General features: G+C 42.1%; 2 protein-coding genes across 2 annotated transcripts; both read left to right on the top strand.

Moving 5' to 3' along the window:
• Positions 1 to 27,746: 27,746 nt before the first annotated feature.
• Positions 27,747 to 102,563, top strand: adgrd1 (adhesion G protein-coupled receptor D1; the record flags this gene model as incomplete). The annotated part of the gene is made up of 25 exons (XM_080737878.1): positions 27,747 to 27,765; positions 30,564 to 30,656; positions 32,279 to 32,368; positions 32,898 to 33,020; positions 33,926 to 34,102; positions 35,892 to 36,149; positions 36,558 to 36,562; positions 39,640 to 39,801; positions 39,998 to 40,048; positions 42,023 to 42,146; positions 43,343 to 43,450; positions 46,581 to 46,656; positions 50,533 to 50,674; positions 79,011 to 79,084; positions 80,452 to 80,575; positions 89,111 to 89,214; positions 91,547 to 91,658; positions 93,508 to 93,661; positions 97,851 to 97,917; positions 98,898 to 98,964; positions 99,490 to 99,581; positions 100,171 to 100,297; positions 100,414 to 100,455; positions 100,574 to 100,666; positions 102,450 to 102,563. The coding sequence occupies 25 exons, from the start codon at positions 27,747 to 27,749 to the stop codon at positions 102,543 to 102,545; spliced, it is 2,580 nt and encodes an 859-aa protein (XP_080594004.1). The 3' UTR covers positions 102,546 to 102,563.
• A 4,813-nt stretch (positions 102,564 to 107,376) lies between these two features.
• On the top strand, positions 107,377 to 143,022 carry ulk1a (unc-51 like autophagy activating kinase 1a). The gene is made up of 27 exons (XM_080739657.1): positions 107,377 to 107,772; positions 108,350 to 108,442; positions 109,036 to 109,077; positions 111,138 to 111,170; positions 111,285 to 111,321; positions 115,163 to 115,336; positions 116,261 to 116,334; positions 116,852 to 116,953; positions 118,933 to 118,991; positions 126,975 to 127,057; positions 127,168 to 127,218; positions 127,823 to 127,911; positions 131,108 to 131,228; positions 131,631 to 131,691; positions 131,791 to 131,883; positions 132,188 to 132,313; positions 132,406 to 132,545; positions 133,903 to 134,042; positions 134,954 to 135,078; positions 135,750 to 135,865; positions 137,334 to 137,429; positions 137,772 to 137,926; positions 138,772 to 138,947; positions 140,213 to 140,331; positions 141,046 to 141,203; positions 142,380 to 142,515; positions 142,875 to 143,022. The coding sequence occupies exons 1-27, from the start codon at positions 107,683 to 107,685 to the stop codon at positions 142,922 to 142,924; spliced, it is 2,739 nt and encodes a 912-aa protein (XP_080595783.1). The 5' UTR covers positions 107,377 to 107,682; the 3' UTR covers positions 142,925 to 143,022.
• Positions 143,023 to 144,179: the final 1,157 nt, after the last annotated feature.

Here is a 144,179-nt window from a genome sequence, read left to right as displayed (position 1 = left end):
CCAAACATGAGAAGTTGATAATAAGTTGATAGGATCAATCTGCGCCGGCTATGGAGAGCAGAGGAGAGGAGAGAGAGAGGGATTAGGGATGAGGGAGGAGGGTGCAGGGCGGAGCTCGGTGTGTGTGCAATGTGCATGCAGTCAGACGCAGTGATGGAAAAAGTACTCTGTTACAAGTAAAAGTATCAATACTGCGATGCGACGCGTTGTGAGCTTGCAGATCAGCTTGATGTTTTATAATATTATGATTTATATCTGCAAAGAAACAAGAAAGTAGTGTAGTTAAAGTACAATATTTTCCTCTGAGTGGAGTAGAAGTAAAAGTACTGAAAACGGGAAATACTTAAGTAAATGTACTTAGCTACGTTATACCTCTGTGTGTGTGTGTGTGTGTGTGTGTGTGTGTGTGTGTGTGTGTGTGTGTGTGTGTGTGTGTGTGTGTGTGTGGGTAATTGCTCAGAAATGGCCCCGTTACCCGGCTCGGGGCGGGTCCGAAGACCTCTACTCCGCCGCACACAGTGACCAGTCCATCCCTGATGGTCGAGTGGCTACGATTCGGCGCTCAGAGTGGCCACTCTGTCCGGAGTCTGGCTACTCTGTGGCGAGTGGCCACTCCGGACAAAGTGACCACTCTGTGCTCCTGGTGGTGGGCGTGGCACGAGGACCTGCAGGAAGAGACATTATTATCATATTATAATGTTGATAAGTTGCATAGTTGAATACAAGTTGGGATTGGACCGGAAAAATACAATTAGTCATTGCGGTACACTACACTGTTAAGATACCCATGTACCTGACTTAACTACTGGTATACAATATACACTAACACTAAGATACCCATGTACCTGTCAAACTACTGGTCTACAAGATACACTACACCACTAAGATACCCATGTACCTGACTTAACTACTGGTATACAATATACACCAACACCAAGATACCCATATACCTGTCAAACAACTGGTCTACAAGATACACTACACCACTAAGATACCCCCATACCTGTCAAACTACTGGTCTACAAGATACACCAGTAAGACTCCCTAATCGGGAGATAAGCGCCCGTCACGTCGCATACACAAACTTTAGAAGGCAATCGTAGCCCATCAGGGGGGAATATGGAAAATGGGACAGATCCATGTTGATGACATGACTTTAGAGATACTGTGTACCGCTTTAAGTGAGTTTAGGCCAAAATCTGTAGGAGCAATGTCCAAAAATATGTTTTGCAATAATCTCCACAACGAACACCTCGGAATCCCCAGGAGGAAGTTCTTAACGTTGCTCAGGAAAGGGAAGTTGTAAACAGACTACTTGATATGAAGGATATTGATGTAAACAAGATATCTGAATGGGTAAATATATTTGATATGCCCATCTTTATAATTAAATAGTCCACCAAGGAATCCGGAGAAAAAGTCTTGATTCCACAGAGAACAATCCTGATTCTGCGGAGAACATTTCTTGATTCCGTGGACATTAAAAAACAACCTAAAATGACCAGTTATCAAGCTAAAAATTATAAAGTTCTAACAATCAAGTAAAACCCTTCATGAAATAGCTACAATTAATTGTAATTAGTGGTTAGAATAATCGAATAATCATTTTTGAGAATAAAAATCCAATATTAAATCTATTATTCTTTTAATTGCTATCGTTTTTAATAATTACTTTGTTGCAAAGACTATATTGTCATCCAAACCATGCCCATAGTAACCACATTTTAGAGGATAGCCTACCTACTACTTAGTATGGGTGTAATATTTATTTATTCTCTTCTGCATTAGCATTGTTATTGCCAGGCATAGAGAGGATCTATAGTTCAGGACACAGTTTCTGTCAGGAATGTGGGACCATCCAGCAGTGCAACTAGCAGGAGGGAAGCTAAGCTATTCCCCCAGGCTCTGTATGAGGTGGCCACTGGCCAAACCATGTACAAATAAATCGTTTTATAATAGTAGTAATGACTACTCCCGCCGCTCTACTGCCACTCGTTCCGCGATAAATTCTGTGATCGCGGATTCCTGGGGGGACTAATTAAAGGACAATTTATGTAGCGGTTACTTCCTCATATCTTGGCCCGTTTATGGCAATGTGATTGCGGTGAATGCAGAGCTAACGTCGATTCATCTGTGATATAGGTACCTCCCCCGTTAAAAAATGTCAAGTAAAGGTTTTCTATAAAAACAAAAGTGAGAGCTAGCAGGCGGTAGGAGAGGGGTTGGGGGTGGAGGAGAGTAGAAAGGGAGGCAGGGAGAAATACAGAGGCAGGGAGATGTAGAGCCAAGGAGGAGAGGGGGCAGGATGAATGGACTCTCGACGCAAGGGTCCAGCAGCCAATGAACTCATAAATTGTTGTTTGTGGTTGTTAAAACGTACTGTATAAAAGTTGGTCAAATATTAGCCTTAAAAATCACTGCCTTATCAAAATTATGATAATGGACTTACTGCCGCAATCACGGTTCTCTCCAAAGACGTGCGGAAAACACTGCCCACCAATCTCATTTCATGGCGGAATCGCCCTCTGATCCTCATTGCTGCATTCAACCACTCATTTGGCTCCTCTTCAGCCACCTCTTCTGGCTCTTCTTCAGGCTCCTCTTCAGCCACCTCTGGTTCCTGGTATAAACAGAGGATAATATTAACTCCGCTCACTTTAACTCTGGGGTCCCCATTTTGGGAATGTCAACTTAAAAGTGTAATAATAATAATAATAATAATAATCCTATTACATAATTACATTAGTACACTTATCTGATAATGCCTGAAGCCATAAAGACAAATATCAAGTGAGTTATCCACTTGAAAACAGATAATTCACAAAAAGGGCAATAACTCCAATTAATTTGAATTTCCACCTGGATTTTGAAAAAACAAAGGGTTTGAAATGGCTAAAACTCTAGATTGCTACATCATATATACAAACAAATATTTTTTGGAGAGTCTGCCGGAAAACGTCCAAAGTCGTGTGAGCGTTTTAAAGTTTAAATCACGTTGCTAGGCAAAAGTATGCCAGAGTAATGTGGCGCCAAAGTTTCCCCAAAGTCCCCTATTCAAAGTCAATGGGGTTTTTGGGCGTTGTTTTTTGAGAATTACATTGCCATGGTAACGCGGATCAGAAAGAAAAGTAATAGCAAGTTTTTCCCGGTCGAGCTGCACGTTTTGATATATATATATTGCGGGGGTGGCGTAAATTGTGCGGCAGTTATTACGTGCCAAAATTTGCAAGAACATTAATAAAGACTTAAGTGTGGCGGATTACAGTGTTTTGCCATTGCATGGTAGGCACAATTAATAATAGCATCAGGGTATGTGCACACTATCAGGGTACATGTAAAAATATACAAATATACATACTGTATGTACATATCTACTTACATGTTTAGCAAGTTGGGCAAGGAAGAAGCTTGATTCCCCTGACCTATGTAGCAAGGAGGGTGCATAGGCAGGCCAGACGCCACCACCAACATTGCCAATATTGGGGTTGAAGGGGTTTCCGGGGACGTTGAGTAAATCTGCATTCGATCCAGAAATTGGCCCCTATGGTCAAAGTGCTTCAGTTCAGTCTCTAGCTTGAATATTTCACTGCATGCACAATGAATCTAGAATATATCCAAGTAAAAAAAAAACATTATATTACATTAGAAAATTAACTTTTACACAATGTTACATTTCTTTTAGATGGATCTCTATACAAAGGAATTTAGTAATAATGTTTGTTTTCATCCGTAGTCCCTAAAGCTAGCCTTACACCTAACAACTTTGAAAAGATTTCTCAGTCGTAATAAAATCGAGACGAGTTGCGGCGCGCTCCTGTGATTCGGTCGTTACTCAATCATTAAATGTGAGGTAGTGGTCCGACTCGATTTTTACCCCGACTTGAGACCCAGATTCTGTTAAGATAATATCAAACTGGTTTGATATTTTCACAAATCGGGGCTGAGTCTGACCGAATGTCGAGTACAATGACCAAAACAGAACGCTATAGTGAGCCAAAAGCCATTCATTCTCCAAACGCTGAGCTGCCAGCCTAGTCGCTACTAGTAGCAGTTGGTGCGGCGTCGACATTCCTTTATTTCACCGCGTATCATAACAGTTCATTATTCCAAACATGAGAAGTTGATAATAAGTTGATAGGATCAATCTGCGCCGGCTATGGAGAGCAGAGGAGAGGAGAGAGAGAGGGATTAGGGATGAGGGAGGAGGGTGCAGGGCGGAGCTCGGTGTGTGTGCAATGTGCATGCAGTCAGACGCAGTGATGGAAAAAGTACTCTGTTACAAGTAAAAGTATCAATACTGCGATGCGACGCGTTGTGAGCTTGCAGATCAGCTTGATGTTTTATAATATTATGATTTATATCTGCAAAGAAACAAGAAAGTAGTGTAGTTAAAGTACAATATTTTCCTCTGAGTGGAGTAGAAGTAAAAGTACTGAAAACGGGAAATACTTAAGTAAATGTACTTAGCTACGTTATACCTGTGTGTGTGTGTGTGTGTGTGTGTGTGTGTGTGTGTGTGTGTGTGTGTGGGTAATTGCTCAGAAATGGCCCCGTTACCCGGCTCGGGGCGGGTCCGAAGACCTCTACTCCGCCGCACACAGTGACCAGTCCATCCCTGATGGTCGAGTGGCTAGGATTCGGCGCTCAGAGTGGCCACTCTGTCCGGAGTCTGGCTACTCTGTGGCGAGTGGCCACTCCGGACAAAGTGACCACTCTGTGCTCCTGGTGGTGGGCGTGGCACGAGGACCTGCAGGAAGAGACATTATTATCATATTATAATGTTGATAAGTTGCATAGTTGAATACAAGTTGGGATTGGACCGGAAAAATACAATTAGTCATTGCGGTACACTACACTGTTAAGATACCCATGTACCTGACTTAACTACTGGTATACAATATACACTAACACTAAGATACCCATGTACCTGTCAAACTACTGGTCTACAAGATACACTACACCACTAAGATACCCATGTACCTGACTTAACTACTGGTATACAATATACACCAACACACCCATATACCTGTCAAACAACTGGTCTACAAGATACACTACACCACTAAGATACCCCCATACCTGTCAAACTACTGGTCTACAAGATACACCAGTAAGACTCCCTAATCGGGAGATAAGCGCCCGTCACGTCGCATACACAAACTTTAGAAGGCAATCGTAGCCCATCAGGGGGGAATATGGAAAATGGGACAGATCCATGTTGATGACATGACTTTAGAGATACTGTGTACCGCTTTAAGTGAGTTTAGGCCAAAATCTGTAGGAGCAATGTCCAAAAATATGTTTTGCAATAATCTCCACAACGAACACCTCGGAATCCCCAGGAGGAAGTTCTTAACGTTGCTCAGGAAAGGGAAGTTGTAAGAGCAGGAAGAAAGCGAGACTATCTTAGAAATGTTCTTTGCTAGTTACAACTTATTGTTACTTGTTTTTATAATTTTTCACCCTATACTTTAACATTACTAATATTACAGCACTACTCTCACTAAAACATCTGAGTTTACAAAGTTTGGAATATTTTCATACAATTTTGCCTATCAGTTGATGACACCTTGGTGAACAATTTCTCTATTCACTATATGTGTTTTCAATGAGGTCTTGAGGCTCATTTACTATTCAGAAGGCAAAATTTCCATAGGCGGCGAGCTTTTTCAATCATCTTTTGTGATGTTTTACACTGCATTTGTGAATTTTAGCTGACATTTGGTGGGACAAGATTAGCCACAATCATTGTAGTATTGTGTCCACAACTGTTCCAATTTGGGCATACATTTTAGGCGATTTTTTCCCTGGACCCCCCTGGGGCTTAAGAAGAGTGAATTAGTGGCCACTTGTTTCTGCCCCACCCTCTGTGTTGTGGCTGTTGCTTCTCGTTGGACTTACCCGTTATGGCCACACACCCCTAGTCCTCCTCCTGAACCTGTTGGCCCCTCTGTGGGGCGGCCTGTAATTACATTCAAAAGGTCAGAGAAACAAAGCTAAACACATTAAAACGGACCAAGGAAACCTGTATACGGTAACCTTAGAACAGTGCACAGTTTCACACCTTTATTAAATACAAATCAGAATAGCATTAAAGCACATTAAAGTTATTAGTCAAGCTCTGTTCTGTGCAACATCAAATAAATTACATTTGTATTCACATTCCAGTGTTCAATGCCAAAAACACGACTAAATTGTTAATCACAATTATTTGTGTGTCAATTAATGTAAAATGTCATAGTGGATGCAGCATTACCTGCGCGACATAAAGGACCCTGTGCCCGAATCAGCCGAATGTAACTGGAATCACATGTTAACAAAATAAATAACCACAAATAATGCATAGCTATTTTATAATGCCCAGCCTATACTAGGTCTTATGGAATGTGCATGGTGGTACCTTCAGAGTCGATCCATGGCATGTCCATCCATGGCATCTGGTCAGGTAGATGGTCGTAGTTATCACTCCAGACCCTCACCCCCTCTGCTGCACCCGCTGCAATGGCTACACCCAGGGCCGTGGTCTCTGCCATGGTGGGACGCACTGCACACACAGTTTTTAACAGTGTTTGTAATAATTGTGACAGCCCTACTCTAAATTAGTTACATTTTTGTATTTATTTAGTTTTATGTTGGGGGTTCATTGCCCAGCCTATACTAGGTCTTATGGAATGTGCATGGTGGTACCTTCAGAGTAGATCCATGGCATGTCCATCTGGTTAGGTAGATGGTCGGAGTTATCACTCCAGACCTCCACCCCCTCTGCTGCACCCGCTGCAATGGCTACACCCAGGGCCGTGGTCTCTGCCATGGTGGGACGCACTGCACACACAGTTTTTAACAGTGTTTACTGTGTATGCATCCATTTCATGTTCAGCTGGTGCAAACTTTGATACATATGGTGGGATATGTTATCAATCGTTGAGACATCAAAGTGGACGTTTATGTTGTGTCAGAGAGAGAGACAGACAGTGTGTGCACGTGCAAAAATCAATGACCATACATGAAGCTAGTAATTATCAATGACCATACATGAAGCTAGTAATTATTATTAAATGCTTGATTTAAAGGAGCTATAGTCAACTTTTTCTTGAAAAACGGATGCTAAAATAAAAATAATGTTTTGAAAATATTTTATAAAAAAATAAGCTTCATATATGTGTTTCAATTAAAAAATGACCACAAAAAGCGGAAAAATAATGATAAAATAATCATTTTGGCCCTTTGTTTACATTTACGGGCCCTGTAAATGTAAACAAAGGACCAAAATGATTATTTTATCATTAGCCCTGTTAAGTGTGTTTGCCCTGTTAGGGCAAACACACTTATTAGTGTCAATTAAATCGTAATACCACTGTAAAAGTAACACTTCCATATCAGTGCAGACCAAAATTAATCATAAGAACATGTAATTAAACATGCAAATAAAAAGGAAAAGTCTGGGGTTCTATCAGCTGAATCAGGAACTCTTACCAGTGATCGATGTTATGTCCACTTTAAGGGGGAAGTCGGGGTGGGAGGCTGCCTTTGTGATAGCAGCTTTCAGCTCATCATTAGTTGGTGCCGTCCCACACTTGAATCCCAACTCCACTTCCACCCACACTGATCCTGGCCTAAACAAATTATATTGAAAGTCTTGTTTTAGTGTTAGGCCTACGTACATATTTTTATTTTACTGTATAAACATTGTTAATCAATTAATGAAGCATTTGATACAGTTATGACCATGAGTGCTTACCTGAAGTCTCGAACCTGTGCCCTGATGTAACCAGCAAATCTATTTGCGGCAATCCCCATCTGTAACATTTTTTAAATGAAGACAATATTTATTTTCAGAGAAACTGTGAAAGGATCACTATTAAACAACCATATGATTTTAAGTGTTAATAGATTAAGAGGAGGCGCGAAGGGGACCGGATCCCTGTGGTTACATCTGTACCCTGGCGGAGTTACATTTACCGCGATGTAGCGTTCCAAGAGCGCCGCGATGCAGAAAAAAACTTCACGTTGGGACTCTAGAACGGCTGTAGTTATAATGTAGCTATATTTTGGCTAAATGCTTCAGTTTAGAGAACCCCCTCCATATTGCTTTTATTGTTACCATAGCGTGTGTGGGGGAGGACAGAATGCATTTACATAGCCGGCTGATCGGACCCAGCCAGGGCAGAAAATACATAGCGATACATAGCGATTTTCATTATTTCACCAAAGCATAAACAGACTACTTGATATGAAGGATATTGATGTAAACAAGATATCTGAATGGGTAAATATATTTGATATGCCCATCTTTATAATTAAATAGTCCACCAAGGAATCCGGAGAAAAAGTCTTGATTCCACAGAGAACAATCCTGATTCTGCGGAATTCTGCGGAGAACATTTCTTGATTCCGTGGACATTAAAAAACAACCTAAAATGACCAGTTATCAAGCTAAAAATTATAAAGTTCTAACAATCAAGTAAAACCCTTCATGAAATAGCTACAATTAATTGTAATTAGTGGTTAGAATAATCGAATAATCATTTTTGAGAATAAAAATCCAATATTAAATCTATTATTTTTTTAATTGCTATCGTTTTTAATAATTACTTTCTGTTGCAAAGACTATATTGTCATCCAAACCATGCCCATAGTAACCACATTTTAGAGGATAGCCTACCTACTACTTAGTATGGGTGTAATATTTATTTATTCTCTTCTGCATTAGCATTGTTATTGCCAGGCATAGAGAGGATCTATAGTTCAGGACACAGTTTCTGTCAGGAATGTGGGACCATCCAGCAGTGCAACTAGCAGGAGGGAAGCTAAGCTATTCCCCCAGGCTCTGTATGAGGTGGCCACTGGCCAAACCATGTACAAATAAATCGTTTTATAATAGTAGTAATGACTACTCCCGCCGCTCTACTGCCACTCGTTCCGCGATAAATTCTGTGATCGCGGATTCCTGGGGGGACTAATTAAAGGACAATTTATGTAGCGGTTACTTCCTCATATCTTGGCCCGTTTATGGCAATGTGATTGCGGTGAATGCAGAGCTAACGTCGATTCATCTGTGATATAGGTACCTCCCCCGTTAAAAAATGTCAAGTAAAGGTTTTCTATAAAAACAAAAGTGAGAGCTAGCAGGCGGTAGGAGAGGGGTTGGGGGTGGAGGAGAGTAGAATGGGAGGCAGGGAGAAATACAGAGGCAGGGAGATGTAGAGCCAAGGAGGAGAGGGGGCAGGATGAATGGACTCTCGACGCAAGGGTCCAGCAGCCAATGAACTCATAAATTGTTGTTTGTGGTTGTTAAAACGTACTGTATAAAAGTTGGTCAAATATTAGCCTTAAAAATCACTGCCTTATCAAAATTATGATAATGGACTTACTGCCGCAATCACGGTTCTCTCCAAAGACGTGCGGAAAACACTGCCCACCAATCTCATTTCATGGCGGAATCGCCCTCTGATCCTCATTGCTGCATTCAACCACTCATTTGGCTCCTCTTCTGGCTCTTCTTCAGCCACCTCTGGTTCCTGGTATAAACAGAGGATAATATTAACTCCGCTCACTTTAACTCTGGGGTCCCCATTTTGGGAATGTCAACTTAAAAGTGTAATAATAATAATAATAATAATAATCCTATTACATAATTACATTAGTACACTTATCTGATAATGCCTGAAGCCATAAAGACAAATATCAAGTGAGTTATCCACTTGAAAACAGATAATTCACAAAAAGGGCAATAACTCCAATTAATTTGAATTTCCACCTGGATTTTGAAAAAACAAAGGGTTTGAAATGGCTAAAACTCTAGATTGCTACATCATATATACAAACAAATATTTTTTGGAGAGTCTGCCGGAAAACGTCCAAAGTCGTGTGAGCGTTTTAAAGTTTAAATCACGTTGCTAGGCAAAAGTATGCCAGAGTAATGTGGCGCCAAAGTTTCCCCAAAGTCCCCTATTCAAAGTCAATGGGGTTTTTGGGCGTTGTTTTTTGAGAATTACATTGCCATGGTAACGCGGATCAGAAAGAAAAGTAATAGCAAGTTTTTCCCGGTCGAGCTGCACGTTTTGATATATATATATTGCGGGGGTGGCGTAAATTGTGCGGCAGTTATTACGTGCCAAAATTTGCAAGAACATTAATAAAGACTTAAGTGTGGCGGATTACAGTGTTTTGCCATTGCATGGTAGGCACAATTAATAATAGCATCAGGGTATGTGCACACTATCAGGGTACATGTAAAAATATACAAATATACATACTGTATGTACATATCTACTTACATGTTTAGCAAGTTGGGCAAGGAAGAAGCTTGATTCCCCTGACCTATGTAGCAAGGAGGGTGCATAGGCAGGCCAGACGCCACCACCAACATTGCCAATATTGGGGTTGAAGGGGTTTCCGGGGACGTTGAGTAAATCTGCATTCGATCCAGAAATTGGCCCCTATGGTCAAAGTGCTTCAGTTCAGTCTCTAGCTTGAATATTTCACTGCATGCACAATGAATCTAGAATATATCCAAGTAAAAAAAAAACATTATATTACATTAGAAAATTAACTTTTACACAATGTTACATTTCTTTTAGATGGATCTCTATACAAAGGAATTTAGTAATAATGTTTGTTTTCATCCGTAGTCCCTAAAGCTAGCCTTACACCTAACAACTTTGAAAAGATTTCTCAGTCGTAATAAAATCGAGACGAGTTGCGGCGCGCTCCTGTGATTCGGTCGTTACTCAATCATTAAATGTGAGGTAGTGGTCCGACTCGATTTTTACCCCGACTTGAGACCCAGATTCTGTTAAGATAATATCAAACTGGTTTGATATTTTCACAAATCGGGGCTGAGTCTGACCGAATGTCGAGTACAATGACCAAAACAGAACGCTATAGTGAGCCAAAAGCCATTCATTCTCCAAACGCTGAGCTGCCAGCCTAGTCGCTACTAGTAGCAGTTGGTGCGGCGTCGACATTCCTTTATTTCACCGCGTATCATAACAGTTCATTATTCCAAACATGAGAAGTTGATAATAAGTTGATAGGATCAATCTGCGCCGGCTATGGAGAGCAGAGGAGAGGAGAGAGAGAGGGATTAGGGATGAGGGAGGAGGGTGCAGGGCGGAGCTCGGTGTGTGTGCAATGTGCATGCAGTCAGACGCAGTGATGGAAAAAGTACTCTGTTACAAGTAAAAGTATCAATACTGCGATGCGACGCGTTGTGAGCTTGCAGATCAGCTTGATGTTTTATAATATTATGATTTATATCTGCAAAGAAACAAGAAAGTAGTGTAGTTAAAGTACAATATTTTCCTCTGAGTGGAGTAGAAGTAAAAGTACTGAAAACGGGAAATACTTAAGTAAATGTACTTAGCTACGTTATACCTGTGTGTGTGTGTGTGTGTGTGTGTGTGTGTGTGTGTGTGTGTGTGTGTGGGTAATTGCTCAGAAATGGCCCCGTTACCCGGCTCGGGGCGGGTCCGAAGACCTCTACTCCGCCGCACACAGTGACCAGTCCATCCCTGATGGTCGAGTGGCTAGGATTCGGCGCTCAGAGTGGCCACTCTGTCCGGAGTCTGGCTACTCTGTGGCGAGTGGCCACTCCGGACAAAGTGACCACTCTGTGCTCCTGGTGGTGGGCGTGGCACGAGGACCTGCAGGAAGAGACATTATTATCATATTATAATGTTGATAAGTTGCATAGTTGAATACAAGTTGGGATTGGACCGGAAAAATACAATTAGTCATTGCGGTACACTACACTGTTAAGATACCCATGTACCTGACTTAACTACTGGTATACAATATACACTAACACTAAGATACCCATGTACCTGTCAAACTACTGGTCTACAAGATACACTACACCACTAAGATACCCATGTACCTGACTTAACTACTGGTATACAATATACACCAACACCAAGATACCCATATACCTGTCAAACAACTGGTCTACAAGATACACTACACCACTAAGATACCCCCATACCTGTCAAACTACTGGTCTACAAGATACACCAGTAAGACTCCCTAATCGGGAGATAAGCGCCCGTCACGTCGCATACACAAACTTTAGAAGGCAATCGTAGCCCATCAGGGGGGAATATGGAAAATGGGACAGATCCATGTTGATGACATGACTTTAGAGATACTGTGTACCGCTTTAAGTGAGTTTAGGCCAAAATCTGTAGGAGCAATGTCCAAAAATATGTTTTGCAATAATCTCCACAACGAACACCTCGGAATCCCCAGGAGGAAGTTCTTAACGTTGCTCAGGAAAGGGAAGTTGTAAGAGCAGGAAGAAAGCGAGACTATCTTAGAAATGTTCTTTGCTAGTTACAACTTATTGTTACTTGTTTTTATAATTTTTCACCCTATACTTTAACATTACTAATATTACAGCACTACTCTCACTAAAACATCTGAGTTTACAAAGTTTGGAATATTTTCATACAATTTTGCCTATCAGTTGATGACACCTTGGTGAACAATTTCTCTATTCACTATATGTGTTTTCAATGAGGTCTTGAGGCTCATTTACTATTCAGAAGGCAAAATTTCCATAGGCGGCGAGCTTTTTCAATCATCTTTTGTGATGTTTTACACTGCATTTGTGAATTTTAGCTGACATTTGGTGGGACAAGATTAGCCACAATCATTGTAGTATTGTGTCCACAACTGTTCCAATTTGGGCATACATTTTAGGCGATTTTTTCCCTGGACCCCCCTGGGGCTTAAGAAGAGTGAATTAGTGGCCACTTGTTTCTGCCCCACCCTCTGTGTTGTGGCTGTTGCTTCTCGTTGGACTTACCCGTTATGGCCACACACCCCTAGTCCTCCTCCTGAACCTGTTGGCCCCTCTGTGGGGCGGCCTGTAATTACATTCAAAAGGTCAGAGAAACAAAGCTAAACACATTAAAACGGACCAAGGAAACCTGTATACGGTAACCTTAGAACAGTGCACAGTTTCACACCTTTATTAAATACAAATCAGAATAGCATTAAAGCACATTAAAGTTATTAGTCAAGCTCTGTTCTGTGCAACATCAAATAAATTACATTTGTATTCACATTCCAGTGTTCAATGCCAAAAACACGACTAAATTGTTAATCACAATTATTTGTGTGTCAATTAATGTAAAATGTCATAGTGGATGCAGCATTACCTGCGCGACATAAAGGACCCTGTGCCCGAATCAGCCGAATGTAACTGGAATCACATGTTAACAAAATAAATAACCACAAATAATGCATAGCTATTTTATAATGCCCAGCCTATACTAGGTCTTATGGAATGTGCATGGTGGTACCTTCAGAGTCGATCCATGGCATGTCCATCCATGGCATCTGGTCAGGTAGATGGTCGTAGTTATCACTCCAGACCCTCACCCCCTCTGCTGCACCCGCTGCAATGGCTACACCCAGGGCCGTGGTCTCTGCCATGGTGGGACGCACTGCACACACAGTTTTTAACAGTGTTTGTAATAATTGTGACAGCCCTACTCTAAATTAGTTACATTTTTGTATTTATTTAGTTTTATGTTGGGGGTTCATTGCCCAGCCTATACTAGGTCTTATGGAATGTGCATGGTGGTACCTTCAGAGTAGATCCATGGCATGTCCATCTGGTTAGGTAGATGGTCGGAGTTATCACTCCAGACCTCCACCCCCTCTGCTGCACCCGCTGCAATGGCTACACCCAGGGCCGTGGTCTCTGCCATGGTGGGACGCACTGCACACACAGTTTTTAACAGTGTTTACTGTGTATGCATCCATTTCATGTTCAGCTGGTGCAAACTTTGATACATATGGTGGGATATGTTATCAATCGTTGAGACATCAAAGTGGACGTTTATGTTGTGTCAGAGAGAGAGACAGACAGTGTGTGCACGTGCAAAAATCAATGACCATACATGAAGCTAGTAATTATCAATGACCATACATGAAGCTAGTAATTATTATTAAATGCTTGATTTAAAGGAGCTATAGTCAACTTTTTCTTGAAAAACGGATGCTAAAATAAAAATAATGTTTTGAAAATATTTTATAAAAAAATAAGCTTCATATATGTGTTTCAATTAAAAAATGACCACAAAAAGCGGAAAAATAATGATAAAATAATCATTTTGGCCCTTTGTTTACATTTACGGGCCCTGTAAATGTAAACAAAGGACCAAAATGATTATTTTATCATTAGCCCTGTTAAGTGTGTTTGCCCTGTTAGGGCAAACACACTTATTAGTGTCAATTAAATCGTAATACCACTGTAAAAGTAACACTTCCATATCAGTGCAGACCAAAATTAATCATAAGAACATGTAATTAAACATGCAAATAAAAAGGAAAAGTCTGGGGTTCTATCAGCTGAATCAGGAACTCTTACCAGTGATCGATGTTATGTCCACTTTAAGGGGGAAGTCGGGGTGGGAGGCTGCCTTTGTGATAGCAGCTTTCAGCTCATCATTAGTTGGTGCCGTCCCACACTTGAATCCCAACTCCACTTCCACCCACACTGATCCTGGCCTAAACAAATTATATTGAAAGTCTTGTTTTAGTGTTAGGCCTACGTACATATTTTTATTTTACTGTATAAACATTGTTAATCAATTAATGAAGCATTTGATACAGTTATGACCATGAGTGCTTACCTGAAGTCTCGAACCTGTGCCCTGATGTAACCAGCAAATCTATTTGCGGCAATCCCCATCTGTAACATTTTTTAAATGAAGACAATATTTATTTTCAGAGAAACTGTGAAAGGATCACTATTAAACAACCATATGATTTTAAGTGTTAATAGATTAAGAGGAGGCGCGAAGGGGACCGGATCCCTGTGGTTACATCTGTACCCTGGCGGAGTTACATTTACCGCGATGTAGCGTTCCAAGAGCGCCGCGATGCAGAAAAAAACTTCACGTTGGGACTCTAGAACGGCTGTAGTTATAATGTAGCTATATTTTGGCTAAATGCTTCAGTTTAGAGAACCCCCTCCATATTGCTTTTATTGTTACCATAGCGTGTGTGGGGGAGGACAGAATGCATTTACATAGCCGGCTGATCGGACCCAGCCAGGGCAGAAAATACATAGCGATACATAGCGATTTTCATTATTTCACCAAAGCATAAACAGACTACTTGATATGAAGGATATTGATGTAAACAAGATATCTGAATGGGTAAATATATTTGATATGCCCATCTTTATAATTAAATAGTCCACCAAGGAATCCGGAGAAAAAGTCTTGATTCCACAGAGAACAATCCTGATTCTGCGGAATTCTGCGGAGAACATTTCTTGATTCCGTGGACATTAAAAAACAACCTAAAATGACCAGTTATCAAGCTAAAAATTATAAAGTTCTAACAATCAAGTAAAACCCTTCATGAAATAGCTACAATTAATTGTAATTAGTGGTTAGAATAATCGAATAATCATTTTTGAGAATAAAAATCCAATATTAAATCTATTATTTTTTTAATTGCTATCGTTTTTAATAATTACTTTCTGTTGCAAAGACTATATTGTCATCCAAACCATGCCCATAGTAACCACATTTTAGAGGATAGCCTACCTACTACTTAGTATGGGTGTAATATTTATTTATTCTCTTCTGCATTAGCATTGTTATTGCCAGGCATAGAGAGGATCTATAGTTCAGGACACAGTTTCTGTCAGGAATGTGGGACCATCCAGCAGTGCAACTAGCAGGAGGGAAGCTAAGCTATTCCCCCAGGCTCTGTATGAGGTGGCCACTGGCCAAACCATGTACAAATAAATCGTTTTATAATAGTAGTAATGACTACTCCCGCCGCTCTACTGCCACTCGTTCCGCGATAAATTCTGTGATCGCGGATTCCTGGGGGGACTAATTAAAGGACAATTTATGTAGCGGTTACTTCCTCATATCTTGGCCCGTTTATGGCAATGTGATTGCGGTGAATGCAGAGCTAACGTCGATTCATCTGTGATATAGGTACCTCCCCCGTTAAAAAATGTCAAGTAAAGGTTTTCTATAAAAACAAAAGTGAGAGCTAGCAGGCGGTAGGAGAGGGGTTGGGGGTGGAGGAGAGTAGAATGGGAGGCAGGGAGAAATACAGAGGCAGGGAGATGTAGAGCCAAGGAGGAGAGGGGGCAGGATGAATGGACTCTCGACGCAAGGGTCCAGCAGCCAATGAACTCATAAATTGTTGTTTGTGGTTGTTAAAACGTACTGTATAAAAGTTGGTCAAATATTAGCCTTAAAAATCACTGCCTTATCAAAATTATGATAATGGACTTACTGCCGCAATCACGGTTCTCTCCAAAGACGTGCGGAAAACACTGCCCACCAATCTCATTTCATGGCGGAATCGCCCTCTGATCCTCATTGCTGCATTCAACCACTCATTTGGCTCCTCTTCTGGCTCTTCTTCAGCCACCTCTGGTTCCTGGTATAAACAGAGGATAATATTAACTCCGCTCACTTTAACTCTGGGGTCCCCATTTTGGGAATGTCAACTTAAAAGTGTAATAATAATAATAATAATAATAATCCTATTACATAATTACATTAGTACACTTATCTGATAATGCCTGAAGCCATAAAGACAAATATCAAGTGAGTTATCCACTTGAAAACAGATAATTCACAAAAAGGGCAATAACTCCAATTAATTTGAATTTCCACCTGGATTTTGAAAAAACAAAGGGTTTGAAATGGCTAAAACTCTAGATTGCTACATCATATATACAAACAAATATTTTTTGGAGAGTCTGCCGGAAAACGTCCAAAGTCGTGTGAGCGTTTTAAAGTTTTAAAGTTTAAATCACGTTGCTAGGCAAAAGTATGCCAGAGTAATGTGGCGCCAAAGTTTCCCCAAAGTCCCCTATTCAAAGTCAATGGGGTTTTTGGGCGTTGTTTTTTGCGAATTACATTGCCATGGTAACGCGGATCAGAAAGAAAAGTAATAGCAAGTTTTTCCCGGTCGAGCTGCACGTTTTGATATATATATATTGCGGGGGTGGCGTAAATTGTGCGGCAGTTATTACGTGCCAAAATTTGCAAGAACATTAATAAAGACTTAAGTGTGGCGGATTACAGTGTTTTGCCATTGCATGGTAGGCACAATTAATAATAGCATCAGGGTATGTGCACACTATCAGGGTACATGTAAAAATATACAAATATACATACTGTATGTACATATCTACTTACATGTTTAGCAAGTTGGGCAAGGAAGAAGCTTGATTCCCCTGACCTATGTAGCAAGGAGGGTGCATAGGCAGGCCAGACGCCACCACCAACATTGCCAATATTGGGGACGTTGAGTAAATCTGCATTCGATCCAGAAATTGGCCCCTATTGTCAAAGTGCTTCAGTTCAGTCTCTAGCTTGAATATTTCACTGCATGCACAATGAATCTAGAATATATCCAAGTAAAAAAAAACATTATATTACAGAAGAAAATTAACTTTTACACAATGTTACATTTCTTTTAGATGGATCTCTATACAAAGGAATTTAGTAATAATGTTTGTTTTCATCCGTAGTCCCTAAAGCTAGCCTTACACCTAACAACTTTGAAAAGATTTCTCAGTCGTAATAAAATCGAGACGAGTTGCGGCGCGCTCCTGTGATTCGGTCGTTACTCAATCATTAAATGTGAAATGTGATTTCTCAAGGAAATCACCATCTCTTATATGGTCACTTTGTCACCGTGAACAGTGCCCTTTGCCTGCCACAAGTAGTGACACGTCTGACACCTGTTGACCTATAAAACAGTTTATAAAATAGCCATCAAAATGCCAAAGAAATAAGTGAAACTTTAAACTTGGTACGCTACCGCGGTAAATGCTCAGAAATGGCCCCGTTACCCGGCTCGGGGCGGGTCCGAAGACCTCTACTCCGCACACAGTGACCAGTCCATCCCTGATGGTCGAGTGGCTAGGATTCGGCGCTCAGAGTGGCCACTCTGTCCGGAGTCTGGCTACTCTGTGGCGAGTGGCCACTCCGGACAAAGTGACCACTCTGTGCTCCTGGTGGTGGGCGTGGCACGAGGACCTGCAGGAAGAGACATTATTATCATATTATAATGTTGATAAGTTGCATAGTTGAATACAAGTTGGGATTGGACCGGAAAAATACAATTAGTCATTGCGGTACACTACACTGTTAAGATACCCATGTACCTGACTTAACTACTGGTATACAATATACACTAACACTAAGATACCCATGTACCTGTCAAACTACTGGTCTACAAGATACACTACACCACTAAGATACCCATGTACCTGACTTAACTACTGGTATACAATATACACCAACACCAAGATACCCATATACCTGTCAAACAACTGGTCTACAAGATACACTACACCACTAAGATACCCCCATACCTGTCAAACTACTGGTCTACAAGATACACCAGTGAGACTCCCTAATCGGGAGATAAGCGCCCGTCACGTCGCATACACAAACTTTAGAAGGCAATCGTAGCCCATCAGGGGGGAATATGGAAAATGGGACAGATCCATGTTGATGACATGACTTTAGAGATACTGTGTACCGCTTTAAGTGAGTTTAGGCCAAAATCTGTAGGAGCAATGTCCAAAAATATGTTTTGCAATAATCTCCACAACGAACACCTCGGAATCCCCAGGAGGAAGTTCTTAACGTTGCTCAGGAAAGGGAAGTTGTAAGAGCAGGAAGAAAGCGAGACTATCTTAGAAATGTTCTTTGCTAGTTACAACTTATTGTTACTTGTTTTTATAATTTTTCACCCTATACTTTAACATTACTAATATTACAGCACTACTCTCACTAAAACATCTGAGTTTACAAAGTTTGGAATATTTTCATACAATTTTGCCTATCAGTTGATGACACCTTGGTGAACAACTTCTCTATTCACTATATGTGTTTTCAATGAGGTCTTGAGGCTCATTTACTATTCAGAAGGCAAAATTTCCATAGGCGGCGAGCTTTTTCAATCATCTTTTGTGATGTTTTACACTGCATTTGTGAATTTTCAGGGGTTAGCTGACATTTGGTGGGACAAGATTAGCCACAATCATTGTAGTATTGTGTCCACAACTGTTCCAATTTGGGCATACATTTTAGGCGATTTTTTCCCTGGACCCCCCTGGGGCTTAAGAAGAGTGAATTAGTGGCCACTTGTTTCTGCCCCACCCTCTGTGTTGTGGCTGTTGCTTCTCGTTGGACTTACCTGTTATGGCCACACACCCCTAGTCCTCCTCCTGAACCTGTTGGCCCCTCTGTGGGGCGGCCTGTAATTACATTCAAAAGGTCAGAGAAACAAAGCTAAACACATTAAAACGGACCAAGGAAACCTGTATACGGTAACCTTAGAACAGTGCACAGTTTCACACCTTTATTAAATACAAATCAGAATAGCATTAAAGCACATTAATTATTAGTCAAGCTCTGTTCTGTGCAACATCAAATAAATGACATTTGTATTCACATTCCAGTGTTCAATGCCAAAAACACGACTAAATTGTTAATCACAATTATTTGTGTGTCAATTAATGTAAAATGTCATAGTGGTTGCAGCATTACCTGCGCGGCATAAAGGACCCTGTGCCCGAATCAGCCGAATGTAACTGGAATCACATGTTAACAAAATAAATAACCACAAATAATGCATAGCTATTTTTTCCATCATCCCCTCCGGCCAAATACAGAGTGGAACCTATGTGAAATAAAAAGGAAAAGTCTGGGGTTCTATCAGCTGAATCAGGAACTCTTACCAGTGATCGATGTTATGTCCACTTTAAGGGGGAAGTCGGGGTGGGAGGCTGCCTTTGTGATAGCAGCTTTCAGCTCATCATTAGTTGGTGCCGTCCCACGCTTAAAACCCAATTCCACTTCCACCCACACTGATCCTGGCCTAAACAAATTATATTGAAAGTCTTGTTTTAGTGTTAGGCCTACGTACATATTTTTATTTTACTGTATAAACATTGTTAATCAATTAATGAAGCATTTGATACAGTTATGACCATGAGTGCTTACCTCATAGACAATCATAGACATAAACAGAGCAGATGCTTGCTGTGTTGTCCAATGCTTTCCATTGGAGCAATGCCTCAATGTCACTGCCATCAAGGACTCAATGTACTTACTGTATGACTAAAAATAAACACCACACAGTTGAAACTTACACAGACTTCAGCTCCTCCTATACACGTTGTTGTCCACTGAGAGGAGTCCATGGCTCAGCGTCATCAGCTACCTAAAGAAACAAAATAAAAAACCCATACATTAGATATTTTACCAAGATAAAATACAACAAGAAATGTTTGTACACTATACTTACAACATCAGGAATGACATGTGCATCTTCAGGGCCATTTTTTTATTGGCCTAAAATGTTGTCTATATAGACCTATATACATTCATGAAACCACCTGCTGACCGCCTGTCAGCATTGAGCAATTTTATTTATAGGGGGGAATAGTTTGGGCCCATTCACTCACTATACACTATACTTTAAAGGAAAAAAATACCCCCAAAAATCTGCTTTAAGTAGCAATATGTGAGGGGTCAAACTAGGGATTTTTAGTTATTCTGAATCCATTGCAAGCATTTGTTTTGCATGAAAAACATTCCTTGGGCTAAAAACACCCCCAAGAAAATTGTGACAAGTGATGACTCATCACTAAACCATAGTTTTGTGTGGCTGATTTTAGGCCAAGGAATATTTTTCATGCCAAACAAATGCTTGCAATGGATTTTCAAAATAATTATAAACCCCTGGTTTGACCCCTCACATGCTATTTAAAGCAGATTCTTGGGGTATTTCTTTCTTTTATAGTATAGTGTATAATAAGTGAATGGGACGCACACTTTTACCCCCATAAATGAAATTGCTCAATGCTGACAGGCGGTCAGCAGTTGGATTCATGACTGTATGTATATAGACAATACTTTAGGCCAATAAAAGAAACTATATACCACATTTCATACCCCACCTCAGCCCCCACAACATTGTAAAACGTGATGACTCATCACTAAACCATAGTTATCTCTGGCTGTTTTTAGCCCAAGGAATGTTTTTCATGAAAGACAAACGCTTGCAATGGATTCAGAATAATTAAAAAACCCTCGTTTGACCCCTCACATGCTACTTAAATCAGATTTTTGGGGGGTATTTCTTTCCTTTATAGTTAGTGTATAGATGGGCCCCAAAACTTTACCCCTATAAAAGAAATTGCTCAATGCTGACAGGTAGTCAGCAGGTGGATTCATGACTATGTATATGGACAATATTTTAGGCCAATAAAAAAGAACTATATACCAAATTTCAGACCCCACTTCAGGGGCAGAACCCTGTTTTTTGTCCAAGATTAGGATTTGTGATATGATGAAGTCACTATACATTTATCTCCAGCAATAAAAGTGTAAGAAATGTTACAACATTTTGTTTTGGGGTTTTAACCTAAATGGAAGCCAGAGCTGTTAAATAAACACTACCATGATTTCGACACCAGTTTTTAGTTTGCAGTGCTTTTAGTTTGGTGTGACAAAAAGAATGCTGGCACTACAGAATAAAAGAGATGGGAAAAATAGGATGCTGCCTGTCTGGCGTGTTGTTCTGAAGCAACATTTCATTTGTCACTCACTTATCTCCAGCTGCCTCTGGATCCTGGTGACTGCTCTCCATTCCGACATGTCTCCACTACGACAGTGACTTCTTATCGCCGGAGTGGCAGCACTTCCATAGAGGTTAGGTTTAGAGTTAGGGTTAGCGATAGGGTTAGTGTCGGAATGGAGACATGTTGGAAAGGAGACACGTCGGAACCCTGGATCCTCCCTTTCCCGAAAGGACACTTGAGTCTCATTGTATTGCGTCATGACCTCCACACACTTCCTGGATAGCACTGTGTGCTGGTGGAAAGGAGAGCGAACACAATGTTGAGACAGAGGAGGGGTTTCTGCTTCAAAGGCTCTCTCACAATGTACAATCTCATGATTTAATAACCCACAATGCAACACAATGTTGCAATAAATAACGACAGAACAGCTTCAGTTATACAGACCCCTGTGGCCTACAACACGGCTGGGAATTTCTAAACAGTGGCGAGGTGCTAAATCTTTGGCTGTGGCTGGTGGGTTTGCATATTGCCAAACATCATTATCCATCTGGCTGAAATATGGGGATGTGGCAGCATTTACCAGCTACATGGGCATTGTGTAAATTGTTTTTCTTTTTCCTTTTTTCCTTTCCTGCAACCTAAGCAAAACCAAAAATAATCCATGATCAACTATATTGTGATGTTGGCTGTATAAAACATGGAGAGAGATTGTACTGTAGGTCTTTTAAAGGCACCTCTCTAATGTACAAACATGAACAATGAGCAGTTACATGTATAATGTCTTGACTTGCATTGCGTTTTGAACTTGTTATTTGACCATGTATCTAAGCTATCAAATAACGTATCTTCTGCTAAGCAAAAAAAAATTAGGAACACAATATCCCTTGTTTCACTACTGCTACCTAAAATCTGGGACAAAACGCAGAATCATGGATAGTGTCCTGACCTGAGTTTTCTGGATTCGGAAGTCAACTGAGGTTCTGTTAGCCATGTCATCCATGGGCAAGCTTTGTTCCATAGCTTTAAGGAGAACACAATACAGTATAAAAAGAAAACTGAGAAATTACGCTATGGTTAAACTTACATTTTATCTTGGCTCGTACAATGTTCGCAGTGCCTTTGATGTTGTTAGTTAATGTGTTGAGTTCATCCTTTGTTCCTAGATTTGAGAGGGGGAAAAAACAAGACAAAAAATACCGGTAGGTGTTTGAAATATGTTTTCCCTTTGAAGAGACATTGTATGCATGTATTCAATGCAGCTCTCCTTAATTGTAATATTGGAAAAGATCTTCATCTTTTCATGTAACTTGGCAACTGCCCAGTGGCAATATTTCCCCAACACAAAAAACAAAACGCAGGCCTGCTCTGTTCCCCATGGTGACCAGTGCAACATCACAGATGCTTTAAAAACCATCAAGCACACAGGGGTGTCGCACCAAATTGTGGGCCCTGGGAACATGGATTCACTGCGGGCCTCCTATGAATGAGAGCAGCTTGTCAATCTACTATTTTTCAATAGCTAAAGTATAAAATAATTAAGGCCCCTCTACCACCTTGGGCCCTAGTAACTCAGTCCCACTTTTCCCCCCTTGTGTGACGCCCCTGCAAGCACATGTGTCTGGTTCACACTTCCTAACATGTGAGAAATGAATGGGTTCAACTGAAGGGTCTTTGTCTATGGCAGGGTACTGGTGGGGTTCTCAGGCCTCCATACTGGATCAGTTGTGACTCCCAAACAAGGCCAGTGATTGATTCTTACAGCTGAAACAACAACCCTCCTCAAGCTTGATTCTAAACAAGCAGAGTAACCACTGGCCAGCATCTAAAAGAATACTGCCCCCCTCCTCCCCCCACCCACATCTCTGAATTAGCCTACTTTTTATTATAGGATTTCAATGCTGCTATTAGTTAGGTACTATTCAGTCGATATTGAGTTTGTGTGATTTACGCTGTCATAACTGGTATCACATTAGGGATGAAGTTATAGTAAAAAAATATATATATAAAAAAAATATTTTTGGGCCTTTTTCTGCCTCTATTGATAGTACACACAGTGTAGATTGACAGGAAACAGAGACAGGGGAGTGACACACAGCGAAGGCCGCCGTGATCGGGACTCAAACCCGCGACACACTTTCAGGTTTCGAGCCTATGTGGTATGTGCCTGGACCAATAGGCCAGCGGGTGCCCAGCTATGAGTGATTTTCACTATTTGATAAACACTGCTGTGATCTTGAGAGGTATTGTCATCACAGACAAAGAATTCCAATCGGCTCCCCTGTTAATAGATCTGTGAGTGACGACATGTCAGTCACCCTGGATGCTTAACTATCCTTGAAGGATCGCTATAGAGTCTCCCCTTTGAATAACCGATGAGGAAGTGGGACTGCCATTTATCCATGTACAATGAAAAAGAGAATCATTGTTCCAATCTACGGCCCCTTCAAATCCCAGGTTAAAGTAGGCATGCAACCTGTAGGCATTTGACATTCATTTAATGTTTGACAAACAACGACAAGGTTTCTCATTATAACTTGCGCCAGCAGAGTGGCAAGTACTGCGTTCGGCTGTGTAGATAGATAGATAGATAGATAGATAGATACCTTTATTATCCCACAGGGGAAATTCAGTTGCCCAGAGGCAGCACAGCAGTTAAGGTTACAAGTTACAGAGAATTAAGAAAAAGAAAAAGAGTACTGTTAGTAGTATACATATAGTGTAGGTAGGTAGGTATGTATGTAGGTAGGTAGGTAGGTAGGTATGTAGGTAGGTAAGTAGTAGATGTGGCTGGTAGGTATATATGTATGTATGTATGTATGTACGTAGGTAGTTAGTTAGGTAGGTAGCTAGGTAGGTAGGTAGGTAGGGTAGTTAAGTAGTAGATGTGGGTGTTTAAACCCGTAGCCCAATCATGGACCAGCATTTCTGGCAACGTCATCATTAACAGCCAATGAGGGACCAACATTCATGGTGATGCCAGTGGTCATGCCGTGCTCTGTTGGCGCAGGATATACATGGCCTACTTGTGCACAAGGCGTAAGTTGGCACTCGACAGAGTGCAGTTCTAGTTATTTATGTTGCTGGGTGCGAATGGGCTTCTTGATGGTAGAAAACTTACTGTCATCCGGATTGGGTGCTGACAGGATCATGCTATGGACCTTCCTCACCTCTTCCACCTGGTAGGAGATCCTATCAATGAGCCCTCTGACTTCATCCACCTAAACCATTCAAACAGGAAACAAACCATCACTATAGAATATATGGATGATTGCATACATGTCATTTACTAGCCATGGAATAAATACTCACTTTTCTGAAAAAACACTCCATGAAGTCCACTGTGACCGAGACATCATCCTCGAACAGGTTTGTGCTGTTCTGTTGCAAGAACGGATTTTTACTGTTCTGTTCAAGTGAAATGTATGGGGATTAGGGAATATGCATGAGATGTTTTGTGGTTTTAAGTAGAACTCAACAACAACAACAACAACAACAACACATAGCCTACTGTAGTTATAGCCAGTGGTGTAAAGTAACTAATGTAGCGCTCCTGCCCCTACTGGTGGACAAAGGCAGGACCATAAGTTCTTTTAGTTATTTTATAATCCAATTAAGTTTAGATTAAAGTAATTCTTGTGTTTCAGGTTCAACGGTAAGTATTTCAAAATATGTCCTCAGCCCCTTTAATACTGTAAATAATCACTCTTCTTTCTTTTCCAGGTAACCAGAACGTAAGTATCTTAATTCCACAGTTAAACAGGTGAGTACATTACTTATTTAGCTTAGCAGGTAAGGTGAGTATACTTCAAAAACAGGTACCAGGTAAATATAAGTTAAGTGAATACTTATTAATGTTAATACCCAGAACTCAATGTCCACTCAGGCAAGTATATAAAAAATAATATTCTTTACTTAGGCAACACATAAAACAAACAACATGAAATGGTTTTTCTCTTCAAAAATATCAACAAATAATATTCGTGTTCACAGCCCTAGTAGCAAAGACACTTCAACCAGAAAAATACGTCTTGTATTATTTCAAAATTAGAAAACAACAAAACAGTTGACAGCCCAAGTTGTCAACCAATAAACCAACCAGAAAAATATCCCTCAGTAATATTTCAATTGGCTTTAACCAAAAAGTACCTTTTTGAATCAGGCCTATGCTAAATTAACCTTTATAGATTACTCCAATTAGAACCTTTAAATCCTAAAATAACCCTATTCTATTTGATCCTAAATTAACCCTAATTAATCCTAAATCTAAACCCCTTTAGAATATTATAGAATTAACCCGGTGGATTACCTTTACTTCAAACCAAAAATACTTGTTCAAAGAACAATACCTCAAAATGAAATCACACTTAATGTGGGCCCACACACATTCACACCTCACACCCTAGAACTGCAGTTCAGAATTAAACCCAACCCCTCGTTGCAGGCCTGTTACGATGCTCGGGTACGTTGTGGCCAGGATGACCCCTTCACTCTCCAGAGCAGGGAAAATAAAACAAGGTACCTTGATATGACGAGTGTTTGTGGATGATGATGAAACAGTTAACAGCCCTCTCCAGCAGCGCACCTCCGTCCCGACGTCCAAACAGGGAGAAACAGCAGGGGCAGAATGTCCAAAGCACTTGAACATGCCAGTTCACTGCTTAAACGACTCTCCTCTCTGATCCCGACGTTTAGTAGAGACTTCTTGATTCTTTTTAGCTCCACACTGTCCCTCTGCACTAGTGAGACTGGACGCTAAAAAGCCACTAGCCCTCGCTGGTTTAGCAAACACTGTTAATCACCTCACTTGTAGAATATCACGGTGTAAACGTCTGTCTGACGTTCAGTCCACTTCCACACGTGAATACTGTAATTTATTTTAGCTGTCGTGCAGACACACTAACAAAACTACAGACCAATACTTTGTTAAATATAAAGTTACAAACTTTAGTCACAGAGCAAACTGACGCAGCCTCTGTGCTCCTCCATTCTTCTCTCTCGTCTCTCTCCTTGATTGGACCCACCCGCACCTGTTCACTCACTCACTCACTCCTGGCTCTAAACCACCCATCACCTCATTCACCAATTACACAAAGGTAACCAATAATTGAAACCAATAATGACATCATCCTATCTTACTGTAGGCTTTTTACTTTACCCAAAAATAAGTCACCTTTCAAAATAAAAGCACCAGTCACTGAGACTGAATAAAACACAGTTCCACCATATTATTACCCATTAAATATCCACCGGGTTACACCAAGTAGATTTACTCAAGTACGGGTACAATTTATAGGTATTTGTACTTTACTGGAGTATTTCCAATTTCTGATACTTTTACTTTTAATCCACTACATCTTGGACTCAAATATTGCATTTTTACTCCACTGCCTTTATTTGAACACTATAGTTACTAGTTCATTTGTAGATTTTTTTTATTATTATTACAAAACATACATTATAGCCACTTCAGCCATGAAGTGAGCTTATTGTAGATCGGCTTTAGGCCTATACATTTTATTTTATAGGCTAGCCTACATTTGAAAGCTTGTGAAATGGGACATTCTGCATAATGAGTATGCAACAGGTCAGGATGTTACTGAGTTTGAAGTCCGTCAAAATTCGTTTTCATTTTGATACTTAATTAGCATTAATAATTTTAGATAAGTTATTATTATTATTATTACCCTACCCTTATTATTAATATTATTATTTTACTGTTTTCTTCACTGACGACAACAACAACAACAACAACAACAACAACACAGTGGTCATGCTTATCCAATCGATGAGTCGTAGGCTCGTAGCTATAGGCCTACTTACAGCTGCAGTTAATTCTCCAAATCGATCCTTCATCACAGCGTCTTTAAGCTTATTATCCTTATCCAGCCTGGTGACGCGAGGTTAATTATCCTACACCCGTTGGGTCATTCTGAACTCCACCATACAACGCATGATGGATTAACAATAGTTGGATAGTTCGCACAAGAGGGTTGACAAACATCTTGGAGCTCGACAGGAGAAACATGCGTTACTTTCCTTTCTAGAATATTACTTGAAGGTTTGTTGAAATAGGCTAGCCCCACTACTGTTTGAGGAGCTCCATAAAAAGCGGATGGATGGAGCCATGGAGGTTTCGTATTATCTACGGAATATGCAGTTCTATTTCCAAGGTATTTCCTACAAACAGTATCTCTGGGATCCACAACACAAACCAAACCGCCTGACTTTCTTTGGAAACGCCTCTCTGGGATGCGCGCACAGGCGCGATCTGAGCCCATCTCTGTCTGTGCTGTGGCTGTGCGACAGACAGACAGTCTCTCAATCTTAAATTGATCTTGTCAACTCTCTTTTGTTTTCAATCACACGACATAAAACTAACTTGACAGTCAGTTACACACGAGAAGGGTGGCTGATCAGTGATCATTAAATGATGAGCAGCTCTAAACATAGGCCACACAGTGGCGCTGTTTACTTAAATGAAAGTTTCATTTAAAGTTGACAATGACAGGCTGACAGCAATGGGAGAAACGTTGCTCAAATAGAGCTATACGGGACGATTGACGGGCACGCGCAGGGATACCCAGGCCAGCATGAGGCCAGCCCTCTTTAAACTTAGGTCACTCGCTTCACTCTGACTCATCTGCAGCTCGTCATGTCCAGGGGCGGTTTTTATAAACTGGGGGCTCCCCACAAAGGTAGTAAAAGAGGCCCCCCCCCCCCCATGAGCGCGTGTGAAAAATAGATATGCGTGAAAAAAAACAGTATGCGTGCGTGCGAAGTGCAGGAATTAAAAATGCCACCCTCCAACTCAATACCTATTCTGAAAAAGTGATGATTTAGCATGACAAGACGATGAACTTGACAAGACAATGAAGAGCAGAGGCAGAGGAAGCCTATTTGTTGTCATTATGGTTGGTTTTAAATACCTAACCACAATCATTTTGGATCTATTTGATTAATTTAAGAAGAGTACAGTAAGGTAGCCTATATAGAGTAGGCCTATATGTATATTTTTATACAGGACATATTTGATGCAGGACAATAATTATTTTAATAACAATAAGGGAATATCAGTGAATAATAATACTTTAAAATTATATTTTAATTATTAATTATTTAATTTAATTATTATTTTTCAAAATTTTGATAAAATTAAAGCTGCAAGCAGCAATGACCGGGCCCTCGCAGCTCTACCCACGTCACAAGGGGCAACAGCCAATCAGAAGAGGGGACAGGACTAAGTTAAACCAATTAAGGTGAAGGACTCTTGATGAAGTCATATGACACCAGCCACAAGTCTGTACGACAAACGGTTCATGAGATATAGAGGCACTTCCTGTTTGGCGAAGGGCACTTCCTGTTTGGCGAAGGAAGCGCCAATTAAGGTTAAGGACTCTTAATGAAGTCATATGACACCAGCCCCGAGTCTGTACGACAAACGGTTCATGAGATATAGAGGCACTTCCTGTTTGGTGAAGGGCACTTCCTGTTTGGTGAAGGAAGTTTGATCTCTGTGTGAAACCTATTGACTCCAGTGAGCAGTTGGTCAATTCTTTAAACAATCATAACTTTTGACAGGAATGGGCTAGAGACTTACTTTTTTTTTCTAAATGCTCAGAATAATGAGCCCAGCAGGGGGCCCCCTCTGCCTTGGGGCTCTACGCAGTTGCGTAGTCTGCGTAGAGCAAATGCCCGCCCCTGGTCATGTCTGACAGATAGCATATATAGGCCGAGCCTCAGCCTATAGCCATATAGATTAAGACTTAAATCAGACACCAGTCATGTTGCCATACCTTAGCTTTTGCCGAACTGACGCCACTGCCTGGCCGGTCTCATATCTGCGCCGCGCAATCTCCAATTACGCACCAAGTATAATGTCCTTTACGCACGCATTGAACGCCCCTCCTCAGATGATCCAAAGATGACATCACGTTTCGAATTCCCACGTCCAATCGAACAACCCAATACGCCTCCGCGGAGAATTTCTCCACTCGTTGCAAATTCAAGACTCACTCACTCACAGACACAGAACGGACTCCAAAAAACAAGCACACATACCGAGAACAGAGGTCACATCCGAGACTGACAAACTTCTAAATGGATGCGTATTTTGGACTATATCTCGTATCATGAGAGTTACTCTTTCTGCCTGATGACTGAAGACTGATTTCTTTTCACTTTTCCCCCCCTTCCTTACTATTGTTTTATTGTTATGTTTCATATCTGAGATATGGACTAATCGGGATTTTTGGCACATTGGAATAATGCGCGACTGGATTTATCATTATTTGGGAATTTAACAAGTTCCCTTGTAAAATCCTTTATGGTAGATTTCAGTTTTTTTCTTATCGCAATGGAACTTGCTTTTCAAATCCACTTTTTAATAGCCATCGTTTCATGTATTAAGGTAGGACCATTACTACTATGCATTTATTCATTTTAATATGCAACTTGAACTTTATTCATACAGCAGTTTTATAGTAGCCTGTGTGTACATTTTATTACTTCACAGGTTCATGCCCGTGCAGTACCTCCATCCAAACATCCAGGTAATAACAAAAGACAAATAATGGCCTGATGCTTTATTGACTGTTTAACCCAATTGTTTGATTTAGACTATGTGACTTGCTGTTTTAAGTGATCTAATTTACATGCCAGAATGTGACCCACAAGGCAAGCATTCTTGGATGAAATACTGGCTCCGCTAATGTTTGATTTCCAGTCAAGGAGGGCTCATAAAGAACAGCAGTTGATTATTATCATATTTCTAATTTACCTGTACACTACAGTAAAACAAATGTTATTTTACCTCAGAAAGTGTTAAAATGAATCCATGAACCCATTCAGATCAGTTTGAGCACTCTCCGGGTTAAATTAAAACTGGGGATTTTACTGTGTGTGATTGGGCTTGATTCGGGGAAAAGTCCCCTTTCTGGATACTCGTTTACCCATAAATCTCCCAATCCAGGCCTGCAGGTGTTGGCAACGGCGTCACACTACTGGCCTCTGGACGAGGTGGAAGGCATCCATGAGCTGGGGGACCAGATTGGAAACAGACCAGGTCATGTTAACGGAAGTAATATAAGTATGTGCATTATATATTTTACTCCTATGCCCACACTGCCCAGGGTGCATGGGCAACCTATTCACCGTCTGCATGGTATGCAGCTGTTGTGCCCCTGTCGAAAACCACACGTTTCTCTTCTAAAGCCACAGAGGTTGTTGCTTTTAAAGGTGCTGCTGTGTTCAAAGTGTGTTAGGATAGTTTAATTATCTAATCCCGTCTGGAAAGATCTGTGAAGTTTAATTATCTGATCCCATCTGGAAAAATCTGAAGTATGAAAGAATTGGTGGTAAACTGGCTGAAGTGCTGCATTACAGCACAAGCACATATCTCTTAATCGGATGTAGTAAGCAGGTATACTGCGCTGAGATTTACTCAAATGTGATGGATAAAAAAAGCTCATAAAAGTAGGATAAAGAGCTGAGAAACAGATCACGACTGGACTATCTGCTGCAGGCCCTCCAGGTTCACTTTGGAGTGGCTGCGGTATACGAACAGAATCAGGAAAATGTATTTTGAAAGTGTTAGATTGATTTTACCTTTCAGAAAATAAACACACATTGTGTATGCAGTTGTATGGAGTTATACCTGTAGTCCTTTGAGTGTAATATTGTCTAATGAGATGTGACTTTGAGGAGGGATCGGGTATAGACTTTCAGAGTGATGCTTGGAGAAGATCCTCCCGTAGGAGTGGGCGATATGGAAAAATACACTATCACGATATTCTTCCAAGCTGTATCACAATAGACAATCTTATCAGTTTTTATGATTATTATTATTATTTTTTCAGGTTACTTAACAGTAAGTAGCCTACAACCACCTACAAGGTAACAGAAACTACAAGAAAAGGAAGTAACAGACCAGTGGTCCTCAAAGTGGGGTCCAGGGACTCTCTGGGTTCCTTTTGGGAGGTCTAAATTGACTCTTACAAGTATGTAACTCTGATGGTATACAAATGAAACCAAATCCATTTGGTTTCATTTGTATACTGTCATAGTCAAGGGGAGACATTGACAATTGTAAAGTTTGAGAACCACTGATTTAGACCAAAATGTAGGTTTAAATGCATTCTGCAATGAATCTCTGTATTAGCAATTCAACAGGATTTTTTATGAGGCTCCCTCAATGTATCACGATATATAAATATATATATATATATATATATATATATATATATATATATATCGTGATACAATGAGGGAGCCTCATATATATATATATATATACACATATATATATATATATATATATATATATATATATATATATATATATATATATATATATATATATATATACGATATCTCTGAAAAGGAATATCGTGGAGACATTGTATCGTCTCAACGACATTTATCACCATATCGCCCACCCCTATCCTCCTGTGATCCACTCTGAGCCCATATAGTAAACACCTGCAGGTGAACGGGCTGCACCCCCTTGAGCACAGCCAACATTGCACCATGGCTCAGCATCACTCTCTCTCATACCTGTGCACCACCACGTTCCTCCTGTGTTGTCTTTCCCTGCACTCTCACCTGCACCTCTGTTTTTGTGTCCATGCAGCTCGTGCGTTGAATCATCACCGCCTCTCTTCTCCTTTTGTCCTCTGTTTTGTCCAGCTCTCAGAATCCACAACCACACTGTGCTCCCCTCCTCCCATAACTCTTCCTATGTGTATACCAATGACACTAACATTTCTGCAACCGTAGGTGAGGATCACTCCCGCTCACCGAAATTAATGTTTGCACTGTGTCATCCACCCACTGTCCCCACTTGTCTTGTCTCTGTGCCCAGCACACACATGCAGCACGCTACAGGTGATGTGACTGCGTCATACACGTTTTCTTCTCTTTTCTTTTTTTATGCAACACATGAGGTACCAATAATGTGTAGTTAAAACCTTTTGTTTTGTTTTTGTTTGGAAATTAAATACACTTGTGTCGAATCCTTTCAATCTGGATTTAGAATAGCGCTGATTATTTGTTAGTTTTAGGCAAGCCAGCCGTACCACACAGTAACACATTTGAGCCACTGTTTAATATCTATCATTAAATGCTGACAAGAAATCTTAAGAAACCTCGAGTTTGTTTTTTCAAAGAAGGTTTACGATTCGTTTAGAAAGTTTGAATAACTTAATATAGAATATAAACTTTATGACAATTATGATGAAGACTGTTATTATTATTATAGACAATCTGGCATGGAAAATAATGTCCTTCATCTTTGATTTTCCTGTAGACATTGTTGAGGGAATGGTCAACAAGGGCATCTTTCTGAATGGAGATAACGGTGGAACATTTCTGCACTTTGGAAGCTACCAGAACTCCTGTATTAGTGATCCAACTCTGTGTGGTCCTGAGGGTGAGGGATATCCAACTGCTATCGTTAGGGCTGTCACAATTATTACATAATCGTCTAATCGTGATTATTTGACATTATCACAATTATTTTTTCATAATCGTGAATGTTGAAAAATGTCAGAAATAGTGGAAATAGCAGATCTACAAGCTCACAACCGCGTTGTGAGCTTGTAGATCGGCTATTTCCACTATCAATGTTATTTTTTTAAGTAGTAAGTTGTCAAATATGTCAGTAATGTATTTGTGTATTTAGTTTAGTATCAGTGTATTTAGGTTATGTATCATATCTACCATATGCAACTTCAAAGCCTAAAAGCCAAACAGAAATGTAATTATCAACGACAAAAACACAATTAAATCGTTAATCGCCAATTATCTGAGTGACAATTAATCGTCATGTAAAATGTCATATCGTGACAGCCCTAGCTATCGTCTTTTGATTGAGATACTTTTCTGGTCATATTATCACCTATTATATAAAGATAACTGGTTATGCTATCTATACAGTACACCATGATTACAGCTGGGAAATGAGATCACATAACTAGATACTAGGGGTGTAACAATATAGTAACTGAATCGAAAAATCTATTTTAATTTGCAATGATCTACTACTGTATATCGATATGCAAAAGCAAAATATCGTACCGTTTGGCTTCGTGTCGTATCGTTTTAAAATGCAGATAATCAGTCAAAGTATTTGTGCCGTGTATAATATCAGTGTTTACTTGTTTTTCCCTTTAAAAAACTGCACTATTGACACGTTTCAAACAGATTTAATTTCTTTGCTAAATACCGGTATATCGATTAAATGTATCGTTACACCCCTACTAGATACAGATACTACAGTCTGTCAGTTGTATCTTTCCCATTAGTGTCTAGTAATTATTTGTGTTCATTTTGCAGGGATCACTTTCTCCTTCTTTTGGAAGAACCAGGAGGAACAGTCCCGTTTTGCTTTTGCCTCTGGCGGGAAGGTTATGTCCAATGGTTTCTCAGTTTATGCCAATCCCTTTGGGGGATATGTGGAGTTCTATACTAGACGGGACAACAAGAGATGGAAGGCCAACATCAGCATTCCAGGTACTGTAAAAGGCGTGCTGTTTTGTTTCACAGTTCCTGTGTGAGATTCCTGTACTATGTATCCATAAGGAATGTATTTTGGAAGATTTCTAATTTCCAACCATGTTAAGTTATGTAATTACATTTAGGTTTTGGCTGATTATAACCAGATGTAGCCTAGAACAGCTGAAAGGCGCAAAGAAAACATTTCATGAATGTCTCTCACTCTCACTCTCTCTCTCACTCTCTCTCTCTCTCTCTCTGTCGCAAAACATGTAATTATCATGGATATGTGTCACATTTGCCATCTTGACTGTGACACGCTAATGTAATCCAGCTGTGGTCATTTGTAAAAGACAAAAATTTAGCAGCAATGAGAGACCATACAGTATTAATATTTGACATGGTTCAGTTTAGGTATTAAGCATAACATCGGCATTTTAATAAGGCAAAATGGTTCCTTCACTCCCTTAGCCCAGAAAGATCTGATAAGCTGTTTTGAAAGAAAACACATATAAAACCCCTCCGCAAGTTAAAATCTGAGGCTTTTTTCCTTTTTTTACCAGTCAGCATTGCAATAAAGGAAAAAAAGACAACATTCTCAAATGACTTCTGTCATTTTGTTTTTGTTACAATTACCCAAGGTTGCGCTTGAGAGGCGTCATAACTCAAAGGCCGCTTTTGCTTTGTGCCTTCAGTTACAAATCATCAAACATCATCTGTTTCTCATACAGCGTATCATGTTGAAATTTCACAATATAAACCTAAGATTTGTTAGTTTTCTGAGTTCTTACAAGTTAGGGAAGAGCATTACTTGATGGCTTATGGAAGTTTGCACACTGTCAGGTCTCAAGGTACCCCAGAGGCATGCAATTGTCAGCAGGGTGTATGAACACTGTTGTCTCTTTCACCGTTCATTGAAACATCTCTTTAAATGAAATAGTTAAATGGAGAGTTAAGACGTGTGAATATAGGGTGGTCTGTCACACATATGGTTTGTGTTTGTGCTTGCCACAAAGGCATAGATGTGTTTCGTCTGTTCTGCGCCGTAGGCTGGAGTATTTTCATACAGTGAATGCATTGTCTGTTGAGACTTCATTGTCCTTTTACCTCAGCGCGCCAAGGGGAAGTAATTTCTCCTTTTTGAAGGACAATTTGCAATATTTTGTTGTAAACATTGAAGGGAAAGTGTCCTCGGAGCCAGAACCGACTGGCGGTAAGGGGCCTGGAGGAATAGCTGTAATGATGATGCTGAATAACTGGGGCACATTGGGGCTGTACAGGGTGGAGAGCAGTGAAAGGGCAGCTAAAATGTTTTAGACACGGAGAGCTAACAATGGAGAGTTTTGTTGTGTCACCATCAGGCTTGTCTTACATAGTGTATACGATACAATTCTCAGTGTTGGTTTAACTGTAAAATTGACCCTTATGTGTAGTTGCATATCGTCGTTGTCAGGTGTATACCTTGTATGTCCAAAACCGGTTTGTATTTATCACTTCTAAAAACGATTTTAACTAGTGAAAATATCTGCTATTTCCACTAGTTTTGTGCAACAGTCTTGATGAAGCAGGGCTTTTTTTTTTTTACTTGGAGATAGGTTTCTGCCCAACAGTAATAATAATATACAGTAATTCCTTATTTCTTTAGAGTACATCTACAAAAACCTTTATAGTTTATACCTGCACAAAGTCGTGTGCCTTTGTCCATTTTGTTGATTCGCCTTTTCTCTTCCCTTGTTTCAATTCACCACCGTTATCTGTTGTTTCATTATTTGAAAAAATGATTATTACAATCGTTCTGCTCCTGCAGGGCCTTACTGGACTCACGTTCTCTTCACGTGGACATGGAAGGCTGGCCTGAAGGTCTACATCAATGGCACGTTCAGCATCGGCGACCCCACGGGCAGCGAGTCCGGCTACTACGGCGACCCCAACCCCAACCTCGTCATCGGAACGGGCAACGACAAGGCGTACAGCCGCTACGTGACGGGGGCGTTTGACGAGTTTGTCATCTGGGAGCGGGCCCTCACTCCCAGCGAGATCCAGCTGTATTACAACGGCGCTATAGGTAGGAGGCCTGCTGCCCGCCAAGAAAGCATTTCCTCTCCTTTCTACGTCATTAAATTTAAGTTGTTATCATTCGGGTCCCTCGACTGTACTTTGAGGAGATACGGGTTAAGAAGCAATTTCCGTCTTCTGTCCTAACTACATTCCATGCACAGCATTCATGCATGTCAGAAGAACAAGACATTAAACGGTGCAAATACGCCCCCACTTTAAAAAAAAAAACTTCTCACATGCCTCGACCACAGAATAGTTTCATGACCTCTACCTTATAAGTGCCAGTGTTTCACATAGTTCTGCCTTATAAGTATGTATTACTGTGCAGCGGTATACTTACTGTGCAGATATACATAACTAACATCACTTTCTGCTCTTGTTGTTGTCATCTCTTTGTGTACCTTCCTTGGAACAGTATTAGTGGGCCATAAATCCACAAAACATGTTGATGTTAACTTATTCTGTATTTGTGATACTGTCCTGGTGCATTAGTGATAGTAAAAATCTAAGCAAACCAATCTTTCTCTTTGGTAGCTAGGGAAATATTATTAAACGCCGGGCCATTTCAATGCATTTACTGCGGTAGAGCTGGATGAACCACATTTTGTTATGTGTGGAAAATACTCTTTATGAAGGGTGTGAGCCACCTTCCCTCTGTTGTGTGTCTGCAAGTAGTGTAATCCAATTACTGTACTGTATGGAGCCTAATGGTTATGATGTACAACGCAGCATAGGATGCACTGCCATGTTGTCATCTCTGAAGTTGCTACCAAAGGCAATAATTCCATAGAGTATTACCAGATGCAAATAACAAGACTGTTATGGCTACAGAAAATATTTTCACTTCTCCAGAGCAGCCATATGAAATTGAGCATCGAGCCAAATAGGAGCAGGAATAATTTAGAATGGCTCTAATGTACATCCTTCTACACGCATACGGCTGTCTGATTATTTGACTACACTGTGAGGTATGTGCTGCATAGGCCTACTTCTGACCCACAATGTTGTGCATTTCTGTTAATAATAATATTATAGTTTCATGGAGGTTACAGTTTCTCCTTTGGACAACTATTGGACATGGTTGATGCATCATAAGCTATTTTAGTGCTGAACAATCCAGCCACAATGAATGCAGTAGTACAGTAGATAGCCTGGTTAGGATCAACTCAGCTCCTGTGATAGAAAATAAGGCAATTTGTATCTCAAATGTAAGGAATAGCAAGCATGCCACATATGCAGTACTGTATATCGTCGTTGTCGGGCGGAAACCTCGTATCTCCAAGTTTCAAATGTGTACGTTCTTTCGCAAAGCAAAGCCCTGCTTCATCATACAAGGCCGTCGCACAAAAGTAGTGAAAACAGCAGATCTACAAGCACACAACGCCTCGCGCCGCGAGGCGTTGTGTGCTTGTAGATCGGCTGTTTTCACTAGTTTAAATCATTTTTAAAATGATAAACGCAAAACGAACGGTTTTGGACATACAAGGTTTCCACCCGACAACGACGATATGTTGGCTACTTGTTCACCACATGTTCTTTGTTATTCAGATTTGTTTTCGCTTGACCTCAAAGTCTGATCCTAGATTCTTTGAAGCACCACATTGTTCTCTTTGCAATCTACTCCTGTGCCAATTTACCCTGTTGTTTGTTGATTAGGGTTCATGCCATTTACTCTGATTTTGCACTTGTAACTCACACTGGAAAAGACAATTAGCTAAATGGCTAAATTGAAATTAAAGTGAAATATAACAAATAAGTATACACTACAACACAAAATACTTCCAAAACGTCAAGGATGTTCACAATTACAACACCAGAGGCAGCTCCACAGATCACGTCCAACCCAGAATTGGCTCAAACAATGGGTTTTATTCGTTCTCCTGCCATGCCGCAAACATGTGGAACTCCCTTCCGAAGGCCTTAAAGGAGTGTAAATACATACCCTTCTTTAAAACCGCTCTGAAAAGTCACTTATGTACAGGCGTCTGGTAAAAAAAAGACATACTGTAGCCTTACCTTCCCTTGACCTCTCTACTGTAAATACCATTTATTTGATCTTTTTTGCTTTACGACAATGTTATATGAGTTAAAAAAAAAAGGACCCCAATTGAAACAAGCCCGGAGGCTTTCTTGCCGAGTTTATCCTTTTTGTTGACCTTGTACCAGTGAACTGTACTGTCATGAAACTGTAACTTTTCCCTTGCAAACTTCTAATAAAGTCTTCAATCAATCAATCAAACAAACAAACAGTGGTTCAGACATAAACAAGTAAGACTCTGGTGTAATTCCTATTTTCAAAGGTTCTTCCATATCATCCACTCTAGATCAAACCATGGTTTTACCCACAACACCTGCTGTTACCCAAGATGTCACTTCAACTACTGAAACAACTGTGAGTTCACTCCCCCTGTCTCTTTATCTTCCACGCTCTCATACACATTATATATGTATACAATAGAATATGAATACATTTTTAAACGTCTGTAATTCTCAAGATTAATACTGTTTCAGGTCTGCTTACTTTTTTTCTCGTGTGCAAAGGCCTATTGATGGAAAGCATACAGAATGCAATTGGTTTTGAATTAAGTCTCTTAGCCTCTTTGGCCAAAACAGACGCACAGTAGTTCTGCCAGGAAATGAGGTGGAGGTCTGGAACCGTCGTAAACACAAACAATTCGTTTCTTATGGAACTATTGTTTGCTTTGAAGGCTGAGGGGTTGGAAAAAGAAGAGGGGTGGGGGGTGGGGAGTATTGGGAGCACATGTGAATGGTCTTGTCCCGTTTATTAAATGGCTGTTGTGGAGGTAGAGTAGAGGGAAAGTAGAGACAGCTGCTCAGTGCTCAGCAACTACTCAAAATGGCTCCCCGTAGGGCATGGGGCTATAGGAGAGACCAACACTCTGGAACACTCAAGCCTAATTTGTACTTGGGCAACAAAAAGAGCAATGTATTTCCCCTCCAAAAAAGAGAGAATTGATCATTAGATTTTTGTTGTTATTGAGCAACACTTTGTCATCGAAGTGTAAGTCCTGCCCAGACAGTGTTCCCTGGACCGTGGCACAAGCAGTCACATCAACCTTTTTGTTTATCGTTGTTTGTCGGATGGAAACCGTTTGTTTTGTATTCCTCATTTTAAAAATGATTTAAACGAGTGAAAATAGACGATGTACAAGCACACAACGCCTCGCATCGCAAAACCATGTATGTCCAAAACCGTTTGTTTTGTATTCATCATTTTAAAAATGATTTAAACTAGTGAAACTAGCCGATCTACAAGCAGTAGATCAGCTATGTTCTATTTTCACTAGTTTTGTGCGACAGTCTTATATGATGAAGCAGGGCTTCGCTTTTACGAAAACAAATTCAAATTTGAAACTTAGAGAGACCATGTTTCTGCCCGACAGTGTACCAGCCCCTATCATGCTGTCAGTATGATGGGGGTGTATATAGTGATGGCAAAGCTTGTTTGATGCCAGTTGTGTTCACCCCCTACGCAGAGAGCCACAGATGTGAGCCGTCCGGTGGTCAGCAATCAGCTCGAGGAGCTCCATAGCTCGCAGGGCCCCGTGTCCACGCCCATGCTGGACCTGCTGAGCGGCCTGCCACACACCATGCCCAACAGGACCATTCCCCATGACACTGCCAACAACCTCACGCGGGTACTGGGATGGCAATCGAATGTGCCGACAGCGCACACACATACACATACACATGGACACACACAGTTATATGTGTGCACTGTGCATGCACGCACACCCCAGTGCACTCGTACAAAGACAGTTCACACACAGATAATATGCCCACCCAAGTGTCCATGAGGTAACGGTTCCACGATGTCCAATTTCTTCCATCCAGGCTTTTCTCAAAAGTGTGGAGGAAGTGCTGTCCTCTTCTGGAGTGGCTGAGGTAGGAGGAGAGTTCACACTGTACTTCTGTCCCACCAGGGATTTAGACAGTATTCATCACACACAGACAATGTTCATACCATAAAGTCTTAGTACGGGTACACATTATTGTGTATTATTATGTTATGCTTTAACTACTGAAAAATAGCAGATATACAAGCTCACAGCGCGGCACTCGGTGCCGCGCTGCGAGCTTGTAGATCTGATATTTTTGAAAAATCATGAAAATTAGAATTTTGATCCGATTCTACAAGTGTCTTTTAAATCCTCCTAAGGTTTTTTTGAAAACCCTATGTTTCTATGTCAGCAATCTGGCCAGCCATCGTCAAAGAAAAGGTCCTTTTCAGTCTGTTCTCGAGAGACTACTATGTCAGTGGTTCTCAAACCTTTTCATGTCAAGGACCCCCAAAATGATATTTATTTGGCCACGGACCCCCATCTCAAAATGTTTAGTTCCAGGGACCACCCAGAAGCAAACATTTAAAAATACATATATTCAAAGATTTGCACACATTTTCACAACTTTTTCAAAAAATAGCAGATCTACAAGCTCGCAGCCGCGCCGTGAGCTCGTATATCTGCTATTTTTCAATAGTTAAAGCATTCAATAATTCTAGGCCTAAAAATTAAAGCCTTAAAGTTCTTTCAATATGGATTGTACTGCAATGCTGTGTGATTATAACAGTAGAGTAATTTGCAGTATCCCAGTTAGTCAAGAGGGAGGCAGTTTATTAAAATGTACTCCCACAATAAATAATACTTGTCGTGTCAATACACTACGGTTTAAAGTATATTATTCACATGACCCTCCCTGTTTGTGCTCTCCCATGCAAGCATGGCATTGCCTGAAGAAAGACATTTTGAGCGAGTTTGTGGTCGCAGTGCACTCAGTGCTCAGAACAAGTGTGCTTGTTTTCATACGAGCAAGCTGAACCAGATGTTACCAGTGCATGGGAACACTGGCCTTGGCCAATAGATACAGCATTCAATAAAGTCCCATATGATTACCTACTCAATTCATTCAGATTCAGTCAGGAAACTTCGTTGTCTCTCATTTTTCCATTGGACAGAAATTCGTCTTAGAAATGGGCTCAGGAAAATAAAATACCAAACACAGCCAATGAGTAGTTATGGTACTTCCCCGCCTGTCCCTGTTTTGTATTGATTATTTATTCGAATCAGTTAAATTTAAAGTTATACCATGTAACTTCTTTTATAAAACAAATCTTAAAATTGTCCTAACTGTTAAATCGCTAAAGTTTTAGAACACCCACTCCGTTATTTTCAGCTTCTGAAGCCTTCTCTTTATATGTTTTCTATGAGCCGTGAGGGGGGGGAGAATTTCGCGGCAAAATTGCGTCATCATACACTACCGGCCAATCACAGCGAGGGTTATACACTGCCGGCCAATCACAGCGCATCTTGAAGCGGGGTCGCTATCACAATATGGCGGCCATATTTGTAGGCGCCCGTGTAGCTTGCCTCAACATAACAACAGCATTTACTCGGTGAAGGAGTCCGTTTCTCCGGAATGCCTGAACGCACAGGAACCAGGGACCCCTCTAAAGATAGATCTCGGCGAGGTGGAGGCAGACGCGGGGGTGGTCCGCGGCGAAAAATGGCCGAAAGACGCGGACGCGACCGCGGTTTGCTATAGAGCTACTGACCTCTAGGTGAGCAACTTACACAGTATAGCTTTAACTGAATACCGGTATGTATATATAACACAGCATTAAAATGGTCAAATAAAATAAATAAAAGTGCAAGGTGAAAAAAAAACTGTAAATAAGAACTAACACATAATCAAAACAATTCTCCTCTCCACACATCAGTTGCACAATGTTTGCTTTGATTTAAACCAAACCTAATTGTATGATCTTGAGCTGATTCAAGAGTTTGACTGTTAAGCATTTACATATTATGCCCTTGTCCTTTAAATATGTCCACATTTTCTTATGGACCGTGTGTTGAGCAGCATTCCACTCCCGTGGTCAGCGGGCTCATCGAGACGGTGGACCGAGTGATGGAACACATGGTGTCGAACTTGGAACCAAGCCCCAGCGCTCCCATCTATGTGGGTGGAAAGTCTTTTGTTGCAGGTCAGTACAGTGTCAGGTGGTGACTCACCCAATCTCTGAATGTATTTTGTTTTTTTTCTTCTTCTTTTTTTTGGACGATTGCAAAGTTTGGGAAAGAAGGATGCATTCATTGTGTTTCCTTGATGTAACACAACCGAGGGTATGCCAGGTTAGATAAGCATGTGTCACATCCCCCCCCCCTTCTCTCTCTCATGGGCGTGGGACTTTTTATTTGTTAATATTTGGTTTGTCCATGGAGAAGCTTGCTCCCGAAGGCTTGCATCAGGGGCGTCAATTGGGTATGGCAGGGGTATGCAGCTGCCATATATACCCTGGGGGGGTATATATGGCGGAAAATATGGGGGAAAATAAAAGTTACTTTTAAATATAAATCCATGAATGTCTTTTTGTCTATCTGCGCTGGTTATTATGTTGTTAAATTACAGTAAAATAACTACAAATGCAAATTTTAACAAAATAGTCACTTTAACAAGGTATTATAATTATATTCTACAGACTTGTATTGTTCACATCTTGACAAAATGGTATATTCCCAGGTTCCGCAGGTCAGCTGCACAGGTGCAATGCATTATTGTTAATTGTGGCACGTTTACTAACATGCTAAGTTTAGCTGCACTTGAAAAACCGTCCCAGGCTGCCATATCCAGCCCAAGAAACCGTAGAAACCTGGGTAAAAAACTGAAAATACTAGGGCTTTTTTTTTCAGACATTGTGAAAATAGCCGATCTACATGCTCACAACTCCTCGCAGCGCGAGGCGTTGTGAGCATGTAGATTTGCCATTTTCACAATAGAACCGTGTGATACAAAATGTAATGCCTCTTTTCCATGAGGACTCCCATCTTTGCCATACCCTACCTAGCTGAACTGACGCTACTGGCTTGCATGGCATCTTTGATCCGCCCTCCTAAGAGCAGATAACGTGTTTGTTTCCTCGGGTTGCGGGGCAGCTTCCCAGAGGCGTCAATTGGGTATGGCAAGCTATGGCAGCTGCCATACCTTGGCTACAGGGGGAAATAATAAAATGTACTGTAATCGTGCCTGTTGCTAAGGTATGGCAACATGACTGGTGTCTTGCACGTGCGCGCGTGCAAGACACCAGTCATGTTGCCATACCTTAGATTTTTCTGAACTGACGCCGCTGCAGCTTCCCCTCCATGTTGGACTCACTTTCCTGTGCCCTCTGACCCCGCACAGACTACTCTTTGATGAAGTTTCCGCAGAACTACAACCTGGACCACTACCGCTTCCCTAAACTGGGCAAGAACTACATCTCAGTGCCAGGGGAAGCTCTCACCATGCAGTGTGAGTGCCTCTAAGCCAAGGGGGGGGGCAACTTTGATCATGGAAAAGGTCCACTATATTTTCACATTCACTCCAGAGGGCCACAATGCATATACAGTCAAAAATAGCAGATATTGTAGATTTGCTATTTTGAATTGGAATCCGGAATACATTTTAGATATTTTGTAATTGGAATCCCGAAAAGTAACACTTTTATTTCATTTCAAATGCATTTATATTTCAGTATGTTAACTTTGTGAACTTAAATACAACTATATTGGACATACAACAAATATTGCGGCTGTGTCATTAAGCTACTAATATAGACTGAAGTAATTAAAGTGAGTCATGTTTGCATGGTTGGAAGTAACAGCTGAAATCAATCAGTATTCCAATATTAACCTGCGGGCCACATTAACCGGGCCGCCAGTTGCCCATGTATGCCTCTAAGCTAACGTCAGTTCCTGCACAAACATTTCACACCACATACTCATTACTCACTCAGTGGCATGTTTGGTATGTCCGATATTGTACAAAGCAAACACATTTTATTTTGAGAATGTTTTGCATAAAATAGCACACGTTATTAAAAGGACATTTCACAGATCAAATATATATGAAGTTATCCTTTGGTGTAATCCTTTTTCACTGCAGCCTATTGTTCAATAGATATTTATCTAAGATAAATAATTTAGTGCAAGATGGATTAGTGTTTTGAGGCTACTGTACCAAAAATAAACAATTTATTCAGCCTATAACCTCAAACAGTTATAGGGAGAATACAAATTCTGGTAATGTCCCTTTAAGAAGTGTTTACAAGCCTCTTTAAGTTGATTGTGAATACTACACATCGGTCTTGTGCTGATTCTGCCAAGACAAAATTGCTCGACTGCAAAGCTATTGTGAGTGGCCAGTAATTTATTATCTTACGATTTACCACAAGGTGTAGGACAGAAGCACTGTGAGACTGCCTGTGTCGCTTTATGGTCCCAAGTAGAAATCCAGTTATGCCTTATATGCTGGCAGATATGGCACAGTATTATTCAAAAGAGGGAGCACTTTTTCTCCAATTAACACTCTCATTAAAAAGAATAGCCTTTAACTCACACAGTGAACTCATTTATTTACTTAGCTCACTTTTTTTTGCCGGTGTTGGGGTTGAGGGAATTAAGGCAGCAATTATGGCAAGCTTTAAAACCATGTTTGTTTGACTCTGCGTTCAGGTCAGATTCCCTTGGCTCCACCTGGGCCCTAACTGCACTGCAGTGCGTTGCCACACTAACATTTTGATGTTCATGTATAAATAATCCATTAAAGCTCTATTATCAAAAAAATGGAATATAGATGTTATTTCTGGCAGGGAACAACCAGGACAGAGTTGACTAATAGTTTTGAACACATGGCTGTCTGTATTAAAACCTCCAAGCTGAGGTTTTATATCCTAATTAAGGGCAGAGAAAGTGTTGCACATTGGGGTTTTTTTTCTCACATTTTCTCCCTCCCTTAGGAAAGTTTTACAAGTTAAATAGCCACCAGTTGGACTGATCGCTGGTTTGATTTGGTATGGGGCATTCTGTTGACCGGGGATGGAGAGAATATGTCAATAACTTGACTTAAATATAACTCGTAAATAAACAAACAAGTAAATAACATCCCTTGTGTTGAAGCATAAAAGGCATGCTCTTCAACCTAAAGTAATGACCATCTTTTTTTTATAAGAAAGCAAAGATTGCCTAAAATTCAGTGGAATATCCTTCTGATTGTGCCATATAATATAACGGCCATATATTTCCTTTCCAAACGTATGTAGGCCTAATCTAAAGTATAATCAAGTGAAAGTAGAGCTAGAAAGGTGAAATTCAGGGAAATTGCAAGTGTGGTTGCTCTGACGCGAGTCACGAGGAATCCTCTGGGAACTGAATTCCGTCGTACTATTTATATTATATATGGTGATTTCAAGTGAAGCATGACCAAAAGCTTTAATTTTCTGTTGTGCAAAGGTTTACAAAAAGCAGGTTCACTTTGCTGACAAATATAATATATTTATAATACACTTCAAAAAGTAACAAGAATACTTAGTTACTTTCAGCGCTGCCGGTGACAACTGTTTAGCGCACTGACATAAACAACAACAACAACTCTGCAGCATAATAACTATATAATATCACTGTCCATCTGTTAGCGATCAACCAGGTCTTGTCACACACAGTCAGAGGATTGAGTGTTTGGGGGGGTTCTTTAAAAAGCGGAACATGGTGTATCAAGGATTTCCTCCAATGTCATTGTTTACCTTCCTGTCTGAAGGTTGTATGGAGCTGGATGGTAGGTCTGAGGGGGGGTTGGGGGGAGGGGGGAGGGGAGAGCCACAGCTCCTGCTCCACTGATTAGGTCACAGAGCTTTCATAAAACTTCCCAGCAACCACGTGGCTTTTGGACTGGAGCCCCCCTCCCTTTTCACCCCTGTGTGAGCATACAGCCAGGGGCGTCACAAGGGGGAAGGAAAGTGGGACTGAGTTACTGGGGCCCAAGGTGGAGGGGCCCTAGCAACTATTGAAAAATAGCAGATCTACAAGCTCACAGCGCGGCACCGAGTGCCGCGCTGCGAGCTTGTAGATCTGCTATTTTCGTGAAAACGTGTGCAAATCTTTGAATATAATGTATTTTTTAAGCGAACGTTTGTAACTAAAATTTTGCTCTTGGGGGGTCCCTGGAAGTAAATATTTTGAGATGGGGGTTTGTGGCCAAATACATACTGTATCATCTTGGGGGGTCCTTAACATGAAAACGTTTGAGCACCACTCACAAGGAAACAGAAGCAGGTTTTTCTTGCACACACATTTTCACATTTTTGGGATATCTGCTATTTTTCAATAGTTAACATTCATGGGGGAGGCCCGCAGTGAATCCTTGTACCCAGGGCCCCGAATTTGGTGTGACGCCCCTGCATACAGCTCTGCTATTAACGCCCCCCTCCCTACTCACCCCTGTGTGAGCGTACAGCTCTGCTATTAACCGGCCAGTGCCAACCTGAGGCAGCAAGGCAGCGTTAATTAACTTCCCTTCCCCGTGAGCATTTTAACAGCGCTGCATCACATTCTCAGCCTTCTGCCATTTGCCTCTCACCTTTGAACGTGTCCCTCTCTGTTTGCAGCTCAAACCACCATTGTTGGCCTCTTCTACCATAACATGCACACCTACTACAAAGAGATCAGCCCGGTCCGGACCAGGTAAGAAGAAGAATGGCTTAGTAATGGCCCATGTGACAGCGGACGGAACGTTCCAAAAGAGAGCTTCCCCTAAACCGGCCTTATGATCTTTTTTCAAAAAGCGATTGTTCATAATTAAGAGATTTATTGGGTACAGCCCTAGTCAGGAAAGTGCACTATAAACAGAGGGGTTTCTGCCAATGTTTCGGTGCTGAGCACTTTTAGCATCAGCCAGAGGAACTTCCTGTGTTGGGGGAAGGTGGGCAGATCCAGGGACGTGCTGGCCATTGGGAAAAGCGGGACAACTCCCGAACGGCCGGTTCATTCCCGGCCGGTCCAGGCCGGCCATTAGGAAAAAAATTAAAATAAAATGTCGGCCCTCGTTCCATTATGGGGGCTGGGCGGCCAACAAAGTAAATCGTCACTGTCGGGCAGAAACCTCGTATCTCCAAGTTTCACATTTATAATTTTTTTCGTAAAGCAAAGCCCTGCTTCACCATATAAGGCCGTTGCACAAAAGTAGTGAAAACAGCAGATCTACAAGCACACAACGCCTTGCGGTGCGAGGCGTTGTGTGCTTGTAGATCGGCTGTTTTCACTAGTTTAAATCATTTTTAAAATGATAAATACAAAACAAGCGGTTTTGGACATACACGGTTTCCACCCGACTACGACGAAATATAACTCATGTAATTGGCCCACTGGCTTGTCACTTGTCATGATCTGAAATGGCAAATCTTTGAGTAGCAGCAGCAGCGCTATAGAGAGAGATCTCTCTCTATAGCGCACAATGAGGGCCTGTCCAACTCTTTTTCCCGGGCTGAATCAGGGGCCCAGCACGTCCCTGGCCTGGGCCCCTGGGCAGGAGAACGGCTGTTCCCCCGGGGCCAGGACCATATCTGTTCCCCTGCCTATCTCTCATCTCACCACTCAGCCTCCACTGACTGATACACCCTGCTATTAGCCCCACACGTCCATTTGCCCTGCCCTCCCCCCAGGCTAACTTGTTACTGTAATGTTTATTTGTTCATGACCTGGGTAAACAGCTTGTTTTTCATGCATGTTATGTTCCATAAACAGACACGCCACTTGTAATTCTCTGCCTGAAATAGTACATTTACTGTACTACCCCCCCATATGTGATTTCAAACAGTACATCTTTAAGACCATGGCATCCTGTCAGCCATAGACCCTTGGAATCTCTATTACTTTGCATCTATTCAACACCAGTGGATGTTATAGTGAGGAGTCATCAGAAGCCGGTCAATGTGATTCAATACCAATAAGACTCCCTAAGGGCGAGAAGTGACCTGTACACTTACATGCACATGGGTGCTTTGGCATTTAGTATACCCCTCTGCTGAGCTCGTCGAGTCATCACTGTGATCAGCTATATCCATATATGGAGATCTAGGTGATGATCCAGTCGTCTCCATGTATGGATATCCAGGGTTTGATGAGGTCAGTGTCGTGATCTTCATATATGGAAATCCAGGTGATGATAGTCAGCAGTCTTGATTTGCAAATGAATTCTGTCTTGGCCATATATGGGGTGTCCAACTGTCCATACAGTATAGGGCATTACCAAATATGGGCATTCCCAGATATATTGATGACATCGGGACATATATGGGCATAAAAGGGACAAGGATGGAATTAATTTGCAAATGTGACTTGTGTAGTCAGTAGTCTTGATTTGCAAATGAATTCTGTCTTGGCCATATGGAACGTCCATATATGGGCATTGTCAAATATGGGCCTAATAATGATTAAACAGGCCAGCTATAGACATTGAGGCGTTACTGACTGACTCACTGACGGACAGGATCTGCCGGGTTTTCATAATAAACTGCGACCTATGGTCGCAATGAGTGTCCCAGTCCTCGGTGGGTGAGAATTCCCCTTTTGAATCATGATAGAAGGGCCCTGCCAACATATCTGTTGACCTTCTAAGAATCTGCTGATGTGACGTTGTGTGTTGTCACCGTGATAATTGGAAAGATGGATCAAAGTCCCATTCTCACGCTACTGTTCAAAGCCACACAAAGTCACTGTGGTGTTGCACTGATGGCCTAGCACAGCTAAACAATCCACCCATGTTAGAACAAGGTGGTTAGTTAGCTGCATTAGTATAGTCTGGCCAAGCCAGGCTATTGCACTGATCAGGGTTCCCACGGTCATGAAATTCCTGGAAATATTTTGAAATTAGAAAAATATTTTTCCAGTACTGGAAAAGTTTGGGAATTTATCAAGGGTCCTGGAAGGTCCTGGAAAAAATAGCTATGCATTGTCTTTGGTTATTGATTTTGTTAATACCTCTGAAATGACAAATTAAACATGGGCCAAATTGTCAAATATTAGAGGCAGACATTGTGAAAATAGCCGATCTACATGCTCACAATGCCTCGCAACGCAACTCTCTCTTAGTGCTCGTCAGGGTGCCGGGTCCCCAGTTAAAATATGATTATTTCGGGGGTCACGGCCTGAAAAGGTTGAGAACCACTGGCATACACCACCTGTCTTTGGGCATTGCGCATAGGAGTATTATTGTTATATAGTCCTGGAAATTGGGTTAAATATTCTGGAAAAGTTTTGGAAAAGTTTTGGAAATTAATTGGTAAAATGTGTGGGAACCCTGACTGATGATGGTTGACCGTCCACTTGCTGCCTGTTTCTCTCGCTCCCTCTCCGCGTGTATCAAAACAACAACCCGGTATCGCCAGTGGAAGCTTGTGATTGGCTGAACCGGAGGTAGAGAGCGCTCCGTTGTGTTCGCCTGGACCGCACGGAGGTGACGAAATTCGGGGGGATGAGGATTTACTATTCTGTCCATAACGGCAGGCGGCACATACGCCAGTCGGCTCATGCGACCGTCGCAGACTCGCCACGCTCGACTATGCGATGTTTCATAACATATATAATCATAAACATTCTATATTTATAAGGTCAAGTATTATACTTAATAATTGGGACTAATTAAGAACCATTATCATAGTTATAATAGGCCTACATTTACAGTAGTTTAGGCATTTTGGTTTGATAAGGTTGTGGGCAGAACAAATTGCCCTTGTTTGTTATTTGACTAATTTTATTTTTATTATAATTAAAGACACTTCATAGTGAATTAGTGATTATAATAAATAGCCTATGCCATGATTGCTAGATCAGATTGTGTTTATAATATAACGCCGGCGGCATGCCTCCGTCATCTCCACCGAAAACAAGCGCTCCCCCCTTTGTTCCATTGTCGGAACCTGGTTGTGGTTGCTGTTTTGATTCACGCTCCCTCTCCACCGGAAATCTAATTTATGCTTTGTGGAACAAGTGTTGCTCGACACAATATCATGACTGGGTCAAGCGTCATTCTGTGTTTGAGCATTCATACTTTACATGACAGCATGCAGCCCAGTTAACCAAAACGAACCGTCCCACGTCTGTTTGTGGACAACGATGGAAATGTATCCGGATAAGTCCACTCCAACCACTCATGTTACACAAACATTTGCAACATCTGTATCCTTAAATTTTTCTTCTGGTCTTCTGAGACAACTTCGTAATCTTTTGTTGTCTTTTTGTTTTGCGACGCGTAAGGTGACGCTTGTTGCAAAAGCATGAATTTGCCTCGTGTCTGTCTGCATCTTTGTCTCCTTTGCGCTTGTCTGTTGTCTCATCTGTTTCTGTCCCTTGGTTAGTCTATTTCAGGGACGTGCTGGCCATTGGGAAAAGCGGGACAACTCCTGAACGGCCAGTTCATTCCCGTCCCTGGTTTATTTCATTATATCTGTCTGTCTGTCTCTGTCTCTGTCTCTGTCTCTCTCTCTCTCTCTCTCTCTCTCTCTCTCTCTCTCTCTCTCTCTCTCTCTCTCTCTCTCAATACCTCTCTCTCCCTCCTCTCAGGATTAACGAGGCAGCTGACTACATGGATCATAAGATCCAGGTGAGCAGTCCCATCATCTCTCTGAAGGTGGAGCCATCGCTGGCTCTGTCAGCCAACCTCTCTGGAGCGCCGCTCATCAAGATCATCCTCACTCATGTCTTGGTAAGTTCAGAGCTTACACGCACAGCGGAGTGCACCAAATCACTCTCTATGTAGAGCACCAGTGTTGTTTTTGACAGCAAATTTTGATTTAGTTTTAGTCATAGTCTGTTGAATAGAATGTCATTTAGTTTTAGTCATAATTTAGTTACACAGTCTGTTGAATAGTCTGTTGAATAGAATGTCATTTAGTTTTAGTCATAATTTAGTTACACAACGCGTCGCATTGCGACGCGTTGTGAGCTTGTAGATCAGCTTTTTTCAGCACGCAACACCTGAGAGCAACCAAACATAAAACGACTCTCTTCTCCACTAGTCCCTCCCTAACATTTTAGTCTAGTTTTTATTTTGTTGACGAAATTGTCAATATATTTAGTCTTAGTTTTAGTCATCACAGCTTAGTTTTTATTTAGTCACTCCCCATCTCTCCCCCCATTTCCTGTCAGTCTACTGTCCTATCAATAAAGGCATAAAATACATTTATGTATCAACTTGAAGGAACCTATTTAGGGAAAAGAGCTGTTGCGCTCCTATGAGGAAATGTGAAAATTGAAAATGTTCCTCTACTGTAGTTGTAAAACGCATAGATGCTTATCTCATATGAACACAAGCAGCCTACCTGTGTAGTGCCAGCTTTACCACTGAACACTGCTTTGGGATTTGCGTGGCTTCATTCACAAACTGCACACATATCTAACTATCGATATAACTAAACATTGGAGAGTGAGTCCACACTGTTACTAGACTCTCAGCTTTGTTGCTCTTTCACTTCTGTCAGTCAGTCATGCTGTGGAAACCGCTGTACTTAAGTTTTCCACATGGCCAGCTCAGATGTTGGGTGTGGGACGCATACCTTATCAAGGAGGAAGAGGGTCGTGGTTTGGCTGAACCATGGGGTTTTGGAATTGCTCTCTATCAAGTCCATCAGCTCTATTTCTAGTTCATTTTGAAGTTGTTATATCAGTTATAGAGAGAAGTTCACACGGTTGGGTACTCGTCATCACCAACACAAAGACGGAAGCATACATTTATTCTAGTTCTTTCCACAACAAACATACGTGCCTTCCAGATAGCAAAGTGATTATGAATATTTGAACTGTTGTCTCAGGGCTATTTCGAAGCGAACAATAAGTCTCCTTTATGAACAACATATTTTTGTGTCTGTTTTTGTGATGGAGCCTTAAGGACATGATGCCAGGATTCCATGGGAAATGCATTTAAAACCTATAATGAAATGAACATCAGAAATATGCATCACAGCTGTAGAACGTTTGCACGAGGATAAGACACCCTTCTTCACATCTGTTATTTAAATACAACTGCTTTAACAATTATAGAATTAATATACTATAACAATTATGAAGTTATTGCCCAAATGAAAAGCCCACCGAAGAAAGCACCTCATTTCTCCTCTGAGAGTATTCTGTTTCTGTGGTCCTCAGTTGAAACATATTCTCTCTCTATTGAAATGAAACACCAAATAAGACTTTTTGTTTTTTGTTCTCCCCTCACCCTTAAGAGCACAAATGAAAACCATGCCGCTTTTTGAAACCATGGCAATAATGCTTTGTTTGCTTCCATTTCCCCCAGTGAAAATAAATGTTTATGCTGCAATTATCTGGCCTGGTTCCTGTGACAATGATTGCTCTGTTTGTTTAAGCAGACACCATGGGAGAGGGCTTATAATCTCCTCTGTTATTGGGAGAGCTAGAGATGCTCTCCAGCTCTGGTGAATGTTGGTTCAAGGTGTTTCTATTTTCATTGGCCCTCCTTTTACATCTGAAGTATGGACATATTAACGACTCAAAAATGCTTTCCTCTTTACCGACACCCGCTATGAACAAGCTCAGACTGTGATGCTTGTTGTCCCCGCCAGGAGGCCGAAGCGGCCGAAGGCGAGGGTTCATTATATTTTCGCTCCTGTGAGTCTGCCTGTCTGTCTGTCTGTCCATCCGTCTGTCTGTGAACAGCTAATCTCCGGCACCATTGGACCAATCGGCAGGAATCTTTGCAGCCCCCCAGTAGGCCTGCCCCCTATTTAGTTGTATTATTATTGGGCTCATGGTGGCACTGTAACAAGCCAATTCATGTTTTGGCCTATAACTGTTGAATCATAGGTTGTACAGCCAAAAATCTTTTTTTTTTTCTTCTCTGGATTCCTGATGAAACTCCCCACATAGGCCATGCCCATTTCCACCTTCTTTTTATTCAGATCACACTTTTTGCTACTCTTCCTACAGATTTAGTTCAAAACTCACGCGAATCAATACATATTATCTCTGTGGCCACATGATTCTTGGCTTTCAAAGTTTGCAGGAGTGGCCCGTTTTGCATAAAGTACCACGACTCATGAACGTAATAGCGCACAATTGATTGATTCCTTAGATTATGAAAAAAAAAACTCCTCATATACTATAATAGGCCCAGGCATTATAGTTTTGCTCCTGTCTGTCTGTGTGTGTGTGTATGTGTGTCTGTGGACAGCAAATCTCCGGCAAGATCGTTGGGCTGATCGTCATGAAACTTTGCATAAATATTGCCAGTAGGCCAAGGAAGAACCTCATGGTGGTGCTTCCCCTTTTGGCCTATAGCTATTGATACAAAAACCTTTTTCCCCTGGTTTCCTTGGATCATGATACAACTCCCGGCTGTCTGGAATTATGTGATGAAGATGTACCGGTATCTGTTAGATTGAGCAGATTCCATTCCAGTTATTACTAACAAAAATATGTGGGCCCTGGTTGATAACCTGACCTGGCGGAGATCTGCGCTCAGAGGAGCGTACCTTTCTAGTTGCATACGTATCATGATTGCAATGTATTGTGCCCATGTACTTAACTTTAGTCAAACTGTGTGGTTTTAGGACTTAGATTTTTATTTAGAACTTGCATGATATGGCACACCTCACTTTTGGCTACCACCCCCAATACAGAAATAAGTCATTTTGCTTTTACTAGTTTGCGAGTGGAGACCAGTGGATGGATTTGGTCAAAGAGCGACTATTTTTGGAATTTTAATGTCTTTGGCAGCTGGCAGATACTTACCACTCCTCCAGAACATGCAGGCAGGGAGAGAGAGCGCTGCTCACACAGCAAGTGGCAGACCTTTCCCGTCATTGTTTATGCCTTACTTTACTGTCTGCACAAGTCGAACCGTCCAGAATGGACTCCCATGGCACTGGTCCAGTGACCAGGAGTAAGTGATTTGTGATTTTGACCTCTCTGTTATGCCACAGAGAGTAGACGAGCACCAACGTTCCTTCATTAAAACCTTGTAGGAAACTGTGTCCGCAGCGCAGGGGCGTCACACCACATTCTGGGCCCTGGGTACAAGGATTCCCTGTGGGTGTTAGCTATTGAAAAATAGCAGATCTACAAGCTCACAGCGCGGCACCGAGTGCCGCGCTGAGAGCTTGTAGATCTGCTATTTTTGAAAAATTGTGAAAATGTGTGCAAGAAACCCATGTTTCCATGGCAGTGGCGCTCAAACCTTTTCATGTCAAGGACCCCCAAGGTGACATGTATTTGGCCACGGACCAAATCAAAATATTTAGTTCCAGGGACCCCCCCAGAAGCAAAATTTGAGTTACAAATGTTCGCTTAAAAAATACATAGCCTATATTCAAGAGTTTGCACACATTTTCACGACTTTTAAAAAATAGCAGGTCTACAAGCTCGCAGCGCGCTGTGAGCTTGTATATCTGCTATTTTTCAATAGCTAAAGAATAAAATAATTAAGGCCCCTCCTCCACCTTGGGCCCTAGTAATTCAGTCCCCCTCCCCCCCCCCCCCCTTGTGATGTGACGCCCCTGTGTGTCCGAGACAGAGGGCTGTCAGCTCCCCCATATTTCTTAGCTCTCTCAATGCTGTCATGGCTACGAGCGGACCCTGTGCGCTACCTCGCCGCTGTGCAAACAACCGCTCACCTTGCCTGTCAGGTCTGTAACTCCAAATGTAGATGTGATTGGGCATCCATTTTCTTAATCTGACACCTGCCATGTGGAAAGGTAAACTGCTATGTACCAAGTGGCGTCACTGAACCGTGCCGGCATTGTGTCGAAGGGGGCCAGCAGCTTCACTCAGCCGAAGGTCAGAGCCGTGTGGTTGATGTCTAGTCTTGTGACCTCGCCGCGTTGATTGATGCCCCTGCGTGTGAGCTCAACGAAACTCGTGAGGTCATGGCATTCCCGTCGGACTTTGTCAGGTCCGATTTGATCATGCCAGTGATGTTGCATGGTGTGGGTCCGACGCCAGGGACGTGCTGGCCATTGGGAAAAGCGGGACAACCGGTTCATTCCCGGCCCAGGCCGGCCATTAGGGAAAAAAATAAAATAATATGTCTGCCTTCGTTCCATTTTGGGGGCTGGGCGGCCAACAAAGTAAATCGTCACTGTCGGACAGAAACCTCGTATCTCCAAGTTTCAAATTTGTAGATTTTTTCGCAAAGCAAAGCCCTGCTTCATCATACAGGGGCCGTCGCACAAAAGTAGCGAAAACAGCAGATCTACAAGCACACAACACCTCGCGGTGCGAGGCGTTGTGTGCTTGTAGATCGGCTGTTTTCACTAGTTTAGTTAATTTTTAAAATGATAAAATACAAAACAAACGGTTCTGGACATACAAGGTTTCCACCCGACAACGATGACATAATAACTCATGTAATTGGCCCACTGGCTTGTCACTTGTCATGATCTGAAATGGCAAATCTTTGAGTAGCAGCAGCGCTATGGAGAGAGATCTCTGACTGTCGATAGCGCGCAATGAGGGCCTCTCCAGCTCTTTTTCCCGGGCTGAATCAGGGGCCCAGCATGTCCCTGGTCCGACCGATACCCAGACGAGGTGTTATCAGGTCTGTCGGCGGCCTGGTTAGCTTTCTCACGGCATTCTGCCGCGGCGCTGATTGGGCCCGGCTCCGAAGGTGATTTATTACAGCTGACCAATCTGGGTTTTGTTGTGGGAGGGGAGAGGAGAGCACCGGGGGATCTGTAGTTAAACATTAACAGAACGGGTACACTATATTGTGTATCATTATCTTATGCTTTAACTATTGAAAAATAGCAGATATACAAGCTCACAGCGCGGCACCGAGTGCCGCGCTGCGATCTTGTAGATCTGCTATTTTTGAAAAATCTTGAAAATTTGAATTTTGACCCGATTCTATAAGTGTCTTTTGAATCCTTCTAAGGTTTTTTGAAAAACCTATGTTTCTATGTCGGCAATCTGGCTAGCCGTTGTCAAAGAAAAGGTCCTTTTCACTTAACTGGAGCTCAGTTAGTCTGTTCTTGAGAGACTATGTCAGTGGTTCTCAAACCTTTTCTTGTGAAGGATCCCCAAAATTATATTTATTTGGCCACAGACCCCCATCTCAAAATATTTAGTTCCAGGGACCACCCAGAAGCAAAATTTGAGTTACAAACGTTCACTTTGAAAATACTTATATTCAAAGATTTGCACACTTTTTCTAAAATAGCAGATCTACAAGATGGTGCCGCGCTGCTTGTATGAGCATTTTTCACTGGTTAAAGCATTCAATCATTCTAGGCCTAAATGGGTTAATACATACATAAAAACTCCGACATCCCCTCCTCTTTCTACTGAGTCCCCTCCTCCATCTCCTCTCCTCTGCTCTCCTCCTCCCTCCATCAAAAGCATCACAACCATGGTATGAAGTGAACGAATGGAAAGATTGATTTCACGAGGGAAAGACGATTTCTTTTAGGGTCAAAATTGAAAAGATTTTTCAAAAAGGGATTTTGACTGGCAGGACCTGACTTTACAGGCTAATAAATCGGTGTGTTCGTTTGGCATGGAGGGCGGAGGAGGGTGGCGGAACGGGCTTAGCTCTCTGCGAACACCGGTGGCCTGCATGGGTCTATCCCGGGGGTCAGCAACCCGCGGCTCTAGAGCCGCATGCGGCTCTTTAGCGCCACCCTAGTGGCTCCCTGGAGCTTTTTCAAAAATGTATGAAAATGGATATTTTTTCTTTTAACGATTATTTTATCGTCACTGTCGGGCAGAAACCTTGTATCTCCAAGTTTCAAATTTGTATGTTTTTTTTTCCCCGCAAAGCCCTGCTTCATCATACAAGACTGACGCACAAAAGTAGTGAAAACAGCAGATCTACAAGCACACAACGCCTCGCGGTGCGAGGCGTTGTGTGCTTGTAGATCGGCTGTTTTCACTAGTTTAGTACATTTTTTAAATGATAAACAAAACAAAGTTTTGGACATAAAAGGTTACCACCCGACAACAACGATTTATAAGGCTTTTATAATTTCTTGCGGCTCCAGACAGATTTGTTTTGGGGTTTTTTGGTCCAATATGGCTCTTTCAACATTTTGGGTTGCCGACCCCTGGTCTATCCCCTCATGGCAGGGCTATGGTCAATTTACTTTCAATATATAACATTTCAATGGTAAAATGGAACCACAGTTGATATACAAGGGAAATGCCCTGTAGGTTTAGACTAGGTGCAAGAAAGGTGTGCAATCGATTTACAGTCTCATATACTAGTAGTGGTTGTAAACCAGGGGTCTTCAACGTTTTCAGGCCAAGGACCCCTTTACTGTGACTGTGAGAGAGATGAAGCATGGACCCCCAGATTCCATATAGTTTCATCGTTTGACAGCACAATCATCAGTGTATTTTGGATTCATGTCAATTTGTGTTTTCAGATATTTAACCACTTGAGCCGTCAATACTTATAAAACTTGACCTTTCACTATGTACTCAGTCTGCTCTTTTTCCCCTCTACAACAGAGTTCTTTGCCGAAAATAGACAAAAAAAGCCGATAAAAGCTCACAACGAGCTTGTCGATCTGCTACTTTTGGCTAAAGTTCTCTGAATATGGACGCTAGGGTTCAAGTGGTTAATATGAAAAAGGAGAAAACAAGTTTCTATCACACACAGATTTGGAGGACCCCCTGTAGTAACTCTGAGGACCCCCTAGGGGTCCCGGACCCCCTGTTGAAGACCCCTGTTGTAAACACACAGGGCCGACGGTGGCTCAGTAGATAGAGCAGTTGATAAATAGATAGAGGTAGAGCCTCTGGATCTGATGGTTCCTGGCTCAACCCAGGCTCTTCTGCATCAAGTCAAGTGTCCTTGCTCACGTGTCCTTGAGCGAGACACTGAACTCAGTAGCTTCCCATTGCTCCTAATAGTTAGAATGTGTTAAATATAGACTCAAATATTCATCTGGCAATAATGCTCTCACGGTGCCAACTTTCTTTCTTTTTTTTCCTCCGTATTCTTTATACATTAGTTCGCTTCTAATTAAATGGTCAGGAAGTGAGGAAAAAAATGCCAGGGGAAGAAATGGAGACTGGGTGGTTTGTGACAACAAAGAGGTCTAGACTTGCTGGAGCTCGTTAATACAGTGTATAAAAAGGAATGGATCAATTGTTCAGCAACTGCATAGATAAACACACAGACGGTAGGGTGCCCGTGCCCCAGCCAGTTAAAGGACCAGGTCACCTCTGGGACAACCAGATCTTATTTTATTGTGGGACACGATCAACACAATCCTGAGTTATTTTTTGTTCAATCTGTGTTTTTAGATATTTTAGTATTTCAGCCGATTTCAGCATGCTAAATGGTAAATGGTGCATTTATATAGCGCTTTTAATCCAAAGCGCTTTACATAGATTGTGCATTACATTCACCCATTCACACACACATTCATACACCGGTGGCGGAGGAAACCATGCAAGGCACCAACCTGCTCACCGGGAGCAATTAGGGGTTCAGAGTCTTGCTCAAGGACCCTTCGACATTAACTCAGGGGGAGCCCGGATTCGAACTGGGAACCCTTCGGGATTTATACCCTTTGTGCTCTAATACCAGTTTCTCTACCCCTGAGCTATGCCGCCCCCTACATGCTACAACTGGTCATATGATGCAAAATGCATCACATGACCAGTTGTAGCATGCTGAAATACTAACATATCTAAAAACACAGATTGAACACAAAAAATAATTCTGGATTGTGTTGATCGTGTCCCACACAACAATAAAATAAGATCTAGTTGTCTCAGAGGTGACCTGGTCCTTTAATGCACTGACCAATACAGGGACGTGCTGGGCCACTGATTCAGCCCGGGAAAAAGAGTTGTAGAGGCCCTCATTGCGCGCTATAGAGAGATCTCTCTCTATGGCGCTGCTGCTACTCAAAGATTTGCCATTTCAGATCATGACAAGTGACAAGCCAGTGGGCCAATTACATGAATTAGGCCTATATTTCGTTGTTGTCAGGTGGAAACCTTGTATGTCCAAAACCGTTTGTTTTGTATTTATCATTTAAAAAATGATTTAAACTAGTGAAAACAGCCGATCTACAAGCACACAAGCTGTTTTCACTACTTCGAGGCGTTGTGTGCTTGTAGATCTGCTGTTTTCACTACTTTGTGCAAACAGTTTAATTTTTACTTTTGTGCAAACAGTTTAATTTTTTACTAATGGCCCGTCCTGGACCGGCCGAGAATGAACCGGCCGTTCGGGAGTTGTCCCGCTTTTCCCAATGGCCAGCACGTCCCTGGACCAATAAATACACTCTTTGGATTGCAGGGCCCGGAGTTCAAATCCAACTCCCATCATGTCCCACGTGTCTCCCCTCTATCTGCCCTGGTTTTCTTGCCTCTCTACACTTTCTTTATATAAATAAAGAGAGTTATCTTTAAAAAATACATTACCACATTATTAATTCGCAGAATTCTGATACGAAATCTATTGAATCGTGTGAGCCCGTGTGTGTGCCGATATCACTGCTTTGTACCGCAATAATAACGACGCTCGTTACTGGCAGTCTTTTTATAACTCACAGCACACGCCCTAGCGTAATCTTGAGGGTCGAGGAGGCCCCTAACCCACCCCTCGCTCTCTTTCTCTTAGGCACTTGCACACATAGACATCAAAGGGGGCTTGAGCCCCTGCCCTTTTATCTGCCTTTAAAAAGTGCACTCTCCAGACCATGAATGCAGTTTTTGCTATGGTGAAAGAAATGCAAATGCCACCCTTTCCATGCCACAGCTTTCAAGACAATCGCCTTGTCCAAACTCTCCTGAACTTGAATGCAGGGTCTTATGTTGAAAGAATCGCCTTCTCCGTGTAGAAATCCATGCCGTTCCATGCTACATCTCCAGTATTGACTCTATTGTGCTTAGTTCAGTGTGGTATCAATCACCTTTGAATCGATACGATACCTTTTTCGATACCTGGGAATCGATACAATACCCTTTTCGATACCATTTTCGATACTTTTTATTTAAGTTTAAGAGGTGATGATGATGATCACACAGTGTGGCAGAGCGGAGAGTATAGATGTTGGATAATCATCATAATAATAAACATTATAGGCTATTGTCGGCTATTTTCCACAGTAACGAGTGTAGCCTACTAAAGCAGTCATTAAACTCTCAGTAGCCCAACTGTTACAGATGCGACCGGCCAGGGGTGCGTTCCAGAGAATCGAAACGAGGTATCGTTCGTTATTACGTGAACCGATACCCGATAGTATCGACGTCATGCAAACGATACCATTAAAAGTATCGCAGACGATACCCATCCCTAGGTATCAAGTACCAAAAATAGCTGACAACGCGTCACGCTGTGAGCTTGGAGGTCTGCTATTTTTGATATTTCCACCAAATGGCCCTTTTAGAGATTTCAGCCCCTGCCTCTCTAACATTCTCTGCACGTCCCTGCTCTCTCTTCACCCGCCCATGAACAAATACATGTACATATCCACTATCCAGCCTCACACAAGTATGCATACACATACACTTACACTCGCACGCACGTACACACACACATACTCACACGCAGGCACGCGCACTGCGCGCACACACACACAGCTGTATGAGCCAGCGTGCTGATCAATCGCAGATGGTGGTCTGGCTATTGCTTCTCCCCTCCTGCCAAGAGCTTTGCATTGAGGGTCTCTCTTCACTTCTACACCCGTTTAACCACCTCGTCTCTATCACCACTCCACCACCAACACCACCTCTCCCTCCCAGGGACAGTATAAAGTGGTCCTATACTTCTTTTTTAATATGATATATTTTTTGTTTGTCATGTGAGTTCATTTCGAACACTGCTCTGTTTAAGAACAAATATATGCTGTTTCTGTGGTTCTGGGATTTAGAAAATGTTGTCGACATGTTGTTGAGCGTGAGCAAGCTTGCAATTAGAGAACTCGGGCTTGTGAAATCCTGTACAAGTCTAGAACTACTCCATAGAAAAGGTATGGATAACCACATGATTAACATACATTACAGTACAAATCTGTATAAATTACTGACATTACTGGCCTAGGGATTGTACTCATTGTAGCTGCTGGTGTGAATTTTACTATTAACAGTAAAGATGCTCCGAAGGGAAGGAATGCTCTGTGTAATCTATGCCACACACAGTAATATTTTGGTGTACGGATCTATTTGATTCCATTTCTTCACTCTCTTTAGAAGTTAAATGAACACTCGTGATTTTAACAGCGCATGTTTGTTTGTTTTTACTCTTGCTACCAAGGTTATTGGCATGTAAAGCCAGTGGGCTTCTCCCACCCCCGTGCCCACCTTATCAAAACAATGCTCCGAGTCGCACTTCCACTTTAATTGGCTCCAGTTGTCTTCTCACCCTTCACGCCTATCAACACTTACATAGTTGTTTTGAGTGTCTACCTCGGAGACCGAGCCGGGACCACAGCTGCATGTCTTATTGCATTTCCCCTGGTGTTATGACCTCACTCTAGGCCAGTTGTGTTGTCCCTCACTGCTCCAGATCGCTCCTCCACATGCTGCGAGCCTCTGATTTATAATTCCTCATATGGCGGCTTATAAATAACTGCCTTTTAAACTGGGGTCCCTTTTGGTCATGTCTTTTTTTCCAAAATTGTGAAAACAGCCACTCAGCAGTGGCTAATATACTGTGTTCTCTATTTTTAAGTATTAACTAGTGTAGAAGAAGTATACCCGTGAGTCAGGCACCATGGTGTTGTTGTCGGTAGTGTTAATTTTGACATCAAATTTAGTTTTAGTCATATTTTAGTCATCTGAAATGTCTTAGTCTTAAGGTCTTTGCACACTGCTGCGTTTTTCGGGCCGAATATCGGAGTGAATTTCGGAGTGCGTGAATAAAAAAATCAACCTCACGTTATGTCAATCACGTTTGCACACTGCCGCCCGTTTTGTATTTATTTTCGGACCAGGGTTGATTTTTCCCGATTTTCGCAGCTGTCCCACTGAGTCCCTTGGTCTCTCTCTCTTTCCTCTCTCTCTCCCTGGCCTACGGCTTTCGGATTTCCAAAACGCAACAAAAAACACGCTGTGCAGTGTGCAACCACCTTTAGTCTAGATTTAGGCGACTACTCTACAGTTGATTTTGCCAGCTAAAATGGAATGCTGAAATAGCCTATCTAATGTGAGCTTATGTTCAGAGATCTACTAGTCCCTCCCAAACAGTTTAGATTTGTTGACGAAATTGTCAATATATTTATAGTCTTAGTTTTAGTCATCATAGCTTGTAGTTTAATAGGCGAGCATTTTTAGTGGTTTTAGTCGAATCAACACTGGTTGTCGGCAACCACCTTGTAATGCTACCTTCACTTACATCTCAGTTCCCTACATGTGATCAGTGCGTAATAACTGCTGATCAGTACAGTAGGCACGGCACCGAGTGCCGCGATGCGAGCTTGTAGATCTGCTATTTTTGAAGTATTTTTCAAAGCGAACGTTTGTAACTCAAATTTTGCTTCACATGAAAAGGTTTGAGAACCACTGACATAGTAGTCTCTCGAGAACAGACTAACTGAGCTCCAGTTAAGTGAAAAGGACCTTTTCTTTGACGATGGCTGGCCAGATTGCTGACATAGAAACATAGGTTGTTTTTCAAAAAACCTTAGAAGGATTCAAAAGACACTTATAGAATCGGGTCAAAATTCTAATTTTCACAATTTTTCAAAAATAGCAGATCTACAAGCTTGCAGCGCGGCACTCGGTGCCGCGCTGTGAGCTTGTATATCTGCTATTTTTCAATAGTTAAAGCATAAAATAATGATGCACATTAAAGTGTACCCGTTAGGTTATGATGATGTTATTCCAGGCTGTTTTATTGCTTTTGTGGCACAAAGGAGTCGACGATGGCTGATCTCTGATTGGAGATTGAAGTTATTGAGAAAAACTCTTAAAGTAAAGTCAATTCTAGTCCAACTTTATTCGCTTTAATAGTGCATTTTATTCCCATGGAAACCGGGGAAATAAATACATGCTAACAGTTTTAAAAACAAATGTTTTAAGCTGCCAAACGTTTTACAGGTTATGTACAGAAATTACTTGGCACAATGTGCATGTGAGTCATTCTATAGTTGGGGAAGAGAAAATGGATTGATCTCATGGTAAAGACATCTTTAAGAGAGTCAGTGGTGGAAAAAGTACTCACATTTTTTACTTGAGTAAAAGTATCAATACTGCAATGTAGAAATACTCTTTTACAATTAAAAGTCCAGAATTCAGAATGTACTTGAGTAAAAGTATGAAAGTATTGGCATCAAAATGTACTTAAAGTACCAAAAGTAAAAGTACTAAATGTTTGAAAATAGCAGATCTACAAGCTCACGTTGTGAGCTTGTAGATCGGCTATTTTCAAATAGCCAAGGTATAAAATAGGTCTAAAGTGGGTTAATGTGTGTTTTATAAATTTATAATTTACACCTGCAAAGTAACTAATAACTAAAGTTTTCAAGTAAATGCAGTGGAGTAAAAGTACAATACTTGAATCCAAGATGTAGAGGAGTAGAAGTAAAAGTGTTGGAAATTGGAAATACTCAAGTAAAGTACAAACACCTCAAAAGTGTACTTAAGTACAGTACTTAAGTAAATGTTACTTAGTTGCTTTACACCACTGCAATGGAACCCACAATGGGTACCTTTTTATACTCTCATCCAACACTCCGGATATTACTGTGTAGATTTCTGAGTTTTGACACCACAGCTCTGACCTCATGCCAGCATAATGTAGATTAAGTACTGTGTGCTGTGGTCGGGTCCTTTGAGCCTAGTGCACTGGATAATGTTTCACTCTATGCTGCCTCTGTGTGCTGTTCCCAGATTTACAGTAATAACGTGTTTCCTTTTCTGACTAACAACAGTTGGGTTTGTCTTTGGGAAATGTATACTATGTCGTCGTTGTCGGGTGGAAACCTTGTATGTCCAAAACTGTTTTGTATTTATCATTTTTAAAATGATTTTAAACTAGTGAAAACAGCCGATCTACAAGCACACAACGCCTCGCACCGCGAGGGGCGTTGTGTGCTCGTAGATCAGCTGTTTTCACTACTTTTGTGCGACGGCCTTGTGTGATGAGGCAGGGCTTTACTTTGCGAAAAGAATTACAAATTTGAAACTTGGAGATACGAGGTTTCTGCCCGACAGTGACGATATACTATCCTCCTTTCGGAAGTCACATAGTGCAATGTTTCCACATTTGTGACACATTTATGCAGGCTGTATGTGATATTACTTTGTTAAAACAAGTGTTAAATAGCTCTATATTACGATAACGATCATTGCTAATGAGTGTTCAATAACAGGGATCTCTCCCAATCTCTACAGCTCTTTAATTAGTAAACACATGTTCAGATCGGGATAACGATTCTCACGTAGGATACGATACAGGATAATAAAATAAGTAAGTTTTCCAGAGCCATGTGGACTATATAGGGCAGGAGCCCCGCATCTCCTGTTTTGTGTGCATGAGGCAGCTTGATGTGCAAGTACATCCCCTGGACATGACGCTAGTATGTCGCAGGGACTTAACCCCAACTTGATGCTCGAGTGCCAAGCAGGGAGTCATTGGGTCCCATTTTGTCTTTGGTATGAACCCCGGATCGAACCCCGGCCTTCCAATCTCAGGGCGGACACTTTAACCACAAGGCCACTGTGCTGCTTATGTAAGATCAAAGGTAGTGGTGAAACTAACAGCTGACAGTATTGGACCTGGAACATTAAGAAACTATAAATTAAGTGTGTACAGTTATTTTCTCCTGATTGGATACATTTCGGATCCTAACCTGAAAATACATCTTCTGTTTTTTTTTTCTCGCTACAGTGGTTTTCAAACAGTGGTCCGGGGACCACCTGGAACCCACTCAATGACGAGTGGTGGTCCCCGGAGCACTGTTTGAAAACCACGGCTAAATGATGGAGAGTTGGTAAACAAATGGACCCTCATAGATCTTTGACTCTTGAGAGCGTAAATTGAAACCAAATGGACCCTTACGTGTCCATTTGGTTTCATTTTAAGAGTTAAATTATTGTTAAACATCTGCATTACTTACGGTAATTTACAAGAAGTCTCCGCAGTTTGAGAATGTAGAAGAATTGTTATTTTGATCAGCATTGGCTTGTCATCTCTCCTATGGCAGTGGTTCTCAACCTGTGGGTCGGGAACCCCAGGGGGGTCGCCAAAGTATTTTGGGGGGGGTCCCCAGATGATTAACTTAATGTGCAACATTGTTTTCTCTCTCAACAGTTAACAAACCAACATAAAGTTTAAGTGTATAGAGGGTATGTATCTGCACGTTCCTAAAGTGACAATTTAAGGACTTTTAAGACCTTTTCTATTACCTCTTAAAAGAAAGATTTAAAGCTATACTGTGTAAGATTCTCAACTAGTGGTCAGTAGCCATATAGCAAACCGCGGTCGCGTTCGCGTCTTTCGCCCGTTTTTCGTACCTTCACACCCCCGCGTCTGCCTCCACAACGCCGAGAGCTATCTTTAGAGGGGTCCCTGGTTCCTGGGCGTTCAGGCATTCCGGAGAAACGGACGACTTCACCCTGCCTGGTAGGCGAGATTAGCTTTTGAGTAAAGAGACACACGGGCGACTACAAATATGGCGACCCCACTTCAAGATGCGCTGCATTGGCCGGTAGTGTACCATGTGTGCATGATCGGCGATGTGATTGGGCAACGTATACACAACGTATACAGATGATGCAGATTACGTCATCATGGCGCGAAAACCGGTCCACGGCCAGGATCATAGAAAACATATTAAGAGAAGGCTTCAGAAGCTGAAAATAACGGAGTGGGTGTTCTAAAACTTTAGCGATTTAACAGTTAGGACAATTTTAAGATTTGTTTTATAAAAAAAGTTACATAGTAAAACTTTAACATTAGCCAATTTGGCAAATATTAGAGGCAGAAATGCTAGAGGCAGACATGCTCATAACGCCTCGCGTTGCGAGGCGTTGTGAGCATGTAGATCTGCTATTTTCACAATAAAACCGTGTTATACAAAATGTAATGCCTCAATTCTTAGTGCTCATCAGGGTGGGGGGGGTCCCCAATTGAAGATTATTATTATTTTGGGGGTCGCGGCCTGAAAAGGTTGAGAACCGCTGTCCTATGGCACCACATCAATACTAGCCTCGCGGGGCCAGACCGACTCATCACCCCCTCTGCCACGTGCCCACGCAGTGTGAACGAGTCTGAGCAACGCCATGGCTACATCAATACATTATGCAATTGTGGACAAAATCAGATCCAACGACAACACAATACTCTACGTTTTGGGGCTGAGAGGATGGTGGTCCGCGGCTCAAATGCTGAATAAATATTGGAACTTGATATGGTTGAAAACCCACTACAGGAAAGATGCTGTGACCGATCAACCCTAGGTTGAGTTGCAGTGCAGTCATGGGTTACATGTCTCCTTTCCGACATGTCTCCATTCTGACACTAACCCTAACCTCTATGGAAGTGTTGCCACTCCGACAATATGAAGTCAATGTCTGAATGGAGACATGTCGGAATGGAGAGCACCTTCCGTTTTGCATTGATAGACCAACCATGCTGACCACCATGCGAGGTGTACATTGATAGACCAACCATGCGGACCACCATGAGAGGTGTAAATAAGGGTACAACAACAACGTAGTAAACAACGTGACAGTCTGCCATTGATTTATTATCTTGATTTGATCAAATGAAAGTTGGCCTACGTCTAGGCACGCACTGAACACAAGACAGATGCACCCCAAAGAAAATCCTGTCCTGTAACTCAACATTTGGGATTACCCTTACCCTTACAACATTACCCTTACCCTAGTCTCGCGAGGCCAGACTGTTGCCTCCGCGATTTGGCCAAATGCTCCCGGCATACAGTCTGGCAAACGGAAATAGAAACGATGAGTGCGAGATAAAGCGGATGTGACGCAACCGCTCCCTTGGTGCAGTAGCAATAACATGTCCTACTGGAAGCCTTATGTCTCCTTTCAATATTTCTGGGGGCATTATTTTTGTCTTTCTCTGGTGTTATTGGTGTTACCTCCATGATGTTTTCAAACGTTTTCTTAAACTATACACCCGTAACAAGAATAGGCCGCTCGAATGACTTTGTCTGAGCTATTGTGTTTCTGTTATGTTTCCAATGGGACTACAGTTCAGTGCAGCAGTGGCTACTTCCGATACTCGCCGTTCGGGAGCTGCCGTTCCAGACTCTATATAGCATTCCTTAACCTCTATGGAAGTGTTTCCACTCCGACAATAAGAAGTCACTGTCGGAGTGGCGACATGTCGGAATGGAGAGAGCCCCCCGCACTCATGGTCTCTCTCTGTTGGCAGATGTTTTGCCAAGAGATGGTAATCTGTCCAGACAGTGCATTCCAAATTACACTCGGGCACTCTGTGTTCTCAAAGATCTGGGAACATCAGGGGTGGGGGGGAGAAGACACTAGGACATACATCCTTTTTTTTTTGCACTCGTAGAATAGTGTACTTTCTTTAGCAGTTTTTAAATTTAGACAAACGACAAACCTTAATTAGACGTCATCGCTACTGAAATATGTCTTACTACAGGCAGGCAATGCCAGCCACAAGGATTGTACATCACCGTGGCGGGGCTGGAAGAGCTGTCAGCGGTTGTGTTCACAGCATTTTATTTATAGCTGCAAAATGGATTGAGTTGAAGCATTCTCATTTTATTTTATTTTAGACTAGACTGACTAGTTGTCTACTGAATGTCTCCATGTGAATCAGCAAATATTCACTTGATTTCTTGATGCGTGTGCGTGCGTGTGTGTGCGCGCGTGTGTGCGTGTGTGTTTGTGTGTGTGCGTCTGTGTGTGTGTGTGTGTGTGTGTGCGAGGGCTTGCATGTTGCTGCTGTGTCACTGTTTGGACTGTAACTGCATAGCGCTCATTTGTGGTAAATTGACCGTGGAAACAAGGTCTGCAGCCTCCTCTGTCTCCGTTCTCCGTTCGCACTCCTTATGAACGTATACACCGTCCTACGACGAAGTATAAACCAGTCGAGGAACCAGCTGTCAAAATCTAAAATTTGATTTGGCCCAGTTTAGCGCAGCGTGTTCCGCGTTGGGATTTGAAGAGGCGTATGCTAGCTGCCAGTGTTTGGCGAAGCTCGCTCGAACCACAGCGAGGGCTAGGCCTCCAGCTGTGCCAGTTATGGGAGGTCTGAGAGATGCCACAGACAAGAGAAGGAGAGCTCCACGCGGGTGTACACAAATTGCTGGGTATGTCGTGTAAGGCTTATACGTGCAGATGCAATACATCAGAGTGTGTATTTTCATCCCTCGGGCTCAACATTGTCATTAAAACCATTTAGAACGGGTATACACATTATAGTGTATCATTATTTCATGCTTTAACTTTTGAAAAACAGCTGATATACAAGCTCGCAGCGCGGCACCGAGTGCCGCGCTGCGAGCTTGTAGATCTGCTGTTTTTGAAAAACCGTGAAAATTAGAATTTTGACCCGATTCTATAGGTGTCTTTTGAATCCTTCAAAGGTTTTTTTGAAAAACCCATGTCAGCAATCTGGCCAGCCATCGTCAAAGAAAATGTCCTTTTCACTTAACTTTAGCTCAGTTGGTCTGTTCTTGAGAGACTACTATGTCAGTGGTTCTCAAACCTTTTCATGTGAAGGACCCCCAAAATTATATGTATTTGGCCACGGACCCCCATCTCAAAATATTTAGTTCCAGGGACCCCCCAGAAGCAAAATTTGAGTTACAAACGTTCGCTTTGAAAATACATGTATTCAAAGATTTGCTCACATTTTCACGACTTTTTCAAAAATAGCAGATCTACAAGCTCGCAGCGCGGCACTCGGTGCCGCGCTGTGAGCTTGTATATCTGCTATTTTTCACTGGTTAAAGCGTTCAATAATTTTAGGCCTAAATGGGTTAAGCAGTAAGACAGGACAACATTCGCCCTGAATTAGAGGAGTAGACAGAATCGCAGAGCAGTCAGAGCAGCCTGTAGGCACAGCCGGATCTTAAAGAGGCGGTGCCATAGTTTTGTACTTTTTCTGTTTTTCATGTGTCTCGGAGGTTGACAGTACTTCATTAAGACCCCCTGGTGTGGTTGTTATGAGCAATTATGTATTCCCTTTCTATTTGTTTTTTTTTTCCTGGAGGCTGCCACCTTGTGGGTCAAAAGTGCCGGTCCAAAAACACAGATCTTATATATACATTCCTCTAAGAGCCGCATCCCACTTCCAAGCCCATTCACGCCCACTTCACATCCACCTCAACTCATAGCTAGATCAGATGTAGATCAGATGTATGTCGGTAGAACTCACGGAATACCGCCCTAACTCTATCATTGGCCCCCCGTTGCCATGGTGACCGGTGACCGCCGTCCATTGGCTCGTATTCCCAGCTATGGGACCGGCGGATCCAATTTCAACCGAGGGGGGCGTAGCACACACACACACACACACACACACACACACACACACACACACACACACACACACACACACACACACAAAAATAGCTAATAGTTAGCTCACAACTTTCCACTTTTCTCTTTCACCTCAATCGCAGTAACATCCGTATACACCACGTCATCGCATCACCATTTTTTTTTTTTCAAAACTTTTTTTTCTCAATTTTTTTTTTCTCAAAAAAACATATTTGGCCATTACACACACCACACTGCCGCAACATGGCGGTGAGGGCCGCGCAGCGGCCTGAACTCTAGACTTCGGGCCGCAAACTTCTAGTACAATTACATTATAGAATCAACCCCTCCCCTTTTACCATTCACCCAACACACGTGGGTGTGGCTAACTTCAGCTGGGACACCAGCCACCATGACAACCAGGCATACTAATGAACTGGTGGGTGTGGCCACATAAAAAACAAATTTTAACTCTTTCTGTTCACTTTTTTGGAAAAAATCTTCCTCCTAGTATAATCATAATAGCTGATAATCATGTTTTAGAGTGGGGAAAAAAACATCTTTTAAGGCTATTGTTTTATCATAAATTAATAGAAGGGTAGTTTTAAGAGGGGTTGCATGATTGTATTATTCAGTGGTGTGTTCTAGACTTTTTTTGAGGGCATACTATAATCTATGATCCGTGGTTATTATTCCTGTGGCCAGGGCAGACGCCAGTGCATAACGCCTATCAGATACGCTACTTTGAAAGGTTCACGAGGGCATACGCTTTAAAAAATAATGTCTTCACAGCATACGGCGTATAACCGCGGTGCAGGTAGAACACAGCTCTGGTATTATTCATACATCATATGGTGTTGGTTACTTATAGCAAGGATTCTTCTTGTTTATTAAAAGGTATCACCCCCAGCAGCCATCAGAACATACGGACGTTTCGGCCAGCAGGCCTTCCTCAGCGTGTTAACACGCTGAGGAAGGCCTGCTGGCCGAAACGTCCATATGTTCTGATGGCTGCTGGGGGTGATACCTTTTAATAAACAAGAAGAATTCATTCTAAAGTGAGTGCTGGCGTCCTTGTTCTACGTTCAATGTTTGCCTGAGCCGTGCACCCTAGACGAATGTTTATATGAACCACGTTGCTGACGAGTGCTCCTCTTCTCTCTTCCTGAAGTATACTTATAGCAAGGAACATGGTCATATGACGAAGTACAATTGAAACTTGAGGTTAGAGATACTGTGGGCAACCGAACCCACATTTGTAAATGCACATGAATCCTTGCGTCCCTATTCTGGGGCTAACATTAAAATAGCAGATCTACAAGCTCACAACACATCGCTATGTGATTGATTGTGCACTTGTAGATCCCCAAGGAAGCATACTAGGGCTGTTACTGTTCCTTCTATTACAGTAACGACAGGAATGCAGCCTATAACAAACAAATTGTTCTTGTTCGCTGACGACTCAGCATTCCTGGTGTCGGGCGACGACAAGATGCAGGTTGAGGAAGCTCTCAGTTCCGAACTCAACAAAATCTGCACTTTAGAAGTATGAGGTTCATGACGCTCAACAGCAAGATCATTTCTGACATCTTTGTGCGTTTGACGACAACATCGTTTTTTGGCCTTCTGGTATCAATCACTGACCACATGTCAATTGTCTACATGTGCTGTTTATACCATAGGGTCTACCTGCAGCATAGCTCAGAATGTCCCCCGGTTGTTGTTATATAATGTGATGCCGTATGCAGTGATTGTGTGTGTGTGTGTGTGTGTGTGTGTGTGTGTGTGTGTGTGTGTGTGTGTGTGTGTGTGTGTGTGTGTGTGTGTGTGTGTGTGTGTGTGTGTGTGTGTGTGTGTGTGTGTGTGTGTGTGTGTGTGTGCGTGCGTGCACTACAAGTTATAGGCTACCATACCATCATTTATTACTAGAAGCTAGAAACTAGAGCATCTAGTTGGGAGCCGGCCAACTCGGGAATGATGTAAATAGGGAATGAATGCCCCGCCTTTAATGCAAACCCCATTGTACCTGTTATCATAGGACCCGGTTTGACCATCTGTTTGCCTGTGTCCATTTATGCCCATATATGGAGATCTCTGTATCTGTCTGTCGGGCAGCCGATCGTCTAGTCGGGGACCGGCCTACTCGGGAACGATGTAAATAGGGAACGAATGCCCACCTTTTAATGCAAACCCCATTATACCTGTTGTCATAGGACCCGTTTTGACCACCTGTTTGCCTGTGTCTATTTATGCCCATATAATGGAGACCTCTGCGGACACCGTATGCAAACCCCATGATAACTGTTGTCATAGGACCCGTTTTGACCATCTGTTTGCCTGTGTCTATTTATGCCCATATATGGATATATCTGAATCTGTCTGTCTGCATCCATTTTATGCCCATATTGCGCAGGTTCCTCTGGAACAGCCTTATTCCGAACGTTTCGCGCCCGTTCTGGAAAACCGCACATCGGGTCGGGTCGAGGCCGGGCACTGCACTGCACTGCACTCCGCGCCGCGGCAGGGAACGCGCGTGCCGAATCTGAAGCCGGGGACTGACGAACGGTTCTCGAGATACGCGGATTACATACATACACGCACGCACGCACGCACGTAGAGACTTCTCGCATTTATTGTAAGATATGTCTATTAAACATTAACATTAAAAGTGGCAGATAAATGCCACGAATACCCACATTCTATTCCGTTATATTACCAATTTTATTTACACTCCCACTTGTATTGCCGATGTATTCGGTTTTGTCTGTCAGTTTTATTATTTTACCATTGTAGATACTTTTCATCTGTTGTATCTCAGTCTATTGGATTTTATCATATCACACGTGTGAAAAAAGGTTTGAATTTGATTCGATTACGGTGAAATGAGCTGCAGAGATGTGGATTGATGGTGTGGATGTCGATATCCCCACTAGGGAGTCGGAGAAGTGCTCAAAACACCTCCTATCCAAGCGTTATCTCCCTCTCTCGGTCTCTCTCGATGACTCTCAGCTCGTATCTCCCTGTCACTCTTTACCTCACTCCCTCTATTTCTCATGCGTCTGGTTTTCTGCCTGGTTTCACCCCTCTCTCCCTCTCTCCCTCTCTCCCTCTCTCTCCAGGGACGTCACAAGGGGTAGGAAAGTGGGACTGAGTTACCAGGGCCCAAGGTGGTGGAGGGGCCTTAATTATTTTATACTTTAGCTATTGAAAAATAGCAGATATACAAGCTCACAGCGCGGCACCGAGCGCTGCAAGCTTCTAGATCTGCTATTTTTGAAAAGTCGTGAAAATGTGTGCAAATCTTTGAATATATGTATTTGTTAAGCGAACATTTGTAACTCAAATTTTGCTTCTGGGGGGGGGGGGGGGTCCCTGGAACTCAATATTTTGAGATGGGGTTCCGTGGCCAAATACATACCATTTTGGGGGTCCTTCACATGAAAAGGTTTGAGCTCCACTGACATAGAAACATAGGTTTTTCAAAAAACCTCAGAAGGATTTGAAAGATTTTCATGATTTTTCTAAAACGGCAGATCTACAAGCTCGCAGCGCAGCACTCGGTGCCGCGCTGTGAGCTTGTATATCTGCTATTTTTCAATAGTTAACATTCATCAGTAGTGAATCCTTGGCTTGTACCCAGGGCCCAGAATTTGGTGTGACGCCCCTGCCTCTCTCCCTCTCTCTCTCTCTCTCTCTCTCTCTCTCTCTCTCTCTCTCTCTCTCTCTCTTCATTTCCCCCCTTCTGTTCCTCTGTCTCTTCTTCTTATGGCGCTTGAAGTGATTTCCAAGGCGGTGTTTTTTGCTGGCCTTCTGTTGTTAATAAAGAGTTGGCTCGCTCTCCTGCACTCTTGGCTGGTAAACGGCCTCAGGGCACCGGGGAACATCGGCGTGCGTTCACAGCCCGACCAGATCTCTTGACGCTCGCCAGTGACCCTCGCACCGGCGGCCCTCGCCTCAGATATCCCCTCGCAAACACTCACTGGACATAATTTAACCCATTTAGGACTAGAATTATTGAATGCTTTAACTATTGAAAAAGTAGCTTGTAGATCTGCTATTTTTGAAAAATCTAGATTCTTTGAATAATTCTATTTAAAAGCGAACATTTGTAACTCAAATATTTGCTTCTGGGGGGGTCCCTGAAACAACATATTTTGAGATGGGAGTCCGTGGCCAAATACCTGTAATTTTGGGGGTCCTTGACAAGAAAAGGTTTGAGAATCACTGACTTAGAGGTAGGATTTAGAAGTCGGGTCAAATATCGGGTCAAAGATATTCAAAGACTTGTACACATATTTTCACGTTCTTTCAAAAAATAGCAGATCTACGAGCTCGCAGCGCGGCACTCGGTGCCGCGCTGTGAGCTTGTATATCTGCTATTTTTCAATAGTTAAGGCATAAAATAATGGTTGAAGTGGTTAAGATCTATAACGCCAACTCGGGTGCGTTCCCGGTATTTGAGAGTTAAGAGGAAAAAAAAAGAGAAGAAAACAGGGAGTTGCTACAGGCGAATGATGTCCAAGCAGTATTCCTCACGTACAGTACAGTATGTGTGATGGTCTGGTTAGTAGATATGTTTGTGTCTGGTACGTCTCAACTCTTTCATAAAGACGGATCGTTGTCCCGTGAGGGCAGGGTTTACATGTTTGCTTCTCCTGCATGAGCACCATGTGTGCAATTAGTCTTCCTTCAATAAAATAACAGCCCTCAAAGTCTCTGCGGTTTTCGTCCGAGAGCGGATTTGTCACCGCAAAGCAAAGGGTTACGCTGCGCAAATGTGCCCTCCCTCCCTCGGTTGTGACCAGGGACGTGCTGGGCCCCTGATTCTGTGCCCTCCCTCCCTCGGTTGTGACCAGGGACGTGCTGGGCCCCTGATTCAGCCCGGGAAAAAGAGTTGGAGAGGCCCTCATTGCGCGCTATAGAGAGAGATATCGCTGCTGCTACTCAAAGATTCGTGACAAAGTGACAAGCCAGTGGGCCAATTTACATGAGTTATATTTCGTCGTTGTCGGGTGGAAACCTTGTATGTCCAAAACCGTTTGTTTTGTATTTATCATTTTAAAAATGATTTAAAGTAGTGAAAACGGCCGATCTACAAGCACACAACGCCTCGCAACGCGAGGCGTTGTGTGCTTGTAGATCTGCTGTTTTCACTACTTTTGTGCAACGGCCTTGAATGATGATACGAGGTTTCTGCCCGACAGTGACGATTTACTTTGTTGGCCGCACATCCCCCAAAATGGAACGAAGGCCGACATTTTTTTTTTCTTTTTTTTCTAATGGCCGGCCTGGACTGGCCGGGAATTAACCGGCCGTTCGGGGAATTGTCCCGCTTTTCCCAATGGCCAGCGCGTCCCTCGGTTGTGACTGTGTATACTGTGCCAGTTACAGTATAACCCCCCCACACCCCCCCCACCCCACCCCCATCTGCTTTAATTTACACTTAACAAGAAAAGTGAGTTGTAAAGCCCACGGGGACTCCTGTAAATTCACCCTCATGGTCACTTGTGTCTCCGTCGAGCCAAGCTGCCAGCTCTTGAGGATGGGGGGGGGGTGCACACACACACACAGGACTCTCACTGCTATAGCTGTGGGTCTTCAACGTTTTCAGGCCAAGGACCCCTTAGTTGAGAGAGAGAGATGAAGCAGGGACCCCCACAACCTGTTCATAGATTCCATATAGTTTCATCGTTTGACAGCATAATCATCTGTATATTTTTAATTCACGTACATTTGTGTTTTCAGATACACTTGAACCGTCAATAGGCCTACCTAATAAACTTGACCTTTCACTCTGTACTTGGTGTGCTCTTTTTCCCCTCTACACCAAACCTTTGCCAAAAATAGCAAATATGTTTGGCTAAAGTTCTCAGAATATGGACACTAGGGTTCAAGTGGTTGATACCAGTAAGACTCCCTAATCGGGAGAGTTGCGACCATCAGGTCGCAACTATGATCGGCTACTTTTGACTATTTTCCCAATTTTCCCAAGTTTTTATCACACAAAGATTTGGAGGACCCCCTGTAGTAACCCTGAGGACCCCCCTAGGGGTCCCGGACCCCCTGTTGAAGACCCCTGTGCTATAGAACACCTTGTCCTGCTTAATCTCCTCATGTACACCATTTAACATTTCACGTCGAGGGTCGGTGCACAATGCAGTCCATGAGAGTGATTCGGTTTCACAATGAAGTCAAGGTATTGGGAGCCATGCTTTTGTAATGTGAATCACAGAGCCTATATGGGCCAGGAAGCAGACCGCGCCGACTGTCAGCCTCACTCGCCCGCCATAATTTTTTCCAGGAGGAAATGGTACAGTTGTAGTTCATCGCAATGTACACTTATACAGTCTCGGAGACGAGGCCCAGGGAATGAGCATGCGGTGTGTCATCGGTCGGCGCACACCCTGGAAGTGCTGTTTTCAGTGCGGCAGGCGACAGATTGAACAGCAGTAGAGCTTTAACCCATTTAGGGCCTAGAATTATTGAATGCTTTTTAACCAGTGAAAAACAGCAGATATACAAGCTCACAGCGCGGCACCGAGTGCCGCGCTGCGAGCTTGTAGATCTGCTGTTTTTGAAAAAGTCGTGAAAATGTGTGCAAATCTTTGCATAGATGTATTTGTAACTCAAATTTTGCTTCTGGGGGGGGTCCCCGGAACTAAATATTTTGAGATGCGGGTCCGTGTCCAAATAAATATCATTTTGGGGGTCCTTCGCATGAAAAAGGTTTGAGAACCACTGACATAATAGTCTCTCAAGAACAGACTAACTGAGCTCCAGTTAAGAGAAAAGGACCTTTTCTTTGACGATGGCTGGCCAGATTGCTGACATAGAAACATAGATTTTTTTTCTCAAAAAAATCTTTTCAGATTCTAATTCTTGTATATCTGCTGTTTTTCAATAGTTAAAGCATAAAATAATAATACACTATAATGTGTACCCGTTATGAATGGGTTTTAACCTGTAACCAGGGCCAAGGCCTAATTAGCACAGCTCCAGTATTTTGGCCATTAGATCACTGTCTCTGGGGACTACAAATCTCACCGAGAGGAATTACATGGAAAAAGTGAGTTGTAATCAAACGAAACAGTCGAAGACAGTAGGGAGTCTCGCTCGGCGCAATAACAATCACCTCCTTTTTCCTCACTTTTGGTGTGACCTCGGACGAGTTCGGTCTTCTTTAGATGTTAACTGGCGTCTAAAACGGCAATTAGGACGTTTCTATTTCATGTTAGAGAGAAGAGGGTTATGGGGGTTGGTTTGTTCCACTCCAGGCCCAACAAAAGGCAGGGACTATTTTTAGCTATAATATGTCAAGTTGGAACGGTGCTCCGCTCGATATATGGATGGAAGTTATGCCAACCAGATTTGGGGGCGGGGTTTGGCGTTGAGACAAAACCACACGTTTTGCATTAGAACGGTTCCATGCCCGCTTTTGGATGAAAGCACTTTTTTTCCGAGCAGGTTGATTCTATGTTGTGGAAGAAAGGAAAAATCTTGTACACCGTTGAGCCATCAATCGTCGAATACAATCCAAAGACAGGTTATTTACAGTATCACATCCTTTAGGGCAGCGGCTCTCAACCTTTTCAGGCCGTGACCCCCAATATAATCATATTTTAACCGGGGGACCCCCCCCCCCCCCCACACACACACCATGACGAGTACTAAGAGTTGAGGCATTACATTTTGTATAACATGGTTCTATTGTGAAAATAGCAGATCTGAGCATGTAGATCGGCTATTTTCACAATGTCTGTCTCTACTCAGGCCCGTCGATAGGGGGGGGTAAAGGGTACTCTTTACCCCGTTCCGGGAGTGGGGGGGCCCCGTGGGTGGGGGGCCCCGGCCCGGGCCCCCTCCCTCCGGCCCGGGCCCCCTCCCTCCGGCCCGGGCCTTTGGAGGGCGCACTTACACTGTCAGTTACGGTAGGCAGGAATCTTGGAATCTCATTGGGTCAAGATGGCCCACATGACATTTATCTCCTTCGCTATTCGCTCTCATACTAGGACATGCTTTGTTTGCGGAAGAAGCTACAGTGCCGACTGCCGACTCCGAGACAAGTTTGAGTGAACATTAATTTATTGGAAACATATGGATTAACACATGGCGAGGACGAGGAGTTTGCGGGTCGGTAGAAAGAGTTTCAACAATGCGGTGAGCACCTTATATATTGCATAATTGTACATGTTTGGAGCGGCAGTTCAGCGACATCTCTCTCTCTCTTTCTCACTCTCTCTCTCTCTCTCTCTCCCTCCCAGAGAGACGCAAGCGAAGCGAAGTTGCACAAAATAAGTTATACAGTACATATTTCCTTTTAATATTAACCTGAGTAAAATAAGCTAAAATAAGGCTTTGAAATAGGGCACAGTTTAAGTTGCACGTGGACGATGGACAGTCAAATCTGTATTATTAGTTAGAGTATGTTACAGACACTTTGAAACAAGAGGGCACTTGTGTGAGTAAAGTTGGCTAAGTTGTCCAGCCACTGCACACCTATTTGAAGATGGAAAAAAATGGACTGGGCTGTTCCATCCAGAAAGATGAAACACGTTATCATGTGGACAGAGGACACGTTAAAATGTCACCGTGGCTTGAGTGGAATATATCCGAGGAGGCACAAATGCTTATCAACTGAATTGTCCCAAACAGCTGTCCTAAACCAGATGCAGGGACGCCTTTATCTATTACAGTAGCTTGTGAGTAGCCTAAGCCTATATACTTTATTACCTTATGTCAGCTGAAAGCTGAGCCATATTTTGAAGGATTAATCTGAAATACATATTTATGTGCAGCAGGCTATATGCTTTGTTTCTTATTATGAAGGAAATGTGTTCTCAAAGTAATGCAATGTTCAGGTTATTGAGCAACCATTTACGCACGCCGATGCGCAAATGGTAACATGGTTAATTAATGTATTTGTGCAAGATGGCCCTAACATTTGTGTACATACTTATGTTCAAACAGTACAATCCAACATGTACCGATGTCTCTGGTTCACATTGGCACATTACACAGACCTGCTTGTCATTAATGCATACAAATATCTATGACCGATATTTTTATCAGATGTCCGGTAAATTTTAACCATGCCAGTTACAGTGATCAACAGTTTAAAACCCAGTTTAAAACCCTAGCACAATCTCTGAACGGTTATGCCGCCATGTAGAACCACTTTTAACCATTTTTTTACTTTGAAAATGAGTAATTTCCTGTGAAATACACGTTATTTCGGCCCGCGCTGCGCGCGGGCCAAAACACGAATACGGGCACGCGTGGAGGGGGGCCCGCGTGGAGGGGGGCCCCGGCCAGCTCTTTGATATTGACCCCCTTGCCAAAAATACTCTCGACGGCCCTGTGACTCTACTCTAATATTTGACAATTTGGCCAATGTTTAATTTGTCGTTTTAGAGGTGTTAGAAAGTCTTTAAACTGTCACTTTAGAAATGTGCAGATACCCTCTGTACACTTAAACTTTATGTTGGTTTGTTTACTGCTGAGCGAGAAATCAGTGTTGCACATTAAGTTAATCATCTGGGGACCCCCCAAAATAATTTGGGGACCCCCCTGGGGGGGGGGGAGACATTAAGGCTGTGATAGATACAGTATATCTATATGTTCTTTTCCATTACCTTTTTCAGAGCAAAGAGCAGCAGGAGCAAACCCTGAACCAGAGTAACAAAGTCTTCCTTTACTGTGCCTTCCTGGACTATAGGTGAGTCTCTCTACACAGAGCACGGGTGCCACATGTCATTCCAACAGATTAGACTTGGATTCCAAAAGACCCTGCATGCATTTCATTCTTAGTTCTTAAAACGTTTACATCATTAACTGTGGAAAAATGCTCTGTGTTCTGCATTTATTGCTGTTTCAGCTCTTTAAAGTAACCTTTAAAAGAAAAAAAAACACTCATCTGATAAGCGGAGCCAAAACATTATTTAGAAACCATAAATCACTTTAAAAGGGAGTGTGTTTTCGTTGGACTCCAGGACTTCCTTTCCTCTACCCCCCCCCCCCCCCCCCCCCCCTTCTCCCAGAGGTTCAAGAAAAATGAGAATTATTGGATTTTCCTGTCAGGCAATTGAATTCAGCAAAACATTTAAGAGTGAGCCTCCCCATAATGCATCATGCTGCATATTCCCAACCACTAATGTTCCTGATTAAAACCCCCTGTTTATTTTTATTTTTTTCCCTTTGGATATATTTGCTGATGTGTGTGGTTGCGTGTGTGTTTGCTTGTTGATGAAACTATGTACAACATGTGTTTTTCCAATCCCACTTGATGTGTGTTTGTTGAGTCTGCGTGCAACAGTCTTTCGGGCAGTCACGATATGACATTTTACATGACGATTAATTGTCACTCAAATAATTGCGATTAACGGTTTTAATTGTGTTTTTGTCGTTGATGATAACATTTCTGTTTGGCTTTTAGGCTTTGAAGTTGCACATGGCAGATATGACACATAACCTAAATACACAAAGAAATTACTGACATATTTGACAACTTACTACTTAAAAAATAACATTGATAGTGGAAATAGCCGATCTACAAGCTCACAACGTGAGCTGGAAATAGCCGATCTACAAGCTCACAACGTGAGCTTGTAGATCGGCTATTTCCACTATTTCTGAAAATGTATGAACGTTTCTCAACATTCACGATTATGACGATTTTGACAAAATAATTGCGATTATGTCAAATAATTGCGATTAGACGATTATGTAATAATTGTTTTGATTGATTGATTGATTGAAGACTTTATTAGAAGTTTGCATAGGAAAAGGTACAGTTTCATGACGGTACAGTTCACTGGTACAAGGTCTACTAAAAGGAGATCCATGAAAAGACTAAGCTTATTTCCACTGGAAACCATTGAAGTATCTCATATAACATTGAATGACAGACAAATAGAACACAGTACTATGCAGTAGATATGTAAAGAAAAACAAAAAAGAAAACAGTAAGTCTAAACAAACAGTATATACAAAGAAGGGGCAGGGGAGGGTAGGGTTGGGCTAGGTTCATTTTTTTTTGTGACAGCCCTGACAGTCTTCTTCTCTGTGGATCTTTTTTCCCGTCAGTTCCAAGGAAGGCGTCTGGTCCAACGAAGGATGCGTGCGATCGGGTGGAAACCTCACCTACTCGGTGTGCCTGTGCAACCACCTCACCAACTTTGCCATCCTCATGCAAGTGGTGCCAATCAAGGTATGGGCTCTTCTCCCGGTCTCCTGTGATACGCGGTCACGGAGCAACTTTAGTGTCAACCTGTGTGACTGACTGACACTCCCAGCACCTTGTATTTATAGCATATCGTCGTTGTCGGGTGGAAATCTTGTATGTCCAAAATCGTTCGTTTTGTATTTATCATCTATAAAATGTACTAAACTAGTGAAAACAGCAGATCTACACAACGCCTTGCATCGTTGTGTGCTCGTTGTGTGCTTGTTGATCGGCTGTTTTCACTAGTCTTGTGCGACAGTCTTATATGATGAAGCAGGGCTTTGCTTTACCAAAAGACGTACACATTTGAAACTAGGAGATACGAGGTTTCTGCTGTTTTGGCAGAGGTGAATAGCGTAGTCTGGGCTGAAGTTGAGAAACACCGGCTCATACCACAAATGAATGACTAGTTTCCGCACAGGGCGCATTTGACCATGTGTTTCACTTTGATGCCTAAAGCAGGGGTTTTCAAAGTGGGTGACGGGGCACCCTGGGGTGCCGCGACAACAGTCCAGGGGTGCCGCAAGATAATGTCATAATAGTTGGAATTTATTTGGACACTTCTAATATAAAAATAAAATATTTAGTATAATTTTAAACTTGAAGTACTAACGTATTTTAAGTCAGTTCTAACCAAAATGGCTATTATCTCAACGTTTTCGTCGCAACATAATCGCTAAAACATGCTATAAATATAAGGTGCTGGGAGTGCAAATTATGAATATAATGTAGGGGTGCCTCGGGTGAAAAAAATATTCACAGGGGAGCCCTGAGCCAAAAAAGTTTGGGAACCCCTGGCCTAAAGTACACAGACCACTGTCGTTGGGAGCAAAACTACCCATTTCATATCAGCACCCTTATTCCATAGTGGCCTTCCCTCTCATTGTGATGGTCCATGTCTCAGCACATCACACAATGTGTTGGAATGTAGATCCAGACTGATATATCGGCTATTATTTGACTTTTGGACGACATTGCTACATTTTTATTTTTAAATAGAAACTTTAATCAATCTACAATTTAGGTAATTGGTGGTCTAGGGCAGGGGTTTTCAAAGTGGGTGACGGGGCACCCTGGGGTGCCGCAACGGCAGTCCAGGGGTGCCGCGAGATCATTTGATAATATTTGCATTTCATTTGGACACTTGAAAAAATATTATTTAGTATAATTTTAAACTTGAAGTACAAAGTTCTAACCAAATTGGCTGTTATCTCAACGTTTTCCTTCCAACATAATGACTAAAATATCGTCACTGTCGACCAGAAACCTTGTATCTCCAAGTTTCAAATGTGTACGTCTTTTGCTCTGCTTCATCATACAAGACCGTCGCACAAAACTAGTAAAAACAGCCGATCTACAAGCACACAACGCCTCGCGATGCGTTGTAGATCTGCTGTTTTCACTAGTTTCGTACATTTTATAGATGATAAATACAAAATCAACGGTTTTGGACATACAAGGTTTCCACCCGATAGCGACGATATGCTATACATAAGGTGCTGGGAGTGAAATTTTAATGTAGGGGTGCCTCGGATTACAAAAAAATATTTATGGGGTGCCCTGAGACAAAAGAGTTTGAGAAACCCCTGGTCTAGGACGCTACAAAACCGACATTGGACCCAGAAATCTGGCGTGGGTCAGGCTCTGTTGGAGTGTAATTGGACAGTGGCCAGTGGTTAACCACACGTTCACCCACCACTCAGAGAGTCTCCTGGCACACTGCTGCTTTTGGGTTTGACTCTCACTGTTCCTCTTCCCCCGGGGTCAATTATAAGCAGACCTACACACAGGGGCGTCACACCAAATTCTGGGCCCTGGGTACAAGGATTCACTGCGGGCCCGCCCCATGAATGTTAACTATTGAAAAATAGCAGATATACAAGCTCACAGCGCGGCACCGAGTGCCGCGCTTGCGAGCTTGTAGATCTGCTATTTTTGAAAAACCGTGAAAATGTGTGCCAAGAAACCTATGTTTCCATGTCAGTGATGCTCAAACTTTTTCATGTGAAGGACCCCCCCCCATCTCAAAATATTTAGTTCCAGGGACCCCTCCCCAGAAGTCAAATTTGAGTTACAAATGTTCACTTAAAAAAATACATATATTCAAAGATTTGCGCACATTTTCACGACTTTTCAAAAATAGCAGATCTACAAGCTCGCAGCCGCGCTGTGAGCTCGTATATCTGCTATTTTTCCAATAGCTAAAGTTACTAGGGCCCCTCCACCTTGGGCCCTGGTAACTCAGTCCCACTTTCCTACCCCTTGTGACGGCCCTGCCTACACAGTAGCAATGTTGGTTCTACTGGTGGTTTTATATAGAAGGACTGAGGACAGCAATGATTAAGTGTGGTTCTTTCAGAGCCGTTTGCAAAGGCCAGTGGTCTGTGCCTCAAGCACCGCAGTCTCTCAAGAGGCCAAAGCTAAAACAAAACAACGCATTTATTTTTATCGTTTATGCCAGAACTGTAAATGTGAGATATAAATGGCACACTGTTTGTGTATCACTTTTTTTTTTTTTTTTTCTTTTTCTTATTTTTTTTTTTTTTTTAAAGGACAACTTTAGTTTTTTACAACAAGGGTTCATATTGTAGATTGTAATTAAAGAATATAAAAGATGAGTGTTAAAATTATTTAATTTACTTATTGTTTTAGAGATTCTTATTTCAGTGGTTGGGGGCATGCGTACAAGTGGCTAAATATGTCATTTTACACAGAATAAGCCCATTACCAAGATACAACGCAACCTTTCATGGTTGGATGTGACTTATGGGGGCTTGAAGTGTTACTCTAAATAGCAATAAAGAAACTGCTGGCTTATTGTGTCTAAAAATACATATTTAGCCACTTGTACGTATGCCCCCATGCGTACGCATGCCCCAAATTTTAGCACGGTAAACGCTACAAAACAATAGAACGAAGCAAATGAAAACATTTTAACCCTCACTTTTTCTTTTCTCTAATTACAATCTAAAATATGAACCCTTGTTGTAAAAAAAACAAAGGTGTCCTTTAAAATGTAACGTTCACATTATAGCCATAGAGCTGAGACTTCTACACGGATTAACATAATGCCTGTCTGTTAACCATACGCAGTACAATCTTCTCAAAAGGCAACCGTCAGTGTCCACTATGCATGGTCAGCGGCAGCGTGGATAGCTTCCTTAGAATAGAAAAGTGGAGCCCTTGTTTTGTAGTTAAATGCAGTGGTTCTCAAAGTGGATTCCAGGGACTCTGTGGGTTCATTTATGGGGGTCTAAATTGACCCATACAAGTCTGTAACTCTGACACGAGTGACAGTGTACAAATTGAACCAAATGAACCCTAACGGGTCCATTTGGTTCCATTTGTACACTGTCAGAGTTAAGGGGAGACCTTGACATTTGAAAGTTTGAGAAACACTGGCTAAATGGATCAACATTGTATTTGAGTAACAGCTGTCCTATTTGATGCTATACTTTCTCCTGGAGCGGCCTCTAATTAGTGGGCTGCCTCATCCTTCAGCTGCAGGGGAACGTCCCACGCGTCCCTATTCTGGAAGGCTGCAACTTCTCTGGCCCTTCTAATGACAAGGCACATGTGAAGGGAGTTAATGGAGATTCAAACCCCAGTCCCTCAAAATAGCCTGAGCTCCAAAAAAACAACATCAATGCAACTGACTGCACAGAGTGCCAAGGATATATGGGTACACAAAGGAACACAATTACCCGCTGTCTCTCTTTGAGAAACACCACATTGCACTGCGCACATCGTGAAACCATAACACAGCGTATCCTTGGGGGGGACAGGTGTGTGGATTCAAACAATCCAAAGAATGTGTTCAAGAAAAAAACATCTTTTTGTGGCAAAAAGGAACAAACTAAAAACATCTGTATCTATACTATAATTTTGCGAATGTCTGAGTGAGTGAGTGAGTGAGTGAGTGAGTGAGTGAGTGAGTGTCTGTCTGTCTGTCTGTCTGTCTGAAACAGCGTTTCTCCTCAGTGGCTGGAGCAATTGATCTGAAATCGCATCACCATTAGCATATGAACACACCTAACATAACTGTGAAGCCCGTTTGTCACTTTCACAAATCGTATGCTGTAGGGGGGGGGGGGGGGTCGCCATTAAACGAAACGGGTATTTCTTACATTGATATATTATCATGCAAGCACCAGTTAAAGTTACTTTCCATCCCTCATATACTGTATGCACAGTGCACATCCCATAACCCACACACTGCACATCATTTTGGAGCTCATATTTTTGAACGGGTAAGGGCTAGTTTATTAAATTCTTGAAATGACATTTGGCAGGATTTTTAACTTCTTATAGAGAGTAAAAGTGGGTCCTCGAAATTGTAGCAGTAATAAAAAGCAATAACAAGAAATAATAGTAAGAAAAAGAAAATAACAATATGTCACCGGAGTCACTGGAGGACATTATTATAACGTCATCATGATGTAATTTGGCTTGCAGGGAGTCTATTTCCCCCCTTGATCAGTGTGTACATCCCAGGTGAGATGGGGGTGTGCTCTCTGTCCGGCTTCCTGTAGTCCAGGGTTTCCCAAACGTTTTTGTCTCAGGGCACCCCATGAATATGTTTTTAATCCGAGGCACCCCTACATTATAATTTTCACTCCCAGCACCTATAGCATATTATCGTTGTCGGGTGGAAACCTTGTTTGTCCAAAACTGTTCGTTTTGTATTTATCATCTATAAAATGTACTAAACTAGTGAAAACAGCAGATCTACAAGCACACATGCGAGGCGTTGTGTGCTTGTAGATCGGCTGTTTTCACTAGTTTTGTGCGACAGTCTTGTATGATGAAGCAGGGCTTTGCTTTACCAAAAGACGTACACATTTGAAACTTGCAGAAAAGAGGTTTCTGACCGACAGTGACGATATTTTAGTGATTATGTTGCGAGGAAAACATTGAGATAATAGCCATTTTGGTTAGAACTGACTGAAAATAACTTTGTACTTCAAGTTTAAAATGATACTAAATATTTTTTCAAGTGTCCAAATAAATTTCAAATATTATCAAATTATCTCGCGGCACCCCTGGACTGCCGTCACGGCACCCCACTTTGAAAACCCCTGCTGTAGTCCACGCTCAGCTTTTTAGTTTTGTTGATTTTGAAGGACAGGTCTTTCTTTAGGCGTATTTTGTCAGATTCTCACTCCAGTGATGTCACCAGTGAACTTGACCACTATGAGCTGCGCATGGCCATTCAGAACCAAGCCTGGAGTGGTCCTGTGTCGAGGGTCAGGGGACCAGTCAGAGAATTCACACCTAATTGCATCGCTCCGACAGAAAGTCCAGGGTCCATTTCTAAATTTCAGTTTTTGTTGTTGTACATCCTCTGTAATGTGACTACAGCGCTCAATAAACTTAAGTTGGGATGTCCCGATCAGGTTTTTTTGCTCCCGATCCCGATCACATATTTTTGCTCCCGATTCGATCCCGATCCTTCCCGATCCGATCTTTCGGCAATGCATTAAGGAAAAAGAAAAGAAAAAATCCCGATCTCCCTGATTTCCGATCTCCCGATCCGATCAGGACATCCCTTAAAAAGAAAAAAGAAAGTTCAGGACCCAGCTGCACAGGTTTACTGTTTTTCTGAATGTATTGTGCAAAATACTTTAAGATTTAAATGATATCATGCCACACAGCATAATATAGGAAATAACCCCTTCAATAATGCCACTGAAATTTTCAAATTGACTTTTTAATGAAAAAGCATGAATTGAAAAATGAAAAAGTTGATTACTTTCACAGCAAAGGAAGTTAACACGTTGCAAGCCGCGGCAGAACCCTCTGAACAGAGGTAGCGCCGAAGAAATAAGCCATTTATTTACAAACATGTTTTAAAAAAACAAAGCCCACATGATAACAACACGTACTGGAGTGCTCGACACAGCGTACATATTCATCCTGCAGAGGTCGGCGATCTTACTTTGGCGAGGCGGAGGGGAGATCAATTCCATTCGTTTACGTGCGGCGAAGCAGGGAAAGGAGCGATAGAGAAGCGGCGCCCGAACGTGATTGAAACCGCGATCCACGAACAGAGACAAAGACCAGCCATCTTGTTTGAGCTTCTTGCTGAGTTTCAACACTGGGGAGAGGATGAGGCTCCTCCTGGCCAGCCATCCATCCAGAATGTGAGTCAACGGCGTGGCCTGCTGGATATTAGGAGTATCACACCCAGCACCAGAAAATGACTGTCAGAGCATATTAACCCTTTCAGATCGCTCCAAAAAGACACAGAGAAGAATTTCCGATGTTTTTTTTTTTTTTATTATAATTTATATCAAAAGTCCGGTAATAGACGGCGTGGCTGATGGGACCCAGTAGGAAGTCCGAGGGAGTACGGCCAGGCTTAGAAGGTGTTAAGGAACTGTCATCATGTTGAAGCTCTTGTGCCCAGTCCTGTTCAGTGGCCCTCCTGGGATCACACTAATGAGGGTCACTCGCATGGTCAGCATCAACTGTGCAAACTCTCTGCATATGGTCACTTCTTGGCTACCGTTGCGTTAGACAGTGGTGGAAAAAGTACTCACATTTTGCACTTAAGTAAAAGTATCAATACTGCACTGTAGATAGTAGCACTCCGTTAGGGTGCCCACACACCAAAATACCTAGAGTGGAATCCGCCAATGCATTTTAGTGAGAATGGAGCGTTTTTTTTTTTTTTTTTTTTTTGCAGAAATCCTCTACTACGCTCCATTCTCATTGAAATGCATTTGCGGATTCCACTCTAGGTATTTTGGTGTGTGGGCACCCTTAGGCTGCCCTCAGACCAAAATATGGTCGGCAGTGGATAAACTCTTCTGGTGCGCTGCTGGCAAAAAACGCAGAGAGCATATTCCGTCCCAAAGCCAGTGACGCCCCTGTCACTCACTTCCCGCACCGCCCTCCCTCTCTGTAGCCTGTTACACTAGCGTAGCGATCCTCATCATATTTTACGTGTCAACTCTATAATGGACAGGCGAAGGGTACTCGCCCTTGCTTTATTGGAAGGGGAGATGCAACAAGCTAAAAAGAGAAGAGTTTGGGTGCACGAGACTCTTGATCAAAACAAAAAATCTCCCAGTCCCTTCCTGATTCTCAGAATGTTACGCCTTTGACTCACCCGATTGGACAGGGGGGGAAACCAGAATCTGCGTGGAGAATTTCTTTGCTCCAGCATAAACGCAAGGTCTGCGCGGAGCGCAGATATCCTCCACTGACATGAAACCGCCGCCTTCTCATTGAAATGCATTGGCGGAACGCGGATTCCACTCTCGTAGGCATTTTGGTCTGAGCCCAGCCTTACAAGTAAAAGTCTGGAATTCAAAATGTACTTGAGTAAAAGTATGAAAGTATTGGCATCAAAATGTACTTAAATAAGTAAAAGTACAAAATGTTTGAAAATGGCACACACAAAAAAAAATAGCACTCACAACGTATTTTCAAATAGCCACGGTATAGAATAGGGCTAAAGTGCTTTAATGTATGTTTTATAATATAAATCATTTATATCTGCAAAGTAACTAGTAACTAAAGTTTTCAAATAATTATAGTGGAGTAAAAGGAAAATATTTGGATCCGAGATGAAGTGGAGTAGAAGTAAAATTACTGGAAATACTCAAGTAAAGTACAAATACCTCAAAACTGTACTTAAGTACAGTACTTCAGTAAATGTACTTAGTCACTTTACACCACTGGCGTTAGTAGCGGATGAATCAAACAGACAGGTTTGCTGGACTGGACCTCGTGGAAGAAAGGGTCAGACCTCAATTTAATCACTTCCTCCTTTGCAGGCTGGCCATGGCATACAAAACAATGACATAGCGATCACTGGCATGATGTGAAGAATGTGGTGGCTCAGGCTGCTCTGTGTCACAACACCCTGTAGTGGGCACTGTTGCCCAAGCTCAACATTTCAGCTCCAATTTTCTTTAACGTTTTCAGGCCAAGGAACCCTTAGTTGAGAGAGAGATGAAGCAGGGACCTCCACAACCTTTTCATAGATTCCATATAGTTTAATTGTTTGACAGCAAAATCATCAGTGTATTTTGGATTCATGCCAATTTGTGTTTTCAAATACATATTTAACCACTTGAATCGTCAATACATAACATCATTTCACTTTGTACTTTTTTTCTGCTCTTTTTCCCCTCTAACCCAAAACGTCTTTGCCGAAAATAGCCGATCTACAAGCTGAGCTGTGAGCTTGTAGATCTGCTATTTTTGGCTAAAGTTCTCAGAATATGGACATTAGTATTCATGTGGTTAATATAAAAAAGGAGAAAACATTTTCTATCGCACAAAGATTTGGAGGACCCCCTGTAGTAACTCTGAGGACCCCCTGGGGGTACTGGACCCCCTGTTTTAGATCCTTGCTCTTGTGGTTTAACATTTTGCTTTCACAGCACCATTTTTTTTTAAACAGCTATGTTAAAAACATCCATGATCAAATAATTGTAGTTTATGTTTTACCTCATGTTTACCATTCATATGTATCTCCATAGTAATGAGTTTCCTATCCACTCACAGCTCACCGATGGCCACCGGGTGGCGCTGTCGACCATAGGCTACGTTGGCTGTTCCATCTCCATCTTCTGCCTCACCATCACTCTGGTTACCTTCGCTATCCTTTCGTAAGTACCGTATATCCCATTCAGAGGCTGGAGCGAACAGTTCTTCCAAATGTCGTGAAAATGTGTGCAAATCTTTGAATATATGTATTTTCAAAGCAAACGTTTGTAACTAAAATTTTGCTTCTGGGTGATCCCTGGAACGAAATATTTTGAGATGGGGGTCCGTGGCCAAATAGATATCATTTTGGGGGTCCTTCACATGAAAAGGTTTGAGAACCACTGACATAGTAGTCTCTCAAGAACAGACTAACTGAGCTCCAGTTAAGTGAAAAGGACCTTTTCTTTGACGATGGCTGGCCAGATTGCTGACATCGAAACATAGGTTTTTTTTCCAAAAACCTTGGAAGGATTCAAAAGACACTTATAGAATCGGGTCAAAATTCTAATTTTCACGATTTTTCAAAAATAGCAGATCTACAAGCTTGCAGCGCGGCACTCGGTGCCGCGCTGTGAGCTTGTATATCTGCTATTTTTCAATAGTTAAAGCATAAAATAATGATACACAATAAGTAAGTATATCCCATTCAGAGGCTGGAGCGAACAGTTCTTCCAAATGCTTCCAAATTTTCATGACACATTTCATTTCAGCCTGCCTCGGAGCAGTTGAAAAGTTTTTAGACAATCATTAGAAACCAGTACCACTTAAAACGTTAGTGAATGAATGATTTTATTTGAGTGTCATGCCACCTCGTGGCCCATCCCTTATGGGATTATATGACACCTTTTCAAACAATTTTCTTAAGTACATTATTATTATTTTTTTTTTCTATACATCCGTTACCAGTATAGGCTACAATATAGATACCAGCGGGGGGGAAAAGTAAAGAAAAATAAAGCAAAACAGAGCATTATCGTACTTAACCCCTACTGGTTGTACAATGCTTTTTTTCTCAAGTCCCAAGCTTTCTCAAAGTAGTTTGCCAGTTTAAATACATGTTTTTCAAATAGACAGTTAATACGTTGTGAGTCACTGATATCCAAAATATAGTCAATATTATTAAACAACTCTTCTCTGGGTCTCGAATAGAAGGGACAATACAGAACAAAATGATACTCATTTTCTATTTCATTAAGATCACACAATTGACAGATACGTTCTTCTTCATCTAACCCAACATAACGACCTGTTTCAATATGGAGTGGCAGAATACCTCCTCTAATCTGAGCACAGAGTGACCTTTTTTTCTTTGGCAGGTTAAATAAAACATATTTTTCTGTATAATAATCATACTTAACTTCTCTGTATGTACGCAATGTTGGTTTACTCCAAATCTCCTCTGCCCAGGTATGTTTGTTCTGATCAAAAATCATCTCCTTTAGAGCCACAACATCAACTTGTTCTAATCTGAGGAACACGTCTTCCACTTCATATTTACAAAACATAGCATGCATGTCCTCTATCCAGGGTCCGTTCTGCTGTCTGTCCCAATTAAATACTTTCTTTGTTAGCCTATTATCGTTCATAGTGACTAATCTGTTCCACAACCTGACTGTACAGACCTTCCATCGAACATCACATGGTTCCCATCCAATATCTCCTGATGCTGCTGCCATTGGCGCATATTTATGTACACCCAGGAAATATCGGATGTCTCGGTTGTGCACAGCTACACTCTTAGGGAATCTCCCATGACCCCAGACCCCAGCACTCTAATCAAGAACTGGGCAAACACAAGCCTGATAAAGTGTTGTGTAGGTAAGGAAGCCAACATCTTTGAGTGTCTTGATTTTACCAATAACTCCTCCTAATGCTCGGCCTGCGGATTCAGCAAGGACTGTGGAGCCATGGACAAGACTCATATGCTCATCAACATAAAACCCCAAATATTTATAGGACTTTACGTAATTAATCTTTTTCTCACCAAAATAAAACTGGTACTTACTAATATGAGTTCGAGAACTTCTGAAGTGTATCACATTTGTTTTCTTTTCATTTATGGTCATCCTCCATTTTTTACACCACTCACTTGTATGTAAGAGCATTCTTTGCATATCAGATTCCTTTTCGGCCATTAGGACAATATCGTCCGTGTACAGAAGAACACACACACACACACACACACACACACACACACACACAAAAACGTCAGGTCGGGTTGGTTATGGTCGGGTTTGGGAAGAATTTGAGAACGCTATCACAGAGTAAAAGTAATACATAAAAAAAAAATTCATTGAGCCCGCGGGCCTACCCGGCCCGACTAATTAGCATACATTTTAGGCCCTACCCTAAATGTCTGGTCGGGTTCGAGTATGGTCGGGTTCGGGCACAATTTGAGAACTCTAACGCACATAAGACAATGTTTGAGAATCACTGCCCTACATTTCTCCACAGGTCAGTGAGCACCATCCGTAACCAGCGCTACCACATCCATGCCAACCTGTCCTTTGCCATCCTGGTAGCAGAGATCCTGCTGCTCATCAGCTCGCGCTTCGACCCTGGCACGGTAGGCGCACCTCATTCACTGTTAATGACCCTTTGACCCTGGCACGGTAGGAGCACCTCATTCACTGTTAATGACCCTTTGACCCTGGCACGGTAGGAGCACCTCATTCACTGATAATGAGGAGGAGGAGGATGATGATGATGGTTGTCTTAAATTGTGTTCACTTATTTCCAGTGATGGGAAAAGTACTCACATTTTTTTACTTAAAGGAGCTATACTTTCTCTTGAAAAACGGATGCTAAAATAATTATAATGTTTCGAAAATATTTTATAAAAAAATAAGCTTCGTGTGTTTCTATTAAAAAATGACCACAAGAAGAGTAAAATAATGATAAAATAATCATTTTGGCCTTTGTCAGACGGACACTTTGTTCACATTCTAGTCTATAGACTAGGATGTAAACAAAGTGTCGGCCCTACAATGAAAAAGTTGACTATAGCTCCTTTAAGTAAAAGTATCAATACTGCAATGTAGATATACTCCGTTACAAGTAAAAGTCCGGAATTCAAAATGTACTTGAGTAAAAGTACAAAAGTATTCGCATCAAAATGTACCAAAAGTAAGTAAAAGTACAAAATGTTTGAAAATAGCCGATCTACAAGCTCACAACGCCTCGCAATGCGGCACGTTGTGAGCTTGTAGATCGGCTATTTTCAAATAGCCTATAGGTATAAAATAGGGCTGAAGTGGATTAATGTATGTTTTATAATATAAGCTTTTATATCTGCAAAGTCATTTGTAACTAACGTTTTCAAATAAATGTAGTGGAGTGGAAGTAAAGATATTGGAAATTAAACATACTCAAGTAAAGTGCAAATACTTTAAACTTGTAGTTAAGTACGGTACTTAAGTAAACCACTGCTTATTTCAGTCTCAGAAGTCTCAAAATGTGTTCTCTTCCCTGAATTCACTGTTTCTAGGTTGAAACCCCACCTGGTCAAAGACCTGCATTCGTCATCATGTTCTATTCATGTCTATTTCCTTAGACACATGTAACTGGTATTAAAATGGTCTTGAAAATGTGCAGTCACCGACCGTGTCATAAAATAAACAGCGATGATGATTCTGCCGGTAACTCAAGCCAACAATAATGATGTTGATGATGACAAGTCTAGTTTATTCGTATAGCCCTTCATCTTTGTTATAATCTCAAGGGAGCTTTCAAGCCCACATGTAACATTCTGATGCGTTTCAGCACTGAGCCTCTCCTTCATAGAGCATCTGCTGGCCGTATTAAAATGAGCAGATATACAAGGTCACAGCGCGGCACCGAGTGCAGCGCTGCGAGCTTGTATATCTGCTAGTTTTGGAAAAAGTCGTGAAAATGTGTGCAAATCTTTGAATATATGTATTTTCAAAGCGAACGTTTTTAACTCAAACGTTCGCTTTGTAACTTGCTTCTGGGTGGTCCCTGGAACTAAATATTTTGAGATGGGGGTCCGTGGCCAAATACATATCATTTTGGGGCTCCTTCACATGAAAAGGTTTGAGAACCACTGACACAGTAGTCTCTCAAGAACAGGCTAACTGAGCTCCAGTTATGTGAAAAGGACCTTTTCTTTGATGATGGCTGGCCAGATTGCTGACATAGAAACATGTTTTTCTTTTTTTTTAAACCTTAGAAGGATTCAAAAGGCACTCGGTGCCGCGCTGTGAGCTTGTATATCTGCTATTTTTCAATAGTTAAAGCATAAAACAATGATACACAATAATGTGTACCCGTTCTAAATGGGTTAAGTGATTTTAGCCTTTTTTCTTTTCTTGAAGTGGCTGCTCTTTTCCTTCCTTTTGGAGGATCTCTGTACAGATTGTTTATTCATCACCTGGTCTTCTCTCCTCTCCTCCCAGCTGCCCTGCAAGGCCATGGCGGTCTTGCTTCACTTCTTCTTCCTGAGTGCCTTTGCGTGGATGCTGGTGGAGGGCCTCCACCTCTACAGTATGGTGGTCAAAGTCTTTGGCTCGGAGGGCAGCAAGCACCTGTACTACTATGGCATTGGCTGGGGTAGGTGCGGTTAGGCCTGTCACAATTGTCACATAATCGTCTAATCGCTATTATTTGACATGGACATCGTCATAATCGTTTCCATGTTGAAAAATGTTCATATATTTTCAAAAATAGTGGAAATAGCGGACCAACGGTGACACAATTGTAGTCCTAGAACGGCCATATTTTGGGTCAAACACAGGTGTTTCAATTGTTTGATTGGCATAGAACTAATGTTCTACTCCAATCAGAACACCTGTGTAGTGCTAGCCTGCTTCCAGACCAGAGACCCCGCCCACTCTCAGAGTGGACTCTTTCTCAGGTCTGGAGCTGAGTACAGGAATCACTTTTTATTTCCGGCTGCTCCAATGAGCGCGGGGGGTGGGTCTAACGAATATCCAATCCGCGCAGCAGTTGAAACGATTCAAACGAAGTTCACACACAGGCAGGCTGAGGAAGGCACACACACACACACGCACGCGCTGAGTTCACCAAGCTGTTTATGTTGATTACATGTTTCTGGTCGCAGTTCTGTCACTGGCACAGACAGAGACACACACACAATCACACACACAGTCCGCGACCGTGCATCGCGTCCACCGTGCGTCTCGATCACCGTGCATCGCGATCACTCGCGTGCGGATGCGCGCGTGCACGCTCGCAAAAAAGTCCCTCCCTGTAAATCGCTTAGAATAGAGCACAGTTTCAGACTAAAGCGTGAGCTGAGTCTGAGATCAGGCTAGTGTAGTGCTGCATTCACACTGAGAGAAGCCAAGCTAATGATTTGCTTGGTAATTCAATGTATTCTCTATGCAAACCAGCTTGAAAAGTTTCCAAGCTTTTTTTTCCAGCTTGGACATTTTAAAAGCTGGTTTGCATAGAGAATACATTGAATTACCAAGCAAACCATTAGCTTGGCTTTTCTGTATGTGTATGTGAATGAGGCATAAGGCTGTGTTGACCCAAGAAATGGCCGCTCTAGAACTTACATATTGGCACACCCTATAAGCTCACAAATGCTCGATGAATTCTATTGTCTGAGGAAGAGCCACTTAGGCTCGATACATCACGTACAATGGTGGAAAGAAATACATTTAGCATGGTACAGTGTGCGGACTCTTTTTTTTTTCTTTCATTTTGACAGCACCTGCCCTCTTAGAGTGGATGTGTGTGCTTGTACGCATGTTTATGGGAAACAACGGATACACGAATGGTGCTGTAGTAGCAATTATAGTGAACGTCATTTGTAGTTAAAGGGTTCATTCAAGACCAATGCATTCCAGGCATTTAACACCTTGCATTGGCTTACAATTGCACAGCCCTGCTACAGTATGACCATTAGAGAACTAATGGACTAATAGCTGCAAACATTAATTGTATCTGAATTAATGAAGATTTTTTTCATATAGATTCTTTGGTAATGGCACATTGAATATTAATATTAATAATAATCCACTTGGTTTAGCCCGACGACCGTATAGAATAGAGAGCATAGTTCACTAATGTGCTACATGATATCTATCGTTGAGTTTTTTGAATAGTTTGAATATAGCATTCATTCTTTGTTCATCAATTAGAGTGGCACAGCTCTTGGCAAGCTTACTGCTGGTGCTTTACTTACAACACCAGCTGAGAACTCACCTAATATGACGACTTAATAATTGGTGAGCAATTTGCTATTCATAGCCGTAATGTCATAGCCCACTGTATTTTGGAGCCAATCCAGGTTTGTGATGCACATTCTCTGAATGGCACAGTATGATGTCCATCTATGTCCTCAACAGTCCACCTGGGATTAAAATTCTGGACAGGCACTCCGACCAACCTGTAGGAGTCTGTAGTGCAGCAACAGAGAACATACAGCAGGATTCCCCAATTAGTTTTCCCCGAAAAGGGCCGAATTATGTCTAGGGTACCAAGCCGAGGGCCACAGCATTGCAGGGGGCGACGGTGGCGTTCCCACTACTCCAGCGACAGTTTTCGTCGTTGTCGGGTGAAGATCTTGTATGTCCAAAACCGTTCGTTTTGAATTTATCATTTTAAAAATGATTTAAACTAGTGAAAACAGCCGATCTACAAGCACACAACGCCTCGCACCGCGAGGCGTTGTGTGCTTGTAGATCTGCTGTTTTCACTACTTTTGTGCGACGGCCTTGTATGATTTGCGAAAGAACGTACAAATTTGGAGATACGAGATTTCCACCCGACAACGACGATATACTAGTGTTGTTGCTGCTCTTATACCACCATTATTACTGGGGTTGGTGGGGGCCAGACAGTAGCCCCCCGCGGGCGGCAAATGGCCCGCGGGCCGCCTATTGGGGAACCCTGACATACAGTAATCCCCTACCGGCTGGAGCGTCAAAGAATCAAACCTCTGTCTCCATGGTGGTGGAGACTGGAGACGCCAGTTCCCAAACACCTGTATTTTCAATAAGAATCAGCTCTTAACCTGCCTGGCTGCACAGAATATGAGTGAAATAGACTGAGTTCATAGGGTACACACACATATAGGCAGATAGAGAAAACAAAGAGATAAACTATACTTTGTTGTGCTGCTGGGGGAATGCATAGTATCCCGTCCACATGCTGAAGCGATTAGTGGAAATAAGATCCCTTTTTTTATTATTTCCTCTCTTTTTGCCAAAGTAATTTCTCATTTTGTGTGGCCAACTGCAAATGAACTGCTGGAACGCCGTCCAGTGGTTTGAAGTGTGGCGCTTAGTCATGGAGGGTAAAAACACTAATTTTGTAATTAAAACCCATTTAGGCCTAGAATTATTGACTGCTTTAACTACTGAAAAATAGCAGATATACAAGCTCACAGCGCGGCACCGGGTGCCGCGCTGCGAGCTTGTAAATCTGCTATTTTTTGAAAAATCATGAAAATGTGTGCATATTTTTCAATATATATCTTTCAAAGCAAACTTTTGTAACTCAAATCTCTGCTTCTGGGGAGTCCCTGGAACAACATATTTTGAGATTGGGGTCCGCGGCCAAATGCCTGTAATTTTGGGGGTCCTTGACATGAAAAGGTTTGAGAACCACTGATTTAAAGGAAGGATTTAGAAGTCGGGTCAAAGATCGGGTCAAAGATATTCAAAGACTTGCACACATTTTCCAGTTTTTTCAAAAATAGCAGATCTACAAGCTCGCAGCGCAGCACTCGGTGCCGCGCTGTGAGCTTGTATATCTGCTATTTTTCAATAGTTAAAGCATTAAATAATGGTTAAAGTGGTTCAAATCTAACGCGACTCGGGAGCGTTCCAGGTATTTGAGTGTTAACAGCTCTTGTTATTATCCTTGATAAATCCTTATGACCCCGTTTTGACAATTTTGTCACTCAAGGCAACAGTTTATCATGTAGAGGGATTAACTGGAAATCTCTGGGCTTGGCAAGCCAAAAGGTTATTACTCAGATGAAAGGATAATGATGCAACAGTCACGCTGAAGGAAATCAACAAGGAGTGCTACAGCAACAGAGACATTGTCAAAAGAGGGACCTGGGTCAAATTGTGTACACACTTCTCAGGTTTTTGTTTTAGCACACTTACAGTAGTACCCAATGTGGCGGGTCTGTCGTTGAATTACAATTAAATTGAGACGATCACAGTCAAAAACGACTTTGTTTGCCAGAAATATCTCACAATTTGTTGGATTTTACCTGTATTTTACCAGTGCAGTGATCTCACATAGATTAGATAAGGCAGGGGTCTTCAACGTTTTCAGGCCAAGGACAAGTGGAGAGAGAAATGAAGCAGGGACCCCCACAACCTTTTCATAGATGCCATATAGTTTAATTGTTTGACAGCACAATCATCAGTGTATTTTGGATTCTTGTCAATGTGTTTTCAGATATTTAACCACTTGAACCGTCAGTACTGAATAAACTTTTCCCCCTCTAGACTACACCTCTTTGACGAAAATATCCCATCTACAAGCTCACAACGCCTCCGATCTGCCATTTTTGGCTAAAGTTCTCGGAATAAGGACACTAGGGTTCAAGTGGTTAATATAAAAAAGGAGAACAAAGTTTCTATCACACAAAGATTTGGAGGACCCCCTATAGTAACTCTGAGGACCCCATAGGGGTCCCGGACCCCCTGTTGAATAAGGTATCATAGATAAGCCCTATTAGTGGCAACAATAAGTTCCTTTGGCATTTATTTTTCTCTCCATTTATTTGTTCTCCTTTGTTTCCTAACAGGTTCTCCACTTGTGATCTGTGTGGTCTCTATGACATCCGCTCTGGACAGTTATGGTGAGGTTGACAAGTAAGTACCAGGACCAGGGATGTCACAAGGGGTAGGAAAGTGGGACTGAGTTACCAGGGCCCAAGGTGGAGGGGCCCTAATAACTTTATCTATTGAAAAATAGCAGATATACAAGCTCACAGCGTGGCACCGAGTGCCGCGCTGCGAGCTTGTAGATCTGCTATTTTTAAAAAGTTGAGAAAATCTTTGAATATATTATGTATTTTTTAAGCGAACATGTCTAACTCAAATTTTGCTTCTGGGGGGTCCCTGGAACTAAATATTTTGAGATCGGGGTCCGTGGCCAAATACATCTTGGGGGTCCTTGACATAGGTTTCTTGCACACATTTTCACGATTTAAAAAAAATAGCAGATATACAAGCTCGCAGCGCGGCACTCGGTGCCGCGCTGTGAGCTTGTATATCACACTTGGGCCAGCTACAGGGTCAGCCAGACAGGATATCAGGCAGAAACCTTGTATCTCCATATTTCTACTTTTTATGTTTTAAATAAATTAAGTCCAGACGATTAGCAAAAATAGCCGATCTACTGTACAAGCTCACAAGTCACAACGCATTGTGAGCATTGTAGTTCTGCTATTTTAGCTGTTTGGGATTTACTTTTACGTGAAAGTGGTTAATTCTTTGAATAGATTTTATAAAAAAAATACATTGGATCCATTAAAACACTGTTTATTCGTTTCAGACATACAAGCTTTCCACCCGACAGCGATGATAATATGGATTCTAATTCACTTAATAAAAGCCCAGGGAATTGCATAGCAAAGACATGACCGGTTAAAAGAAAAATGACAGAAACCTTGCGTGACATGTAATGTAAACAAATGGGACATGTTTACATTACAGCATTATAGCATTACACCCTTGGATACGTCATTCTTGTTTCACTTATTGAAAGAAGGTTAATAGTTTTTTGTTTGCTATAAACCCATTAGCTTTTAATGACTCCCTTCTTCCTCTGTGCCCCATCACTCATTCAGCTGCTGGCTTTCATTGAAGAATGGAGCCGTCTGGGCATTCGTGGCACCAGCACTGTTTGTCATTGTGGTAAGGATTATACAGTATAAGTTGTCAAGTTAAGGTTTAACCCCTTGAGCCCTGTTAAACTTTTTTTTTTAAATAGGCTAAAATAGCTGATCTTTAACACATGGGATGCTAAGGTTTCTAACATTTCTAGCTGTTGCTGCTGCCGCCGTTCACTCACGCTTTATTTTGAAGAGCCTCGGAAGCTTTGTGCGTCTGCACGTGAGTGTCCGCTGACAATAGTTAACAGCGGCGTATCTGCGCGGCAGGCGAGGAGGCAGACCCACGTCTGACGCCGCCGGTGTGCGTTTATGGGGGCATATGTTTTGACGCACCACGTCCGCGCCGCCTCCAAGTCTGCGCCGCCTCCGCGTCCGGTGTGTGTTTCCCTTTAAACGGCAGAAATAATTAATTGGGAGAAGAAAAGTGGTAAAAAATGTTTTAGCTACTCTAAAATAAAAGATAAATTCCTGCAGACAATATGCCATATCTCTTGTACCACTATAAAGTTAATTTCACCCAATGCATCACTGTCTTTGTGACTTTCAGGTGAACATCGGCATCCTTATATCAGTGACGAGGATCATATCTCGGATCAGCGCTGAGAATTACAAGGTTCACGGAGACGGCAATGCAGTCAAGTGAGTAATTCATATTTTCATGACTCCATTACTAAATCCTGAAGGTCTCAAGCAGGGGCCTCAATTGGGTATGGCAGGGGTATGCAGCTGCCATACCCTGGGTCCAGGGGGGGAAATAAAAGTTACTTTTAAATATAAATCTTTGAATGTCTGTCTTTGTCTATCTGTTCTGGTTATTATGTTGTTAAATAACAGTAAAATAACTACAAATGCAAAATTTAACAAAATGGTTAACAAGGTATTATAATTATATTCTCCCCATCTTGACAAAATGGTATATTCCCAGGTTCCGCAGGTCAGCTGCACAGGTGCAATTAATTATTGTTAATTGTGGCACATTTACTAACATGAAAAGTTTAGCTGCACTTGAACAACCGTTCCAGGATGCCATATCCAGCCCAAGAAACCGTAGAAACAGGGGAAAAAATAGAATGTATAAATGAATGTATCATGCCTGTTGCTAAGGTATGGGCAACATGACTGGTGTCTTGCGCGTGTGCAAGACAAAAGTCATGTTGCTTTTTCTGAACTGACACCACTGGTCTCAAGCTATCACAGCAAATACATTTGTTCCTTTGTCTGTCTCTAGGCTGACTGCGAAGGCAGTGGCGGTGTTACTGCCCATCCTAGGTATTTCGTGGATCTTTGGAGTCCTTGCTGTCAACACACAGTCTTTACCATTCCTTTACTTTTTTGCTGTGTTCAACTCATTACAAGTACGTTCCGAAAGAGAAGTTATATTTTATTTGTGTGTTTTCTGAACTTTTGTTTTGTTTTACCATATCATTCGCTTTAATTTAACAATCACTTTTTTGTTTTGTTTTTCATGTAGGGATTCTTTGTCTTTTTGTTTCACTGTCTTCTCAACTCTGAGGTAATGCCATCGTGGTACTATGTCTTGTTTTCCTTTATATGATTACAGTCTGTGTCGATCTTGAATCCAGACGTTAACAATTTGTTTTGTCACCATTGTTTCTTACCTGTTTCTGCAGGTCAGAGCTGCCTTCAAACACAAAACCAAGGTGTGGTCTCTGACCAGCAGCTCCATCCGAAACATAAATGTGAAGCCCTTCAACTCTGATATTGTGAGTGCTCATATTAAAGGGATTGATTGATTAAAAATTGTATTAGACAAAAATGGAGAACAGTACAAGTATAGTCAATACATAAGAAATGTAGTACAGTACAAGTACAGTTAAAGGACGATTTTGTTTTTTTTACAACAAGGGTTCATATTTTAGATTGTAATTAAAGAATATAAAAGATGAGAGTTAAAATGTTTTCATTTACCCCTTTCTATCATTTTAGAGATTTTAATGATTTAGATTTCAGTGGCTGAGGGCATGCGTACAAGTGGCTAAAATATGTATTTTTACACAGAATAAGACCATTCCCAAGATGCACTGCATTCTTTCATGGACAGATGTGACTTTTGAGGTTACTGTAAATAGCGATAAAGAAATTGCAGGCTTATTGTGCCCCCATGTGTACGCATGCCCCACGTTTTAGCACGCTAAACTTGCTAAAACGATAGAATGAAGTAAATGGAAACATTTTAACACTCACTTTTTCTTTTCTCTAATTACAATCTAAAATATGAACCCCTGTTCAAGTTGTCCTTAAGACACCCTTCCTAAAAGGAACATCCCAAATAAGTCCTTTTACATTTATTTTGTTTTACATTGGAAGTCCTTGGTATTCAATTCAGGGACATAAAATAGCAAGCAAAGAAAACATGCAATAACATCATAGTTATAAAAACACTATATGTACAGGATAGGGGAAACAAGAGGGTGGGGCTAAGGTAGGGGGGGGGGGGGGTGCTCACTTCTCGCATGTCTATGGGAGAAGTGATACTACCTCCGTCTCTGGCCTCCTGAAAGGTGAGTTTTCAGGGCAGTATTGAAGGATGCCAGCGAGCTACATGTTTTAAGGGAGGTAGTCAAGGAATTCCACACCTGGGTGGCAGTGGTGTAGAAGGACAATTTACCCATATTTGTCTTATGGGTTTGTGTTATCAGATCGTTGTGTGTGCTCCCTCTGGTGTTGTGGCTGCGGCTGTCGCTAACTTTTTAGAGATGTTTGGTCAGATCTGCGGGTACTGAGGGGATGGAGGGCAGATTTGCATGACTGTTTTGAAAATATCCACCCAAAAGGCCCTTACACCGAAAGTGTCATTGATGCGTGTGTCCCTGATACACTAAATCAATCTCCCTTTCAGGAATGTCAGGGTCTTGTGTGCGCTTCAGCGCGTCTCCTTTTTATCCAGTCATACTGTATGCCAGGCATTTACACTAAGGCTTGCCCACCTGCCCCCGGCAGGTAAATAAAACCTTTGGGCAGGTGAAGTTGGCTTTCAGGTTGCCTGACCGGGCAAGTGCTCATTTGAGAGGGGACGCAACCGTATCTAAACACAACACCACAACACCTGAATGTGGCCAGAGTGCTCTATCTTCTGGTCTGTGGAATGTAACAAGTGTGAAACCATAGGCATATTCAATCATAGCTATGTAGGGATTTGGATTTGGAGGTATTGAGGTGTGACATCTTTTAATGCACAGCCACAGAAAGTAAAGAAATAAGTGTTAAATTGAGCGTTAATTAAAATCTTACCTACAGTATCATTTTATAATGGACGATTTACTTTTCGGGCAAGTGGGCATGACCTTCGGGCAAGTAGAACATGACCTGTACTTGCCTGACGGGCAAGTGCCTTTGAGACCTTAGTGTCAACCCCTGTTGTATGCCATGGTCTTACTTCTCTGGTTTCTGTAAATTGATCCTAAATCCCCATTCAAGAATTCCAAGGAAGAAATAACTCTACATGTCTCTGTCTCAACCTGACTCTCTTCTCACCATTTCTTTTAGATGAATGGAAACAAGGATGGTGTGTCTCCCACTAAGATGAACACTTGGGACAAAAGCACCAACTCAGCCAATCGTATCGACCTCTCCGCCGTATAAGGATACCCGGATCACTGCCTCTGTCAAAGGCAGGAGCACGAGAGTGATTGACGTGAAGTTCACGCAAAGTGTAGATTCCCAAACACTGGCCAGAGTATTGTTTTCCATTGTTTTATGTAATGAACAGAACACTCTTTTGCGGACTATTCTCATCTTCAAAGACAAACAGACTCAAAGGACTGTGCCTAATAACTGCATTTTTAGATATCTTCTGGAACAGGGGCTTCTGAAGAAACACTAGGTCAGTAAGCTGACAGTGAGCGTTACAAGCTTTCACTATGTTCTGAGGTCTGACATGAATTATGACTGAACCACGAAGTGGCTTGCAGTGACAGCTAGGGCCCTTTTCTCCTCTCTCTGTCTATAATCGAAAAAACCCAATGTACAGAAGTATCTAGTCTGAACTGTTGGCTAGTCTATTTAGCCTAGTTTAAAGATATTTTTTTTGTAAATGTCCCTTTTCAAGTACAAATGAGAATGTTGTGTATATCCAGTTGTCGCACTCGCTGGTGCAGGACAGGTTAAGAAAACAATTTAAAATAGGAAAGCTATTTTTCGTGGAGAGTTTTCCATTTTTAACTTTTTCAAGTACTGCCACCTTTCCACCTGCTTTTACATGCTTATACTGTATGTGATAGTGGATAATCTGAAGGCCTATGGTAATTACAATATTATGATTTTCACAGGGTTATAGTGGTGTTACAATATGTGAGCTAGGCCCAGGGAGGCCTATATGAAGATCAAGTTAGCAATTTTATGTTTTACAACATATACGGTATTGTTAGTATTACATATTTTAAAGTAAAGAGGTCCATTAGAATGTCTTGATCAGCTCTTAGCAGTATTTTATACAGAATCCAAATTGTGTTCCTGTACTCACTGTGTTTGGAAGAGCCACACCAAAATGTTAATTCACAAGAGATTAGCCAGTCAATTACAAAATAATTATGTAACATATCTTTTGTCTGTAGAAGTGAAGTAAATCAGACACCATATTCTGATTCTGAAGTGTTTATTTATTGTGATTCAGATAGAGTTGTATTAATGTTCATTCTTTTTTGCAAAGCACAGCTCATGAATCATTTATCCTCTCATTTTGTTCTATAATGTTGTTTCTCTGTAATTGTGTTTAATGTCATCATGAAACAAAAGACTATGGTATTAGGTAGTACCTCACATCCTAGATAGCTGCATTATTTTGTGCTTTTTGACTAGTGAATACTTTGTGTTTTGGACACAATTCTGTGAATTCTCTCTCTCTCTGTGTGTGTGTGTGTGTGTGTGTGTGTGTGTGTGTGTGTGTGTGTGTGTGTGTGTGTGTGTGTGTGTGTGTGTGTGTGTGTGTGTGTGTGTGTGTGTGTGTGTGTGTGTGTGTGTGTGTGTGTGTGTGTGTGTGTGTGTGTGTGTGTGTGTGTGTGTGTGTGTGTGTGTGTGTGTGTGTGTGTGTTGTTCAGCTGTTTCTGTTGCTACGGTTCTCAATCTTAAATCCGTAATGTAAGTCAAATCAGATGCTTTTTTTTTTATCTTGATAAAGCTGTGAGATTGGAAGGGAGATACATGGTAAATAGTGCATTTATATAGTGCCTTTATCCAGTTCTTTACAATGTGCATTACAACCACCATCAATACACCGATGGTGGAGGCACCAATACTTAGACATTAAAAACCATTTGGGCCTAGAATTATTGAATGCTTTAACTATTGAAAAATAGCAGATATACAAGCTCACAGCGCGGCACCGAGTGCCGCGCTGCAAGCTTGTAGATCTGCTATTTTTGAGAAATCGTGAAAATTAGAATTTTGACCCGATTCTATAAGTGTCTTTTGAATCCTAAGGTTTTTTTTGAAAAACCTATGTTTCTATGTCAGCAATCTGGCCAGCCATCGTCAAAGAAAACGTCCGTTTCACTTAACTGAAGCTCAGTTAGTCTGTTCTTGAGAGACTACTATGACAGTGGTTCTCAAACCTTTTCATGTGAAGGACCCCCAAAATGATATTTATTAAGCCACGGACCCGCATCTCAAAATATTTAGTTCCAGGGACCCCCCAGTCAGAAGCAAAATTTGGGTTACAATCGTATTCAAATATTTTCACCCATTTTCATGACTTTTTCAAAAAATAGCAGATATACAAGCTCGCAGCGCGGCACTCGGTGCCGCGCTGTGAGCTTGTATATCTGCTATTTTTCACTGGTTAAAGCATTCAATAATTCTAGGCCTAAATGGGTTAAGCCAGGAGGAGCAGGGGATTGAACAAGGAGCCTTCTGGTTCCCAAGTGGTCGCTCTACCTCCTCAGCCACTTTAAAACATGTTTTAAAGTTCTTGATTGATCTTACACTGTAAAAACATATATATATATATATATATATATATATATATATATATATATATATATATTTAGTATCTTAAAAACTTGTGTTTTTGTATAGAAAAAAAAAACATTTTTTTTTTTTTTTTTTTTTTTTTAAAGATGTCAAAATGACCTGAGATCAGAGAGATGCTTTTCTCTGTTTGTGTGTTCGCTCCCTCGTTTAGCTGATTGAGAAAATGTGTGTTCATGTGTGTTCATTCTAGTGGATGGACACTTTTTTTCATTCAAACAGCTCTATCTCTGGAACCATTTGTCTGATTGACAAAATTATTTTTGCCACTGAATCACAACAACTGTGTCTGTTTCTGTGGGGGGAAAAAATTATATAAAAAAAATCATTTTTTTTCATTGCATAGTAAAGAAAAACATACAAAATCGTGGCACAGCTACCTTGGAGCCATTTTGGCATTTGGCACAGAATGAGTTAAAACAGGATTTTCTGTAAATCACTCCCTCAAATACAGTTACATTCTATGTCACGTTAGTTAATTATTCTTAGGCCTGCCTGAAATACCGTAATGTATTGTATATTGATTCTTTTTTTCTAAGGTACTGTGTTCAAGACTGTCTTCTGACTTCTATAATATGTTTATTAAAACTTATATGACAAAAAGAAAACATGAAATGTGTGTTTGTTCTATGCTGACTATCAGTGGTACGGAATCGGAATCAACTTTATTGTCATATGTGGTGTTAGGCAGTAACTTAGGTTATTACTTAGTAATATGTTACTGTAATATGTTTTACTTTACCCAGTAACGAGTAGTGTAAGGGGTTACTCTGCCAAAACAGTCATATTATACCATATAGAAAACCAAAAAGAAAATATTACATATCTACATATTACTCTGATTTTGTTGGCTGCCTTTTGAAAACATTTAATTTAAAAGTTCAAGAGAGATTGCTTTATTAGGTGGGAAGAGAGTATCGGTGCATTGTCAGGTTTAACCAGTCCACAAAGGGTGGCAACTTTCACAGGTACAATCCACATAAAGATCCACAAGGAAAAGTAAAGTCCATGGCCAGCCTGGTGACATGCTCACATAGAGTGATAACTTTCACAGGACCAAATAGTAGGTCAACGAGGAAGAATAAAGTCCAAGACCAGCCGGGTGACAGACGGTGGTCACGCCTTGTTCAACAATTTTAGCCGTGTGGAAACTGTTCATAAACCTGGTGGTCTTGCCCTACTATGGTAGGCCTCCTTGCCTTATGGCTGCGGTCTTCGTAGGGCAGGGGTGGGCAACTTTGATGATGGCGAGGGCCACTATATTTCCACCTTCACTCCAGAGGGCCACATTGCATATTGCTACGTCCTACTTTGTCATTCTAGTATCTCAAACAAAAGAAGCAAAAAATAGCGATGTGTTTTGAGCTTTTAGATCAGCTATTTTTTTCTTTCATGATGGGCTGAGCTTTGACTACACACCTTAGGGAAGCTCACCTCCCATTATAAACTCGGCCGACCGCACCAGCCGCTGTAGGTCTTTCTGTTCACGAGCGGTGCAGTTTCCATACCAGGCAGTAACACAGCAGCCTTACAGAATGCTTGTGTACGTTGTGTAAACGTGTAAATGCATCGTCTTTGGGGCTGTTTGGAGATCATGCATGCAACATTAACCTATTACAGAGTACAGCATCTTGCAATGGGCCTGGTGTGACAAGATACACTACACCACTAAGATACCCTTGTATAGCCTGTATACCTGACAAAATACTTCCTAAACGTCAAGGATGTCCACAATTACAACAGGCAGCCAGCTCCACAGATCACATTCAACCCATGATTTGGCTCTAAAAAGAATTGTTCTCCAGCTATACCACTAAAATGTGGAACGCCCTGAACTATATCGGTCCGCCCGCCCGAATCAGTGGGGTCAAAGGCCGACATCATACATGTGTTTAGGGCTGTTGCATTCAACAATAGCAGGCTACATTCATATTGCTTAACCCCCCCTCCTTCAACTTCTTCTGTTTTTGGAATCAGTGGGGTCAAATAGTGCCTGACATTGCATATTTGCAATGCCAGCTTTGCTTGAAGTAGGCCTAATTCTTTTCAGAATGACTGGAGTTAAATAGTCCATCTGGTCTTTGGGGCTGTTTGGATTTGGCATGGTACATTAACATTTCATACATAGAGCACTGGTTTCCAAATAACACACCCATGTGGGTAACAGAAACAATTTTATGCATGGGTCCCTTAATTTTTTTATTTATTTTTTATTATTAAATCTAAGAAAAAGTAGAGCTTGTAGATCTGCTATTTTCACTAGTTGTATGCCTGGGCAAATGTCTAATTTCAAAAACAGTATGAGTAGGCATACAATCCTACATATATGGCAAAGAAAACAAAGTAGGCAGAGTCGGTCTGGGAGACTGGGGGGGGAGAGAGAGAGAGAGAGAGAGAGAGAGAGAGAGAGAGAGAGAGAGAGAAACTCAACACCGTCTGTGAGCCGGTGTATGTCAACAACACAGAATGGTTTTGTCGACTGAGAAATATAACTTCGCGTGTGCCTAAATAGCCTGCACGTTTAGCACTCGAGCGAGGACCACTTTATTTACCCGAGTTGATTTATACTGCGCAGCTCTCACACACTGGAGGGATTATAATAATCCACATTTCTTTATTTATAATTTGGATACTCGTGCATGAAGAATCCACGGAATGGATTATTGTCGGACTGTGAGCGTCAAGCAGAATCGTGCGGCTGTGTCAGTTATTAATTCGTCAACGTCCTGATTCCAGTATATTTTATAAAGTAACGATGGAGACTATCGGGAAGTTTGAGTTCAATAGAAAAGAGCTGATTGGCCACGGTGCCTTTGCAGTCGTGTTCAAGGGAAGACACAAAGCGGTAAGCGATAGTTATTATATTATAGGCCGACCTGTTGATCATGATCTCTGACGAAATGTGTGGTTTTGGTTTAATGTTAATTCAGATTAGCTGAAAATGTATAGTTGCAGAGTCAGTCACTGTGTATTCGTCTAACAAAACTCAATTTGAGTTCATCCACATCCCAAGCATGTTCAATGCAAATAAAACTCGTTCTTATTCAGATCTATATCTGTCTGTCTGTCTGTCTGTCTGTCTGTCTGTCTGTCTGTCTGTCTGTCTGTCTGTCTGTCTGTGTCTGTCTGTCTGTCTGTCTGTCTGTCTGTCTGTCTGTCTAATGGCACAGGGGTTGAAGATGAGGTTAGGTTAGGATTGGCATGGCAGCCTTGGCAGGGCATGGGGGAATGAGACTGTCTGAGTTATTGAGGGTATGCATGGGGGAACTTCCTTGACAGATGCTATAATTAATCAATTATTTTAGGAATGCAATCTGGGCTGATTATAGTTATTTAAATATTTTCTATATAATCAGATACAAATTGCAAAATCCTGATTTCATGATGTTGTCATGTTGACACTTGTTGTTTTCTTTCCCAAGAAACACGATTGTGAAGTTGCTGTTAAGTGCATCAACAAGAAAAACCTGGCCAAATCCCAGTCTCTCCTTGGTAAAGAAATCAAAATATTGAAGGTAAGTAGAGCAGTTGAATGGCATCACACATTACTCTGCCCGTCTTGCCTGCACTTGCATCCCATTAGTGATCCAGGGGCGTCAATTGGGTATGGCAGGGGTATGCAGCTGCCATACCCTGGGTCCAGGAGGGAAAATAAAAGTTTCTATTAAATATAAATCCATGAATGTCTCTTTGTCTAGTTTGTCTAGCTGGTTATTATTTTGTTAAATTACAGTAAATGAGTACTTTAACAAGGTATTATAATTATATTCCCCACACTTGTATTCTCCCCATCTTGACAAAATGGTCTATTCCCAGGTTCCGCAGGTCAATGCATTATTGTTAATTGTGGCACGTTTACTAACATGCCACGTTTAGCTGCACTTGAACAAGCATTCCAGGCTGCCAAATCGAGCCCAAGAAACAGTAGAAATGGGGGGGAAAAGTAAAATGTACCATGCCTTTTGCTAAGGTATGGCAACATGACTGGTGTCTTGCACGCGCGCAAAGGCGCGCGCGTGCAAGACACCAGTCATGTTACCATACCTTAGCTTTTTCTGAACTGTACGCCACTGTAGTGATCGTGTATTTTTGTACAACCCTCCTCTAGGAACTGAAACACGAGAATATCGTTGGGCTACTTGACTTCCAGGTAGGAATTTCTCAATTCACATGCTTCATCTGCCAACGTTTGTCTCTCTCTCTCTCTCTCTCTCTACCCCCCTGAACCCCAAGCCCCCAGCGGACATGTGCATGTAGGCAGGGGCGTCACACCAAATTCTGGGCCCTGGGTACAAGGATTCACTGCGGGCCCCCCATGAATGTTAACTAATGAAAAATAGCAGATATACAAGCTCACAGCGCGGCACCGAGTGCCGCGCTGCGAGCTTGTAGATCTGCTATTTTTGGAAAAATCTTGAAAATGTGTGCCAAGAAACCTATGTTTCCATGTCAGTGATGCTCAAACTTTTTCATGTGAAGGACCCCCCCCATCTCAAAATATTTAGTTACGGGGACCCCCCAGAAGCAAAATTTGTGTTACAAATGTTCACTTAAAAAATACATATATTCAAAGATTTGCGCACATTTTCACGACTTTTCAAAAATAGCAGATCTACAAGCTCGCAGCGCGGCACTCGGTGCCGCGCTGTGAGCTTGTATATCTGCTATTTTTCAATGGCTAAAGTTACTAGGGCCCCTCCACCTTGGGCCCTGGTGACTCAGTCCCACTTTCCTACCCCTTGTGACGCCCCTGCATGTAGGTATACACCCGTTCACCCAAACGGTCCACAGACCTCACTGGGCACAGTCACGTGTAAATGTTGACATACTCTAGAAAACACACTGATCCTCCCCGTGCCCTCTGTGGAATTGTGGGAACGCTATGCCTGCTGGATGTTGTAGTTCTCTCTTTCTTTTATAAATGGAGCCAGTTAGCATACTCAGTGACATACTGGGGTTGTATACATTATGTTAAATGCATACTTTAACACAGTGTTTCTCAAAGTGGATTCCAGGGACTCTGTGGGTTCCTTTAGGGGGGTCTGAATGGACCCATACAAGTCTGTAACTCTGACAGTGTACAAATGGAACCAAAAGTAATGGTAACGTGTCCATTTGGTTCCATGTGTACACTGTCAGAGTTAAGGGGAGACCTTGAAATGTAAAAGTTTGAGAAATACTGCTTTAAGAAACAAATCATGGTTGTTGATCTACCCTGCCGAATATTAGCTTGCCTGAGACACAGTATATTGTCTGGTCGACTGAAAGTTCTCACCTGTTCTCAAAAACACCAGGCAGTCAGCCATGCAGGCCTTGGCCAGCTGATCCGTTCAGTAGCCCTGGCTCTTAACAGATGGCATGCAGGGTGCAACCTAACAACGACCAAGCTAAACAATGGCTTATTACAACACGCATATAACGTATGCCATCTCGGCAGACACAGAACGAGAGGAGCAGCCTGGTGACCTTTTAGGTGACATGCTGAGAGTCCACTCAGGTCTGGAGAGAACTAAGAGCCCTTTGATTACAGTGTTAGGTTGGATTGTTAATTCATCCAATAGAGCCCCTCTATGGGGCGCCTGCTGGCCTACTGGTCCGGTTCGATTCCCGATTGGGACGAACTTTGCCCCATGTCACTGCCTGTCTCTCCCCCCATTTCCTGTCAGTCTAACTGTCCTATCCAATAAAGGCATAAAAGCCCCAAAACAGATCTTTTAACAAAAAAGAACCCCTCTATAACAGTTGGGTCTATTAGTTATGGTGTAATTAACTAGTTAGTTTAATCACATCACACATCCTAAAAAAGGAGGGGGGGGGGGGGGGGGAGAGAGGAAATAGTAATGTGCTATTTCACACTTTAACAAAAAAATATAACTTACACCATCTTTAAATGAGAATAGAGGCATATCCTTGTTAGAGAGCAATATACAGACAGCAGCAGACCAAGACAACTATACATTCACTTAAAAGACTCTTTCCTCATGTCAGTAGTTCAATTTGGTCTGACACAGTAAACCTGGCACACTCCTCGCTCACCTCACCGTGACTTATCCCATAGAACCCTGTCTAATGTGGGCCTGCATTACTTGTTACATAACAAAGCAAAGTTGTTTGATGTTAAAGTCATTCATTGGTTCACTTTGGTATATTATTGTATACAGTATTGATTTACCACTATAATAAAGCTTTTTTTTCTGACTTTATCAACAGGAAACAGGAGGATGTGTCTATCTTGTCATGGAGGTATTAGCTTGTCTGATGCTTTGAGTGAACAAACCATCCCAGTGTACATTACAGATTCACTTATTGTTTACATTGTTCAAGCTTTCAATTGTATTTGTCTTTGTTTTTCTTCAGTACTGTAACGGAGGTGACCTGGCAGAGTATCTTCACAGTAAGTGTGCTATTTTCCACCTCTCTCACAATAACTCTACATAAGCCTGGTCTCACAGCTTTGTTTGGATAGTTCTTTCTTTGTGGTACTTTCCTCAGGGGTGTCGCAACAAATTCTGGGCCCTGGGTACAAGGATTCAATGCGGGCCCCCCTTGAATGTTCTTCTTAGGGGGAGGGGGATTCACCCATTTAGACTGGGAACGCATTATTATGCATTATTTTGTGCTTTAGCTATTGGAAAAATAGCAGATATACAAGCTCACAGCGCGGCACTCGGTGCGGCGCTGCAAGCTTGTATATCTGCTATTTTTGAAAAATCGTGAAAAGTCTTTGAATATTTCAAATCCTTCTAAGGTTTTTTGAAAAGAATATGTTTCTATGTCAGTGGTGCTCAAACCTTTTCATGTGAAGGACCCCCAAAATGATATGTATTTGGCCACGGACCCCCACCTCAAAATATTTAGTTACAGGGACCCCCCCAGAAGCTAAATTTGAGTTAAAAATGTTCGCTCAAAAAATGCATATATTCAAATTTGCACACATTTTCACGACTTTTCAAAAATAGCAGATCTACAAGCTCGCAGCGTGGCACTCGGTGCCGCGCTGTGAGCTTGTATATCTGCTATTTTTCAATAGCTAAAGTATAAAATAATTAAGGCCCCTCCACCTTGGGCCATAGGAACTCAGTCCCACTTTTCCCCCCCTTGTGACGCCCCTGACTTTCCTTGCCACCTGTGGCCAGAGCTTAAAGGACATAGTTCACACCACTACCTCACCTCTGAGAAAGAGGTGCATACTCACAGATTAGGGCACGTTGTAAACATTTCCATGGTAGGTGAGAGTGCATCGCGGTGGGAGTCAGAGTAAGTTAGTGGGCCAATGTGGCTTTGTGAGGCTTTGATGAATACTTTCAGTGATTATTGGAGGACTACAATAGGTTTAAGGGTTGGCAGAACAGTTTGACCAAACAAGGCATGCGGGAATAACAATCCCTTAGGTCAGCTGGCAAATGATCAGCCACGTACTTAACCCAGAAGTGAAAGGTGGAGAACAGGAGTTTTAGCTCTAAACAGGGATTGTTCTTGGAAACCACCACACAATAGATAGTTCTACTTTGCGCCATGTGTCATGCTATAGCTACAATAAATAACTCCAACTCCATTGGTTTAGCCATTCTTTATTTATGCCCGTTATTCGCTCATCTTTCTATTCATTCACAGAATATCTCCAAACACATTCTCACTATATTTTCACAGTGAATATCCTCCCCTACTCATACATCACCCCTTTCTCCCAAGTGAATCTACCATGCTTGCTGTGATATGTCTAAACTAGGTTGTACTCTGCCCCATGTGCCGGTATCTCTTATTTTGTAAACATACATGTGTCTGATTTTGTGCCATTGCCAGGGCGCAGGGTGGGTGGGTGGAGGGGGAAAGGGGGCTGGCATATTTGCAGCACAACACAGTCATGCTTGGCAAGGTTCGTAGGGCACCGACATGACCTCACCCATCTGTCACTCTCTTATCACCACTGTCCACTCCTCCAGTGGAAAAAATAAAGCAGCTAGAAATACCCTTTAATAGGGTTGGGGGACTGGGGTAACTTGGGATGGGGTGGGGGCTGCTCAAACGGTAACCGGTAGAGTCGCTGGAAAGAAGGTTGCTGAGATTTTTATTCTTTTATTTGTTTTACTGAGAATAAGGTTAGTTAGATATAACTTTAGGATTAAGTATATCTTTACCGAGGTTAAGATAGTGTTAGGTTTTGGCACCTGAGGTTAAGGTTAGGAATAAGGTTAGGTTTAACCGTTTAGGCATAGTTTACAGAGGTATATAAGGATATCTCTATGGAAAATAACAAATAAGCCTTGCCTTACCTGAGCTTCCTTTTAGTTGACCGTGTATAAGTGAACTGTACTGTCATGAAACTGTACCTTTTCCTATCAAAAGCTTCTAATAAATACCTCAATCAATCAATCAAAAGGCATTTACCATCAGCCCAGGCGACCTTCTTTCCGGCGACTACTGGTAATCGCTCAAACAACATGATTGAGATGGCAGTGCAGCATGTCAATAGAGCTCCTATATATCGTCACTGTCGGGCAGAAACCTCGTATCTCCAAGTTTCAGATGTGTACTTTGTTCACCAAGTATAAAGCCCTGCTTCACCATACAAGGCTGTCGCACAAAAGTAGTGAAAACAGCCGATCTACAAGCACACAACGCCTCGCGGTGCGAGGCGTTGTGTGTGTTTGTGTGTGTTTTTAAAATGATAAATACAAAACTAACGGTCTTGGACATACAAGGTTTCCACGACGATATTTTTATTTTGTACGATTTTTGAAAAAATCCTTTTTCTGCCTTTACTGATACTAGTGACCCGTATACTGACAGGAAATGTGGAGAGAGAGATGGGGAGTGACACGCAGCAAAAGGTCGTAGGCATTGGCAGCCTCTGTGCCTGGACATGCTAGACTAGCCGCCCAGGCCTGAGCTCCTATATTTGCATCCTCCGTCATCTGATATTTTCTGTTGATAGTGGTGTGCGACGCTGTGCGTCACGGGTTGGCAGAAGCTTCGTGTAGCTCACTTGATGATGTGGTATACATATTACACATGGCTGGGTTCAGGTCAGGTACCGCTTACGTTACGTGCTAATGATGCTGCAGTATCACGCTTCCTTCATATCCGATGGAAATCACATTACAAATTTGATTTCCTTCTTGCTATTTTATCTGGCGACACCGGAGAGAGCAAGATATGCAATCAGCATCAAGACATAACAAACGGCGATGGGAAGTCGACTTTTGGTTGATTAATGATCTAAACCAGGGGTCTTCAACAGGGGGTCCGGGACCCCTAGGGGGTCCTAAGAGTTACTACAGGGGGGCCGCCAACTCTTTGTGTGATAGGATCATTATTTTGAATGAACAACTTGAACAATCGCATCTCTATTCTGAGAACTTAAGCCAAAAATAGCAGATCTACAAGCTCTGCGAGGTGTTGAGAGCTTGTAGATTGGCTATTTTTGGCAAATAGGTTTGGTGTAGAAGTCAGATTTGGTGTAGAGGAAAAAAATAACACATTAACACGAATTCAACATAGACTGATGACAGTGAGGTCAAGCAAGTCTATGGAAATATGCAACACGATTTTATACGATATGTATTGGGGGTCCCTGCTTTATCTCTCTCTCAGCTAAGGGGTCCTTGACCTGAAAACATTGAAGACCCCTGAAGACCCCCTGATCTAAACATACATGAGTTGGGTGTTTCTTTCTGCCTCCACTCCATTTGCATCTATAATTAACTTTACATACTGTACTCTGCCCTGCTAACTTCCTACCTGTGCATCATCTAGGGCTGTCACGATATGACATTTTACATGACGATTAATTGTCACTCAAATAATTGGCGATTAACAATTTAATTGTGTATTTGTCGTTGATAATTACATTTCTGTTTGGCTTTTAGGCTTTGAAGTTGCATATGGTAGATATGACACATGACCTAAATATACAAATACATTACTGACATATTTGACAACTTACTACTTAAAAAATAACATTGACAGTGGAAATAGCCGATCTACAAGCTCACGACGCGTCGCGATGCGACGCGTTGTGAGCTTGTAGATCTGCTATTTCCACTATTTTTTACATTCAAAAAATATATATGAACATTTTTCAACATTATGATTATGATATTACGATTATGACGATTATGAAAAATAATCACGATTATGTAAAAAAAATCACGATTAGACGATTATGTAATAATTGTGACAGCCCTACTACCTGTGCATCATCTCATGAATCTCTGGTCATTTGACCCTCTCAGCTAAGGGCACGTTGAGTGAGGACACCATCCGTGTTTTCCTGCAGCAGATCACCGCGGCCATGAAGGTCCTGCAGGGCAAAGGCATCATCCATCGAGACCTCAAGCCCCAGAACATCTTGCTCTGTCACCCAGACGGACGCAGGAGCAACCCCAACAACATCTGTTTCAAGATAGGTGTGTGTTTTACCACTACTTTCTGCTAGTGTCATCAAGGTCACTACTAGGTTACTTGGATATTCTAACAGAGTGGAACGCTTGAGATTTTGTATTTTCTAGTATCATTTGAAAGTCAATGAAAATAGACAGGATGCACCACGATGGAACGTTTAAGGCATCACATTGGTAACAACGTAGATATCAGTAAAATGAAATATAAGCACCCAAAAGCAGGGCTTAATACTAACTGTTGCTCCCTTTCCAGGGGCAAGTACATCCTAGTCGGCCATAATGCATATGGACGAGTTGTCAAATGTCAGTAACTGTGCATGTTCTATGGAGGGTCATCACGCTCTGACATCAATGTGATGTCAGGGGAACCACACCAACAGATTTCCTTTCATGCCCAAAAAAGGGGATCCATGATGTCATCAATATTAAGCCCATATCTAACAGGACTACATAATGGAATGCCCATATATGGAGGCCACATCGGCCACAAACTACACTAACATAATCCATACCGGTATATGGCCAGGCCTAAGACAGATGGCCAACACAGCCCATATCTGTGTGGTCCTTTAAGGCGAGGTCGCCTGTCGCCCTTAGGAGTCTTACTGGTGTAATAGGAACATTCATGTGTGCACATTCAAAACCCGAGTAGGATTATAACATGAAGAGATCACAAAATATATCTGGAAGTGGATATTGGAATTAATGCTCTATCTGGTGTTATTGCTGCACGTGCCAGTGTTTAAACAGGTTAAACAACTAGACTAGACCTTTGGCATACACTGCTACTCCACCTGCACCTCCCCTGCACCAACTAACCCCACTGAGCGCACACACACACACACACACACACACACACACACACACACGCACAGACACACACCGTAAGAAGACTCACCTCACCCCTTCTTAATCTTTCCCCACCTCCAGCCGATTTTGGGTTTGCACGTCATCTCCAGACAAACACTATGGCGGCGACACTGTGTGGCTCTCCAATGTACATGGTGAGTGTTTAAAGTCTTTACACTAGGGCTGTCACAATTATTACATAATCGTCTAATCGCAATTATTTGACATAATCGCACATATTTTGTCATAATCGTCATAATCGTGAATGTTGAAAATTGTTCATACATTTACAATCATTTTCAGAAATAGTGGAAATAGCAGATCTACAAGCTCACAACGCATCGCATCGCGACGCGTTGTGAGCTTGTAGATCGGCTATTTCCACTATCAATGTTATTTTTAAGTAGAAAGTTGTCAAATATGTCAGTAATTTCTTTGTATATTTAGGTTATGTGTCATATCTGCCATGTGCAACTTCAAAGCCTAAAAGCCCAACAGAAATGTAATTATCAAAGATAAAAACCACAATTAAATCGTTAATCGCAATTATTTGAGTGACAATTAATCGTCATGTAAAATGTCATATCGTGACAGCCCTGCTTTACACACATTTATTTAGCTAAATAGGTACCATATCGACTGCATCTCTAACCTGTGTCCACCTGACCACAGGCCCCTGAGGTCATCATGTCTCAGAACTATGATGCCAAGGCCGACCTGTGGAGCATTGGAACTATACTGTACCAATGTCTGACTGGAAAGGCCCCTTTTCATGTGAGTGCTACAAACACGCACGCACACACACACACACACGCACGCACGCACGCACGCACGCACGCACGCACGCACGCACGCACACACACACACGCACACACACACACACGCATGTATGCACTGTAAACACTGTAGAACCTCCGTTATCCAAGTTTACATTATTCACTCAAAGCAAATGTATTTCTACAAAAAGGACATTTAAACAATGAAATATACACATACATTTGACGTGTGAAGTGTGAAGTTCAAAGTGCTGCGGTAGAACAATCAGATTGCATTCAAAAAACGGGCTATCGAATGAACAATTGAACAATTACAAATCTGAAACAAACAGCTTGCTGACTATGTGATACTGATACAATTGTGTAGTATGTATACAATCTATTCTGTACATAAAAAAATTCAAAATCAAACCTCGGTTCGAAGTGAAGCGGTGAATTTTTATTCTATGTGTTCTAGAGCTATGAAATCTGTGTTCTAGATCTATACATTCTGTGTTCTAGATCTATATACTTTCTATGTGCTTTAGTTCTATATGTTTATGAATTCTGAATGAATGAATGATTTTATCTGGAGGGCCAAGTCATGTGAAGCTTGATCAATCCTGAACGCACGGGACACACAAAGCCACTCCTTGGAAGCGGCTTTCACCGCTTCAAAAATGGGATAATAAATTATTATTATCCAGACACAGGAGCCATCCCGGTCAGGTCAGGTGTATTTCCCTACAAATGACCAACAACTATCACGTAACGACATGTTCATCAAGTGTTGCAAAGCGCTGGAACAGTGTGTGTGGAACAGTGTGTTGGGAAAGAGCTAACTATGGCTACAGATGGCTGTGATTCATACCTCTGAACCCAGGGTAAATATTATTGCTTCACAACCCCGGGTATTACTTTGTACCCTTCGTGAAAGATGCTCATCTGTCACTCAAAACCTTTGTTTGTTGATTTATAGTACACACATGTAGTGCTTGTTCAGCAAGCTAGTCTGCTTGTTGGGTTGTCAGATCCAGCTTTTAATGATCTTTAAATTAGTATTCATTCTCATGCATTTATAAAAAAAAAGATTATAGAGGTCACCAGAAGTTCATGTATCAGTTAAAGGACAACTTTAGTTTTTTACAACAAGGGTTCATATTTTAGATTGTAATTAAAGAATATAAAAGATGAGTGATAAAATTATTTCATTTACTTCTTTCTATTGTTTTAGATATTCTTATTTGGTTGGGGGCATGCGTACAAGTGGCTAAATATGTCATTTTACACAGAATAAGCCCATTCCCAAGATACAACGCAACCTTTCATGGTTGGATGTGACTTATGGGGGCTAGAAGTTTTACAGTAAATAGCAATAAAGAAACTGCTGGCTTATTGTGTCTAAAAAGACATATTTAGCCACTTGTACACATGTCCCCATGCGTACGCATACGCATGCCCCACATTTTAGCACAGTAAACGCGATAAAACAATAGAACGGAAGCAAATGAAAATATTTTAACACTCACTTTTTCTTTTCTCTAATCACAATCTAAAATATGAACCCTTGTTGTAAAAAAACAAAGTTGTCCTTTAAGAAATACATTGCTCAACCTTTTGTACCCAGGGAAAGATATTTCTGTGCCAGTTTCCTTGAATAGCTTTTTCCTACAGAATGAGAAAGCGAGTCAGTGGGTCTAGAGAGAGTGTCAGGTTGTGCCATGGTGTCGAGTTCACACGGGTGCTTCGTTGACAGCCCCAAAGATGCTGCGTGCTCAGTGGTCTGAGCAGACGTCACACGTTTGCCTTTTGGCAAACTTTACAAAATAAAAGCTTCTAATGGCACACCCAAATGCTGTCATTTACATGCAAATGTGTCTGGGAAAAGGGTGATAATGCCCTGTTTGTTTTGTTTCGGGCACAAGTTCATGCATGACTGTGTATTTACAGTACGGGTTGTTGCAGCTCTGTGACGTTTTGTGTTGCGTTTTTCTGCAGGCAAGCACGCCTCAGGAGCTTCGTCTCTTCTATGAGAGCAACAGGAACCTCCTTCCCAGGTTAGTGCCTCCGGAAACCTGCTGGGATGAAGGTGTAAACATGCATTACCGTGAGAGCTCCCTCCTCTACCGTCAGTTTGTTGATGAGCGCTTTAAGCTAATCCTCCATATGCCCGCTGTAAAGAGAGCATAATATCGTCGTTGTCGGGTGAAAACCTTGTATGTCCAAAACCGTTCGTTTTGCATTTATCATTTTTAAAATTATTTAAACTAGTAAAAACAGCCGATCTACAGCAGATCTACAAGCACTGTGTGCTTGTAGATCTGCTGTTTTCACTACTTTTGTGTGGCGGCCTTGTATGATGAAGCAGGGCTTTACTTTGCGAAAGAACGTACACATTTGAAACTTGGAGATACGAGGTTTCCACCTGACAACGACGCTATGTAACCAATAAAGGGTGTGCACGCATAACACACAGAACCACTCCCTATATATAATGCATATATACAGGAATACTTTTCAAATATAGCCATGCTCAGGAAGATATGTGTGCAGACACCTGACAGGTGTTTGTTTATATTATCGCCTGGGTCAAAGCCTTTTAGAGGTTTTTAGACCCCCAACCTCGTCCTTCCTGCTAAGCCACCCTGCTCTGTCATTTATTTTCCACTGGCAGCTGATAAGCTGTCATGAACTTGAAAGACACAAACAGGTCCTCTTCAACTGCTGCCACTTAAAATCTATGGTCTGTCTCTTGAGTGTCACGTTATGCTTAGCTTGGCTGGAAATATTTTGGAAGTGTATCTATGTTTAAGTATAAACTGACATGGTATTATAACTGTGTTTTGCATATTGCATATTTTGTTTTGTTTGACAAGTGATTTTGATTCTGAACCCATTCAACCCACTTAAAGGACAACTTAGTTTTTTTTTCTTTCTTCTTTCTATCGTTTTAGCGATTTTAACAATTTTGATTTGGGGGCATGCATGCAAGTGGTTATATATGTATTTTTAGACAATAAGCCCATTTCCAATATGCACCGCAATCTTTCATGGGCACTTATGGAAGCTGGTGTAAATATTAACAAAGAAATTGCCGGCTTATTGTGTCACACACAATACACATTTAGCCTCTTGTACGCATGCCCCCCACCCACTGAAATCAAAATACAAAAATCGTTAAAACAACAGAAAGCAGTAAATGAAAACATTCTAACACTCATCCTTTCTTTTCTCTAATTACAATCTAAAATATGAACCCTTGTTGTAAAAAAAAAACTAAAGTTGTCCTTTAACCTGTAACTGGGGGCCATTGTTTACTTTGAAGGTTGCTGTTTGGCTCTTGGCCTCGTTAATCTGTTAGAATGGTAAAGCCAGTGATAAGACGCAGTGCTGTTTGTGCGAGCGACAGTTTGTTGTTTTCTTGTGTCTCTATTTATAGCTGCTTCAACCTGCTGGTGCCCTGCACTGCTATCACTTTGCACATGACCCACATACTGCTGCTCAGCACCAACGTACGCAGACAGAAACATGTCACTCACACACAGGGGTGTCGCACCAAATTCTGGGCCCTGGGTACAAGGATTCACTGTGGGGCCCCTGTGCTTTAACTATTGAAAAATAGCAGACATACAAGCTCACAGCGCGGCACTGAGTGCCGCGCTGCGAGCTTGTAGATCTGCTATTTTTTTTTTAAATCATGACAATCTTTGAATATTTCAAATCCTTCTAAGGTTTTTTTTAAAAAACCTATGTTTCGATGTCAGTGGAGCTCAAACCTTTTCATGTGCAGGACCCCCAAAATGGTATTTATTTGGCCACGGACCCCCATCTCAAGATATTTAGTTCCAGGGACCCCGCCCCCAGAAGCAAAATTTGAGTTACAAATGTTCACTTAAAAAATACATATATTCAGAATTTCAAAGATTTGCACACATTTTCACGACTTTTCAAAAATAGCAGATCTACAAGCTCGCCCCTCCAACACCTTAGGCCCCAGTAACTCAGTCCAACTTTCCTACCCCTTGTGATGCCCCTGTACGCAGACAGAAACATGTCACTCTCACACGTTGCACAAGTCACCCATTTGCACACACACTTCCCAACCAGTCACATTGGGTGTTCCAAAGTGCTCGTGCCTCAAATACAGAAACACCTAAGATACTAAAATTCCCACTAGCATCCCCTAGAGCATTACATGGGCAACTGGCGGCCCGGGGGCCACATGCGGCCCCCACCTTCACTTAATGTGGCCCTCAGGTTAATACCAGAATACTGATACATTATTGATTTCAGCTGTAATTCCTGTAATATGACCTGCCTTAATTCCGTCAGTCTATATTAGTAGCTTGACTAGTGTAGTAGTATTAAATGTATTTTCTTTTTATGTCCAATGTATTTGTATTTAGGTTCATGAAGTTAACATGAGTATATAACTAAATGTGTTTGAAATTGAATCAAAAATTTTGATTCAAATTTTCAGAATTCCAATTCAAAAGAGGCAAAAATTGCCGATCTACAAGCTATTTTGCCCACCCCTGCCCTACCCTGAGCTATTTTGCCCACCCGTGCCCTAGAGGGGGAGGCTAATGGGCTACAAAGAGAAAATGTGAAATTATAATTGAGGCATCGTAATATTAGCCTTATTGTACCTATCATGTGTTTTTTTACCTCCCATTCCTGAGGTTTGCATTGACTCTAATTTTACTACCAAAATCTGAAGTGGTCATCCTCTGGGGAGCATGAAGGTGCACAGAAAATACCATGGCAAAAAAAGAATAGCTTACATAAACTAGTTTACACATACATAGTGTACATCTCTTTTTTTTTACACTTAAACACAACACAGATATCCATGACAATTCAAATGGACCAGTAATCTGAATTTGATCATTTTGAATGTAGTTTTCCATAGACTGTCCTCCCTACTTTTGATCAGTTAGAGTTAGAGTTAAGTTAGAGTTAGAGTTATTGTGACCGTATCTCTGTCAGTCACGGTTCCCCTGACACATCACTGTGACATCATGCTCTGACATCACTGTGATGTCAGGGGAACCACTCTTAACAGAATGGGTTTTCCGCTCTGACATCACGCTCTGGCTTCACTGTGATGTCACACTAACATAACCCCTTTTATGCCCATATATGGAGTTCCCTGATGTCATCATTATTAAGCCCATATCTAACAGGACTTCATATGGGAATGCCCATATATGGAGGCCACATCGGCCACATACCACACTAACGGCTGGTTCTACAGACAGGGATCTCCATGTATGGGCATAAAAGGGTATGATGTCAGATGTCATAGACACCATAGGACTTTTCATAACGAATAGTCTCGTGTGGCCAGACTGTTGCCTCCGCGATTTGGTCAAATGCTCCCGGCATACAGTCTGGTAAAGGGAAATAGAAACGATGAGTGCGAGATGAAGCGGAAGTGAAGCCCCCTCGTCACTTCCGTTTCAGTCTCACATCGCACACATTTATCATTATATAAATAAAAATCATATAAGCATGTTTAGCTTGCTGCTTAGCAGAAATGACATTTTAAAATATATTTTCTTGAACGGTAATGCCCGTTTCCATTACTCGCCGTTCACTAGTAAAGACCACACCATCAAACAGAGACACACTTGGGTTGTATTTATTAAAATGTATTTGGAGAACATGGAGGCATGGAAATACGTTTGGAGGTAGAATGGGGAAAAGAAGAGGCCAGGGAGGTGCCTCGGGACAGGAAGGTGGCAACAACACCTGCTAAGTAAAGCGGCGACAACGCTTTGGTTAGGTGACAGGAAGGTGGCAACAACACCTGCTAAGTAAAGCGGCGACGACGCTTTGGTTAGGTGACAGGAAGGTCGGCGAGCGCCTTGGCTTAGTCGAGGGGAAGGCGGAACGCCTTTGCTTAGACGAGGGGAAGGCGGAACGCCTTTGCTTGGGTGACAGGGAGAAGGCGGAAACGCCTTTGCTTAGGTGACAGGACGGCGGCGGAACGCCGTGACTGTAGTGAGTGAATGGTTGCTGTTGTGGATGGGGGGATTGGCCGGGTTGGAGAGGAGTGAATGGTTTGATGGATGGTGGAATGAACCCAGTGAGTTAACGGGAGGGATTGTGATGTTTTAGCGAGGACGGGCATTGCTGAGTGGAGCGGAGAAGGCGGGGGGGGCTGAGTGCTCGGGGCACGAGCCCTGGGTAGTTTGGCTCTGGGGCTCTGGACAGCCTGTGTCTGGACGGCTTGTCTCTGGACAGCTTATGGCTGGGCCCGAACAGAGTCCCCCCTTTTGGAACTGGTATCTGTGGAAGGATGCAAATGAATGTTAGTTATCTGAGAAGGATGCGTGAGAAGGTTAGTTACTGTAGATAGGGAGGAGAATGGGGTGGAGGCGGGATGCGAGAAACTGAGCAGGGAAGTGCTGTGAGCACGGCCAGGTTTAAATACAGCGCTTGATTAACCTGGTAGGAGGAGATAAGGGAGGAGGTGTTATCAGTTAGACCTGTAGCAAGCGAGGTGGGGAGGAGAAAAGCAGGTTAGATTGGAGATGATTAGGGAAGAGAGAAGGTGGTTATCCGGTGTGGTCTATTCTCCTGAACCTTTGTTGTTCCAACATCATTTCACTAGTAAAGACCACACCATCAAACAGAGACACACTTGGGTTGTATTTATTAAAATGTATTTGGAGAACATGGAGGCATGGAAATACGTTTGGAGGTAGAATGGGGAAAAGAAGAGGCCAGGGAGGTGCCTCGGGACAGGAAGGTGGCAACAACACCTGCTAAGTAAAGCGGCGACAACGCTTTGGTTAGGTGACAGGAAGGTGGCAACAACACCTGCTAAGTAAAGCGGCGACGACGCTTTGGTTAGGTGACAGGAAGGTCGGCGAGCGCCTTGGCTTAGTCGAGGGGAAGGCGGAACGCCTTTGCTTAGACGAGGGGAAGGCGGAACGCCTTTGCTTGGGTGACAGGGAGAAGGCGGAAACGCCTTTGCTTAGGTGACAGGACGGCGGCGGAACGCCGTGACTGTAGTGAGTGAATGGTTGCTGTTGTGGATGGGGGGATTGGCCGGGTTGGAGAGGAGTGAATGGTTTGATGGATGGTGGAATGAACCCAGTGAGTTAACGGGAGGGATTGTGATGTTTTAGCGAGGACGGGCATTGCTGAGTGGAGCGGAGAAGGCGGGGGGGGCTGAGTGCTCGGGGCACGAGCCCTGGGTAGTTTGGCTCTGGGGCTCTGGACAGCCTGTGTCTGGACGGCTTGTCTCTGGACAGCTTATGGCTGGGCCCGAACAGAGTCCCCAAAAGGAGCCATGCATAACAGACGAACACGGAGCGAGCTTGTCAGAGGTCGTGTGCAGGGTAAATGGGAGTCGATGCTCCGTTTTACTGGCCTGAGCGTGTGAATGGGGAGTGAGGAGGAACTGCCTTGTTAATTATCTCTACGGTGGTTTGGTTGTCTGAGTGGATACTGGAGTGAATGCTGGAGAGAATAATGGAATGAATAATGGAATGAATACTGGAATGAGGACAGAGCGGCTGGTCCATTCTGAACCCCAAAGGAAGCCGCTACAAGCCGAAAAGCGCAAGGCTAGGTCGATGATTATCTGCATATAATCATTCGGCTCCTGCCTGCGGTAGGGGAAAAACGGAACAAATGACGTCCCGGTAGAGGGAGAAAGCCAGGACAAACTCTGTGGGGGAGAGAATGGTGGGGTTAGTGGGGGAATTGAGATCGCGGAGGGTGATGGACACCCCTCCGCAGTCTACGGTCCTGGCCTGGTGGGAGAAAGCAGAGGGTTTGATTAAAGCGGCTAGGTCCACGTCCATGCCCTGGAGGATCTGGATGCGGAGTGTGTTTGACACCGGCATCGGGTTGGCGGCGATGGCCGACGGGGGTACGGGTGCAGGCAGGGCTGTGGAGAGGGAAAAAGAACAATGAGGTATGGGGGTGTGAACGTGGGCCTGAGCCATGGGTTGGTAGGATGGGGGGGGCCGTTTGGAGCTGCGGGTTGCAGTGGGCGGCCTGATGGGCTGTGGCGAAGGGGTGGGGGAAGGGTAGTGGGGCTTGGGCTGGAAATAATGCGGATTGATTAATCGTGGGCATATTGGGTCCAGGGTTGGGGAAAAATGGCTGATTAATCATGGAGGGAGGAATTACAGGCTGAAGTACAGGCTGAATAACCGTGGGGAGGGGAGGAAGGGCGGGGGGGGGGGGGGGGGGGAGAGCAGTTGGAAAGGCAGTTGGAGCCTGGAGTTGCATAATGCGATGGTTAGCAGTGGGGAGAGGAAGGGGGGAGGGGGGGGGAGGGGGGCAGCTTGGCTCTGGATTGTTAGAACCGTGGCCTGATTGGGAGGGGGGGGGGGGTGTTTGTGTTTGGACGGGAATGAGGGTGCACATACAGTATGAAACAGAGCGGATACCTTTAAATGCATTTTGTACCCCGTATATAAAATGTCACAATGCGACATAGCTCTGTTTACTCAATGCTGTACCCCCTCCAACTGTATATATGTTCCCCATTTTCAACTGTTTTTAATGTAATTGTGATACTTGCTTTGGCAATGTAAACATATGTTTTCTCATGCCAATAAAGCTCCTTTGAATTGAATTGAATGATGGAAGAATGAATGGGGGTTTGCGTTTGCGCAGTCCCCTGTGCATACAAGCAAATGGAGCAGTGGATAAGACTGTGCGAAGATGGGGATACGGCAACTGGTGTTGGAGTGGCATTAATGGTTGCGGTGGGGAGGGATACGTGGTGAGTTTTACGTGTAGCTTTTCTGGGGGGGGGGGGGGGGGGGGGGGGAATCCCTGGGATTTCCCTCTGACTCGCCTACGGGTCTCGCGTCATCAATGTGCGACGGACCGGGCGAGGAGGAGCTTGTATGAGATTACTACACAAGCAAAACAAAACAGACTTGGTTGCAGTGCGGGGAAATACAACTTTGCAACTAGTCAGACATTTCTGTAAACCAGCTACGGTCCAGTCGTTAATGGAGAGGGAAGGAGAGACTGACCTGGAGCGTGGAAGGGACGTGGCGGAGCGAGTCCGCGCAGATGGACCAAGAGCGGTGACGGCGGTGAGGCGGTGAGTGGAGTTGAGGCATGAGATGATGGTGTGGAATGGAATGGTGGCTTGTAGGGGAGGCTCGCGGTCCGCTGTGCAGGTCCAACGGGGTGGGGGCGAGGGATGATGACAGCGTAGCTGTGATGGAAGTTGCTGTGGTTGGAGCTGCAGTGGTGGCAGTGGCCGTGGCTCTCTGCTTGTCGAGAACGAGGCGGAGGTCGGTGGTGGGTGGAATCTCGTCCTCGGAAGCGGGGAGATCCATGGCTCTTCAGCGTACGTGGTTAGCAAGTAAAGCGGGCGGATTGTCGATTAAGACAGCGAGTTACGTCAAGTAAAGCGGGCGGATTGTCGATTAGGACAAGCGAGTTTTACGTCGAAGACGGTAGGGTATGGTTTGTACGAGTGTACGGGTGCTTAGTTCAACGCGTTGCGAGAAACTGAGCAGGGAAGTGCTGTGAGCACGGCCAGGTTTAAATACAGCGCTTGATTAACCTGGTAGGAGGAGATAAGGGAGGAGGTGTTATCAGTTAGACCTGTAGCAAGCGAGGTGGGGAGGAGAAAAGCAGGTTAGATTGGAGATGATTAGGGAAGAGAGAAGGTGGTTATCCGGTGTGGTCTATTCTCCTGAACCTTTGTTGTTCCAACATCATTTAGGGAGCTGCTGTTCCAGACTCTATATAGCATTCAGAGATTGTGGAATAGTTGTCTGGCTACGCGAGACTACATAACGAATAACTGAGTAAGCATGTTTGGGCTCTTACAGCATATCTCCATAATACAGTACATGGATCTCCATATATGGGTACCAGGGGTCTCCATATATGGGTAACTTGTCCGATATACATCCCTGGCCAGATGTCCAAGAATTGGCGCCCTTTAGGGCAAGGTCGCATGTCGCTCTGTGGCGTCTTACTAGTATATTGACATGAAGGCATTGTAATATAATCTTACAATAAATCCTGTGTCATTTGTTCTCTAGCATCCCAAGGGAAACCTCAAGCCATCTCAGACACTTGCTACTGGGGCTTCTACAGAGGAATCACAGGGAGCGCATGAACTATGGTCAGCCTCTACCTATAACAACACCCGCCCTTTGGATTTGACATTTGACACATATTCTCATTGAAACATCAGCGCTGTTGATTTAGTTGTGTTTACTTTGCCCGCCACAGATGAGTTTTTCCACCACCCTTTCATGGAATCAAGTTCATCCATGAAGAAATGTATGTACTGCATATTGCTTAAACACATTTTATAGTCAATGCAGTGTTGTTTTTGACAGCAAAATTTGATTTAGTTTGTCATAGTCTTTTGAATAAAATGTAATTTAGTTTTAGTCGTAATTTAGTCACCTGAAAAGTTTTAGTTTTAGTCTAATTTTAGTCGACTAAATATCATAAGATTTTAGGCGACTAAAATGTATTTTTGTAGGCCTTGATGGCATCGTAATGACGTAATTACACTTGGTTGCGTGCTGAAAATAGCCGATCTACAAGCTCACGCGTTGTGAGCTTGTAGATCGGCTATTTTCAGCTCGCAACACCTGAGAGCAACCAAACATAAAATGACTCTCCTCCCTAGTCCCTCCCTAACATTTTAGTCTATTTTTTATTTTGTTGACAAAATTGTAAATATATTTAGTCTTAGTTTTAGTCATCACAGCTTAATTTTTATTCAGTTTTTATTTAGTTTTCGTCAGTGAAAAAAACGCAGTCGACAAACATTTTTCGTCATAGTTTTAGTCGAAATCAACACTGAGTCAATGAAGTTGGTGTAAGTGAAATCCACATACTGTACCAACATATCTAATTTATGTATCCTTGACAGCCTCCTCAGTTCCCATGCATCTGTATCCCAGCTCTGGTTCATGCAGTTCTTCAAGCGGTTCCTCCACTTCCAACCTGGCTTCTCCTCTAGTACGTACATCCTCCTTTTCATGGAATGCTTTAAAGAAAATCCCGCAGTAAAGCAGATAAGCTGTTGTTTAATTGTATAAACAACAGCACTGTCCCGAACGTTCTCCTGGGAAACCATGGAATACAATGAACATGAAAATTAGCTTACTGTTCGTAACATTATTATTGTTGTTGTTATTGTTATTAGCATCTTTTAATGTGATGTTAACAGGGGTTCCACATGTCTCTTATTAACTATAATAGTAAAGGAGGTAAACCCCATGATCAGGGACATGCAGAGAATGTTAGAGAGGCAGGGGCTGAGATCTCTAAAAGGGCCTTTTGGTGGAGATATCGACCTCCAAGCTCACATCGCGTCGCAGCGCGATGCGTTGTGAGCTTGGAGGTCGGCTATTTTCGGTGCTTGATACCACACTGAACTAAGGGCCCGTTCACATTGAGCCGATCCCGGGGCCGAGGATCCCCGACCAGATTTCGGGAGGACCCCCCAGGAAAATCGTTTGGTCGGCCCCGGAATCGGTCTTGGGCTTGAACAGTACCCCGACACGATCGGATTATGTTAATTAGCTTTTTTATGACCTCGGGACTCGTCGGGAGCACTCACGATAATATCAAAAAAGCTTGATATTTTCGGGTCATCGGGTAGGAATCCTTTACAATTATTGTCGTCTGAATGAGCTCACGGGATTGCATCAGATTATATGAAGCCAGCTCCTCCCTTTTTTAGGCTGCGCAGAGTGTAGGCTTTCTGTCACAGCCTACACTTTTATTATTATTATTAGCCTACTTACTTTTTACTTTAGCCTACTCTCTCCCTTGTTGTAATCACTTGTTCAAAAACGTTATAGCCTATAGCGTTCTTTCTTCTTTTTTCTTCTTCTGCGCAGTCATTTGGCAACAAGGCAGTGTCTTTTTTTTTGCTGCGCAGATTTGGCTAGGGCAGTGCTGTTCTATCCGTGTATAAGGGCTCTAAATTGACCTTGTGCAACTTGACAGACAGACACCCTATATATAATATCTTATTCATATAATGTAATACTCAAAGTCAGAGACATTCCATTGCATTCCTTTTTTTTTTTTTTACTTTTACGCGCGGGCTGCAGGCACATAATTGCGCCTCTCGTTCTGTCAGTTTGTTCATTGGTCCTCAAAGAGGACCGCCAGTCCTTGGGGAGTTCCAGGGGGTCCCCAGCTAAATGATATTGAGGAACCTAGGCCTGTCCCTATTCTATATGCTTGGATGTTGGTGGGACAGTAAAAAAAAAAAAAGCGAGAGGTTAAACTTTTTTTTTTTCTGCTGACTGCACGCCCACAACGGCGAGGTTTGGACATTCATAATTGCTATTAGCTGATTAAGCTCATGTCTGTTTAATGTCTGGCTGGTTGCCGTTAAAATGCTGGTTGATGTTTTTTAGGAGTGGACACTGGTCAATCAATGATATTGGAGATGCGACACTCTCAGCCGTGTCTTGCTGGATGCGCATCACATCTCGCGTCTCGCTTGCCAAAAACATAACTGAATAGCCTATATAATTATAATATCTATAAAGTGAGCAGCGGCCAGTGTGCGCACAGTAGCCTACCTAGAAGACTACCAACCTACCTTTGTTTTTATAATGTTTTGTCATGATGGCGCAGTTATCACTTGTGTGCAAAGGACGATGATACACGAAAGAAGAATGTAACACCAACTTCTACCAATTAATCCATTGCTGTGACAGACAGACAGGGTGAGACAGCCAACGTGCTTCCTTGTAGACTACATAATCCACTGGGTCCAGCTTGGTTCAGATCAATCATATCAACATAACAGTAATAACACCAACCAAAGTCAGAATAAAAAGAGTCCACGAATAGGCCTGCACACTCGCTCATAATGTCCTCCTCCTCCGGCTGCCAGCAGCGTCAGTTCTGCAAATGCTAGGTATGGTAACATGGCTGTTGTCTTGCACGTGTGAGGCATGCATGCGATACACTAGTCATGTTGCCAATACCTACTTTTTAGCAACAAGCACAAGCATGATGAATTCATTTTAAGAAGTACATTTTATTATTTTCTCCTGTAATCAAGGTACGTTATACCATACCCATGTGCGCCTCTGTAGTCTAATTTGCGCAGTGATGGAAAAAGTATACTCCAATTCTTTACTTAAGTAAAAGTATCAATACTGCATTATTAGCTACAAATATGGCACAGACAGAGAGAGAGAGAGAGAGAGAGAGAGAGAGAGAGAGAGAGAGAGAGACTCTTTGTTATAGACTATAGCGAATATATTTGTTTAATTTCGCTGTTTTAATATTTAATTAGGTAATAAAATGGATTTTGGAGCTTAGCGAGTCAGAACACCGCAGCTGCAGGACTTCTGCGCTAATTGGGTCGTTGGCTCGTTGACTTTGCTGGCATGCGGTAGGCCTAATTGATTATTTTGGAGAAAGATTCCCTTTAGTATAAATAATAGTCCTTTTGGTTACCATTTGGTCTCCATCATTAAGCTGGGGATCACCTGGAACACCCTCATTGTCAAAACATTAAACAAATGGCAATTAAACTGACGTGAAGAGAGAGAGAGAAAAACACTCTTGATTTTATCCCTCTTGAGGGGGCGGAATCTTCATCTAGTCACGTCTCTCATGGCACCACCCCCCCGAGATCGTGGGTGGCTAGAATCGCGAGACGTCGGTCTCATTTGTAATGGTCTGAGATATTTCACTTGGCACAGCGGGATATACCGGGCCCGGTCGCAAGACAGAGGATCGCTGTCGTTTGAAATGAACACCGATAAACCCCGGGCACGAGATCTGATCTGACCCAACATCGGCCTCTCATCTGTGAGGCCCTTAAGCATAATCAAGTCAATGCTGGAGATGTGGCGTAACGGCGTGGATCTCTACACAGAGAGGGCAATTCTTTCAACATAAGATGATGCCTTCAAGTTCAGGAGAGTTTGGACAAGGCAATTTCTCTTGAATGCTGCCTTCAGGTATGGCATGGAAAGAGGGCATTTGCATTTCTTTCACCATAGTGAAAACTGCATTCATGGTCTGGAGAGGGCACTTTTTTTTGTTTGTTTCAAGGATAAAAGGGCAGGGGCTCAAGCCCCCTTTGATGTCTATGTGTGCACGCGCCTGCCCATGATATTGAATAGATTTTAGATACTTTTACTGAGGCGTTGTTATCTTGCACTCTCCTCTTTAGCATTCCAATACCAAGCCCCTGCACATCCCTAGACAGGAGCCCCCTGGTGGAGCCACTCAGGACAGCAGGAACTCATGTTCTGACACTGAAGAATATGTCATGGTGCCTGTCCAGTCTCCTAGTAAGACAGCTTACCATTTATTTGTTCAGAACAGTGTTTTTATTATATTTATAATATATATTATATTTTATTATATCGTCGTTGTCGGGTGGAAACCTTGTACGTCCAAAACTCTTCGTTTTGCATTTATCATTTTAAGAATGATTTAAACGAGTGAAAACAGCCGATCTACAAGCACACAACGCCTCGCACCACCGCGAGGCGTTGTGTGCTTGTAGATCGGCTGTTTTCACTAACATTGTGCGACGGCCTTGTATGATGAAGCAGGGCTTTAACTTGTGAAAAAACGTACAAATTTGAAAATTGGAGATACGAGGTTTCTGCCCGTCAGTGACGATATATTTCATTATATTAGTCCGACTGGGCTTAGTCACTGAAAGCTTTGTATTTTACGTATTACAGATGATTTTGTATGTGAATTGGGAGATGGGTCACCTACTGAGGGCAGTCTGATATACAGTGGGTGAGTGGAAACGTCAAGAAACCAATGTGCTAAATTGTGATTTATTTATATCTTATAAATATACTGAATATAGTACAAAAAAAAACCCACTGTTCTCAGGAGTTCTATGCTGGCTGAGAGAGGTCTAGAGAATGCAGGCAAGACACCTCCCTCCTCCCTATCACTGACCTCTTCTCCTCCTAATCCTGTCAGGTAAGAACAACAGGGGAGGATTGTATTGCACTGTGTACACTTCTGCTTTGGCAATGTAAACGTATGTTTTCTCATGCCAATAAAGCCCTTTGAATTGAAATTGAATTGATTGATAGCAGGTAGGTTGATGTACCTGGCTAGGACATGACTAGGACTAGGACATGACTAGGACCATGACTGGCTATTGGTTACTTCTTGTGGGTAGATGTTAGTCATCTACTCCTGTATTTAACAACCCATACAAAAGCCTTGATTCACAGCTCCTTGCATCTTGTTCGTCTTCCTCTTCTGTTTGTCCATGCAGCAAACCTGTTGAGTTCAGTGGCAGTAATTACAGCCAGTCTGTGCCCATTCCTGTACCAACGCAGGTCCAGAACTATCATCGGATGGAGCTGAACCTGCAACCTGCAGGTCTACATGGTTCAACCAGGCACGTACCAATTATCAGTACAATTCACAATTTAACTTTTCCAATCAAAAACAGTAGTCTCTAACAATAGCAAATATAAATATGTCCTACAGGGCCATGCTGTGCTGTCCTGGCAGCAGCAATGAAAGCTCTCCAGGATGTGGCAGATCTAGAGCTGCAGGTCCGAGCCCCGTCCTCAGAACCCCCAGGCTGATGGCTGGAGGAGCACGGCCGCATCCGCCCTCTCCTCAAGGCAGGCATCTCAATTCACCCTTTGTCAAGTCCCGCCCATTGTCCCGCCCCTCTTCACACCCATTGGTTGATCTGTCTTGGTGGGACACTCCATCCACTACCATTTTAATTCAGTTGCTTCGTATTGTTATTCTGTGTATTCAATTCTCATTTCAAACTTGGTTTCAGTGAAATGGAGCTGCTCAGTGGCAGTATAGTGACTCAGCATGTTTTTAAATGCTTTTATTTCTCAAAAAATTATGTTTCAGCTAATTCAACATAAAAAAGGCGGAACCAGGGCGGGACAAGGCAGATAGAGCCTGCTGGTTGGTCAGTCAGGGACCAACCAGAAGGCTAACAAATGGTGAATTCTTTCGTACCTTGCTCTTTACTGCACGCCAGGGTTCTTCAACGTTTCCAGGCCAAGGACCCCTTAGTTGAGAGAGATATGAAGCAGGAACCCCCACAACTAGGGCTGTCACAATTATTACATTATAGTCTAATCGTGATTATTTGACATAATCGTGGTTATTTTTCATAATCGTCATAATCGTTTCCATGTTGAAAAATGTCCATATATATCTTTTTAAACTAAAAAATAGTGGAAATAGCAGATCTACAAGCTCGCAACGCGTCGCATCACGACGCGTTGTGAGCTTGTAGATCGGCTATTTCCACTATCAATGTTCTTTTTTTAAGAATAAAGTTGTCAAATATGTCAGTAATTTTTTTGTATATTTGGATATAAAAGCCAAACAGAAATGTAATTGTCAACGACAATTAAATCGTTAATCGCAATTATTTGAGTGACAGTTAATCGTCATGTAAAATGTCATACTCGTGACAGCCCTACCCACAACCTTTTCATAGATTCCATATAGTTTCATCGTTTGACAGCACAATCATCAGTGTATTTTGGATTCATGTAAAAAAAAAAATAGATATTTAACCACTTCTCAAAATATGGACACTAGGGTTCAAGTTGGTAATATTGGAAGATTTGGAGGACCCCCTGTAGTAACTCTGAGGACCCCCTAGTTGAAGACCCCTGGCTTATGGAATATGGATTGGCTGGGCACGCATGCTTTCTTTCAGCGATGTGGCCCACTGCTTCAACACGTTACACTGTTACACTTATGCAGCACTCGTAGAGGAACGGATGTTTTTAGCTCCCAAAGAGCTGAGCGTGAGGATTGTCTAGATATTTTGACTTATAGCACCAGTACCATATTTCCAATGGGTTTTCAATATCTCCTAACATATTGTGCAGGCATCACTGCTTTTAACCTAAGCATTGCAAAAAGGGGCCTACTATATTTCCCCCCTGCAGGATAGAAAGTTATTTACTTTCATTACTTTTAACTCTGTGCCCTCTTTAGCGGGAGCCACTCCAAAGGTCTCAAAGCACAGTCGCCCCCTCAGCACAAAGACTGGAATGCCTGCTGGCTCTCCTGACATGGCGCACAGCTCGGGTGGTTGGCATAAGATCCAGAGTAGGAGTCCCGACTCCAATCTACAGGTCAGCTTACACAACATACAGAACAAGAATATATGACTAAATACATGATAAGAAAGCACATATTAACCCATTTAGAACGGGTACACATTTTGTGTATCATTACTTCATGCTTTAACTATTGAAAATGTGCAGATATACAAGCTCACAGCGAGCTTGTAGATCTGCTATTTTTGGAAAATCGTGAAAATTATAATTTTGACCCGATTCTATAAGTGTCTTTTGAATCCTTCTACGGTCTTTTGACAAACCTGTGTTTCTATGTCAGCGATCTGGCCAGCCATCGTCAAAGAAAAGGTCCTTTTCACTTAACTGGAGCTCAGTTAGTCTGTTCTTGAGAGACTACTATGTCAGTGCTTCTCAAACCTTTTCATGTGAAGGACCCCCAAAATGATATTTATTTGGCCACGGACCCCCATCTCAAAATATTTAGTTCCAGGGACCCCCCAGAAGCAAAATTTTAGTTAACAAATGTTCGCTTTGAAAATACATATATTCAAAGATTTGCACACATTTTCACGACTTTTTCAAAAATAGCAGATCTACAAGCTCGCAGCGCGGCACTCGGTGCCGCGCTGTGAGCTTGTATATCTGCTATTATATCTGTTATATCTGCTATTTTTATTATTATTTTAGTCAATAATCCTAGGCCTAAATGGGTTAACAACTGGACCGCATCTGTTGTACTAGGAGAAAATGCAATAGACATGAAGTAAACACATGGCTTTGCATATATACAGTAACACGTAAAGTATCGGGTTACAATATGCAGGGCAACAGGGCAACAAATATCACATAAAGTAGTTGTATGGATTTTGGTGGAATTCCTTTAAATTATTATTAGGTATTTCCAAGTGACAAGGAGTTATGTGACCAACAAGGTGTCACAAAATCCAATTTGCCCTCCTCGGCAGCCTCCAGCATCATTTCCATGTCAAAGAAGGATGACAGTTCCAAACCTGCGGACACTGGGCCTCTCCCCTGGTTCCAAGACCAACCTCATCATGACAGCTGAAAACAAACAGCGCCCTTTCAAAAGGTCAGAATTGTTCTACTAAACCAGGGGTCGGCAACCCAAAATGTTGAAAGAGCCATATTGGACCAAAAAAAAACAAAACAAATCTGTCTGGAGCCGCAAAAAATTATAAAAGCCTTATATATCGTCGTCGTTGGGTAGAAACCTTGTATGTCCAAAACTTCGTTTTGTATTTATCATTTACAAAAATGAACTAAACTAGTGAAAACAGCCGATCTACAAGCACACAACGCCTCGCGTTGCGAGGCGTTGTGTGCTTGTAGATCTGCTGTTTTCACTACCTTTGTGCGTCAGTCTTGTATGATGAAGCAGGGCTTTAGGCCTACTTTGCAAAAATAAATTGAAAAAAAATTGAAACTTGGAGATACAAGGTTTCTGCCCGACAGTGACGATAAAAAAATTGTTGAAAAAAAAAAAAAATCCCCTTTTTCCATTTTCATACATTTTTTAAAAAGCTCCAGGGCTCTAGAGCCGCGGGTTGCTGACCCCCGTACTAAACGGTAAAAAGAAACAGCTTTGTATTTCAAATAAGCCCCAAAATAAACATTTTCTAAAATTGTTTAACGATGGTGCTGGCTTGCGGAAAACTGAACTTTGATTGTATATAGACCAGATGTCAATTGATGAATCATTAAATACTCCTGATGGGGTGTGTTGCTGTATTGAATGTCCAGGTCACTGAGTACAGGCCGGCTGTCTGATATGCTACTGAAGGCTGCCTTTGGAGCCCAGCTTGACGACAGTGGGAGTGATGAGAGCCTCTGTTCCAAGAAGTATATGGACACCACAGGTACCTGGGCAGCATGACAAGACTGCCGTGAACAAACGGTGTCTTTGTTTTGCTGGCACAGCTTTTTGTAGACTTGTTTTTGGTCTCGCTGATTAGGAAAACCACAGTTGTGAGTGTTTTAGTGCCACCACCACACAAGGTACAAGGCATGTCCATATTAAACACAAGGTGTGTGTGTGTGTGTGTGTGTGTGTGTGTGTGTGTGTGTGTGTGTGTGTGTGTGTGTGTGTGTGTGTGTGTGTGTGTGTATGTGCACGTGCGTACTTACGTGTGTATATGGCCCTAAGCCCAGGTATATTATACTATTATAAAGAGGACAGCACAGAGAGACAATTGGAAACACCTGCCAATCCATGAGTAGTTCACCCCCAAAATGTCTTTTCTTCGATCCCACGCCATGGAGACTTTAGTTCAATAATATTTGTAGTTTTTTGTCGCATTCCAAAGACAATATTTTGATTACAATAGATTTACCCCCATTGATTCCACAATCCGAAATCAATGGGGGTAAATTTACTATAATCAATTTGTTGTCTTAGGAATGCAACAAATATGAAGACATATTATTGAACTCAAGTCTCCATGGTGTGAGTAATCAATAGAAAAATAGCAGTCATTTGATTGTAGTTTTCCCCTTGTGAGCCAGCATCTCTCATGCACTGCCCAACAGTTGCTCAAAGCCCCTTAACCACAACAAAGAAACAGAAATGGGCGCATCTGATCTGCCGCATCGGCTCGTGATCAGATGCAGAATTATGCTGCAACTGTGTAACTTTACCTTAAGACTTAAAGGAGCTATAGTCAACTTTTTCATTGTAGGGCCGACTTTGTTTACATCCCTTATCAATCCATAGAAGAGGAATGTAAACAAAGTCAGTCTGACATGGCCAAAATGATTATTTTATCATTATTTTACACTTTTTGTGGTATTTTTGAATAGAAACACACGTATGAGCTTATTTTTTTATAAAACATTTTCGAAACATTATTTTTATTTTAGCATCCGTTTTTCAAGAAAAAGTTGACTATAGCTCCTTTAAGTCACTCCCCCTGGGGTTTCCCAATTGTGTGTACCGTATTTTCCGGACTATAAGGCGCACTTAAAAGCCTTTAATTTTCTCAAAAAACTACAGTGCGCCTTATAGTCCAGTGCGCCTTATATATGGATCATTCATTGACATTGACATTCCCTTTAGCACAGCTCCATCTGTTGGATGCATAACGCAACGGTAGCGTCTATTATGTGCGCCTTATAGTCAGGTGCGCCTTATATATGAAAACAGTTTGAAAATAGACCATTCATTGACAGTGCGCCTTATAGTCAGGTGCGCCTTATAGTCCAGAAAATACTGTATATAGGCTATATATAATATATATAGGATAGTAGATGATGGACATTGGACACGCACACTTTATGCAGTATATATTGTAAGTTATGTCGTTTTCAGCCACCTACTTGTTCCTGCAGCTCCACCTAGTGGTTATCCTCGATATCCTGGAACCCAAGGCTCTCCTTTAAGACGAAACACCTGTCCTGACATCACTGCAACCCGGGGGTTCTCAGGTAGGAGTTATTGTAAAAAAGAAGAAAAAGGAAAAAAGAAAAGAAAATAAATGTCTCTCACATGAACCCATAGCAAATATTCACATTCAAAAAGCGTACTCACTTTCATCCAACAAATCTTTATTATATAGGCCACTATATACATACTCCAGTCTCCAGGTTAAATTAGCCAGTGATTGCTTTATTTTCTTTCAAACATGATTCATCCAATACAGCGATTTATTTTTGTCACGTTACAAAAAAAAATCCGAATACTCTTTGTCTCTTATTCCCCAAATCTTGCTGCTAGTGTTTCAGCTGGGTCATTTTTAAATGGTACTTGTGTGTTTGTTTTGACTCCAGGCTCCCCCAGTAACATCAGTCCATCCCGGCTCTTCTGCAATCAACTGCTGCAGAGGAGGAGCCGTGGAGTCAGTGAGAGTGAAGCTATGGAGGCCACGCCCAATAGAAGTATGACTTTTCACCCTCCAGAGCTGCCAGAAGACACACTGATGGAGGTAAGAACAATATTTTTTTTTTTTTTTTTTTTTTTCAAGTGGAGCATGCAGAGTCCTAGTTCTCCCAAAATAAATGATAATAAAGGCAAGCATTAGCCCCTTTTCCACTGAAGGGCTGAACCAGAACTAGCACCAGAACCAAGAACTTTCAAGAACCATGTGAAGTTCTGGGACCAAGTTCTGCTTAGGTTTCCATATAACCAGACCTAACTGGGAAGGTCCCAAAAAAAGAGCTCCCGGCCCCACCCATAGGTTCCCAGAACTCAAGTTTAGTAATAAATACATCAAGAGCAGGACAAAAACAAACAAAAAAGTTCCCAGAACCTTGTCTGAAACCGGGCCGTGAGTTACGGAAACAAAACCAGAACCAAAAGAATTGGTTCAGGTTCTGCCAGTGAAAGCTCCTCAGACAAGTTATTTCAAAGTTTCACCGCTGTAATGGCAAAAGCCTACATCTGCTCTATATGTAGTTACAGTATATGATTAAGCCCTTTGCACAAAAACGGACAATTTCAAAGAAAACAATGATTCTCTACGACCTCATGCACACCGGATTCGAGTTAGCCGTGCGACGAGTGGCTGTGGCCGTGTGTTTTTTTCTCGATCGAACCCAGTTCGATTTGTGCGTCTTGTCGCATGCGGTAAAAAACTCATCACTCCTTTTATGACTCCTTTTGGGATCCGCAGCGCCGATTCCGCACAGCATTGCACACCAAATCCAATGCGTTTTATTCATGCAGCAAACGAAAAAAACGCAACTGTCCTGTGTGCAAAGGGCTTTAGGCCGGGTGTTGTGGCTCTTAAACAGAGCGGGTTGATCAGTCATAGCGTGTCTTTTACTACAGCAACCACACACGGATGCTCTTGCTGACCTCCGGTTCACCTTGGCTTTCGTCCACTGCGTCACTGAGATCGCCTCCTCCAAAGACTCCGGTCCAGAGGCCAGCGACAGTCCTGACCTGTCTTTCCTGGAGCAGAGCCTCGTCGCTGACCAGATCAGTCTTCTCAGTAGAGAGTGGAGGTAAGATCCATGCAGCTTTTTGCGCTTCTTAACTTTAACCAAGACCCGGTATCTTAACCCATTTAGGGTCTAGAATGATTGAATGCTTTAACTATTGAAAAATAGCAGATATACAGATATGTATATCTGCTATTTTTGAAAAAGTCGTGAAAATGTGTGCAAATATTTGAATATATGTATTTTTAAAGCAAACGTTGGTAACTCGAATTTTGCTTCTGGGTTGTCCCTGGAACTAAATATTTTTAGATGGGGGCCCGTGGACAAATTCATATCATTTTGGGGGTCCTTCACATGAAAAAGTTTGAGAACCACTGACATAGTAGTCTCTCAAGAACAGACTAACTGAGCTCCAGTTAAGTGAAAAGGACCTTTTCTTTGACGATGGCTATAGACAGATTGCTGACATAGAAACATTTTCAAAAAACGTTAGAAGGATTCAAAAGACACTTATAGAATCGGGTCAAAATTCTAATTTTCACGATTTTTCAAAAATAGCAGATCTACAAGCTCGCAGCGCGGCACTCGGTGCCACGCTGTGAGCTTGTATATCTGCTATTTTTCAATAGTTAAAGCATAAAATAATAATACGCTATAATGTGTACCCGTTCTCAATGGGTTAACCAAGAACCGGGGGTCTTCAACGTTTTCATGCCAAGGACCCCTTAGTTGAGAGAGAGAGATGAAGCAGGGACCCCCCCACAACCTTTTCATAGATTCCATATAGTTTCATTGTTTGACAGCACGATCATCAGTGTATTTTGGATTCATGTCAATTTGTGTTTTCAGATATTTAACCACTTGAACTGTCAATACTTAATAAAGTTGACCTTTCACTATGTACTTAGTCTGCTCTTTTCCCCCTCTACACCAAAGCTCTTTGCCGAAAATAGCCGATCTACAAGCTCACAACGCCTCGCGCTGCGAGGCGTTGTGAGCTTGTAGATCTGCTATTTTTGGCTGTCGCACAAAGATTTGGAGGACCCCCTGTTGTAACTCTGAGGACCCCCTAGGGGCCCCGGACCCCCTGTTGAAGACCCCTGTCTTAAGTTATTTTAAAACAAAATCTATTTTGTCTTTTCTGTTGTGATGTCCTTGTGCCACACATTGTTCTTGATTGATTGACTGACTGAATACTTTATTAGCAGTCTGCATAGGAAAAGCACAAGACAGCACGATTAGGAGTTAAACCCAAGAATGCACTGTGGCTTGGTCCTTTGTACCCATTTCATTGAGAGTGACGTTGTCCATGTTTTCAAATATGGCAGCAATGCGGAGCGTTTGGTGTTGTACATGAAGGCTGAAGAGTTTCTGGCCTCAGCACTGCGCACTGCCAAAGAGGACATCAAACAGGGCAGACTGCTTCCGTCAGTCACAGCTAAGCAAGGTGAGGCCAGTAGCAATTGCTGGGTTTTCTAATGTAATTTAACCATACAAAATGAATGAATTTACAATACAGCAGTGGCAACATTGCAAGGCAATGACAATGTTTAACATTTTTCAAAATGTTTGACAATAATGGCAACTAGGGATGCACTTTGAAAGTGGCTGCTTTTGACTTGAATTTTAGAATATGCCATGATGACATGACCTGATGAAAGGACAACTTTAGTTTTTTACAACAAGGGTTCATATTTTAGATTGTAATTAGAGAAAAGAAAAAGTGAGTGTTATTTTTTTTAAATTTCGTTCTATTGTTTTATTGCGTTTACCATGCTAAAATGTGGGGCATGCGTACGCATGGGGGCATGCATACAAGTGGCTAAATATGTCTTTTTAGACACAATAAGCCAGCAGTTTCTTTATTGCTACTTACAGTAACACTTCTAGGCCCCATAAGTCACATCCAACCATGAAAAGTTGCGTTGTATCTTGGAAATGGGCTTATTCTGTGTAAAATGACATATTTAGCCACTTGTACACATGCCCCCAACCACTGAAATAAGAATCTCTAAAACGATAGAAAGAAGTAAATGAAATCAATTTAACACTCATCTTTTATATTCTTTAATTACAATCTAAAATATGAACCCTTGTTGTAAAAAACAAAAGTTGTCCTTTAAGAGTAATAATGCTGCATCTGTGTACTCCCTGTGTGCAGTGATCAAGAAGTTGAATGATTTGTACAAGAGTTGTGTGTCGTACTGCCGTTCCCTCACCGGTCGACTGCAGAGTTTCCTCCTGGACAAACAGAGGCTGATGGACCGCTTCAATGGCATCACGGCAGAGAAGCTCATTTACAGCCACGCTGTTCAGATGGTGAGAGCTTGTAGATCTGCTATTTTCACTAGCTTTGCGCCACAGTCTTGTATGATGAGGCACGGCTTTACTTTATGAAAAAACGTACAAATGTGAAACTTGGAGATACAAGGTGTCTGCCCAACAGTGAAGATATGCTGGAGTGGGTATCTATCAACCCAAAACCACTCTAGCACTCTATTCCAGGGGTCTTCAACGTTTTCAGGCCAAGGGCCCCTTTGCTGAGAGAGATGAAGCAGGGACCCCCGCTATATACAGTAGTGTATACAATTGTGTTGCGGATTAAAAATGTTCATAGATTTCTTAGACAGCATAGTCTTGTTTGACAGCACTATCAGCTTATGTTTGGATTAATGTGTATTTTTTCAGATATTTAACCACTTGAACCGTCAATACTTAGTCTACTCTTCTTTTTCCAAACCTCTTGGCCAGAAATAAACGACCTACAAGCTCACAACGCCTCGCAGCGCAAGGCGTTGTGAGCTTATAGATCTGCTATTCTTGGCTAATGTTCCACTCAGAATAGGGATGCTATAGGTTTCTACCTTTTGTTTTGTCCATTTTATTTGTATTTTATTTTATTTTTTCAAACCAAAAGTATTTCAGACACAATCACAAAAGCCTCTATCTTGTTTTTTTTTTTGGCCTCTGTATATTTTTTGTATATTTTTTGTTTTGTTTTGTTTTCTTGTTTAATATGTGGATTTGTTTTGTGTTTTATGTAGGTGAAGGTATGCACAAAAAAAAAAGAAAAAAAGAAATGGGTCAAAATGTATACCGGTATGTCAAAGGAAATGAAAAGAAAAGGCATTCAAAGAGAATGTTACACTCTTGACTCAATAAAGTATATATATATAAAAAATTAAAAAAAAGAATAGGGATGCTATAGGGTTCAAGTGGTTAATGTAAAAAAACATGATCATATCACACAAAGATTTGGCAGCCCCCCTCTGAGGACCCTCTAGGGGTCCCGGAACCCCTGTTGAAGACCCTTGATCTATTCATTTGTATCGGTGTATACAGTATGTTTGTATGAATAATGTTCTAACATTTAGAGGTCCTTCTCTTACTATGAGTACTGTTTATCTGTTTTCTTTGAGTAATAATTTAGGTCCGCAAAGCAATCTACAGCAGACAATATAATCTAGTGACACGATGTGTCTTTATTGTATACAGGTACAGTCTGCAGCATTAGATGAGATGTTCCACCATGGTCAAGCATCAGTCCAGCGCTACCATAAAGCCTTCCTGCTGATGGAAGGACTGTCCCGCATTATCACAGAGCCAGAAGACATTGATAACATCAATAAATGTATGTGAACATGCCATCAGAAACAAACGCATATAGCTGAATAGAATTTGTATAGTAATCAGTATAGAAGGTATGTGCGTGACATCATCATCATACCCGGAAGTTATGCAGGAACACCTACTGTGTGGCAAAAAAAAATACTTTCTGAACGTGGCAGCCCATGCATTCAAACAGAAAAGTCTTATCCGATTGCATTAAACTACGTTAAACTCACTTTGCCACTTGATTTGCCATTCACTTCATGCATGCGCAATTGCGCATACCCTCTATCTACCAAATTATTTAATTGTTTTTCTTGCACCAGTGAAGTCATCATTGTGTTATGAATTGCTCTCTCATTCTCTCTCTGTTGATCTCAGGTAAGCAGTGCATTGAGCGCCGTCTTTCTGCTCTGGAACAGGAAACTTGATCTCCAACGCTGTGGTTGCAGGAAGAAAACCTAATGCCTTAGAGCAGTGTTTCTCAAACTTTTACATTTCAAGCTCTCCCCTTAACTCTGACAGTGTACAAATGGAACCAAATGGACCCGTTAGGGTTCATTTGGTTCCATTTGTACACTGTCAGAGTTACAGACTTGTATGGGTCCATTTAGACCCCCCTAAAGGAACCCACAGAGTCCCTGGAATCCACTTTGAGAACCACTGCCTTAGAGGTCCATCTATTCGGTGAAGATGGGCCCTCTTAGACTGCTGATACACAAAAGCACCTTGATATTATTTACAGGGAAACCCTTGATGGGACTTGCATGATTTCCCCACATTACAGCCTGGAATGTATTACGTTACGGACTGGCAACGTACTGTAGGAAGGGGGCACTGTGTGACACATACCTGTGTCATAACAACTATAATTCAGTACCTGGCCTGGATAGAAGTTGTTCTCAGGCCTAATTCTGTAAACTCTGCACATTTGTTCCGTGTTTTGCACAAAGAATGATCAGATGCAATAATAATTCACTTTAAACGAGTTTTTACTTGAAACAAGGATTAACCAGCCTATGCTTTGCTTTCTGCTTTGTGTTTTGAAAATGTTATGTATTGAATGTACTGTAAAAGAGAAAACAGGAGTTTGAATTATTGTACAAGTGGGTGACAAGACCAAATACTGTCAGGGTGTAGCAACACTAGTAAAGATGTGCCGGCTTTATTTTAGAGTTGATGGGTGTACAAATGTAACCAGGTAATGAAGAGTCATGGAAGAGTCCAGTGTGTGGTCGACGCTATATTGGTTCTTTCTTAGGGCTGTCACAATTATTACATAATCGTCTCGTGATTATTTGACATAATCGCGATTCTTTTTCATAATCGTCAAAATCGTTTCCATGTTGAAAAATTTTCATATATTTTAAAAAAAGTCAAAAATAGTGGAAATAGCCGATCTACAAGCTCACAACGCGTTGCATCGCAACGCGTTGTGAGCTTGTAGATCGGCTATTTCCACTATCAATGTTCTTTACTAAGTGTGAAGTTGTCAGTCATTTCTTTGTATATTTAGGTTACGTGTCATATCTACCATGTGCAACTTCAAAGCCTAAAAGCCAAACGACAAAAACACAATTAAATCGTTAATCGCAATTATTTGAGTGACAAATAATCGTTATGTAAAATATCATAATCGTGACAGCCCTATTCTTTCTACTGTAAAGTAAAACGGTAAAACAATCT

Source organism: Nannobrachium achirus (genome assembly GCF_963921795.1).
Source record: "Nannobrachium achirus genome assembly, chromosome: 12".
NCBI classification, from domain to species: Eukaryota; Metazoa; Chordata; class Actinopteri; order Myctophiformes; family Myctophidae; genus Nannobrachium; species Nannobrachium achirus.
This window is presented reverse-complemented; position numbering and strand designations above follow the sequence as displayed.

Bases quoted from the DNA above. Each gene is read 5' to 3' on its own strand.
- ulk1a (XM_080739657.1), top strand. From the start codon at position 107,683: ATGGAGACTATCGGGAAGTTTGAGTTCAATAGAAAAGAGCTGATTGGC. The intron at 109,078-111,137 runs GTAGGAATTTCT...CTTTATCAACAG, and splicing joins TTGGGCTACTTGACTTCCAG to GAAACAGGAGGATGTGTCTA. The intron at 134,043-134,953 runs GTCAGCTTACAC...CCTCCTCGGCAG, and splicing joins GTCCCGACTCCAATCTACAG to CCTCCAGCATCATTTCCATG.